This window comes from Stegostoma tigrinum, chromosome 30 (genome assembly GCF_030684315.1).
Source record: "Stegostoma tigrinum isolate sSteTig4 chromosome 30, sSteTig4.hap1, whole genome shotgun sequence".
NCBI lineage: Eukaryota > Metazoa > Chordata > Chondrichthyes > Orectolobiformes > Stegostomatidae > Stegostoma > Stegostoma tigrinum.
The window spans coordinates 28,592,341-28,736,519 of NC_081383.1; the positions used below are offsets into that span (position 1 = coordinate 28,592,341).

The following is a 144,179-nucleotide window of genomic DNA, read 5'->3' on the forward strand; positions in this document are numbered from 1 at the left end:
ATTGGGAAATTATAGGAAACATGTTACAGGAAGTACAAAGAATGTGTTATACACAAGGCTAATACCTTAATACAGATACATGGACAAGAGCAATAGATTAATTGATTCAATAGTTAGGTGCAGTGACAGGCTCATTCAAGACAGCAGATTGTATTAGCTCATGAAAGTAATAATTGGTCAGTACTGGAAGCATTTGTGCCAAGCTGCAAAACAAGAAGCCAATGTCCTTGAATGAATGTTCCAAGAGTTTGTTTCAGCAAGTAATCCTACATGTTGCAAACCAGAAGGGGCTACCTCTCATTAATGTGATCTGGGAGAAATTCAACAGACAGGGGAAACAACTTGCAAAGCTTTGCTGCTCATACTCTGATGCTATATTATGGTTTAAGTACTAAAGTAGGCATAATTTCACAACTAAGTGCAGATGGTATACATGTAATTACAAATGGCAGGGCAAGTCATGGGCTGACTGATTTTGCTACATAGTATTAAACCGTACAAGTATACACATATTAATAACACTGCAGTGTGTGTTCTCAGTTTCCATACTGGGAGAAGCAGGAGTAAGAAGGATTAAAAGAAATTGAAAACAAATGTTGCTATTTTTGGCCAAAGGTGAATCTCACGTATAAACAAAATTGGTCAGATATAAATGTACTTACTTGTGAGCAGCTGGTCAGCACCCAGTTTGTGGAAAACAATTTCAAAGGAGAGACTGTGAGCAGGTGGGATGGCTGTCTGTTGTGTTCAGTGAATTATAGGTGGTGGCATGGATGTTGTGAGAGACAGAGATCTCCTGTATAGAGTTCTTTCTGTGCTCAATAACACTGTCATATTCTGACACCACAGCTGCAAGTTCACCTCCAAGCCACTCACCATCTTATTTTGGAAATATATCATGGTTCTTTCACAGTCGTTGAGTCAAACTCCTGGAACACTCTCCCTAATGGCATTGTGGGTCAACCTATGCTAAGTGGACTGCAGGTGGTTTGGGAAACAGTTCACCATATCCTTCTCAAGGCAACTAAGGATGGACAATAAATATTGGCCCAGTCAATGAAAACCACATCCCATGAATGAATAAAAAGTAGCAGAATATCAAACAATGCCACTGGCAAAAAGGTAATTGATAATGAACTGCCCAAAGCAAGACATCCTTTGGACACCTTTCAAAGTATGTCTGCTAGAACCATCTACTATTTATCTCCAACTAAATGCAAGAATACAGAGCAGTTGTCAACCCTCGTGAATGGGTTCTGTACAGAAACCAAGGCCAGTGTTGGAATGCTTCCATTAGCACTGTCTTCGGTCCATTACGAATGTCAGATAGCAAGAGTAGAGTTAATCTCCATTAAATTCTATTTCAAAGCCAGTTGTTTGTGGCAGGATATATATTACCTCTGGAAATTTTCAGAACATCAAAAGCAGTGCTTTGTAGTGAACTATACACCTGTAAGTGAGAACTTGTAAATACTTCAATGACTGGCTGACATTGACCAGCTGGGGAGGGAGCAGAAAGCTCTGAGAGAGACAACCATCCCAGAACAACCTGAAAATCAGGTATAGGTTTAAAACCTACAAGATCCAAACAGCTAGTGGATGGAGTCAACTTGTGCCAGAATCCTTCCAAACCTGGAATTCCTGTGCCTCAACTGTTCGAGAGCTTGCAAATCAAGAATTGGTCTCCTCAGTTGTCAATAATCATGCCAAGTACCATGAAGGCTGGACTTCCCATGATCTTCACCTGCTCAATATCTGCTGTTGTGGCAACTAACTTACACAAAACAGGACCCAATAAAGAGAAATTAGTTAAGTGATTAGATAAACTGCCTTTCTTCATGACATTAGTTGAGTGGTCCAAGATATGATCCAAGAAATAGGGGTAACTGGCTTCGGGCCTCATAAAGCTTTAGAGCAAACACAGCTAAATTCTAAAGGTAAGGTAAGTGTACCCTTGGCACCAAGGGAGTATTTGACTGAACATAGCATCAAAACGCCCGAGTGAAATTGAAGTCAATGGGAATCAAAGCTAAAGCATCCAATGACTGGGGTCACACCTAGTATAAAGGAAGATTTTTGTAGTTGCTGGATGCTAATCATATCAGATACTGGACATTGCTACAAGAATTCCTTAGGGTAGCATCTGCATCCCAGCCACATTCAAATGCTTTATAAGAGGTATTCGTCCATCATTTGATTAGGAGTGAGGGTGCCTGCTGAAGATTGCACTTTAGAGCCTCAGGACTCAGCACTGAGTTCAACAAGTTCAGAGAATGAACTCTGTCCTCCATTTTAATCATAGCCTCTTCCACCTTCCCAACACCACCTCCCCCCCGTGTCTCTCCAACAGATTTGACCCATTTCCTACTATTCATACCTGTCATTACTACTTACTACTTACCTAGAGCACTCCCTGAACACCCCCTTTGTCTTGCTACAGGTACCCTTACCATCTGTCCCACTCCCTCCTTCTCCCTATCTCTCAACAGTATAAACACCATCATTTTCCAGTCATTCTCACTTCCAAAGAAGAGTTATTGAACTTGAAACATTAACTGTGTTTCTCTTTCCACAGATGCTGCCAGATCTGCTGAATTTCCCCAACTCTTTCATCTTTTATTCCTTCCAATTTCTGATTCTACTCTCAAAACAAAGAACAACAGGTGAATGGGAACATTGCCATTTGGAAGTTTCCCTCCAAATCATAAATCATTCTGACATAAAAATAGATTACAACTCCTTTGCTCTCACTGTGTCCAGATCCTGGAATTTCTTCTCTGAGAGCAATGGGCTATAGCTATGTAATGTGGGCTGTTTGCTCCAAAGAATGCTGCTCCTCATCACCTTCTTGAGGTTAATTAGGGCTAATCAATAAATTTTGGTGTTGCCTGTGATACCCACATTGCATGAACAATAAAACAAGCTTCTGATCTACTTCAGATCGTCATGACCTGCTAAGAAAGCCAACATCCTTGGTTTACCATATCACCTGAAAGACAACAACTTGAACAATGGAGCATTCCTTCAAAACTTAGATTTGTGCCGAAGATTCTCATTTGAGATTGAAGGCACATCCTTCTAATTTTGAGGCATCAATGTCACTATTCAACCAGGGATAACACTTAAATACTTACTATGAATGTTATAATATATTAATCAATTAACCTAGTTCCTATAGACTGGAGCTGCAAATATTAGTATTGACGTCTACACACACTATGGTGAAGAACACAACAGAACATAGAATGAGAAAAAAAACATTCAATTATCAGTCTAGTTTCTTCCACTGTTCATGTGCAATCTACCTGACCATGGAATCTACCCTCCCATTTCATCTCCTTCCACATCCTAGGTGTAATGTACACTTATTTGCTTTGTGTCAAAGCTATTTTTCAATGAGTCAATGTTCTGGCAACTAAGTAAATACTAAACGAGTATTCCTTACCTGTCATCCCCATGGAAACAAACTACTGCATGAAGAAAGCAACCTGAATAATCCCACTTTCCAGAATAGGTGCAGTCTCTTCCTCCAATATCTCCAATTCAGAGATGGATTCACCTCCTTACCTCTGAGTATTTTTAATGATATTTCTATTCAGTAATGTGCTTCAGTCTCAATGCTGTACTGGGCAGCACAGTGGCTCAATAGTTAGCACTGCTGCCTCGCAGTGCCAGGGAACAGGGACTGATTCCAGCCTCGGGTTACTGTCTGTGTGGAGTTTGCACATTCTCCCCATACCTGTGTGGGCTTCCTTTGGCTGCTCTGGTTTTGCTCCCAAAGTCTGAAGATGTGCAGGTTAGTTGGATTGACCATGCTAAATTGCACATAATGTCCAGTAATGTGCAGATGAGGTGGGTTAGCCATGGGAAATGCAGGGCTAGAGGGATAGGGTGAGGTGGGCCTGGGTTGGATGCTCTTCAAATGGGTTGGTGTGGACTCAATGGGCCAACCAGCCTGTTTCCAGGAATTATTCTATGATTTGGGTATTTCAAGCTGTCAAGAAACAAGCTTTCCATTTGCAGCCCTCACCATACAAGGTACTGGCCAGGAATGAAACACAAAGGTCAGGCTGCAGCCACAGCCTCCACTAGCTCTGAGAAGAACATAAACGAATGCTGACAATTTCCTGAGGAAAGTCCAGGAACGGTTACACCATGACCTGATTTGTCACACTGGGCAGATTTGCAGCATCTACAGCTGGCTAAATTCCGAACTGAAATTATATCCACCATTTTGTTCCTGGATTAGATCATAAACCTTACAACTGGTTGACTTAATCAAACAAAAATCATTTGTGCAATTTATGGCAATATCTATAAGATGTCAAATATAGAGAATTGAGGATTCTTGGTAAACAACTTTCTGGATGGTTTCAGGTACACAATAAAGCATCTGTGATCCTAATCCTGCAGGGTATGGATTCTTGAAAATTGGATCGATTCTAACTGGAATCATTGTGTTATTTGTCTTCAGTTGAACCCAGTGGGTTTCTGCTTTTGGGTGTTTGGATAAGTCTGGGGCTGGAGAGCATTGTGGCACAGTTGCAGTGTCCCTACATCTGACCAGAAGGCCCGGGTTCAAGTTCCACTTGCTCCGGAAGTGTATCCTGAAATTGCCGAACAGGTTGGTTTGAAAAAAAGCTAAGGTCCGGGGTGGCCTGCTTGATGGCTCGGTAGTACAGCTGTCAATATCTTTAGCAGAGAGACAGCGGAGCAGTTTCTCCCTCGGTGTCCCTGGTCCGACTCCTTCGCATGTTACACATCCCTCAGTGGCAGCACAACTTCAAAAAGAAAGTGAACAGGTCAATATTCCTTCTCAGCTTTTGTGCTCCTGAGATGCTGCTTGGCCTGCTGTGTTCATCCAGCTCCACACTTTGTTATCTCAAATATTCCTTCTCATCCACTTTTAAACTGGAGAGGTATTGCAGAAGCTGGAAGTGTGAAACAGCCGAACAGTCTGACAGTGTTCAGCAGGTCTGACAGCCCCGAGGGAGAGAGTAAATCTTTGCGATTGACGACCATTTCGCGAAAATTCCAGTTCAAGGTCAGCAACTTGAAGCCTCATCTCTGTTATTCTCTCCGCGGATGCTGCCTGATGTGTTCCCAGCAATAATTTTTGTTACATTTTAGACAAGGCAGTCCTATTTTCGAGAAGGATTTTTGCAATGTCGGTTTTCCCAGGTGACTGAGCACCCTGTCGTGTATTATTACTATTTTCGATTAATTTTTAATCAACACCGAGGAAGCGATTAGATTCCAGTCTATGATTTCACCCGGGGGCCCTGTGCTATCTGAGCCTGCTTGCTGCTATTTGAATTGCCAATAAATGCTTTTCAGATAGATTTATTCCCCTCGGCTATTGGGAACTAAATATTGTGCAAAACGGCTAATACAGTCTGTGTATCTGACATACATTCCAGTCCCACCTCACACAGGCTCACCATCCTCTTTGCTTGGAAATGAATAACAGGACGGTTCCTTATCATTAGGAAATGAGTTGAAGGGACAGAGCCCATACACTGCCCAGGCTGTAAGATGGAGAAGGAAGGACACTATAAGTGCGGCACAAGACAGATTTAACAAACCTTTAGAAGCACAGACCCTTCCAGAAAACAGAGGCCATTCACCTTTCTTGTCTGTTCCGACCCTGAGCTAGAGTAATCCAAATTGAGGCACACTTTCCCCATTGATCCCCTTCCGTAGGAATATTCCCAAAGGCACATGCTTCCAATGTTAATCTCTCTATATTGCCCTGTGTGTGTCTTTCCTTCCCCTGTTTAAATACCGTGCGCCCCTCTCTCCTTTGATGTTTCTGTGAGTTGCGGAGTTTTCACAGTCCGGGAGTTCTCCAATGAATGAGTTGCAGTAGGAGAGTGTCGAGTTGGAAGCGGGAGAAAGACTGGCGATGAGGGACTGGGCAGCGCTGTTGGTAGTTTGAGTGAGAGGCGTTCAGTTGCTGTTTCCTCAATACAGAGCTCAGCCTCCAGCCCGGGACGGTCCCGGTGATTTGGAGGGTGGATCAGCCGCTGGATACTTTGGGGCCTTCTGGATGTAGCAGGGGCCTCTGTGTCCGGGGTGACGGCTTCAGATTTCAGCCGCTCACAGAGTAGGTCTCGGAGCCCTGGCCGGCCCTGGCAGGGGCAGCTGGAAGCAGAACCGTCGGGGTTTTTACCGGCTACGTCCCCCCGACCCGCCAAACCCTCTCCCAACTCCCCTGTCAGGAATAGGTGAGCTGTACCGGAGCCCAGTGGATCACACCCAGCTTTGGAAATCCTGCAAGGTGCCGCTGACTCCGGAATCGGGGAACCCCTCACTGCTGAGATTAATACCGCCAACCACCCAGAGCAACCCAGCTTCCCTCGCCCCGCTGGGGAAAGGAGGCAGGAAACTTTGGAACTCAGGAATCAATGTTAAATGTCCCTTCACCTCAGTGTAACACCACAGGACATTAAATCTCTGTCTCTCTCATTTCTACATTCTGTCTCTCTGTTGCAATTTTGCATCCTCAGATCCTTGCTTCCTCCAATTGTTTGATCTATTTGGTTCCACCTTTGGATTTATAGATCTTTCCTGAATTTATTTTTCTTCATTCTCTTTTATTCTTCCCTTGCTCTTTCATACCTTCTTTCTCTCTACCTTCTTATATCTTTCTTTCTTTACCTCCTCTCTCCATTTTCTCTCTATCTACCTTTTCTCACTCGACCTTCTCTTTCTCTTAACCTTCTGTCTCTCTCTACCTTCTCTCTCGCAGCCTCTGTCTGTCTCTACCATCTCTCTCAACCTTCTCGCTCCATCTACCTTCTGTCTGCCTTTTTCTCTCTCTCTATCTCTTTCTCTCTCTTCGCCCAAATCTTCCCATATCAGCAGAGAGTTGAAAACCCGACGGGGGCTGCGGGGTTTGACCTCAGTGCCTTCTCTCGGTGCCGTTCCGTGCCCGGTGACCAGCTCCGAGCTGCCCCCAGCCAATGAGAGTGTTAAGTTGAGGCACTGAGCTGGCGCGGAGCCGGGGCTTCCCACACACCGCTGCCCCACAGCCTCAGCTCACACGCCGGCCATGGAGTGCCGGCAGCGCCTCTGGACCCTGCTCGGCTTCCTGCACGCTGTCCTCAGTCTGTGCCAGTCTCACCCACAGCCGTGCCATATCCTGAACCGGATCGGACACACCGTGAGCCTGGGCACTGTGCTACCCTCTCCCCGGAAAGCCCTCCTGCAACAAGCGCTGCTCGAAGGAGTGGAGGCGGCTTTAAGGGACAACCTCCTGCCCTACAACCTGAGCCTAGAGATGGTCAGCAGTCAGGGCTGGCGGCCCGACCCGCAGTCCCTCCTGCAATCCATCTGTCAGTCTGTCGTGGTCCGGGGAGTCGCGGCCGTTCTGGCATTCCCACAGTCTGCCGACCAACTGGTGCAGATGGATTTTTTAGCATCTTTCCTGGAGATCCCTTTCATCAGTATCATGGAGCAAGGAGAGGGGCTGGCCACTGAGGTAAGTGGCAAAGCGAGATTTCCAAATTCTGTTAGCGTTAGAATTGGAAATTCCGCTCTTCCTTTCAACTTGGCGCAGGGAGGTGTGTACGGTGGAGTGGCTTACTGTGGAGTGATGTATAGCGGAGTAGAGTGGTAGATTGTGGACTGGCATATTGAGGACTGGAGTCGAGTGGTATGTAGTGGAGTGGTGTATTTTGGAGTAGAGTGCTGTGGGAATGGAATGGTTAATTGGGGAGTGGAGTGTTTTGTAACATCATGCGGAGTGAATTTTTTTTTGCTGATGGAGTGATGCTTTGTAGAGTAGGGTGGAGGGGACTGATGTGAACTGGAATGTTGTGTCTTGTGGAGTGGTGACGTGTATCGTGGTGTATTGTGGAGCAGAATGGTGGACAAATGGTATGTTGTGGAGTGGAGTGGTGTGGTGTGGAGTGGTGTACTACAGAGATGTGGAGTGATGTACAGTGGAGGGGAGTGATGTACAGTGGTGTGGAGTGATGTACAGTGGAGGGGAGTGATGTACAATGTTGTGTTGAGGAGTGGTGTACGTTGGTGTGATGTGGAGTAGTGTACAGTGGTGTGTTGTGGAGTGGTGTACGGTGGTGTGTTGTGGAGTGGTGTGTTGTGGAGTGGTGTACGGTGGTGTGTTGTGGAGTGGTGTACAGTGTTGTGTTGAGGAGTGGTGTGCTTTGGAGTGGTGTACGGTGGTGTGTTGTGGAGTGGTGTGCTGTGGAGTGGATCCCAGTCTCAGAGCAGTTTAGAATCGAAGCAGACTCCAAAAAAGAGAGAGAGCTTCACTCGGGTTCCCCCTCTTGGACTCCCCCCGGGGTTAAATCCGGAGCTTTCTCCTGTATGTGGCAGAGCTTCAGTGAAAAACTGAATGGTTCTTAATCAATAAATCATTTCCTTGCTGGACAACCTGTCAATTTGAAAGCAGGTGATTTAAACCTGGAAGCGCTGCGCTCCGGAGGCGCGCTCACTGTGAATCATCCTGAGATCCAGATTAACCGGTCACATCGGAGATCAGTTTCGGTTCGACAGAGCGAGACCATAAGAGAGATCACTCACTTCAGTACAAGACATTCCGTTCTGTATTGGTCACAATATTGGGTACTGTACTGAACCCGATGCACAATGTCAATAAGAGATGTTTTAAACTGAATTGCGCTGTTTAAAATTATTCCTTTTTCGAACTAAAATGACCGCCAGCGAACTGATTAGCTGGTGCCAATCACCGTGAACCTGAGTAATCTGGTGAGACTTCACCCTGCAGCTGACTGAGAGAGCAGCTGAGCGACCCCTTCTCCCGGCCCTGCGATCTCTAATGATCTCGAATGGACAGGCTGGCACTCATGTCGCTGCCAAAACGTGGGTGGAGGAACGCAGTATATTCTCCAAATGCCTAACCCCGAGAGAGGCAGACAGTTGGGAGTTGGGAGGCCTTGAACATAAAGAAAATGGTTACCATTGTCACAAAAAAAATGTTCTGTTGTTATTGACCAAAACTCGAACGTGGGATGGTTTGTTTTATTTTATCACTTAAGTGTAAATTACAACGTAAAACTTGCACAGTTTAAAATGTATCAGAGATAAAAGGAACTGCGGATGCTGGAGAATCCAAAACAAAGTCATCTGATGAAGGGTCTAGGCCCGAAATGTCAGCTTTTCTGCTCCTATGATGCTGCTTGGCCTGCTGTGTTCATCCAGCTCTACACCTTGTTATCACAGTTTGAAATGTCATCTGTTCCATTAGCTCAAGGGGTAAATACACCACCCGGTGTGATACTCAGCCAAGAAGGTGTGGAATTTACATCAGAGTCAGTGCTTTGACCTCAGACCCTCCAAGGGTAATGAGATGAATGTAAGAACCAGGAGCAGGAGCAGGTCACCTGGCCCTTGGAACCTGCTCCACCATTCAATCCTTGGCTGATCTTTACGTAGCCTCAGTTTCCCTTACCCACCCTCTCACGGCAACCCTTAATTCCTTTACTATTCACAAAATTATCTCCCTTAGCTGTAAAAACATTCAATGAGGAAGACTCAACTACTTCAATGGCCAGGGACTTGCACAGATTCACAACCCTGTGGGTGAAGAAGTTCCTCCTCAATTCAGTCTAAATATGGTCCCCCTAATTTTGATGCTATGCCCTCTTGTTCTACTTTCACCCACCACTAGAAACATCTCCTAATTAAAGATTAGCTATTTGAAAAACAACTATAATAGCCAGGTCCTTTCTCCAACTAGAGAGTTCAACCACTTCTCCTGTACCTTCATTGTAATTGCCATCTCCCAGACCAGACTAGTGTCCTACCATTCCCCTATTTATCTTCATACACATTGGACACAGGGCCATTTTCATTGTTTCCCAGTATTGTGGTCAGCATGTTCAGTCCCTGCTGGATTGTGACATGGCTCTGACCATACTGCCTTACAAAGATCACTTCCATGGCCCTCACCCCTGACTCAGAAACTCAAGAATGGCCATGCAGTGGCTACAAGAAGTAGGTGAAAGACTTCTTATTCTTTGGCAAGCAATGTCCAATGTCTGTCCCTAATCTACGAAGCATAGGGGCAGGAATGAGAGTGAATATACTACCCTTGCCTGGACAATTCAGCTCCAACAGCTAAGTATTGTCCAAGACAAAGCAGCCCACTTGATTGGCATGCCATCAGCTGGCTTAAACATCCACTTCCTCCACCATCCATCTACTGTGATTACAGTGTGTACCATCTACAGCGCACATTGCAGCATAACTTTTTCAGTTAATCACTGGGCCGTGGGTAATGGGTATATAGGAATATCTGCTCCTCCAGGATCCCCTCCAAGACAGGAGCCTGGACCTCCCATCTTAATTCTGTAGGAACACTTTTACTGTCCAAACAGATAACAGCAGCCCACCACTACCTCAGGTATGCTCAGCATGGAGGAACATGCAGGGGGCGCTACTGGTGTCTCACACCCTGAAAATGTAAAAGTGGCCACACCCTCGTGAGAGTCAGCACCTTGAGTAGGTCAATGTAGAGAAGACGTGCTGTATGACTGTCACTCTGCCAGGCTGGAGACATGCCATTATTTACCTCCACCTTCCTTTGCTCCATACCTCGAGTGAGTGTTAGCTGCCGACTTGGTCTTGAGAAGATTGTAGCTGATCCTGATCTTCTATCAAGAAGTTCACAGTTTCCAGCAGAGGCTAACGTTTGCAAGCTTACGCCTAAAGTGACAACGACTGATAGCATTGAGCAGATCACCATTCTTGTTACACTGCTGTCTTAACATCAATAGGTGTCACTAGTGTGCTGTATCTAGGTTGTAATTGGTACAAAGTGGAATGCACTGCATTATTTTTGGTGATAAAATATAGCAGCAGTAATATGGCTTTGGGTGAGTGATGAATGACTGGTGCGTTTAGTTTAAATGCCATATACTTCAGCATTTCACTTACTAATTACTAAGATGCCCTTTGGCATAGTTCCTGGTGCAGTCCTGGGGCAATGCCAAATAGTGTCATCATTGCAGTTGTATGGAACGGACCAGGACTATATCAGTTAGTACTGTAATCATTCTGTGCGGCAGTCATATTTTATTTTTGACTGACTGCAGTCCACTGAGATATATTATGGCAAGAGTGGCTTATACCATCCTGTGTTCGTGGGCAATGAACACCCCAACCAGCACTTGAATATGTTGGAGTCCTCTTTCAGGATGAGCCTTAAACAAATGAAGTAGCGTACTTTTCCTTCATGCACTATAATCCCCTGACCCTCAGGCATACAGGCAGTGTACCACCCAAACAACTATCATTCTTGTGTGAAATTAAATGGTGTGTACTGCTGGGTGTTCCATTAATGGAGAGCACAACAACTGAACTCTGTTCTGCTCTTGCCCAATATGCCCTCCACCTGAAGTAACTGAATAATAATTAGCTAAAAGAATCAATAGGGTTGAGCTTAATTATAACATTGATGCTAATACTTACAGGTCATAAAAAATATGCTCAACATGGTTATGATAAATTCATTATAACTGGAATTAACTTTAGAGTTGAGCATCTGCAGTGCAAAGATTAGAATCATTATCAAAGAAAGTTCATATCTGATCAAAATCCAATTCCAGTCAATGCAACTTAAGCACAATGTTGGCAGGTTCTCAATCACTATGCTGCTGTGTGATTGTGACAAACAACATTTTGCTGCCCTTTGTTTTGTGTGAAGATTCATTGTGCCACATTATTTTACCACCTGAAACCAGCTGACGAATTGTACTATGCAAGGTGACCCCAAGTTCGACCCTCATTCAGTGGTGAGATTAGTATAGCTAAACTGATGCTAATGCACTAAAGTTGGCAGCACCTAAACTACGGACAGAAAATCAGCCAACATTTCTTCTCGTAAGTTCTCGTTGAGTGAATTGTGCTGCAGATTCATGTGTCACTGGGCATGGACGAGATTAAACTCACTAGTGATTTCCTTCATGTTCTCCAAACTCAAAGATGAAGAAGAATGGGCAAGAAACAAGCCTTAGTGGGGTGTCTTTTGAAATGTTGCCCCCACAAGGTCAGACATTCTGAATTTATGAAGAAGTGGGAAAAGGGCATTCCTAACTGGAAATTCTGGGCTTTCTCAGATAGCCTTCTGAAATTGACAATAGGATGCCTTTTAACTAAGCTTCCCTTTGGATTGATTGTTTGGCAATCTCCTCCCAGATCACATCTAAACATTTCTTACCTCAATTCAAAAATTAAATTCCCAGATTATTCCTGTTTTAATCCTTGGACTGTGGCCAGATCACAAAGACTAACAAGATTTCAGATTTTCATTGCAGAAATAAACATTAATGTAGCATTAATAAAAAAAAGCTAGTCAAACCTTAATCCTGCACATGTTTGAAACAAATAAAGATAAAACTTTAATCAATTTTTTTTCAAAACTTGAAACAGCTGCTCATTTTTTTGTTCTGATTTCCTTTCTGTTTCACCCCTCTGCTTTCTCTTTCCTCTTACATAACTGATCTATCTTTCAAAAAATATTTTTAGTGTTGTAAATGTACAATTTTGTTAATTTCTGCCTCACTGTCTAAACAAAAAAGTATCATTGTTCAGAGTATACACAGTTTTGCATCCGTCTGTTAATCTTTTATGATTGAATAGTTGATTGTTGCAGGCAGAATGGTGGTATTTCAGAGGATGTTCAATACTGTTAGAAACTGCACCTAAGCAGCAATCAGTGTCTTTAGGAAAGTGTGGGGTGGAGGAGAGGCAGTGGTGGTTGGGATAGTTAACTTCATCATTATTCTTAATTCCTCAATGGAATAATCAAGCTCCATGAGTAGAATAGCTATGGATTAGGAGAAGCTTATCTATGAAGTCTGAATTATTATCCTCATCCAGAATTATTGACATGATCACCTGCCGCCAACTTTAAAGAATAGATGCTTCATTAGAAAATTACCAGATCCAAGAATCCCTCTGTGAGTGCAGTGGCACACTTAGAACGAAAACTAACTAACATAACCTACTGCAATAGTATAGAAATTTAAGGAGTCAGGGATATAGCCTACTTTGCCTCCCCGTTTAGAATTAAGATGAGGAGAAATTTTTTCACCTAGAGAGTGGTGAGCCTGTAGAATTCTCTGCCACTGGTAGCAGTTGAGGCTATTCAGTTTTCAGGATGGAATCAGATATTGTTCTTTGGGCTAAGGGTAAGGGAATACTGAGTAGGATGATCAGCCATGATCATATTGAATGATGGCACAGGCTTGATGTGCTGAATGGCCTCCACCAGCTTCTATTTTCCATGTTTCTATGCAAACAAACACATTGATTAGGCATTCATTGCAACTGGTTAATGTTGATGCTTATGCTTCAACAAGCTTCTTCCAATCCATTTTTAACCTTGTCAGGACATTCTATTCCTTTCACCCCTTTAAATTGCCTCGTGTCCCCCTAAACACATCAATTTTATTTTAATCAGCTGATCCATGTGGTATTAACGAATCCACAGCGATAAGTGGATCTGGTCCTCAGATTGGTAGGGGTGAATTATGTGGTAATTCAAGAGTAGACAGGTAGGTTAGTTCGTAGGTAATTTCTAGTCAGTGTTGAATTAGCTTATCATAGTTACAGGAAAATCAAACTGGGCTCCCACTTCCAGACGCTATGCAGTATTTTCTGCTAGGAATGAATGTTAATTGAGGGCAAGATTGAGCTGAAGCATGATGCACTCCATCATAAAACATCTGACTACCTGTCAAAGATTTGGGCAACATTAAAAATGCTTTTCTTAGAACCAGAACCCTGCATGAATCAGCACTATGGGAGCGGGAAGGGAGGAAACTGTAATGAAAAATTACAGAATTAATGGTGTTAATCAAGTAATGATCCATTTTACACTGGAGCATTGGTTTCGCTCTCCTTGTTTCTGTTTGAATCCTGATATCTGCAAATGCAGTGTACAATGTAAGCATATAACTTCTCTTTATTCATGTTTTTAATTGATTTGCCTTTATAAAACTTGACTTGCTTTCTTTCATTTTCCTTCTGTTTGCTATATTAAGTCACTGCTTTAGAAAAGCACAGGGAGATTCTCTGGAATAGCAGTTAGTGCTCCATTGCATACCAGTTTTTTTAACAGACAAAATGAAATGATTTATATCCACTTGGGAAAGTCTGCAGTGTCAGTGCAGTGCTAAGAGAATCATACATATTCTATAAGGCCAGGTGAATGGTATGTACACATCTCAGTCTGTATCTGAGGTGAGGTTTCTTTGTTCCAAGTCAACCGTTTACAGGACTCATGTTCATTAGTCATTTCAAATTCAGTCTTATTTTGGGATTGCATTCTAAGTCTCAGTGATTTTCCAGTGATATGTATTGATTGAGTCCTATCTCATCTTATGATGATGTATCCATCAAGCTTGCCTTAGGTTTACCCATTTTTATTATTTCTATTGTTTCCTTTGTGACCTCATGTAGCATAATTGAGACTGATGTTCTCTGAGTTTAATTGTAAATACTAAATGCAGGAAAGATGTCAAGTTGAAAGCAGTGCATTGGATTTTGAAGACTCCTTCCCCTCCCGCCCTGCAGGTGTACCTGGTTTCAGAGATAGTAAGAACTGGAGATGCTGGAGAATCTGAGATAACAAGGTGTAGAGCTGAATGAACACAGCAGGCCAAGCAGCATCAGAGGAGCAGGAAAGCTGACATCTCAGGCCTAGACGAAATGTCAGCTTTCCTGCTTCTATGATGCTGCTTGGCCTGCTGTGTTCATTCAGCTCTACACCTCGTTATCTCGGTGTACCAGGTTTGTTGAGGTGGGGGGGGGAGGGGGGGGGGTGGTTAGTGAGTGGTGCTTAAATCAGATGGAAGTCATGATTTGCTGGATAGTGACTTTGCTGTGAATTACTAACATCAGTAAGGACAGGGTGAGGCTCAACAATGATGCAGTTTGTAGTTGAATAGTGTGGCGGGCTCACAAACAAAGAATGGCCATTTGTAAGAGAAATGGAGGGTGTCTGTGGAAGGTAAACCCAAACAAGATTCTTTACCTTCAGTAGAGGAGGGAACACCAAAAGAACACAAAGAAGCAATTAAGCTGTTTGAAAGAAGTCACGTTTTAAAAAAAATCCAAAAGGCATTTTCAGTGTAGTAAAAATTTGTTGTGCTTGATGGAAATCATCAATTGTATTGCATTACAGTTATTGGCAGTTTATTTAAAGGGGTAGACAATTTGGCTGACTTTGGAAAAATAATAGAAGTAACCAGCCAACCAGCCCCATTCTGTAAGGGTCTATTTTTACTTTGGCTTCTCTTTTCCGTTTTTATACAATTAATGAAGCTGTTGCTGTCCATGTTGAGATTTATAAATTTCTTCAAGATTCATAGCTGCTCCACTGCCTACATCTGTGTGACCATCATTATATTGGGAAAAACTTAGCGCACCCCACGACATTAACTCTTTTTGACACTTACACACTTGTACATCTCCCCCCAAGCATTTTCCCATTATTGATATTATACGTTAGAGTGTATAATTACATTTACCATTACTCTATCTGCCCCCCATGTCTCAGACTTCACTAATTCAGACAATCTGGAGATTTCACTGTTCAGCCATGACACATGATCTTTGAACTTGGAAGAATGGTAGGTCTCTGGGTTGAATTTTTGAGCTGTTCACTTTGACACTGCTCTGAACAGCGTGAGGTCTGTAACTTCCTTTAAAATCGAGAGCATTGTATCTCTTGGAGTTCTTTCATTGAGGACATCTGATGGAACAGGCAATTGTACTATTGTAATATCCAGAGGACTTTTAATCTCAAAGATTTTGATCATGGAGGAGGATAGCTATACTGGTGAATCTAGTGGGTTCTTTTTTTCTGTATCCTGGATCTCTTGGCCAGGCAATTTCTTCCTTTTTTGTGATATCCCAGATCTCTAAAACAGGCAGTTTGTTCCTGGGTGTAACATTAATCTGTGTACATCGATCATGCCATTTCAGTTTTGGCTTCCATGGAGTTGCATGCACTATATCATCCACAAGAACAGATCTTTATTTTCAATTTGCCAGTGAACCTGAACATAAGTGTATAGACTATTTACTTCAACTGGTTCATTAGATTAAGCACCTATTTTTTTGCCCACAGTGATTAGTGATTGCATTACTGATCAAAACAGCTCATTTTCTTTCTCAGTTGTACGGCTCGAGATTTCACCTCACCTGGCATGATCTCTGTCTTTGGTACTGATGATTTCTCCTGTCAAAATACAAGAATAAAATGCTCCCCATGAATTTATAAGCTTGAATCTGTTATTACTGTCTGTTCACCAAGCTGTAGAGTAGTCTGAATTCATCTGTTGAGGATTCATCAATGTGTTCAAATAGGGTATGCTGCTCAACTGCTGTCTTATCATTTATGTTTCCTCACAAACTTTGCCGATTGGAGTTGATAGCTGTGGATAACATTTCTGCCAACCTCGAATAGTCATGGGTTTCGGCCTTGCTGTCAGTTTGAAACAAATTCCTTTTGCTAAAATAGCTTGTCTCAGTAGATTTGGTCTTCTGTTCCACTATTAATCTAGGAAGTTCTATAAAATCTTCTACTAGTTGCATTTGACTGGCTATTCAGTAGCAAAAATTTCTTTGACCTGTTGTTCCATTGCTGGCTGATCCTTGAACAATGGTCACTTAATTTTAATTAATTTCCCATTTTTCTAAAAGTTTTAAAAAATGCATTCATGCTCAAGAGTGAGAATCCTTGTATAGCAAGCTTTACCTTTAATCTTAAATGTCACACTGCCTGGAGCATGTAATTGATTGGCAGTGAGCTGTAGTGATCCTTCAACCATGCTATGCTATTTGATAACATAGTGACACACGCCTCTGTATCAAACTTGAAACTGGTGAGAGGCCCATTGACATAAATGCCTTCTTTCCTAAATGCTAGATCAGGATCATCTATTTTCGATGGAAACACTTTAGACTTTTCTTCTATTGTAACTTAAACTTATGAACTTTGTATGAGTAGTCATTTACTTCTTATTGCCTTGAGATTATGTCTTACTTAACCATGTTTTTTTTCAAAGTGATCTATTGCCTCACATATAACTTTTTTAATAACTGGGCATTGTTTGTGTCTATATGGTCTCCTTGCTCGAGAGCACGAAAACTGACTTATTATCTGCTGTCTGTCCTACTCTGTGAACTAGCTTGAAATGTATGTGTTTAGACTGAGTGGATTCTGCTGATCTCCTGCAATGACTATGATCCTTTCCTTTAAGGTTCGGTCTACGTTACTTCTAGACTTCTGCTTCACCCATGAACAAAATGGCTTTATTTTGAGGCAAATTTTCCTTGAACTGTGATTAATCTAACAACAACTCATTAGCAATCCCAATAGCAATTGAATTTTGACGTCAAAGCTCCAAAGTCTCATTTCTCTACCGCTTGGAGATCATACATGAAATTATCAGTGAATTCCCCATTTGCTAAACTACTCTGATAAATATTTCTCTTCAAAAATTTTATTTGTTCTAAGATTAAATTAATTGTCAAAGGCTTATAGACCTTGATCATACAGTCATAGAATCATACAGCATAGAAACAGACCCTTTGATCCAGCTCACCCACGCCGACCAGATATCCCAATCTGATCTAATCCCATTTGTCAGCATTTGGCCCATATTCCTTTAAACCCTTCTATTCATATACCCATCTGGGTGCCTTTGAAATGTAATTGTACTCGTCTTCGCCATTTCCTCTGGCAGCGCATTCCAGATATGCACCACCCTCTGCATGAAAACGTGGCCCCTCAAGTTCATTTTAAATCATTCCGCTCTCACTTTAAGCCTATGTCTTCTTAATTTGCACTCCCCCACCCTAAAGAAAAGACCTTGGCTATTCACCTTATCCATCTCCCTCATGTTTTTATAAACCTCTATCAGGTCACTCCTCAGTCTCCAACACTCCAGGGGAAAAAAAAAGCCCAGCCTATTCAGCCTCTCCTAATAACTCAAACACTCCAGTCCGGACAACATCCTTGTAATTATTTTCTGCACCCTCTTAAATTTAACAACATCCCTGAAATGTCAGTTCCTTTTATTATTTTGTATGCTTTTACAACACCAGCTATAGTCCCATCAAATACAAAAGTATATTAGCTTGTTCAGCTTCTGCCTTACTATCTTTGAAGCAATTCTACACACAAGGAATTGTTTTCTTCAAGATGCCCAATTTTGTGTTATATTTAGCAATTTGAAACCTTCCTGGCAATAATATTTCTGTAGTCATGCCTTCCTAATGTGACTACTCATTTTCCTCACTTAAATGCTTTTATTTCTAAAGTATATCATGGCCGCTACCATGTATTGCTGTACTTAGCGGTTTTCCTGCACTTCTGCGTTAAATGGAGGAACACCATTTGTCGTTAGTAAAATGGATTTTCTTTTGCAGCTTCTCCAGATGAATCCCACTAATTATGACTTTAATAAATGATTCCTGATTCCTCAACGGTTTTAGATATTTGTACCTCTGTGAGGTAAATCATAAATTGTTGCTGTGGCCCTTGATTTCCCTTCCTCCTGCTTCATGATACTCGGTAACTATGGAAGTGTTGCTGAATAATATCTGTAAGTGCTTTGCCTAGTTAAAGCTTGTGCAGCATGTAAACCATGTTATTTATAAAGATTTTCCTTGTCACTAGGGATTTCAACTTTGGTCTCTGTACTCTCCTTGATTCAGGACTAACCCAACAATGTGTAACTGACTAGAACTATAAATTCAAGGGGTTTCTAACTCATGCTAACTGAAGCACAACTTTAATCAAGTCTGAAATGCTTTTTACCATCACCCGCATTGCAAACAAGTATAAAAATGAACAGGGAATAATGGACCATTCAGCCCTTTGAGCCTCTTCTGCCATTTAATAAGCTCATAGCTAACTGGAATCTCAGATCTACATTTCTGCCTACCCCTGAGAGCCTCTCACCCCCCTGCTCACCAATACCTTATCCACATTTGTCTTCGAATATTTGAAGACTTTACTCTTTAGAAACTTGCCTCAAGGTTCTCTTCTATAGGGCTATTGAATACTCAATTCTTTCAGCTGCTGATTGTTTCCTCATGTGGCTTTCTTAAAGCTCTCTCTGATGAATCTTCAGATCTCTACAGCTGCCAGAATTTCATATGTTACAGCAGAGAGGAATCTGCATCACTAGTCACCTTGTTCAGATGAATTTTCACTACAGCTCATCATAATGTAAGAGTTATTCTGATGATTTGTTATCACCATCCTAGTGGCAGCATACAATCTTGGCTTCATTTAATATGGTAGAAGAAAATCATCTATGAGCCAAAGAGTGGACGCTCTTGACTTAAATAAGATGTAGTTTATTGTATGACAACAGCTAGATATAAATTACATTGGTATGATGGATGCTGTTATTGAAAGAATTAGGGAGACCTCAATTTGAAGTTTTACTCCTGCAAGACTTATAGCTGATTACCTACCTAAGTCCATGCGATATCATCATTTTGGGTAGTGCTGACTGCACTCTTCAGCATCGGTTCTTACACCCCTATACAGCACTAGCTTTCACAATCTACCAGTAAAAACTTTCATGATTTATGTAATTGTTAGGTGCTATTTCAGAATACTCTATTTACGTTTTCTGCATTTCCCTACAGAGGACACCGAAATGTTAACTCTGAATTCTCTCCACAGATGTTGCCAGACTTGCTGAGCTTTTCCAGCAATTTCTGTTTTAGTTTACGTACTAAACACATTGGTCTGGAAGCAATGTTTGGAGCCATGGTCAGTGAAAGAGGAGTGATGGGTAATGGCAGATGTCGCAGCTCCTCTGCTTGCATGGGGAAGTGTCTTTGGAAGGGGAGGGGTAATTGGGTGTGATTGTTCAGTGTAAAATGCTACTGTATAGGAAATTATCTCTTTTGAAATGCTAGAGATCATTATACTAGAGATAGTGAAAGTGGGAAAGATGATCCACTTTGAGAGGAGGCTGGTGGATTGAAGTCAAGAAGAACCATTGTGTATCTAAAAAAAGAGGACAGGATCAGATGAGTTTGTGGAAAAATACAAGGAATATGATAGACACTATAAATCACAGCAGAAGAGTTAAAAACACAAATAAATTGTTGTGAATGAAGTGATTTAGCATACAAGGGATTGTGATTCATTAATGCAGGTTGCATACAGAGATGGTTAATATTAGGTATCACAGGTAGGTTAACTAAGGACAAATCCTGCCTTGTAGTTGTTAATGATTAGTTATCCATCTCCCACTTGTCAGTTAGTTACAGCTTTTTGTTTCAGTTTGGATCATATTCCTGTCTGATACCATGATTGCTCAGCCACTGAGGCACACATCTTGGAACTGGCTCAGCCAAGGTAGTACCTCTGACTGACAGCTGTGTCTAAGACTTTATTGAAAGGAACAGGGTTATTGATCATCTGTGCTGAATTTTGACATACTGTGGTGGCTAGGGATCTCCAATTACAGGATTAAATTGAACTTCACTGGTTTGTCAAGATATACTTCTGCAGCCTGGAAGTGAGAATTTAATATTTATGTGTCGTGTCAGCCAACAGAAGAGTTGAGTTAGATTTCAAATAGACCCTGTTCCATAGTACAGTAAGTGTTTTTTTCCTTGGTGTGCATATTGCTATGGTGTTTTTATTAATTTCCTTTTACACAGACAAGAAATTTGGTACGCGACAATAGCCCAGAACTTGCACAAAATAAAAGACACATGAATAGACACATAATATGAGGATCAGCCAGAAGGGGGTATCCTTTGAGTCGCAGAGTGCCACAAGTTTCTGGTTGATTTGACTACTTCAGCATTACCTTCACAAAAACAGCATTTCGTCCGGAAGTGTTGTGAGTTCAAACATGAAGTGCTCATTAAACTTATTGCATGAAATTAAGCCTAGCATTTAAAACCTAAGTATCATTTAAAATTATAAAAGTAAATAATGACGGCCAGTCAGCCTCACTGGTCCAGAAAATGAACAATTACATTTCTGAACAGGTTGTTTAGGGAAATATCCACATTCAACGTGTGTATAAATCTATCTTGTCTGGAGTTCATAACTTAACTCCCAGCATGATTCTGGTCAACCCAGTGTACATGTCTTCCACAGCTGGTATTTTCTCCTGAGGTGAGGCGCCTGGTATTTCAGCTGAGGATAATGTCCTTGATACAGAACTTGAAACTGGAGAGGTAAGAGTGCATATTCAGTAGAGGGGAGAAGCACAGCTAGAACCTTAAAGATTTTTTTTAAAAAGTAACTGGGATGAGAGTTTTCTGTTGAGTCTCACTTGGTTTACCTGAATGTAGGACAGAAAAATGCACATTTCAGATCATAGTGAATATGATGTCCAGATATAAAAATGGCTCACCACAAAGTACCAGAAGATCATATCCCAAAACTCTCGCTAACCGTGCATAGGACACAGATACTTTCAGACTTACTCCTTCAGAAGATTGTTTCATTTCACTCCTGCCTCACACCTCAACAGATTTTTGTGCAGGCCTGTTATATTTCTCAATTAGCTTCGAACAAGCTACCAGACATTTAATCAGCTCTGAGAGATGCCTCACTAGTATGGCTGTGCCAAGTGTCAGCCTTGAGAATGTTTACGGCCTTTGTTACTGAGCTTTGACAGAAATGCCAATCCCAGTTCTCTCTTAGATACGCTTTTTTTTCTGCTTCAGTCAAACTCAGTTTTCAGCCAAGGGCGCTGAGATTTCAGATTTTTAAAACTGATTCTTTGATGGAATGTGAGGTTTTGTGCAATGGTGGTGTTTTAGGACTGTGTTTAATTCAAAGTAAAATAGGATAATGAGGAGACTTAGGTCTTAAGTTTTAAAGTTTTTAAAATCACATTTTTACATTCTGTGACTTGATTATCATGTGGCCAGGACAGGGGTCAAGTCAATAGTACAGTGACAAAATGTTCACACCTTGCAACAAAGGCAGGAGCAGTTGGGACTGACTGTGGACAAACTTTTAGTCTCTGGAATTTCAGGTTGGAAAAAAATGCAAGCGAGGTCTGCAGAGAGACGGAGGACTGCAGTTCATGTGGCCGGCAGACGGCAAAGTACGCCCTATCTGATGATTACTAGATAAAATACAGAGGCAAGGTTGTTTTTGACTAAAAAGATTGTTTCCATGGCAATCTCAGGAATCTGGAAGATTTGTTCTGGTATGGCTAGGAAAACAAATTGACAGGCTTTAACTGCTGGCATTTTGTTCAGGCATTTTCTGGAAACTGAAATAATTATGTTTTAAGTGTTTGGTTATTTGATGTTACAAAATTATGAAAAGCAAACTCATTTGAAGCTGAGAATGGTGTTGGATTAGTCCCTGTAAAAATTGTAATTCTGCAGAGAGAGGGCAGTGAAGTGTAACTCTGTGAGGTTTTACTTTATTAAAACTTAAAGGTAATTTGGAGAACTATTTGCCATTAAGCAGTATGTAGCCGATGTTGCCTTTAGTTTTGCATGTTATAGGAAAAGTCTTGCTGTGCAATTCTCTGAAATTAGTCACTGGAAATCCTTTAAAAATCTTTTAAAGTTATTCATCTCTACAGGGAGTGCAGCAGATCTGTGGCAACGGCCCATTCCGAACTGCACTTGAAAGTGTGGTGCTGGTAAGACATTTTCTTCATTTGCTGCAGCCAATGTGGTGGAAGTGCACCCACAATGCAGCTAGTGAGGGAGTACCTGGAATCAGGGAACCTGATAGAGATTGCAGTGGAAAAGGGCTCCTAGGCTGACTGTTTTCCTTTTCTTTTTTATTCTCTTTTTGTTTTTTTTTGCCTTTTCTTTACTTACCCCTTGTCCTGAGCTCGAGCTGCATCGGCAGCGACAGCTAAGCATGAACTTCAGTGATTCCAGCATGGATTTTGTGATGGCAGATGAGCCCAGCATGGACTGGAGGGAGCCCCTCCCAGGAAAGCATGGGATCTACTTTTGGAATCAGTGGCTGCTAGGTTAGCAGAGATGACATTGGTGAGATAGGCCCAGGGGCGAAAGAGAGTCCCTGAGGATTGGTGACCTCTTGGTTGGATGGTCTGGCGCTCCAACGTAGCGAAGCGGTGGTGGAAGGACATTACATCGACTCGGTAGGCCCAGCTGCAGGAAATGTGACTAGGGTCTGGTGCGGGCAGCAGCGAGGTGTTGGTGAAGGAGCATTGGCCCAGTGGGAAAGATGGTGCCCGAAAAGTGGCAACTACAACTTTGGTTGCATCCGGTGTAGATAGCAGCATCAGGCATCATTGATGATGAACTGGTTCAAGACTGATGGATTCTCTTGAAGCTATATCTTTCTATATTTTTCTTATTCTTAAAACTATAAAAAATGGCATTGGATGGCAGTGACAGTGGGAAAGCATTTCACTGTATTTTAGAACATAGAACATTACAGCACAGTACAGGCCCTTCGGCCATCAATGTTGTGCCGACCTGTCATACCGATCTCAAGCCCATCTAACCTACGCTATTCCATGTACCTCCATATGCTTATCCAATGACGACTTAAATGTATCTAAAGTTGGCGAATCTACTACCGTTGCAGGCAAAGCGTTCCATTCCCTTACTACTCTCTGAGTAAAGAAACCACCTCTGACATCTGTCCTATATCTTTCACTCCTCAATTTAAAGCTGTGCCCCCTCGTGCTCGCCGTCACCATCCTAGGAAAAAGGCTCTCCCTATCCACCCTATCTAACCCTCTGATTATTTTATATGTTTCAATTAAGTCACCTCTCAACCTTAGTCTCTCTAATGAAAACAGCCTCAAGTCCCTCAGCCTTTCCTCGTAAGACCTTCCCTCCATACCAGGCAACATCCCAGTAAATCTCCTCTGCACCCTTTCCAAAGCTTCCACATCCTTCTTATAATGCGGCGACCAGAACTGTACACAATACTCCAAGTGCGGCCGCACCAGAGTTTTGTATAGCTTCACCATAACCTCTTGGTTCCGGAACTCGATCCCTCTATTAATAAAAGCTAAAACACTGTATGCCTTCTTAACAGCCCTGTCAACCTGGGTGGCAACTTTCAAGGATCTATGTACATGGACACCGAGATCTCTCTGCTCATCTACACTACCAAGAATCTTACCATTAGCCCAGTACTTTGCCTTCTGGTTATTCCTTTTGATGTTTTTCTCACTGTAAAATGCACACAACAATAAAAATCACTCAACAATAAAAATCATTCAATAATAAAAATCGTTCAACAATAAAAATCATTCAAACTAAAAATGATTCAATCAAAAATTCAGTTTGACAGAGATGGTGAAGGAATATTAAGATAGATGCAGTTGAGTTTTGGAAAGCACAAACCTGTGCAGAGTGAAACCCTGTCCAGGAGACTGTTGGAATAAAAACAATCAAAGCATGAAGTAAAGTTTGAGCGGGTGATATTTTCAGCTGAGGTATGGATATTGTTATGGCCATAGTGGTGGCGCAGAGATATGATCCGACTCATCTTGAAGTCAAATATAACCTAACCGCAAGGTTGTAAACCATCTGGTTCAAACCTCAGTAAGTTGCCAGGGAAAGGGATTTGGTAAAGGACACAAATACCATGACATACACAGAGAAAAAGGCAAAAGGCCAGATTTTCACAGAGTGACAAAAACCCTGTGGGCTGTAGATCTTTACAAATAATGGACAGGATCTAATGAGGAAGTCTTGCTCTATTGCAGATGTTATTGCTTTATTGATTTATTTATCCTCATATGTAGTGGTTACATATATTTCTAACAATTACGGTAGTTTCAAGGGACTTAACCTGCAGCGTGGGAGTCACGAATTAGTATACACTTAATTGTAAGATCCTGGGGAGCGTTGCTGAACAAAGAGGCTTTGGAGCGCAGGTTCGTAGTTCCTTGAAAGTGGAGTGACAGGTAGACAGGATAGTGAAGAAGGCATTTGGTATGCTTGTCTTTATTGGTCCCTGCAATGAGGATAGGAGTTGGGAGATCATAATGCGGCAGTACAGGACATTGGTTAGGTCACTTTTGGAATATTGTGTGCAATTCCAGTCCCCCTGCTATTGGAAGGATATTGTGAAATTTGAAAGGATTCAGAAAAGATGTTGCCAGGGTTGGAGCGTTTGATCTGTAGGAAGAGGCTGAATAGGCTGGGACTATTTTCCATGGAGCGTCAGAGGCTGAGCGGTGACCTGTAGATGTTTATAAAATCATGAGGAACATGGAAAAGGGTGAATAGAGAAGGTCTTTTCTCTGGGGTGGGCAAGTCCAAAACTGCAGGGCATAGGTTTAAGGTGAGAGGGTAAACATTTAAAAAAGACCTAAGGGGCGATGTTTTCATGCAGAGTATGATGCGTGTATGGAATGAGTTCCCAGAGGAAGTGGTAGAGACTGGTATGATTACAACATTAAAAAGGCATCTGGCTGGGTATAAAATAGGAAGGGTTTAGAGGGAAATGGGCCAAATACTCAGGATTTATTCAGGATATCTGGTCAGCATGGACAAGTTGAACCGAAGAGTTTGTTTCCATGTTGTATATCTCTGACTCGCTGACTCCTGTGCACTTGAAGGGTGGGTATGACCTGTCCAAGCAACATGATCTGAAGTGTTTTCAACTTCCCGTGCTCTTTAATTATGGAAGGGAACACAGTCTCAGGCAGTCACTGAGTGTAAAAAAAAGCTATGGATTGCTGTATTGACAGGCTAATCAGTGTAGTTTAGAGGAAGAATTCCCATCTGTGACTGTAATAGATTTTCAACAGAGTTCCGTGTTGATATATCCAAAATACCATTGTGGTGTCATTAGAAAGTTTGGCTGAATTTTAAAACTCAATTATATTAGTGAGAGTTATGTGTACACAATTTGATTGGCAGTTTATAGAGAACATTACAGATTATCTGCTTCTGTGGCAACTGAACAGAATTATTTTGTTGTAAGAAATTGAACATAAGATTTTAGAACTTCAAATTTGTTTCAAGTATGGGAGCTAAAACAATAATAGGACATTAAAAACTCGGAACAGATGTCTGCCATTTGCCCCATCGTGTCCACTCTATCATTCAACACTGTTGTACTCTGTTCCCTTTGAAATAAAGGCCAACATTCATTTCCTTCCCAGTTAGCTGCTGAACTGGAGTTCTGTGATTTATGTGAGAGGATCTCCACATCTCTGCGCTGCAGCTTTCTGCAGTCTTTTTTCATTAAGTAATATTTGGCTTTCTGTTTTATATTTTTTTCTTACCACAGGAAGTAGTTGATGCCAAAGCATTGAATGTATTCAAGAGTTGGCTAGTGTTGCACTTGGGATGAATGGGATCACAGGTTAAGAGGAGAAACCAGGGTGAGGCAATTGAGTTGGACAATCAGCCATGATCATAATGAATGGCGGGGCAGCCTCAAAGGATTGAATGGCCTCCTCGCACTCCTATCTTCTACGTTTCTATGGTTCTATATTCCACCTGCCATGTTTTTCCTGCAAAGTTAACCTATTTACATCTGTCTGTAGACATGTCAACTGTACCAATTTCACACCTATTTTTGAGTTCATTTTCACTGTCAAATACATATGCATGAAAGTTCTATTAGATCGTTAGAAGTTTGTTTATTTTTAATCTCCACATGGTTCCTGAGGTCTGTAAACTGTGGATACGGGGTGAGTGGATATGAAAGTGGAATTAAGGAACGAGGAGTGATGGAGGATATGCCTCTCATTACCCCCCATCATACCTCATTCCCTAATCACATGACAACCTACGATTTGCCTGATAGTGGACAGGCCCAACTTCAACCTGCCTTCACCTCCCCAGGGGAAAATTGGCTCGAAGAGGCCCTTTAGACCAAGGTGGCTCTGCACAGCCTAGAAATTTACAATTCGAGTTATCGGCCTTTGTCGCTAAAATCTGGCCATTTGTCTTTGCCGCAGCTGCTGGTACCATGGAAGGAGGATGCTAGGAAACAACTTGGAATTGAAAGCTTCTTTCCTACCTTCTAGTCTTTGTGCCATACCAAGTTAAACTGAGACTCCATGTTTCATTCTTTAGCTGAGTTATAGATCCCTTGGCAGGAGTTGAAGACGAATAGATAATGGATAACAATCCTCCAACCAACACTCCACCAAAAATGAAATGAGTGCCTATTTCTCTCATTTACTGATTTTCCTGATTTGTACCTTTCTTCTCTATTTCAACACAACCTGCCAGCTGGGCAAGCAGCAGTCAAACAACATCTCTACCTTTAATCTCTCCAGTTTCCTTCCATTCACCCAGAAGATATTTGTCTTTCTTCTCTCTCCCTTCAAGCATTTAGTATCTTCAGTAAAGGAAGGAAGAAAATTGGGCATCAGTCCACTGTCTTCATGATACTAAGCTATAACTTTTCAAATTCCAATGCAATATGACAAGATAGCAGCATACACTTCTATCAAGCTTACTGCTCTAACCTGTGTAAAATGTTTCAAATTCTGCTTTCAAACCTCAAAACAATCTATGAAACATGTCCTCAGCATGGACCACAATGAATGCTTTGATAAGATTCTTATTTAAACTGTTTCACAGCCAGCTTTATATCTGATAAAGCAATTGTACTGTACAACAAGGAAGGAATATGTTTATGTGGAGTACAAACGGCTGGACTAATATCTTTCTAATAGTGAGTCTTGTTTTCTGGAATTTTTTTGAAGTGCAGAATGAATGAATGAATGATTTTCTTGTCAAATGTATCTTAAAAGTACAATTTTGAGCTACAAAAAGAATAAAAAGAAATTACTTAAATTTCTGAGTTCTGAGGAAAGGTCACCAGACCCGAAACGTTAACACTGATTTTTCTTCACAGATGCTGCCAGACCTGCTGAGCTCTTCCCGCAACTTCTGTTTTTATTCCCGACTTACAGCACCTGCAGTTTTTTCAGTTTTAACGTAAATAAGAGTTCATCTTCTGTTCAAGTTGGGTCTCAAGCCCAGCCCCAGGGCCTCTGTAAAGTCCCCGGAAGGTGTTCCGGTTCTCAAGGAGTCCTGCTCTGAAAATAGCAATGATGACACCGATACCCCAGGAGAACCTAGCTCTGCTGTCGTCAGACATCATCAGAATCCAGGTTCCAGGCCAGAAGCCTCTGCTCTGGGCACTGCCACCACCAAGAGTGCAGGCTTGCAGGCCTACTACCCCCCCTAGGAATCCCTGCTCTGGGCACTGCCACCACCGAGAGTCCAGGTTCTGGGCACGAACACCAGGAGGCTCGACCCACACCACTGATGCTGTAGCCAGCACCACTCTGGCCTCGAAGATGAAGAAAGAGGAAGAAGAGGACAAAAAAGTACATACATCAAAGGATGCCACTAGACTGGCGTGGATAGGTTCCAATGAGCCTGAATGCTGCTTACTCTGCCAGTGCCGCCATCTTGAACAAGATAAGGAGGGGAGAATGAATTGCAATCATTAATTTCTCTCCTCCAAAATTTAAATACTTCCATATACAGACAAAATCAAGATGTCAGTTCATTGTTTGAATTCCGATGTTGATATTTTCATTCCTCCCTTTTCTGTCCCCTCCTCCCAAGGGCAACAACTCCTTTCATTTCAGGGAAGCCAACTCTGAGGCTTCCAAAAGCTCAAGTGTACTATTGATTATTGGCAGCACAGTCGTCGATGAATAGAGTTTAGGTGGAGACCGCTGACAGACTGGAAGGGAGCTAATTGGTTTAGCGAATATTTTCTTGAGCTGGGTAACTTTGTACAAAACAATAATTTAATGGCAGTTTGACTTGGGTAGTAATCCACTGGGCCCAGGTGATATCCTGGAAGTCCAAGTTTAAATCCTACCATAGCAGAAGGTAGAATGTGAAATATCAGGAATTAAAATTAATGATGAATATAGTTGATTGATGTAAAAGTCTATATGGTTTGCTAATTCCCTATAATTAGGAAATCTACCATCCTTACCTGGTCTGGCCTATACATGACTTTGGACAAAGTGGTTGAGTTTTAACTGCCCTCTAAAATGGCCCAACAAGACATTCAGTTGTACTAAACTTTTTAAAAGTCTCAAAAAAGGAATGAAATCTGATAGACCACCTTATGTTGACTAAGGCACAAGAAACAATAACAACACGTAGCTCCATCAACCCTATGAATTCCTCCTTATCTACACCTGGAGGGTAGTGCCAAACTTGGAAGAGCTAGTCAAGCAACAGCCTGATGTGGCCAGACTCACAGAATTACACCTTACAAACAAAGACCTGGACAACACCATCATTATCCATGAATATGTCCTGTCACACCAGCAGGACAGATCTGGCAGATGTAATGGCACAGTGGAATACAGTCAGGAGGGAGCTGCCCTGGTAAGGGTCATGCCTGATACATAGGAAGATAGAGTGGTTGTTGGAGGTCAGTCATCTCAGCTGCAGGTGTTCCTCAGAGTAGTGTCCTAGGCACAGTCAGCTTCAGCTGCTCCATCAATGACCTTTGCTCTATCATAAGGTCACAAGTGGGAATGTTCATTTGAGCAATCACCATGTTCTGCACCACTTGCATACCCTCAAATACTGAAGCAATCTACATCCAAATGCAGAAGACCAAGACAGTAACCAGATGTGGCAAGTAACATTTACACCACACAGTTCCAGGCAACAAGAGAGAAACTAACAGTCACACCTTGACATTCAATGACATTACCATCACTGAATTTTCCACAATCTATATCATGGGGTTACCATTGGCTAGAAACTGAGCTGAACTAACCATATGAATATTGGGGCTACAAGATCGGATCGAGATCCTTGGAATCTTGCAATGAGTAACTCACTCCCTGACTCCCCAAAGCTTGCCTACCATCTACAAGGCACAAGTCACAAGTTTGATGAAACACTCTTCGCTTGCCTAGATGGGTGCAACTCCAACAAACCTCAAGAAACTTGATACTATCTAGACTAAAGCAATCCATTTGTTTGGCACCAAACTGACAAACATTCATTTGTTCCACCACTGATACTCATGAACAGCAGTGAGTACCATTGTCAAGATGAACCATAGAAATTCACTAAGACTCATTGGGCAGCATCTTCCAAGCCCATGATCACTAACATTGAGAATAACAAGGGCAGCAGAAACTTGGGAACATCACCACTGCAAGATCCCTTTCAAGACACTCAACATCCTTACTTAGAAACATATCACCACTTCTTCAGTGTTCCTGAATTAAATCCTGTTCTCCCTCCCTAACAGCATTTTTGAGTGACCTACATCAAATGGATGGCTGCAGTTCAAGGAGGCAGCTCATCATCACCTTCACAAGGACAATTAGGGATGGATAATAAATGTTGACCCAGACAATGACATCTACATCCTATGAATTAATCAAACAAACTTCCATTCAAAACTCCAGATCCAATGCTCACAGTGTTTAAATGAGCTGAGCTCACTTCAAAATCAGTCAGAGCAGTAGAACCAGAGAAGAGTGAAAAGTAAGTTTACAATATTGCTTGGAAAATAAATTGCAGTGATTGATTTAGATAGTTGCTGAAATGTCCAATATATGTAAGTCCTAATCTAAGCACTGGTAACTTCCATCTATAAAACTGTCACAGCACACTCACTCCAAACACAGGACAGTTCTCCAGTTACCTGAGTCTGTAGAACTCAGATGCAGGATAGCAAACACCAAGATGCAGAAGGCTGAAGGTGTGGAATGGTGTAACATGGTTGAAACTGGAGCACTGGGTGGATGAAATGATAGACCGGTGAGTTTGCTGAGTGAGTTCCATACAGGTGTGGGTGTGTTTTGAGCTGGAATTAAATACCAATCTGGTATTATTTCGAGCTTTATGAGTTCAAATGTCTTATTTTATCTTGATGTTTTAGATAATCATGTCTTCAAATTTCAGTTTCTAACTCAAAAACTAATTTGTTTTCCAGAATCCTTTACATCTGCAGATGAGCATGGAAAGCTCAGTTACCTCTTTGATGGATTTGCTCATCAATGTCCTTAAAACCAACTCCTGGTATGATGTCAGTGTGATTTTGTGCCACAGCTGGGATATCTCCAGGTTCCTCAGTTACCTGAGCAACAACTCGAACTTTGAACTGCGGGCTTTGCTCAACTTAACAGACATGGATGATGCGGGCATCATTCCCTTTTTACACGAGAAATTGAATGACTTAAAGGACTCGTCCACTTCGGTTTTGATGTTCAGCAGTAATGCCAAATGTTCTGAATTCGTCTTCGAAACTGCAGCCGGCCTGGGTTTGACCTCCCCTGAGTTTCACTGGGTTATTGGTCATCCTCTGAACGTTGAGGACCTGCAAACCACAGGCCTACCTCTGGGTCTACTTGCCTACGGTGAAGTGAACAAACCAGTTCTGGGAAATTATGTGAGGGATGCAGTGGAGCTGATAGCTAGAGCTATATCTACTGCGGTGTTCATCCGGCCTGACACAACACTCATCCAAAGCATGGTGAACTGTAATGACAAAAAGAAGGAAGGTGTGCTATCTTCAGGTCAATATCTTTCAAGGTAAAACACTTAATGTAAATATTTTAATTAACTCGCTTTACTTCGTTCTACTGTTTTCCCCAGCCTTCAGCTGTGTTTTGAGTCTTGTGTTCCATAGCTACTAACCATCCTGATATAAAGCACAGTGGTGTCCATCCATGAATGAAGTAAGGCAGTTTGAGCACTGTGCCATGTGGGAACCAGGCATCAAGTAAATGACAACTACATGTTGAATTCAAGATCTCAGGGTCTGATTGCAATCAATTAACATCCTTCCCAAACTCTACAGATGTTTAAATGCCCTTGCTATTTGCAGCTTTCTGCTTTTGTTTTTTTTGTTTCACAATGTTTTCATGTTGTTCACTAGGTTAATTACGGAATTGAAAGGTTTGGCTTATGAGGAGTGGTGGAGTACACCGGGATTGTACTCATTAGAATTTTGAAGAATGAGGGGGGACTTTTACAAAAATAATTGTGAAGAGAATAGAAAAGATAGAAGCAGGGAGGTTGTTTCTATTTGCAGTTGAAACTAGGAGCAGGGAGCATAGCCTCAAAATGAGGGACAACAAATAAGGGACAGCAGATTTAGGACTGAGTTGATAAGGAACTTCTTCACCCAAAGGGTTGTGAATCTGTGGAATTCCCTGCCCTGTGAAGCACTTGAGGCTACCTCACTGAATGTTTTTAAGGCAAAGGTAGATAGATTTTTGAACAGTAAAAGAATTAAGGGCTATGGTGAATGGACGATAACTGGAGTTGAGTCCATGAAACAATCATCCATGATCTTATTGAATGGAGGAGCAGGCTCGGTGGGCCTTATGGCCTACTCCTGCTCCTATTTCTTATGCTTTAATGTATGCTCAGGCAGTGAATGCTGATAGTGAGAAACAATTGGGGAACTGTGTAGATTCTGACAACCTACCTGTAATAATTTGACACAACTCAGTTATTATTAACTGCGGTTGCAACAGCTCCAACTCTCCATGTTACCAGGTGTCCATTGACTGCTCATCTCTGTAACAGTTAGCAGCTAACTTTACCCTATCCCCCTTGAGTCTGCACAGTGAAATGCAAAGTGGCTCAGTTTGCCAAATGCACTCCATTCACCCACCCAACCCCAACCTCGCCCAACTGGAACAGGGGACAGAGCAGAATAATCCAATGCATTATTCTTCCTGACGGGTAAGTGCTGGAAGGATCCAAGACATTGGTTTTCCCACACTCCCACTGGTAGTGGGCATGGAAAATTCAGCAGCTGGGCAGGAGATGGAAGACTGCATTCCACACCTTAAAACCTTCACCTAGACGAACAAGGGCAGTTGGTGCATTGGAATAATATCATCTCCAAGATCCCCTCCTACTCATCCCAGTTTGGACATGCATTGCCTATCCTTCATTGTTGTTGTGTCTATTTCCTGCAATTCCCTAACTGCTGAATAGAAGCAGATTTGCCAAACAGATGATAATGGTTCAATATGGAGTAGGTTACTGTTACCCATTCTAGTATCTAGAGGTAATTCCGCTCTTGCCATTAATATCCATGTCACCAACCCAAAATGTTCCAACTACAGTTGTCGTTCAGTGGTGCGAGATACACTTCCCAGCAGTGAAGGGTTATTAATGGCATAGTTTGAAAAGGAGGATTTTCATTCTTTGCTGTTAATGACAAAATTGTTCTGTATATAACCATGTACAATTCACATTTTCACTAAATTTGCCATGATAAAACAGATGTTATCTCTATTGTGGAGGTTAAAATCGTCAGAAATAAGGGCAGGAGTAGGCCCACAGCTGCTTCACCATTTAATAAGATGTTTAAATAACTGTTTTATTCAGTTTTAATAATAGTAGATGCTTACTTCAACTATTTCTTATACTTGCCGAGGCAATGGCTTAGTGGTATTATTGCTGGATCATTAATCCAGAGATTCAGGTAGTGTTCTGGGGACCTGGGTTTGAATACTGTCATGGCAGCTGGTAGAGTTTGAATTCAATAAGATGTCTGCAATTAAAACTCTAATGATGCCCATGAATCCATCGCAGGTTGTTGGAAAAACCCAACTGGTTCACTAATGTCCTTTAGGGAAAGAAACTGCCACCCTTACACAGTTTGGCTTACATGTGACTCCAGACCCACAGCAATGTGACTGACTCAAAACTGCCCTCTGGGCAATTAGGGATAGGCTATAAATGCATCCTACCCAGCGACGCCGTCATCCTGAGATGAACAAAAAAAAGCTGTCCCCATATCGCTTACATTCGTTTTTTGTCCAAAATTTGTCTTGGCTGTACTTAACACCCAAATATTTCTCTGACTCAGAGATTTAAAGTTTCATTTTATTTGTTTTTTACATGTGATTATTGCTGTCACTGGCAAGGCCATCCAAAATTGTTTCTGCTGAGCAAGTTCAGAAGTCAGTTAATGGGTCATCTACATTGTTGTGGATCTGGAGTCACATGTAAACCAGATTGGATAAGGATGGCAGATTTGCCTTATGGAGGTACACTTGTGAACCACACAGGTTTGGATTGATGGATGTTTTGTGGTCACCATTACTGGGACTAGTTTTATAGCCCAGATCCATTGATTGAATTTTAATTCCGCAAATCCCTGTCATGGGACTTGAACACATGATCCCAGAGCATAATCCGGAGCCTCTGGGTTACAAGCACCATTTAATATGCTCCAAGTAGATCAACTCTCAATCTTTTAAACTGTAGAGAGTGTAAGTCTAGTCAATTCAATCATTCTTCATCGGTCATGCTGTCATTCGTTATCTCTGTGATTTGTTTTTCAACATTATATTTGAAATATAAATTGTTCTACCTGTTCCATGTATTTGTGTGTGCGGATGTGTGGGTGGGCTGGGGATGGAAGAGGTTCCAGTTCTCTGGATTATCCTGAAGACACTAATTTTCACAGGGACTTGAGAGTACACATTGCAGGCTTGCCTGCAGTATTTCACCCAAGTGACCACTCCTCTTCTGTGTATCCTCGATAGTGAATACCAGGGTGATATCTGTCATGAGAGACATCACACCTAAAATGTTGCATTTGAAAAACTTTAAATGATTGACATAACAGAACAGAATAGATTGTGAGAAGTAATTGCATGAATTAGACAGCACAGTGAGGCAGTGCAAGTGGATGGTATTGAAAAATTTTAAGGGAGCTTTTTGACGATTGAGAAACTGAATGAGTCATAAGCAAACAAAGAAATTTGTAATCTTTGGGAGTGATTAAGGCAATGGGGAGCAGTTCTTTCCACGGTTCTGCACTGTCATGTGATCCTAAGGCGATTAAGAGAAATTGCTGGGCGTTGGTTGGTTAAGTAAGTCCAATGATGTGGCATGAACTAAGAAACCAAGGAGAAATCTACCAGAATTTTCTTCGAAATTGACCACAACATTTTATGTCACTTTTCCTGGTCTTTAACCCTTGCCTCCTAATAATTAGCTTCCACTCATTATTGAGGAAAACAATTTATAAAGTCACATATGGGCCTTGGTGGTGTGATGGTTTGTGTCCCTACTTCTGACCTTGTTCCATAGGTGTCATGATACATGTGCACAGACAAGCCTATAAAGTCATATGCTGAAATGTTAGGGTTTAATGGTCTTTACTTTGTGTGTTAACATGAATTATGCTGAGATTACTTAAAACTTGTAATAATTTTTATGTAAATAGTACACTCTGGCACTAGCCCATCTGTGGCAAAACCCCTCATCCATGCTTTTGTTAACCTCCAGATTCACATACTTCAATGCTTTGACAAGGCATACACTGCTGCTCGCCATAAACATACAAAAATCTGCTGCTCGTATCCCAACTTGCAGCAATTCTAGTCACTCATCACCCCTGTTCATGTTGGTGTTGATTGATTCCTGGTCCTACAATACTTCCAATGTAAAATTGTTATCCTTGTATTCAGATCCTATGCAGTTTGGCCCTCCCTATCTCTGTAACCACTTCCAGCTCCACAACTGTTAAAACAAATCTTTACACTTCCAATGCTAGCCCTGTGTGAATCCATAATTTCCTTTGCCCTACTTTTCGATCCATTCTTTTGGTTGCCTAGAGACATAGCCTCTTTGAGTGTCGATGCAGATTTGATGGACAGGATGGCCATCTTCTGCCCCTATGTCTTATGGGCTTAGGTTCTGGAATTCCTCCTTCATTTCTCTTCTTTTCCCTCCCTTAAGATGCTCTTTAAAACCTACTACATTGATTAAAGTTTGGCACTTGTTGTAATATCTCCTTTCATGGCTTGGGATTTTGTATGATGATATAGCTTTGGAATATTGTACTATGTTAAAGGCACAATGTGAACACATGTTTATTTTCCCCTACGTGTATTTTCCTCTAGATTTTTGGCAAACACATCGTTTGATGGGGTAACAGGTTATATTCATGTACAGGAGGCATCACACATCCGCAGTGATCACCGGTACCATATCTGGAACCTGCGGCAGGATCCATTAGGAAAACCCACTTGGGTGAGAGTTGGCAAATGGAACCGCCAGAAAATTGAGATTGAACAAAGTATTTGGCCCAGTAGAATTCATAACGAAATAAATGAGGGCAGCAGCTCACCTCATTCCAAGCTGCGAGTGGTCACCTTGGTAGAGTTGCCTTTTGTTTTTACCAGGGAGGTTGATCGCGACGGTAGTTGTCCCGCAGGCCTCTTGTGTTTGGATCCTCACACCAAAGACCCCGCTGTGCTGACACAGCTGTTTGAAGAGCTGAATAATGAAAATGGATCAGTGCCGACGGACTACAAGAAATGTTGCTATGGTTACTGCATGGATCTCCTGGAGAAGCTGTCAGACGACCTTGGTTTTGACTTTGACCTGTACATTGTTGGAGATGGGAAGTATGGTGCCTGGAAAAATGGTGGATGGACAGGATTGGTGGGTGATCTCCTCAGTGGTGCCGCCCAGATGGCTGTGACATCCTTTAGCATCAATTCAGCACGCAGCAGGGTGATAGATTTCACCAGCCCCTTCTATTCCACCAGTTTAGCCATCCTCGTGAGGACTCGGGACACAGCTGCTCCCATTGGTGCTTTCATGTGGCCGTTGCACTGGTCAATGTGGGTTGGGATTTTTGTGGCTCTCCACCTCACAGCCTTGTTTCTGACACTTTACGAGTGGAAAAGCCCATTTGGAATGACACCCAATGGAAGAAATAGAATAAAAGTGTTCTCGTATTCCTCGGCTCTTAACTTATGTTACGCCATCCTCTTTGGACGAACCGTTTCTAGTAAGACACCCAAATGTTGGACTGGGCGTTTCTTAATGAACCTGTGGGCAATCTTTTGCCTCCTTGTCTTATCCAGTTATACTGCTAATCTTGCAGCTGTCATGGTCGGTGAGAAAACCTTTGAGGAACTTTCTGGGATTCATGACACTAAGGTAAGAAAATGCTTTAACAATGTTTTATTTGAAAGGAACACGGAGACACTTCGAACAATGTAATTCCAAAGATGTTTTAAAGAGAATATCAAATGTAACCCTACACCCTAAAATGATCATGACACTATCCCAGTTCTGATCTTCAGACATCAAGAGGGAGATTTAATTGTTTAAAGTTTTACTTTTAGTCAACTCTGAAAGCTGCCAAGCATCCTGCTGAATGCTGAGATTGTGTGACAGGGAGAGTGTTGACCTCAGTGTCATGGACTAGGGATGAAAAAATGTCTGAGCCCCTACTCCAGAGTCTAATGAGCAGCGATCTATTGGGATGTGTGTGAATGTTAGGTTAAATAAGACTTAGATTCGCTGCAATGACATCTGTGTCAAAAATTCTTGGTCAAACAATTAGGCTGGGTAGCCAACAAAAGTAGGAAACTTGAGATTGTTTGACCTCCCTGACTGCCAGTGAAGACACCTAAAGCACTACTCTTAGCTCAGCTCAGTGCAAAGCAGCAATGGAAAATGGGACCATCCAATGGGTTTTCTGTTCAGACAACATCCACCTGGGCCTTTATTTGTTTATCTCCAGGGCTGTGACAGGAGCTCACAATTTGCACCTTCCCTTGAACTTGTAAGTCAATCCCTACTAATTTTAAAAAGCTTGTTTACTGAAATATCCCAGTCAAAAATAACATAAGCTTTTAATATTAGCGAATGCAGAGTACGAAACTAGCCCTGATTTACAACATGGATTTGAATTTTAGAGTGAATCTCTTTATCATCCCAGATTGTTAGAGCACTGAGACAATTGATTAGGATTGTAGTTTTACAGCAATTACTTTCTTTTTCAAGGTTTGACAAAGAGATTGTCTCATGTGTTTTGTGAAACACTGTAGTCTGCAAATGCTAAACTAAATTCTAAGCCAACGGATAATGAGCTGAAAGCTGAAACTTCCAACCGGGTGTACAAGGTCCTTTATCTTGGGTAAGGTCAACACCATTTCAAACCTGATTTTCAGTGAAGCACTGTTGATTCCTCACTGAACCCTTGAGGTCCTAAACTTAGATATATAGAATCCCTACAGTGTGGAAACAGGCCCTTCATCCACACCAGACCTCAGAGCATGCCACCTAGAACCATCCTCCTATAACCCACCTAATCGACACCTCCCTGAACACTACGGGCAATTTAGCATGGCCGATCCACCTAGCCTGCACATCTTTGGACTGTGGGAGGAAACTGGAGCACCCGGAGGAAACCCACGCAGACACGGGGAGAACGTGCTAACTCCACACAGACAGTCACCCAAGGCTGGAATCGAACCCGGGTCCCTGGTGCTGTGAGACAGCAGTGCCAACCACTGTGGCACTGTACCACCATGCTGCCCATGAAAATTTTGAATTTGACATCCATTCATGCTACAGTGTTGTATTCCCCTCTCTTAGTGGTTAAAAGCACAACTACTACAAGTTATATGCAAATAAAATAAATCAACAACTAAAAGCAAGTTAGGGCAACTTCCTCCCTGCAATGGATAGTCATGTTACCAGTAAAAGGGTTAAAGGAGATTACTGCAAAATGGTTCATAAGATCATTATATATGTTATTGGAGAAAAGAGAGCCTTAAAGGCATTTACGAGAAGCAAGGGATGATTTGGATTGAGCTCAAGGAGTGGTATAGTGGCTCAATGGTTAGCACTGCTGCTTCATAGTGCTAGGAACCCAGGTTCAATCCCATCCTTGGGCCACTGTGCAAATTGCACACGGACGTTCTTTCCATGTCTGCATGGGTCTCCTCTGGTTTCCTCCCACAGTCCAAAGATGTGTAGGTTAAGTGGATTGGATGTGCTATATTGCCCTTAGTGTCCAAGGATGTGCAGAGTAGATGGGCTAGCCATGGTGAAATTACAGGGATTGGGTAGAGGGGTGTGTCTGAGTGGGATGCTCTTCGGAGGGTTGGTGTGGACTTGATGGGCTGAATAGTCTGTTTTCACATAGTGGGGATCATATGATTCAAGTGAAAAAGAGTCAATTATAGTTTCAAATTCACTTCTTCCATTCCAGCTTTCCCGCTCACCTGTTCAGCTTTGACCTTCAGGTATACCTATTCTGTGTGCTGTTCTATTGAGCATCCTAGTTGAAGAGCCAAGGTTCCAATGTAGAACATCATAGTTTACCAGCATGGGAGAGAGGACAAACTGAATCAAAGAGCACAGTGATTAAGTGACATCAAACTAAGAATGTAAAATCCTGAAGATTGTAGCTAGAGGGGAAGACAGCGGGAGCTAAGCATGTAATGAGATGGAATAAATTATAGGAGGAAATTATGCTATTTCTTTCATTTCAACATTGGGAGAGATCAAGGAGGAGGGATGCAGGATGGGATTTTGGCACGTAACATGAACAAGAAAGGTAAGTTCAGGTTAGTGTCAATGTACTAGACAGGGTAGGAAGAGTAATTAGAATTGGAGGAGAATGTAAGCATAAGCAAAGATGAGGTGAGCTGAATGGTCTGCGCTGTGGATTCTAAACATGCAAAAATGTTAGAGGGGAAGGGGGCTGGGGGATTACAGATGAGAAGAATCATTTTCAGCTTGAACTTATATCCCTTCTAGAGCATAAGAAATGGTTTAGAAGATAGTTCCCAGATGCAGATATTGTAAATAGTTTTGAGAATTGTGGAGAATTTTTTGGTGGTGGGGGTGGGGTGGAGCGAGAATTGACCTGAGAGAGGGTATGAGGTTAGCTTGGTAAATGCAAAACATAGCTAGTTCTCTTAACTAGAAATAGTCTGTGCTATACTGCTGAGCTATCCTAGACCACATAAAGCTAAGAAAGATAATGGGCAATCACTAATGGTCAATGTAGCCTGCTGTGATTAGACAACATCTCACTGTATTGAGCAGATTGTTAACTTCTATGCTCTGCATTGAGGATCAATGCTAGTTTAAGTTATCTCTATGTGTCTGTCTGTCTTTAGAGGTATATAAACTCCTGGAGCTGAAGATTTCAGTGTACCAGCACTTGATAAGATTAATGATATCTGTGCAGACTGTCAACATCGAATCACATGGCCCTAGTAGGGTTATTTGCTGAGTGCCAGCTCCCATTTCTGGCCTGCCTCCCTCTCTTGATACAAATTCATTTATCAATGACAAAATGATTTTATCTCCATTTTCTAAGGTAACCAATCTCCTCAATAAGGCATCTCTATCTTGTTCACATCAATCACTTCCTATTCTGTGGAAACCCAAAATTTGAACCCAATTATACATTTAGATGATTATTAATTGAAAACTATTAACATAAAAGTCGTGACAATTCTGTTAAAAAACAAATTAATTTCCATTGACATTGTTTAGGGATTAAACCCAGGGCAGCACGGTTGTGAATAAGTGGTATGGATTTCAAGTTAGAACAATGAGGATGAAGGTTTTAGAATAATTTAAATTATAAAATTAAATTAAATTATTACATTATAAAATTTAAAATTGTTAAAATTTTATAAAATTTTAAAAATTATTATCAAATTATAAAATTAAATAATTTGAACTATTAGGGTAGAACAGTGGCTCAGTGGTTAGCTGCAGCCTCACAGCGCCAGGGACCTGGGTTCCATTACAGCCTTGGGTAACTGTCTGTGTGGAGTTAGCACACTCTTCCCGTGTCTGTGTGGGTTTCCTCAGGTGCTCCGGTTTCCTCCCACAGTCCAAAGATGTACAGGCTTGGCAGATTGGCCATGTTAAATTGCCTGTAGTGTTCAGGGGTGTGTGGGTTATAGGGGGATGGGTCTGGGTGGGTTGCTTCAAGGGGCGGTGTGGATTTGTTGGACCGAAGGACCTGTTTCCACACTGTAGGGAATCTAATCTAATAACAGAGTGGAGGAAAGTTGGGGTCTTTCTGAATCAATGAACTTAGTAAGTAAAGAGGTGCATGGTTGAAAAATTGTTGGGCTTATTTTACACCTACGTGCACTACAGATTACCGGATAGTGGGATATTGCACTCAAACATACTTAAGGTCTACTAAGGTCTCCATATTTTACTCCATATTTATTGTCAAAATTGAACCATTTCCTAATGGATGCCCCATCTTTGCTAATATTGCTGCATATATCTTGCCTGCATGATTCATAGGTTATCTTTAATCTGGAAAAATTACAGCCAAAGGGAGGGAGTTTTAATAAGTGCACTGTTAACTGCAGTACAGGTATTTAAATTGAACTGACCTTTCTCAATAGTAGAACAAAAACAAAGTTGCTGGAAAAGCTCAGCAGGTTTGGCAGCATCTGTGAAGGTTCTCCGCCATTCCACTTTCTCAATAGTGGCAGAGTTAAGTTATATTGGGTGAACGCTTATGCAATGCTGCAGCACTCTGCTGGAGCTGTTGTTAGGTGCGTTTAGTTTTATGTTAATAAAATTAGATGATTGATTTGATTCAGTTTGTACAAGGGGGCATAACTTCAAATTGAGGGGTGATAGATTTAAGACAGATGTCAGAGGCAGGTTCTTTACTCAGAGAATGGTAAGGGCGTGGAACACCCTGCCTGCCAATGTAGTTAACTCAGCCACATTAGGGGCATTTAAACAGTCCTTGGATAAGCAAATGGATAATGATGGGATAGTGTAGGGGGAGGGGCTTAGATTAGTTCACAGGTCGGTGCAACGTCAAGGGCTGAAGGGCCTGTTCTGCGCTGTATTGTTCTACGTTCTACCTTTGCAACCTCACAGCCTACAAAGTATAATGTGTTACTCTGCAATCAGAGTTAGACATTATGCAATCTGATTTACCTCTCTTAATCTGCCACAAGAATGAATTATTCTTGTCACATCTCATTGGTTCCTTAAAGTCCAAGGATATACATTTTTGTATAGGTTTTTCCCAATTTTCCACTATAACTTTAGAGAAGATCTTTGAAAAAGATCAAGGGAACCATGTATAAGTTCCATCCTCAGTTCTTTAACTGTTGATTTTTATCAGCTGCTTTTCAAAACCAGAGAAAATACATAATATGTATTTTATATATAGAAATCACCACTTCTTCCTCTGCTTTGTATTTTAAAACTCTAAAGTGTTACCTATACCTTCTAACTGAAAACAAAAATCAAATACTGGGCTCATATTGCCTGTGTCCTACTTCATGGTCATTTATTTAATTACGTGTTTGGCCTATCCTATGAGATCTGTTCACATACAAACCGTTTCCAGGATTCTTTTGTTTAAAGGAGAGACAGAATATAAACTTGCCATTTTGAAGATATTGTGAAGACTAAGTGATGAGGGGTCAATCTTTTTAATGCCCCTTGGTCTACGAACAAATACCTTCCATTCACTTTAGCACACAGCTTTATCACATTTCAATTAATACTTTAATAAATTCAAGTCAAAGTTAAGGAGCCAATTACAAAGTTCTCATGAGTGAAAGAAAAACATGATATTTATTTGTTACTAGTCCTAAGCAAAATAAATTTTTTTAGTTACTCACCCCAAGTTTGAAAAATACCTTAAAATCCTTTTAAGAGATACAATTGTTTAATTAATGTCTTACATCCTCAGCATCCTTGAGTCCTTCATGAATAGATGTTTCTCTGACTTCCTTCATCAGTCCGTGCTGTTTGTGAGAGGCTGAAAGAAACATGATGGAGGGAAGAGCTAGAGAGAGAGAGAGAGAGCAAGAAATAGAGAGTGAGAGTGAGAGTGAGAGTGAGAGTGAGAGTGAGAGTGAGAGTGAGAGTGAGAGTGAGAACTCTGGGTCTGCTGTTACCAATTTGTTTTTCTTCTCTGACTCACTGCCCAGCCACTTGTGCCTTAAATACAGTATTCCTACATCCGGCTTAATTGTGTTTTTTAACCTGGGGATAATTTCCAAAAAAGGTGTAAATTGATTAAAAGGTACAGATCTGCTATTTGATGACGTTTTAAAAAGTGTTAATTTCAGTTCGATGAATTCTTTTTTATTAATGTTTTCATGAGCTGTCTCAACCTGGTCAGAGGTGCACAGTGCAGCCATCTTGAGTCAGTGTTTTGCCTCTTCTTAACATCAATTTATTATTAAGATAAAATGATAGAAATTGAAAATTGTTCCATTTTTACAACAGTCATAAAAATATAGAAAAATTCTCCCATTCAGAAAATACTTTATTATCACAGAAACCAAGAAGTCCCTAACTTTTAAAAAACCCTTTAAACAGATGACAAAGAAGATCAGTCAGTTTAATTTCATTTTTGGTTGACCTTATCCGTCACTATTATTGACTAGAGATTATAGCTTGCTTGACAGATAAGTGACCTAAAATTGACACGTTTCCCTGAACACTACAATAAAAGTACATAGTGCAATATATTCACCCTTATAAAATAGTTCGTCATACAAATAATTTTTAGCAGTGACATACAAATTGTACATCTAAGCCCAGTTTGGGCTCCTCAGCCTATCTGCTTCTGATCATCAGGCCTGCCTCATCCTTTTTTTTCATTCTTTTTCACTTATTTACGTTTAACATCAAAATTCATCATGCCGTCTTTTAATGGCTCCAGTGGAGGAAGGATACTTTGGGTGGCTACTGCAGCAGCACAGACAGTGTAGTCCATGCCTCGTGGTCATTGCAGCCATGTCCTGGTGGTCCTGGAGAGTGGTGAATTGCTTCGATGATGAGGTGGGTTGAGCTTTGGATTCCAATGGCCTGAGATTTGGAGGCTTCGGTGTTGGCCTTCTACAGCGGTGGAGAATGTTTCCTGTCTTTTCCTCGACCTTTGGAACCCATGAGCTGTGAATTCAACAAAGTTGGACTTGGCTTAACCTTTTTTACATATGATTTCCGTCATGAATAGAGACGGGTCAGCTATAACGTGTTCTGGCAGCACAAATTGACTATAGTGCGACTGACGAGTGGGGAACGCTATTTCTAAAATACAATCTTGTGTTAGCTGTAATACAATTCCATCAGTGCGTGGAGGAGTATGCGTTAACATCACATGATTGTTGCACAGGCTCTGTCCTGACAATATGCAACATTAGCGCCAAAAGTGTCTCTGCGCTGGCATCACGTGATCATCGCGCTTTCTGTGAGAGGTACAGTACTTAATTTATTATGCAAATTTTGCCGTGTTACCCACAAAAATACAAGGACAAAGTGACAAGAACATTAGCAGGAAGCAACCTGGTGATAAAATTGCAGGTGGTGAGCATAAAAGAAAGGCTGTAATACCGAAGAGAAGCTAGATGTTACAAAGCATTTTGAGCCGAACGAGCAAATGTGTGATATTGTTAAGGTAACGGGGATAAAGAAGTCTATCTTACGCACCATTAGAGACAATGCGGAAAAGATTAAAGCAAGCTGTATTGCTAGAACAAGTCTGAGTGCTAGCAAATCTGTGAGGGCACAGGGAGAGGAACTTGAGGTGGAGCGGCTTCTAAGTGTGTGCATAGAAGATCAAACAAAAAAGCCAACTGGGACCAGCCTTCTCACCATAACAGAGAAAGCCTTATCAATTTATGACAATCTAACAAAGAAAGCAAAAAATCCTGCAGATGTGCCTGCCTTTAGTGCTAGTAATGGCTGGTTTGCTGGTTTTAAGAACCGCTCTGCTTTCCATGTTGTAAAGTTATGTGGTGAAGCTGCCAGTGCAGATGAGGAGCATACCATGGCCTTTCCTCCCACAGTAAAACAATTAATGATGAAGAAGGCTACAACTTAGATCAAATTTTCAATTTGGATGAGGCAGGTTTATACCGGGAGCGAATGCCATCAAGAACCTGCATTTCTATGAAAGAAATACATGCTCCAGGCTTTAAGGTGGAAAAGGATCATATGACTGTGCTGCTGGGTGCCCATGCCACTGGAGACTTAAAGCTTAACCCTGCGGTGGTGTACCACTGTGCCAACATGCGAGCCTTGAAAGGTTCCCTTAAGTCTACCCTTTGTGTCTACTTTAGGTCAAGCAGTGACAAGACAATTTTTCTGACCTTATTGTTGATGTTTTGGAAAATGATTTTAGGAAGTAACTTTGGAAGAGCTTTAACGTTAAGAATGCAGTTGACATTACCACGGAGGCCTGGGGTGATGTCAGTAAAGAGTGCTTATATGCACTTTGGCAGATGCTTCTCTCAGGCTTTGTTCAATATTTTAAAACCTTTGATCTGTCGGAGGAACTCCCAAGAATCAAAGAACATAGTGTTGATCTTAGAAAACAAGATGGATTTAAAGAAGTGGAGAGTAAGGGTGTTGAAGAGCTGCTTGAGTCCAGCTGTGAAGACCTCCCTACAGTTGATCTACAACAACTAGTTGCTGAGGGGGTAGTGGAAGCTGGAGGTGTAGATGAAGCCCAGGATACAGCACGAGGAGAACTTACCACTTCTGTTTTGTCTTCTATCCTGAGGGAAACTGAGAAGCAGTTGCAGCCCTTAGAGAACGACGATTACAATGCAGAATGCACCAGGGTAGAAGTTCATGGAATAAGATCTTATTCGGCACCATATGAACTGCCTCTTCAACAAAGAAGAAAGAGGGCAAAGCAGCAAAAACTGGGTGTCTTTTTTAAGCCAACCCTCAAGAAACAGTCAGAAGATAATGAACCACGGCCATCCACTTCTGGATGAGCTATTTTCTGCCCTAACCCGGCAACCACAACTGCATCTTGAAGGTGATGATGATGATGATGATGATAATGATGATGACGCTCAGACCCCTGCATTAATAACAGAGCGACTCAAAACCTCCTCCCCCATCAAGTCATCTTGACAATTTTTCAAGATAAGGTGTTATATTTATTTTTATTTCATTACTGGATATGAATTAAACATTCATTCAGCTTGTGCTTTTGAGGGATTTTTGAGTGATTTTAAGTTTTTTTTGGTAGTCTGCACTTAGTCCCACCCTTTTCCCATAGGCCCATTATTTCTATAGTGTATTTTCTACAATGTGATGTTGTGCAGGAATGCAGCTATCACATTATAGGAGAATGCCCTCTATAGGCACTGGAATATGGCAACTTAAACACTTTTCACTGTATTTTTTGTAAAAATACAAGAAGCAATAAATTACTAATCTACTCTATTCTAAATACTCATAAGGTTGGGAAGCATCTCTCGTTTACCCAAAATGGTGCTTGGATCTTTCCAAAGGTGTACTTATCCTCTCCAAAGAAGTCCAATACTTTTAGATCTTTTTCAGAAAGGTCTAAAGCCCAAGTGTGTTAGTTTTGATCTCAGACTAGTGAAAATTGGACCTGAGTGGGTGCAGCTACACCTTAGCATGTGTCTCCATAAACCACAGATGTGCAAAGTGCAGCCTGCCCAGTCTGTCTGTCTATAAAAAGATTGCTGTTGCTGTCTTTCGGATGGTCACAGTATCAGCCCACTGGGTTTTTCCAGCCATTGAATTCCTCACTATTTTAGAGGTCTTGAACAACAGATATGGTTAGCTGTATCATTAATTCGATTCCTATAACATCCACATCTCATGCTCACTTGCCTCTGGAAAAGGATATCCAATTTCCTGCATGAAATTGTCTATCCTTTCTCAGCCTTGGTTCTGAGCATTGGGTTTTGGACTTCCATTGGATTGGACCATGTTTATGGAAAAAGTACTTTAGTGCTTTACCGTTGTTTTTGGTAGGATGGCTGAGCAGGAGACTTTCCCATTCTTACCATTAACCATCAGGTGTATTGAGTGGATTTTCAGACTGGTTACAAACCAGCTTGGCCTCTTTAAAAATGCACCTTCCATGGCCAATGGCCTGGCATGGGACTCAAACCAGGAACTTTTGGCCTAGACATGGGGTTGTTACCATTGCTTCACTAAATCTCCTTCCTCCAATTCACAATACCTTCTCCACTGGCCCTTCCTACAACACCACTGGTGGCTGTCAGCAGATGTCTGGAGTGTGCTTTTTGATAGTATCATCCCCTCATTGTCACTCAGTCTTCCAGCGTTCCCATTTCCTCAATAGGAGTCTGTGTCCAATGAAACATTCTGATGTCTATACCTGCCTCATTCTCACTTCCACTCCAGAATGTGAAAGACTTACATTAGAACTTTCGTAATGTAAGATTGAGGCTGTCTGCGCAACCTGTTTAATGACTACTTCCTCACTAGCCTCATCAGTTTCCCATTACCTTCCCTTCCTCTGCCTAACCAAGCCCAGACAATACTTTACAGTGATTTCTGCATCACAACCTTCTAGATTTCACTAATTTGAGCATTAACAAACCTGGACACCAGTGTTGAAAACCTGCTTCTCTCTATCTGTTGTACTCTTCTTCAGCTCTTACATATCAATAAACCAGTGTTTTTGCAGTCTTGGTGCACCATTTGAACCAGGGCTAAGCTTCTGTGGTTTTGAATCCCATAGTTTGTTTATTACTAAGACTTCTTACTTCCTCCTCTTCAACATTATCCATCTCCTTTGCTTCCACACCTCCAGCCCTGCTTTACCACAGCACACCTTTATCAAAAATATTCTTACTTCGAGACCTGATTTCTCAAACATGACTCCTTCTTAAGGTCTTCCCTACACAAATCACAACACGTCCAAAGCTGAGAATCCACAGTCTGCTCTTTACAAAATTCAGTGAGATACTGTTATACATTTACTAATTTTTCATAATATTTTATGTTTTATGCTCAACATGAACTTGCCTATTACAGGCACCTGGCACTGACATTAAGTGCTTCCAATCATTAGGCACATGTTACTGAAGTTCATCCTGCTCTATTCCATTAAGTATTTACAGGTCAGATATGGTGAAAGTCAGCTACAGAGCAAAGCTCCATCTTCATTCTTTAAATTCATTTAGTAAAGCTACTTACGGTTTGCTAATCTCTGTTGCATCACCCACTTCTCAGTTTTCCCCCAATCTGATTCACCCTCAGGTTTCTGATAGCAATGGTTCCTGTCCCAGCACCCTTTGTAACTTCACCCAGTGACCATTTTTCATGTATTTTCCCAAAAGGGTTATGTATGTGATCATGAGCAAGAACCCTGATTGATTTATTCCCCTACCAACTCAAAGGTGTCGAGACCAAGTGAAATGTCATGACCAGAGCAATGGAACTCAATGAAAAGGGTATAAACATCATCAACTTTAGCCTAAGACAATAGTTAGGATATAAGTTGTACTACTGTCAGATGGAAGAGAGGTGCCTGTATTGCAGAGTGAAAAAAGACACAACATTCTTCACCTCAGTTTTCAGAGGAAACTGTATATTGAAATTGTGGAATGACTGGAGATTGGTGTAAGAACTGTTCGCACCAAAGAATTTTCTTATCCTTGAAGCAAAACAAAATCCTTAACTTGAATCTGAGGATCCTGAAAAATGATGGTTAAGAAATAATTGAGATTGTAAGGAAAGGTAAATTGAGCCAGAAATTAAAATATCTTCCAAAGCAGATAATGAAAAAAGCCGAAAAATTCACTTCATTTCACTTAAGTCATTTGTAAACATCTAGGAGAAGAATGTTTATGGGATCCCGTACTAAACTTTTGGTGCGGGAAGCTGTGACTAATTTGATGAGGTTACACGTAGAGATCAAGTGAACACCGGGTAATTTCCAAGCATTAACATTTGTAATGAGGAAATCACTAACAATGTGGAGAAATGTGAAATAATTAAGATTAACCAACTGAGACTTCTAAATGGTATGTGTATCTCAACCATTTTAAGGCCATATGATAGGGAGAGATTATTGATTGACTGAAGGTTAAGGTTTTGGCAAAAAAAAGACACTTCATAGTTTGGAAAGATTTGGTGATTATGATCCACTGAAGCCTGACCTATTTTGGCTCAGAGTTGATGAACTGGAATCTGGGCTTTAAATACTGCGGCACATCCGGGAGGGGGAGAAGTACCTGGATCCTATATTTCAGGAGGCACTCACACCTGGTAGATTAGCACTTCAAATTTGGTCAGTGGCCAAGGTCAGCAGGGGGATGACCACAAGTGAGGCAGGTAGGGATCCTGCATTCAGGACAGAGGAGCCTCAGCTCTTGACCTTGTCCAACAGGTACAAGGTACTTGCTTCCTGTGTGGATGAGGAAAAGGGCTGGAGGGAGGATGAGCCCACTGACCCCTGCACTGTGACATGGGAGGCCATTCAAGAGGGGGATGCAAAAAGACAAGTGGTAGTCATAGGGGATTCTATAAACAGGGGAATAGGTAATATCCTCTGTGAGCAGATCGAGAGTCCGTATGGTGTGTTGCCTGCCTAGTGCCAGGGTAAGGGATATCTCTGATCAGCTTGAAAGGATATTGGAGAGGGAGGGGGAGGATCCATTAATTGTGGTCCATGTTGGAACAAACAGCATAGGAAAGACAAGGAAAGGGGACCCGTTCAGGGACTATCAGGAGCTAGGAACCAAATTAAAGAATAGGTCCTCAAGGGTTCTCATCTCCAGATTACTGCCCAAGTCACTTGCAACTTGGCATAGGGACATGAGAATAAGGGAAGTAGGCATGTGGCTAAAAGAGTGGTGTGGGAAAGAGGGGCTTCTTACCATGGGGCACTGACATCAATATTAGAACACGAGGGATCCATACTGCTGGGACGGTCTCCACCTGAATCGAGCTGGGACTGATGCTCCAGCAAAAAGGGTAAATAGGCTGGTCAACAAGACTTTAAATTGGAAAGTGGGGGGAAGGGAAAGATAAAACATCCCCCAGTGGGGAACAAAGCAACAGGCTAACATCTGTACGGCTAAATTCCACTGTGTGGAAAAATATGAAAAAAAAGACAGGTAATGAGAACTCAAGAGAGATTATTAAAGTCTCCAGCACAGACACAAATAGGACGGAGTGTTTGGAAAGGGCTAGAAATCAAACTTTAAACACACTGGATAACTAAGTGACAATGAGAAGAGGAATGGTTAATACAGGGCTGAAGGTGCTATATCTGAATGCGCCCATATGTGAAAGAAGGTAAATGAACTTGTGGCGCAGATCAAAATTAGTAGATATGATGTGGTTGCCATCATGGAGCCATGGTTGCAAGGGGATCAGGATTGGGAGCTAAATATGCAAGGAGATAAATCTTATTGAAAAGATAGGCAGTGGGCAGAGGAGTTGGGGTTGCATTATTAGTAAGAAATAAAATTAAATCAATAGTTAGAAATGAAGTAGGGTCAGATGGTATAGAATCTGTGTGGGAAGAGTTGAGGAACCGCAGAGTTAAAAAAACCATAGTTGGAATTATGTACAAGTCTCCAAAGAGTAGTCAGGATCTGGGGTGCAAGATATACCAGGAGATAGAAAAGGTGTGTAAGAAAGGCAAAGTTATGGTGATCACGGGGGATTTCAATGTGCAGGTGGACTGGAAAAATCAGGTTGGTAGTGGATTGCAAGAAAAGGAGTTTGTGGAATGTCTCCGAGGTAGATTTTTGGAGAAGCTTGTGGCGGAGCCGACTAGGGAATAGGCAATACTGGATTTAGTGTTGTGCAATGAGGCAGACTTGATCAGGGAGCATAAGGTGAAGGATTCCTTCGGAAGCAGTGATCACAATATGATAGAATTTACTCTGCAATTTGAGAGGGAGAAAATAGAGGTTATGGTATTTCAACTAAATAAGGCAACTACAGAGGTATGAGGGAGAAGCTGAGCAGAAGCTGAGCTGAGCCTAGCAAGAATGACAGTGGAACAGCAATGGCAGGAGTTTCTAGGAGTAATTCAGGACATGCAGAAAAAATTCATCCCTAGGAAAAAGAAGCATGGCACAGGGACAATGAGGCAACCATGGCTGACGAGGGAAGTCAGGGATAGCATGAAAGCAAAAGAGAAAGCATATAATGTGGCAAAGGACAGTGGGAAACCAAAGGACTGGGAAGCTTACAAACAGAGGGCAACCAAAAACAAAATAAGGAGGGAGAAGATTAAATATAAGGGTAAGCTAGCCAGTAATATAAAGGAGGTCTGTAAGAGTTTCTTTAGTTATATAAAGGGCAAAAGAGAGGCAAAAGTGGGCATTGGACCACTGGAAAATGATGTTGGAGATATGGTAGTGGGGAACAAGGAAATGGCTGAGGAACTGAATAACCACTTTGCATCAGTCTTCACAGTGGAAGGAATAGTAAGATTCCAAAAATTCAAGAGAATCAGGGGGCAGAGCTGAGTATGGTGGCTGTCACCAAGGAGTAAGTGCGAGAAGAACGGAATGGCCTGAAGGTAGATAAATCCCCAGGCCAGATGGACTACTCCCCAGAGTTCTTAAAGAGATAGCTGGAGGCGTTAGTGGTGATCTTTCAGGAATCATGAGAGCCAGGGAGGCTCTCAGAGGTCTGGAATAGTGCTAATGTGACACCATTGTTTAAAAAGGGAGTAAGGCAAATGACTGAAAATTACAGGCCGATTAGCCCGACCTTGGTCATGGGTAAGATTTTAATGTCTATTGTGAAGACTGAGATTTCTGAATACTTGGAAGTAAATGGTAAAATAGAGCAAAGTCAGCATGGTTTTGTCAAGGGAGGTCACTCCTGACAAATCTGTTAGAAATCTTTAAGGAAGTAGGGTAGACCAAGGATTGCCAATGGATGTTTTCTACCTGGACTTCAAGAAGGCCTTTGACAAGGTGCCACACAGAAGGCAGCTGAGTAAGATAAGGGCCCGTGGTGTTAGAGGCAAGGTACAAGCATGGATAGAAGATTGGCTCTCTGCAGAAAGCAGAGATTGGGGTTAAAAAGGTCTTTCTCAGGATGGCAGCTGGTGACTAGTGGTGTCCCACAAGGGTCTATGTTGGGACCACAACTTTTCACTTTATGCCTTAATGATCTAGATGAAGGAACTGAGTGCATTCTGGCTAAGTTTGCAGATGATACAAAGCTAGATGGAGGGACAGGTTGTATTGAGGATGTGGGGAGTTTGTAGAAGGATTTGGACAGGTTAAGAGAGTGGGCAAAAATGTGGCCAGTTGGAGTACAGCGTGGGAAAGTGTGAGGACATGCACTTTGGTAAGAAAAATAAAATCATGGATTATTTTCTAAATGGGGAGAAAATTCAGAAGTCTGATGTGCAATGAGATTTGGGAGTTCTAGTCCTGGATTCTCTCAAACTTGAAAGGGCTGAGTCAGCAGTTAGGAAGGCAAATGCAACTTTTGCATTTATTTTGAGAGGACTTGAATATGAAAGCAGGGGTGTACTTCTGAGGCTCCATAAGGCTCTGGTCAGGCTACATTTGGAGTATAATGTGCAGTTTTGAGCCCCATGTGTTCGGAAAGTTGTACTGGTCCTGGAGCGTGTTTGGAGGAGGTTCACGAGAATGGTCCCAAGAATGAAAAGCTTAACATATGAAGAACATTGAGGACTCTGGCTCTCTACTCAACTGAGTTTAGAAGGATGCGGAGGTATCTAATTGAAACTTACAGAATACTAAATGGCCTAGATAGAGTGGATGTTAGGAAGATGTTTCCATTGGTAGGAGATACTAGGACCCAACGGCACAGCCTTAGAGTAAAGGGAAGACCTTTTAGAACAGAGATAGGGAAAAACTTCTTTAGCCAGAATGTGGTGAATCTAAGGTTGTGGATGCCAGGTCATTGTGTATAGTTAAGACTGAGATAGATAGGTTCTTGATTGTCAGTGGTATCAAGGGTTACAGGGAGAAAGTAGGAGAATAGGGTTGAGAAACTTATTGGCCATGATTGAATGGTGGAGCAGACTCGATGGGCTAAATGGCCTAAATTCTTCTCCTATGTATTATGGTCTTACTTATTGTAAAGAATTGATTTATTGCACGATGTAATGAGCTAATGGTGTAAAAGGCAAGACCTTAATGTGCAGACAGATCATTACGGGTGGATTCATCAGTGGATAGTCACAAAATGGCAAATAGAATCTTTTTATTTAGATAATTAAAACAAGGCAGGAATATTGAATTTGTGCATGTCAGACAAGGACATTATTGAAGTACTGTGAACAATTAGCAGGCACCATTTAGCAGGAGGATTGAGAAGCACTGGGGAAGAAAGGGGTGTGTTGGTGTCATAGAAATAAGAGATTATAATTATGAAAGCATTGAAAAGTTGAGCATTTTGAGCTAAAGGTTAAAAAGTTACAAAATGGTCTCAGGACTATGAATATTTAGGATAAGTTGTGATTGTTTACACTGGTCAGTGATTGATCATTTATGCCAAAATATTAAAGCAAAGGTTAAAACAAATTTCTTTAGGCAGATGGTGGTAAGTATGTGCTATCTCAGCCTTAAACCATTGTTAATATTGGAATAATACAAAGGGAATTAGGTCAGTGTTTGAAAAAGAGGAATATTGAGGGTGTGAGGGTGAAAATGCCTAGGTGGGTCATGTGGTGATAAACCCCAGAGTAGTAGTCTTATTAACCCTCTGCAATCCTTTGATACAACCTGAATGTCTAGTCTTGGCTAGGTTTGAATCCTGGTCCCAGAGTTGTGCAAAACAGCACTGCGGGGACAATGAAGGATGACAGAAATATCAGTGTAATAGATTTAGGATGATAAACAGCTTTGTTATGATGCACACTAGCAGCAGATTTCATAAACTATGACAGAGGTTGACTGCTGCCTCGATACACAGCTCTTTTCTTAAATTGATTTTTAAATATTTAACAGACAGAGATTGGAAAATTGAGAGTTAGCCAGACTGCAAAGAGCTGCACAGAATGTTATCTTGCTGGCTCATCTGAGCTAATTGATTATAGCTAGGCATCAGTGCTTTGTTTCAATTGGCCTCTGTGCATTGGGCCATAAATGGAAGAGAAAGGAAAGCAGCCAGTGGCCTTATTGCTGATGGCTGGCCAATGCCCACAGATGGAAAATTCTTATATGTATTTGGAGCAGGAGCAGGCTTTTAGGCCCATTCTAACCTACTCTGTCATTTAATAAGACCATGGCTGACCTGATTATCAACTCAAATCCACACTCCCACCTATACCCAATAACGTGTGAAAAGACAGCAGCTGGGTCATATGCTGAAAAATAGGATTTGAGACCACGATCTCTGACTCAGGAGTTGAGGGTGCAGCCAACTAAGCTAAAGGCTAACACACAATAGGTATAACTATGGATGCTGGACAATGGCACAATCAGACCACGTTGTGACACCTACCAGAATCAAATAACTGTTTGATCTTGGAGCAGTAACACAGCATCCGACAAACAAATCCGGGAACCTGCAAACATGAAAATCAGAGGCAAATAACTGGAATGCAGAATTGTTTTATTCTGCCTGGCATCCTGAAGATGACCGTCATTTATCAGTCTGATTAATTTTGTATCATCTCTCCAGTTTGGTTGGAAAGAACTAAAGATTTGCCGGCGGCATTTGTTGGAAGTCTGATTTGTCTCTCTGCATTTTAGTTTATGTATTATTTATTAAACAAAATTTACTGATGCTCTTCAATGCTCAGTATCATTATAAATTGACCAATACTTTCCAAGTCAGTAACAAATTCCAATTATGATTAATGCTCCCTGGCTGACAGATTTTATTGACCTTCAGTAAGAGGCCAACTTTAATTTTAGAACAACTTAGACAGCAGACCGATTCAAAGCATGTACCTCTTTCATTCTCTGATTATTCAATGCTTGCATCAGATTGTCATTCTTCTTGTCTCTCATTGTAGGCTATCTTCCATATTTGCTCATGTGCTAATATATGACTTGATGACTAGCCATTCAATAACAACTTGATTTTATATGGCACCTTTAACCTAATGAAATATTCCCAAGTGCTTCACAAGAGTGTTATCAAGTGAACTTGGACACTGAGACATATGAGAAGATAGGGTGCCAAAAAGCTAAAACAGTATGTTTTAGCGAGCCTTTTGAAGCAGAAAAGAGAGAGGTAAATAGATGAAAAGATTTGGGATTGGAATTTGAGACTACAGGTCTACATGCACGAAGACACATTTTGCTGATGGTGGTGGAATGAAAACTCATTGTGGAAGAGGGAAGAATTGAAAGGACACCGAGATCATTGATGATTGTATGCTTGGGGAAGGAAAAGATATTGAGCAGTCGTGGGAGAGACAATGAAGTTGAAGTTACAGATTTGTGTACATTTTTAATGGAAGTGTGAGAATTAGAATTGCTCAGTGATGGACCTCTAGGAGCAGAGTGGAGGCAACTAATAGTGGACTAGAGATTGGAGGAGGATCCGGAGCTGGAGACTGATGACCATTGGATGGGATGTAGGACTGAGAAAGACTGCAGACATAACATTCAATAGACCATGGGAAAAAAATTCTCACCAACGATAAGACTTGTAAGTTCAATATGATGGGAGGCAATGAACAAAAGAGGACAGAGCTCCACTCTATGACTGGTAAATTGTTAATGTTTCAGATTGCAAGCAGGAAAGCTAATAAACTGTCTGAAGTGTCAGACTGAGTAGGTGCGTTTTAGAGGTGCCTTTGTACCAGATATGAGTTATGGCTGTACTCAGTGCGAAGCCAGAAGGGAGTAACATTATCTACAGCAAACAGCATTACCTCATATCAAACTCTGTCAGGGAGTGAATAGTTTGCTTGATGTCAACGGAATTTTCTTAGGGTTTCTGCCATTGTTAACTGGGTTTTGCTGAGGGTACGTTAGAGAAGTGGGGTAGGAGATTCCAAACATGTCCCTGGATTTACTGTCTCCCACAAGTACAAAAGTGATTGTACACTAGTCTTGACACATTGCCATAGCTTTCAGGAGTTCAACATTTTGTAAAAACCTGAAATTTAATCAATGGGAATAATACATGAAAATAAAAAAAAGGAAGTTAATTTTAAAAAGTCATGTCTTGAGCTAGTATCATTGATTTATTTAGTTTAACCTTCACGGGCGCATGGTGTGAGACCTGTCTACTTTACATGGCACTACTTTCCATCAGTGTCTGTTCACACTATGATAGTCACTCATTCAGTTTGACAAATGAACTTCCTAATAGACCTTTTCTTGGCTCGATCTCTGCTTTCCTTACTTCTATCAGTAAAGATGCTGTATAAACCCAAGTTGTTAAAAGCAGGGAAGTTCTTACTGATCTCCTGCCCAATGTTTATACCTCAGTCAACATCTCTAAATCAGATTATCTGGTCATTCTCACATTACTCCTTGTAAGAGTGAGCTATGCTCAAATTTGTTGCAGTCCTTTTGAGTTTTTTGGTTTTAGAAAGATTTTATGAAGGTAATACTTGCTGTAATGTATATGGGAGCCTCAAAGATGTTTGATAAGGTGCCAAATAAAACATGGGCTAAAAGGGGTATTGGGAACAGTTGCAGTGTAGTATTGAGCAGTTGTTTTGTTTTGGGCTGGAATAGCATGGGTTTCCCTGGTGCTAGCATTATTGCTTTCCCTGAACTATATTAATGGCCTCAAACTAGAAGTACTGGGCACAACTTCATAAAGTTGCAGAATTAGCAAAATTTGGAAGTAATGCAAATTATGAGCACGCCAACAGTGTGCATCAAGTAGGAACATAGCAAGGTTAGCGAATGGGTGGACGTGTGTGGCAGGTGAAATTTAACGCAAATAATTGTGAATTGATTTAATTTGATGACAGAACAAGGAAAGGCAATATAAATTGAAGAATACAAATCTAAATGGGTTGGAGGAGCAACATGGAAGGTTGAAAAATCTGTGAATAAAGTGTTTGGGATCTTGGGCTTTGCCAATAGTGACATAGAAGTAGTGGTGGTCCTTTAAAATCATTGGTTTGGTCTCAGATGGAGTATTGTGCACTTCTGAACATCACACTTTAGGAAGGATGCAAAGGCATTGGAGAAGGTGCAGAAAAAAATTATAAAGGTGATTCCAGGGATGAAAAGATTCAGTTATTTGAATTAATTGGTTATCTGGACCTGTTCTCTTTTAAGAAGATTAAAAGGAGATTTAATAGAAACACTCAAAACCAAGAAGATTCTGATAAGAATAGCTGGAGATAAACTTTTCCTATTTATTGAAGAACCAAGAACCATGGGCACTAACTTCAGTGATTGGCAAAAGATGTAATGATGACATGAGGAAAGTAATGTTTTACACGGTGTGTGGTTCTGGAATGCACTGTCTTAGAGTAAGGTGGAGGAAAGTTCAATTACTGCTCTTCAAAAGAAAATTTGGATAATTATCAGAGAAAAAACAGTTACAGGACTATGAAGCTAAAGGCAAAGGACTGGGGCTGGTTGAATTGTTCTGGTAAGCACCCAGCATAGACACAATGAAGTGAACAGCTTCCTATGCTTCTGAAAGATGTTTAGAATACAAAAGCAACAGCTGCAGCCAAATAGAGGTTAGAAATTTTGAGAGTTTCTCACTTAGAAATATGGATGAATAAAATTAGGAATTCAATCATTAAATCTGCCCCCAGCCCTCCCAAACTCTTTTCAATGTTACTGGGAAATCAAGATGTGGAGGAGCTGGAGTTGAACTGGCGCAACCCAACAAAGGGGCAGTGCTTCAAAAGCTTATGATTTCAAATAAATCTGTCAGACTATAACCTGGCGTCATGTGACTTCTGATTGAGAATTCAAGACAACTGAATGTTCTCCAATTAATGTGGGTCAAATCTGATAATTGTCATCAGTTTCAGAAGAAACAAATGGAGAGTATGCTCAGCTAGAAAGCATTCCTCCACCGTGCTGTTTTAACACAATATTGTTACAAATACACAGTTCTTCCTTGAGCCTTCCCTGTCTGGTTAATGCTCCATAACTTTAAAATTAAATCTCGCTGAAGAGACTTTGGGCCAATCCACATCCAACAACCTGCTCTGTCAGCTCCTGTTTTGAAAGCTGTGTCAAATCTCACCATGGTGACTGAGATCAGCACACTCTAAAATATCAATTTGCTTATCTTTCAATGTCAACATGACCTTTAAAACTTCAAGGATTCAATGCTTAAAAAAGAACTTTTCCTTGGGCCAAACAATAACTGTGTATCAATTTTTTTTGAAATCCATTTTACTTTTTGAGATACAAAGACAAGAAGGCAGATTACTACCTGGATGGCTGTAAATTGGAATATGAGAGTGTGCAATGGGACCTTGGTGTCCTTGTGCACCAGTTACAGAAGGTAAGCATGCTGGTGCAGCAGGCGGTGAGAAGGCAAATGGTATGTTGGCCTTCATTGTGAGAGGTTTCGAGTACAGGAGCAGGGATATGTTGTTGCACTTATACAGGACCTGGAAAAGTGTATGCAATTCTTGATCTCCAGTTCTGAGGAAGGATGCTCTTGCTCTCGAGGGAGTGCAGCGAAGGTTTACCAGGCTGACTTCGGGGATGGTGGGTCTACTATATGAGGAGAGATTGACTAGGTTGGGATTGTTTTCGCTGGAGTTCAGACAAATGAAGGGGGATCTCATAGACACTTATATAATTCTAACAAGACTAGGCAGGGTAGATGCAGGGATGATTTTCCCAATGGTGCATGTGTCCAGAACTGGGGGTCACAGTATGAGGATCGGGGTAGGCAATTTAGGACGGAGACGAGGAGACATTTTTTCACCCAAAGAGTGGTGAGCCTGTGGAATTCATTACCACAGGAAGTAGTTGATACCAGAGCATTGAACGTATTCAAGAGGCAACTAGATATGGCACTTGGGGTGAATGGGCTCAAAGATTATGGGGAGAAAGCAGGATTAGGCTATTGAGCTTGATGATCAGCCATGACCGTGAAGAATGGTGGAGCATGCTCGAAGGGCTGAATGGCGTCCTCCTGCTCCAATCTTCTATGTTTCTATGTTTATGGACAAAGAAATGGAACATAAACATTAACCGCAGAGGTTGCAGAGATATATGAAGAAAATATAAGAAGGGAATTGAAAGTAATACATGAAAGTATTTGATGAGCAGAAAATCACTCAAAATAAATTTTTGAGATGACTTGAAGCCATTGTTTCAGTTTTGCTTCAAACGCTCTTCCTGAGCTACCAACTTCTCTCTCCCTCTCCTCACAACAGTCTGTGATTAATCAAGTCTGTTTCCAGACTTGGTGTCATGTCAATTGCAAGATGAAGTTCCAATTCTAAATTCAAAGCATCATTAGGGCTGTCTATTTTCATCTTTGTAACATTGTCCAATTTCACTCCTGTCTCAGTTTATCTGCTGCTGTAACCTTAATGAATTCTTGTTTTTACCTCTAGATTTAACTATTCCAAAACCCTTTTGTCTGATTCCCCATATTCTACCCTCCATAAACTTGAGGTCATCTAAAATTCTGCTGTCTTTGTCACAGAAAGCCCCATCCCTCTATGTACTTGCATTGACTTTCAGGTGAGTAACATCTTGATTTTGAAATTCTCAAGTCTATTTTCGAATCCCTCCTTGTCCTCATCCTCCCTAGTGCTGCGATCTTCTGGAGCACAATAACACCCTGAGAAATTTGAGCTCTGGTCTTTGGAGCACCCACTATTGTAAATGCTTCACCACTGATGGCCATGTCTTCAGAAAGCTCCAGGCGCTGAAATTTCCTCCTTACAACCCTCCACCTCTACCTCTCTACATTGTAATCTTCCTTTCAAGCACTGTTTCAATCCTCCCTCTTTTACCAAGCATTTGATCATTTGACCTAATATTCCCTTATGCAGTTTGTGTCTCACAGTTTGTTTTACAATACCTGAGAAAATTGGACATAGTGGATTAGCCCGGGTAAATGCAGGGGTTATGGGGATAGGGTGGGTGGCTGGGTCTGAGTGGGATGCTCTTCAGGGCCTCAGTGGACACTCAATGGGTTGAATGGCTTCTTTCTGCACTATAGGAATCCAACCATTCTATGATCCTTTCTTAAAATAAGATGTGTCCACTTGGGATGTTTTGTCACATTAAAGACAAGATAATTATAAATTGTTATGCATTACTTTTCCAAATTTAATTTAGTTTCGTTATACACGTTGTTTAGCTTCATCATCCATCTCAGGGTTTCCGCTTCGGAACAGTGCGAGAGAGCAGTGCTGAGGACTACATGAAGATGAGTTTTCCTGAGATGCATGAATACACAAGACGGTTCAATGTTCCGACTACATTGGATGGAGTAGCACATCTGAAGTAAGCAAAATGACAAAGCAATTACAACATAATGTGTCAATAATGGTGCGGCATTTGTATGCACAGGCATGTAAAGCAATCCTTTGACTGAACTCAAAAATAAATGTACATTGCAGATTTACAGTGCTCTGATAAGAGGTTCCGATTATTTTTTTCAGATGATGTTAGTACAGGACAAGTCAGATCCCAGACTGAAATCTGGCTTGATAGATTATATTTTGTTTTCTTGGTTTAATGAGGTGTTTGAAGATGGTGAAAATCAAACTGCAATGTTACAGATTCAGATTTATTATAAAACTGAACTATGTGAACAAAATAAAGATAAGATAGAATAAACCAAACTATTTACATATAACACATTGAAAGGTTTTGAAGCACATGGTAAAAAGATCCCATTAATCCCAAAATACTTACTTACTGTACTCACACCAGAAAGTAGTGCCTTCTCCATTTCATGTACGATTCAACTTAGTTAAGGCTTCAATTGGTGATCACAAGAATCTGATAGCCTCTAGTTTGATTCATCACATATCTGAGTATAGATCTTCCTAGTTTCACATAACCCCTTCAGGGTTCTGACCAAACTCTTCTGGTCTGGAGCTTTTAAACTAACCTCTTTACACACTTCCTTCACAGTCATAAACTACCTCCCTTTTGTGGGAGCAACTGTTTTACACATTTAGCTTTAGCCAATTCTTCTGCAGAATGACCAAACTAAATCTCAAAAACTTTTTTTATCCAGCTATGTGTGATTTTCTCTAAACCCAAAACAACAATTACAGAATCTTGTATCTGAAAGCTTAAAATGCTACAATGTTTACCTTGTTCACTCGTTAACTTTCTCATCATAAATAAATCCTCATTACTCTCAAAAAGGTTCCCCTCTCACACTGTATTTTAAAAGAAATTACCATGACTACAGGAACACTGACAAGCTAATCATTGGATCCTTTCAGACACAGAGAGAATCAATATACCACTAGTTCAAAATTCAAAAATCCCCAAAAAATTATATTTAAATATCCATAAACACACCTCACACCATGTACCCTCCTTCACCACACCCCCAAGGAAGAATGTAAATGTAATTTTAGAAACATTTCTATTGTTTATAGAACAACTTAACGGTACTTTTATGCTACATTAACAATAATAATATGTTGACATTAAACGTACAGTGAGTTATACAGCAACCTTATTTTATATTGGTTCAGCTGCACCACATCACTTAGTGTCTTTCACACGTGCTCGCAATAAGGAGTCCACGTTTTCTTTCACCAACGTGTGAGTAAGTTTCAAATTACATGGTTAGAGAATTAAGCTTTGTTGAAACAGTCATAAGTTCTAGTGCCAAAAGTTTCTGAAAGAAAAACCAAAGGATTGTGATCACATTGACTTTATCCTGGAGGACCAACAGAGGAGGACATGCCACCAGACCCTGCCAGCCAGATCTGAGGTTGCCACTCAAGGTCAGTGCCATCTCCACAGTGCAGAGCATGTTCAGCAGCGCCAGAAAAATGTCAATGACCTGTTGTACTCTACTAGGGTAAGTACCAATCTTCTTTCTGCAACATCACACTCACTCTATACATGCTCCCACACCAATCTCTTAACAAGGTTCATGCTCAACCAATCTCTCATTATTGCATGAAACATTTTCTCTCATGCACTCTTGTTTACTCCACTCAACCTCCAATGCTACTAACCTTGCATGCTCTTTGTGCAGTCTACTAACTCCCTCTGAACACCTCGCCAGGAGGGCCTCACTTGCACCAACAGTAACAACAATGCCACCTATTTTGTCTTCACCCAATCCCTCTCACAGTCCCCTGCAGAACAGAAGAGGCACTTCAATCCACCAAGTCTCCACTGACCTATTGACACTCATCCCACTTTCCAGCACTTGACCTATTGCCTCAATATTCCAAATGTTCATTCACATACTTTTTAAAGGCTGTGAGGTTTTCCCCTTCTAGTGTCCTCCCAGACAGTGCATTCCAGATCCCACCACCCTCTGTGTGAAAAGGTTTTCCTCCAAACCCCTTTAAAGCCTCCTGTTTTTCATCCAGAAGTTGTGCTCCCTTATTATTAACCTTTAAACTAAGCTGTTTTCCATCCACTCTGCCTGTGCTTATAAACTTATATCCTCAATCAGATCCCCTCTTAGCATTCTTTGCTCTAAAGAAAACAACCCAAGCTTGCCCAGCCTCTCTTCATTGCTGAAATGCTCCATCCCAGGCAACATCCTGGTGAATCTCCTCTGCACTTCCTCGGGTGCAGCCATATCATTCTTATACTGTGGCTTAACCAAAGTCCTGTACAGCTCCAACATTACCTCCCTGCTCTTATAATCTATGTCATGACTGACAAAGACTAGTGTTCCATATGCCTTCCTAACTACCCTATTAACCTGTCCTGCCATCTTCAGGGATCTGCAGGCAAGCACTCCAGGATCCCTCTGTTCCTCTGAGTTTCCTAGTGTCTTGCCATTCATTGATAGTCCCTTGCCCTTTACTGCTTCCAAAGTGCTTCAGCTCATACTTATCCATTTTAAATTCCATCTGCCACTGTTCTGTTCTTCTGACCAATCCATCCATATTCTCCTGTAGCCCAAGACCCTCATCCACACTATTAGCTACTTGGCTAATTTTTGTGTCATCCACATATATATTTACCATCCCCTATATGGTCAGCCACATTGTTTATTTATATTATGTAAAATAAGAAATCCAGAAACCCTGTGGTATGCCACTAGACATCAGCCTCTAGTCACATAAACAGCTTTCAACTACCACACCCTGTCTCCTACCAGTCAGTCAATTTTAGATTGAACTTCTCAAGTTACCCAGTATCCCATGTACTTTTACCTTCTTTATCAATCTCTCAAGTGGGACCTTGTTGAAGACTTTGCTGAAATCCATACAAATTACATCAACTGCATTAGCCTCAACTGTACACCTGATTACCTCCTTGAAAAATTCAATCAAATTTGTTGGACATGACCTCCCTCTGACAAAGCCATGCCGACAATCCCTGATCAAACCTTGCCTCTCCAGATGGCAGTTAATGCTCTCCTTCAGAATTTTCTCTGATAGTTTCCCTCCCACTGATGTGAGACTCACTGGTCTTTCTCTCATTGCAGGAGGATGAATGGAGCATTACCTAACATAGAACTCCTCATTTCCTATGAGGAGAAAATCCTGACCCTTGCAGGAGAAGACCGTGGGATGCTGAGGCATCCATGTCCCACCAACCAAGTGAGTGTCCTTCTTAATTTCACTGCAATGCTTGCAGTAACCCCGCAGTCAGTGACAATCATTGTACACCACTTCACACAAGTGACTGTGTCACCTTCTCTCTCTTTTGTCTCACAGGTACCAGCAGGATGTCCACCATTTCTGTAGAGAAATGGACAGTTCTTCCAGCAGTAACCCTCTTGACCTCTGAGCATGAGGATGAGGAGGCCCCAGAGTGAGCATCTGCAAAGCTGCCTCCTGCACTCCCGACCTCCCCAAGGATCTCAGATACTGAGCCCTCAGAGGGAAGGTCAGGCTTAGAAAGCTGGGAAGCACAATCTGGTGAACACCTTCATTGTGACAGTTCAGGAGCTGGATAAGGAAGAAATACCCATGCTCCTGGCACTCAGAGAATACAGACACCAGCCTGAGAGTGGAGAGAGTCCAGCAGTGTCAGCAATCAGGGACTTTGTCCAAATGCACTGTGAGGGACAGAGCAGCAGCAGCAGTGCATGCATTGGTCCACATTGTCCAGAGGCTGCGGGAATGCAGCTATGCATGTAGCTGTCCATCTGCCTCTATGGACAGGTTGGTGACTGCCATGGAGAGGTAAGTGCTGCAACCTCAGGATCTGCTGGCGAGGTGTACACACTTGTACTCCATGACCTCAGCCACTGGTCCTCAGGCATCATGACTGGGCTCGAGAATCTGGCCTGCACTCCAGGTGCTCGTTCCACACAAGGAAACAGGGATGTCCCAGGAGGCACCCAACCAGCAAAGCACAAGCCCCTGAGAAGGCATGGTAGGAACTGCAGATGCTGGAGAATCTGAGATAACAAGGAGTAGAGCTGGATGAAGAAGGTTCTAGGCCCGAAACATCAGCCTTCCTGCTCCTCTGATGCTGCTTGATCTGCCATGTTCATCCAGCTCTACACCTTGTTATCTCAGCCCCTGAGAACTCTCTTCTCAGGAAACTCTTGAGGTGACTGGGCCCTCACCTTCACCCTATCTGTCCCACACTGATTATTCAGAGTTGAAGCTGAAGAAGGTTAACTTGCTCTAAAAGAAGACTCTCTGCATGCCCGGCCTGTCCAGACACAAACATGTCAGGGTCACCTGACCAGAACTCCAGGGCTAGTGAGCTGTGCTGCTGAGCAGGCTCTCTCCTCCCCAGCAACAAAACCAGAGTGTCCACCAAAAGGAAGAGATAGTGAGAGGAAGAAGATGAAGAAAACCTATTGAGGACACTATGTGGCATATGTGACAATGCACAACACAGGATGTCTCATTTTTTTTAATAAATTTGAACGCTGTTACTCTACATCTGTTAGTTCAAATCTCTGTGTAGCCCTGAATGTAACTGTGCCAGCATGATGGCTAACTTCATGTCCCACGTGTACGATGTCTGTATTCAGAACTGCTGCAGCATGTGGAAGCAAGAAGAACAAGAAGTATATACAGGGCAATGGGTCCTGCTGACACCGTTGACCCCTGTCCGAAAACATCTCTATTGTTTCCCTCCCTCTGTGTTAGAAATGCTGGTGTGAATGATGTCATCAGTAATGTTTGGGGCACGGAGCAAATGCATTAAGATGGCTGGTGGCTCACGACCCCACAGGGGTCTGTATGTAATGTTATTTCCCTCTAAAGGGCTTCACATCAGTGGGCCCTGCAGCTGCTTCCCTCTCAGGACAGGATAGGATTTACTCGCATTTGGAAAAATATGGAGCTATTAGCAATAGGCAGCATGACTTTGTGTGGAGAAGGTCATGTCCCAGAAACTTGATTGAGCTTTTTGAGAAAGTGACAACGATGATTGATGAGGGCAGGGTGATAGATGTTGGTAGCAAGGCCTTTGACAAGGTCCTTCATGGCAGGCTGATACAGACAGTGAGGACACATGGGATCTGTGGTGAACTGATAAGATGAATACAGAACTGCGCTTAATGATAGAAGGCAGAGAGTCGCAGTGGAAGTGTATTTTTACTGACTGGAGATCTGTGACAAGTGGTAAAAAACAAAAGAACTGTGGATACTGTGAATCTTGGAACAAAAGCAAAGTTTCTGGAAAAGCTCAGCAGGCCTGGCAGCGTCTGTGAAGGACATTTCGGGTCCGGTGACCCTTCCTCAGAAACCAGTGGTGTTCCGCAGGGATCAGTGCTGGGGCCCCCTTTTTTGTGACGTATATAAATCATTTGGAGGACAATGTAGGCAGTCTGATTAGTAAGTTTGTGAATGACATAAGGATTTGAGGAGCTGTGGTCAGTGAGAAGGATCTCCAGGAGAGACAGCAAAATATAGATAGGCTGGAAACTTGGGTGGAGGAATGACAGATGGAATTCAATCTGGACAAATGAGAGATGATGCATTTTGGGAGGTCTTATACAGGAGTGAAGTATACAGGAAATCTCAGAATCCTTAGTAGCATTGACGTGCAATGAAGTAGGGTCAGATGATGTCGAATCTGTGTGGGTAGAGTTAAGGAACCGTAAAAGTGAATGAACCATATAATGGGAGATATGTATAAGCCTCCAAACAGTCATCAGGATATGGGGCACAGGATACACAAGGAGATAGAAAAGGCTTGTAAGAAAGGCAAGGTTATAGTGCTCATGGACGACGTCAATATGCAGGCAGACTGGGAAAATCAGGTCAGTAGTAGATCACAAGAAAAGGAATTTGTGGAATCTTTACGAGATTGCTTTTTGAGCAGCTTGTGGTGGAGCCCACTAGGGAAGAGGCAATTCTGGATTTAGTGATGTATAATGAGGCAGGCTTGATTGGGGAGCTTATGGTGCAGGAGCCCTTAGGAGGCAGGGACCATAATATAATATAATTTACTCTGCAATTTGTGAGGGAGAAGCTGGAATCAGATATAATGGTATTATAGTTCAATTAAGGCAACTGCAGAGGTGCGAATAAGGAACTGGCCAGAATTGACTGAGAGAGGAGCCTAGCAGGAAAGACAGTTGAACAGCAATGGCAGGCGTCTCGGGGAGTAATTCGGGAGACGCAGCAAAAATTCATCCCGAGGGAAAAGAAGCATACAAAAGGGAGGACAAGGCAACCATAGCTGATAAGGGAAGCCTGAGACAGCATAAAGAGGACAACTAAAAAGGAAATAAGGAGGGAGAAGATTAAATATAAGGGTAAGCTAGCCAATGAGTAAAAAAAATTGCAAGAATTTCTTTAGATATATAAAAGGGAAAAGAGAGGCAAGAATGGACATTGGGCCATTGGAAAATGATGCTGGAGAAGTATTGTTGGGGAACAAAGAAATGGCTGAGGAACTGAAGGTCTGCAGGTGGATAAATAACCTGGACCAGATGAACTACACCCCAGAATTCTGAAGGAGATATCTGAATGGATAGTGGGAGAATTAGTGATGATCTTTCGGAAATCACTGGAGTCAGGGAGGGTCACAGAGGACTGGAAAATGGCAAATGTAACCCCCTTGTTTAAGAAGGGAGTAAGGCAAAAGATAAGAAATTACAGGCCAATTAGCCTGACCTGCGTCATTGGTAATATTTTAGAGTCCATTGTGAAGAGCGAGAATTCAGAATACTTGGAAGTGCACGGCAGAATAGGGAAAAGTCAGCAGGGCTTCATCGAGGAGGGGTAACAAGCAGGTTAGACAAAGGTGAGCCAATGGATGTTATCTACCTGGACTTCCAGAAACCTTTTACAAGGTGCCACACAGGAGCTTCTGAGGAAGATAAGGGTCCATGGTATTAGAGGCAAGGTGCTAGCATGGAATGAAGATTAGCTGTCTAGCAGAAAGCCGTCAGTAAGGATAAAAGGGTCTTTCTCAGGATGGCAGCTGGTGACTAGTGGTGTTCTACAAGGGTCAGTGTTAGGACCACAACTTTTCACTTTATACATTAATGATCTAAATGAAGGAACTGAGGGCATTCTGGCTAAGTTTGCTGATGATATAAAGATAGGTGGAGGGACAGGTAGCATTGAGGAGGCAGGGAGGCTGTAGAAGGATTTAGACAGGTTAGGGCAGTGAGCAAAGAAGTGGCAGATGGAATACAACATAGGAAAGTGAGAGGTCATGGACTTTGGTAGGAAAAATAGAGGCATAGACTATTTGTTAAATGGGGAGAAAATTCAGAAATCAGAAGTGCAAAGAAACTTGGGAATCCTAGTCCAGGATGAAGGTTAACTTTCCTGTAGTTAGGAAGGCAAATACAATATCCGCATTTATTTTGAGAGGACTAGAATATATAAGAAGCGATGTACTTCCAAGACTCCATAAGGCTCTGGTCAGACCACATTTAGAATATCGTGACCAATTTGCACCTCATATCTCAGGAAGGATGTAATGGCCCTGGAGCAGGTCCAGAGGAGGTTCACAGGAATGATTCTAGGAATAAAAGTTTTAACATATAAGGACTCTGTGTCTCAACTCAATTGAGTTTAGAAGGATGAAGGGGGTCCTAATTGAAACCTACAGAATACTGAAAGGCCTGTATAGAGTGGACGTTGGAAAGATGCTTCCATTAGCAGGAGAGATGACCCAAGGGCACAGCCTTAGAGTAAAGGCAAGACCCTCTAGAACGGAGATTTGGAGAAACCTCTCCAGCCAGAAAGTGGTGAATCTTTAGAATTCTTTGTCACAAAAAAACTGTGAAGCCAGGTCTTCGAGTAAATTTAAGACAGAGATAGATAGGTTCTTGATTGTTAAGGGGATCAATGATTATGGGAAGAAAGTGGAGAAATGGGGTTGAGAAGCTTATCAGCCACGAGCAGACTCGATGGACCAAATGGTCTAATTTCTGCTTCTCTGTCTTATGTTCTTATGGTCTAATGCAGAGGGAACATAAGTGGATAAGGTGATCAAGAAGGCAAATGGCATGCTTGCCTTCATCAATCAGACATAGAGTATAAAAATTGGCAAATCATGTTGCAGTTGTATAGAACTTTTGATCGGCCACATTTGGAATATTGTGTTGTCTTCTGGCTACTGCACTGCAAGAAGGATGTGGAGGCTATGGAGAGAGTACAGAAACAGTTTACCAGGATGTTGCCTGGTTTGGACAGTATTAGATATGAGAAGAGACTAGACAAACTTGGGTAGTTTTTACTCGAACGTAAAGGATGAGAGGAAATCTGATAGAAGTTTCCAGAATTGCAGAGAGGCATGGATAAAATGGATAGCGGGAGACTTTTTTCCGGGGTAGAAATGACAATGAACATATGACATAGGTTTAAGGTAAAAGGATTTAAAGAAAATGTGAGAGGCACTTTCATTTTATACAGAGGATGGTAGGTGTCTGGAATGCACTGCCAGATGATATGTGGAGGTGGATACAATAGCAATGTTTAAGAGGCATCATGAAGGCTACACAATTAGACAGAAAATAGAAGGACAGGTTTGTGTAGATGCAAAAGGACTTTAGAAAGACATCATGTTTTGGCGCAGGCTTGGCGGGCCGAAGGGTCTGCTCCTGTGCTGTACTGTTCTTTACTCTCTCTTTGCTCTCTCTCTCTCACAGACAAGTCCAGATACTTATCCTGCTCATGATAACAAAGTGTGAAGCCGGATGAACACAGCAGGCCAAGCAGCATCTCAGAAGCACAAAAGCTGATATTTCGGGCCTGGACCCTTTGTCCGGATCTAGGCCTGAAACGTCAGCTTTTGTGCTCCTGTGATGCTGCTTGGCCTGCTGTGTTCATCCAGCTCCACACTTTGTTATCTCGGATTCTCCAGCATCTGCAGTTCCCATTATCACTAATCACTCATCCTGCTCACTCTGGGTTTCTTAGCAGCCTTTACACTTGATGCTTCAGAGCAGTGTGTGTACCCCTTTGACTGAGGACTGCTGACCAGAAAGGCAAGCTGCCTGGATATGTGACTGCCTTAATTGGCACAGCAAAGCAAGGCAGGGATGCTGTGAGCAAGCAGGCGAATGAGCACTAAGAGAACGACAGATTAACCCTGAGGTGAAATTGGTCCACTGCATGAGGTGGCTGCCTACACATGTGCACAAAATGCCCATGAAGCAGCATTCAACACTACTTGCTGTCCACCTTATAAAGCAGGTTTATACTTCCTGAGTGTCCTGTAAGTAGATTGGAGAGCTGCCATGATGATCGTGAGGCAGATGGCAATGTCTGTGGATGAGTGGTCTGGTGCCCATTGATCATGCCATGAATGCTGTTTGGTACTGAGCAACATGGAGGCTGCCCACAGTCAGTGAGTAGCTCAAGTTGCCAGGTATCTGCTGTATTTCAGAATCAAGAGGTCTCAATAGCTAGCTTGCTCAACATGTACGATAGGAAGCTGAAGATTACTGAGGGAGTTATGGTGTTAACAAGGTATTTGGCAAACAATAATTGTCCTTCATTGATTGCCTGCTGCTTGTCAGCAAGAAACTCACTTCACCATTCGACAAATATACAAAAGATGCAGCAAGTTGCTCCCAACATCAAGATGGACTTTATTGGCTATCTCGCTGAATTCTAACACAGATTCTGTGATTGCTACATTGTTCAGCCCCCATCAGATTCCTCCCATTGTCTCTTCAATTGTTGAATACTTCTGCTAGTGTGCAGCCAGTTTCTTTGAAAAATTACTGATAGGTCATTCAATCCCCATCTCATCATCTTATAGTAAAACAATCCCCACACTTATGTTGTTGGCATCAACAGTCAGCTTTAAAGGTTTTACATAATTCAGAATGTCTAAAACCAGGGCTGCTGTCAGGATAGCTTTCAAGTTTTCAGACATGCTTTGGCGCTGTGGGATCCAGTCAAATTTTCTGCCCTTCTTCAGCAGTCATAATAGCATTGAAGCTCGAAATAAAACTTGCACTAGCATCTACTCGAGACAACACAGACAAAATTTCACATTTTGCTTTTGGCAAGGGAAAATCCAAAACAGCCTGTATTTTCATCTCTCTGGCTGCTACTTGGCTTTGTCCCACAATGCAGCCAAAAAAAAATACTTTTGCCTTGGCAAAGTTATTCTTAGCCAGATTTATCACCAAACTGGCTTTTGTAGCTGATCAATTAGTTCAGCTGAGTGGCGTAAATGCTCTTCCCAAGTTGGACTAAAAAGCAACCAACCAATCTAAGTAAACCGCAAAATTACAGATTCCTTCAATAACTTTATTGGTTAATAATTGGTGCATTATTGATTCCAAACAGCAATCATTTGCATTGATAAAATCTGTGATGTGTTACAAAGGCTAATAGTTATTTGGTATTGTCAATTAAAGAAACTTGTCAATATCCCTTTAGCAAGTTTATCTTTGTGACAAATCATGTGTATCAAATTGATTCAAGGCAGCCCTCCAGTCTTGGAATATGAATTTTGTTACCACTGGCTTAGCGATAATCAATACAGACTCTTTGTGACCTGTCTGGTTTTGGGACCATCACAAGAAGTGAATTCCAGCTAATATGACTTGGTTCAGTGACGTCATTGTCCATTATGAACTTAAACTCTTCCTTTGCTTGCAATAATCTCTCCGGATTGGTTCTGTAAGGGAGTTGTTTTATAGGTAGCACATCCCCTACATTAACATCATGAGTAACAAACCAGTTTACTCTTCCCTATTTCTACAAGTTAATACCATTCTTTAATAGCCTTTGTAAGTCATTTCACTTGTCACCTGGAAGATGAGACATGATTCTACCTTAACCTATTAAGCATCTCCTTGTTTTCCAATCTGTTTGTGGGAGTATCAGCATTTGAATTTTAAATTTCTGGCCAATTCTCCAACTATTCTAATGTTTCTACTTCACTTGCTACTTCTTTCACAACCACAAATATGCTTACTTCCTGACTGTCGTCCCTGTCATAACATGACATACTGACATTTTTCTTCTGTCTGGACTAATCACTACACAATTCATCTCCCTGAGTTTCTTTTTGATGTGATAAAGTCCAGTGAATCTTTCTTTTAAAGGTTCCACAGGGACTGATAGTAACAATAACACAGTCTCCAGAGGGAGAAAAAAAGAAGTTGGTCTTTTTAATGATCTCTAGTTTTCATTGCTCATTGAACATCCTTCAACTTTTTTTTAGCCACTTCACATATTTTGGTCAGTTTTTGTCTAACTTCAAAACATGGGCAGAAGCATAAGTTTTGAGCCTTGATTTATCCAGTTCTTTTTAATTAGTTTAAATGGTGCTCTCACCTTATGCCCATATTTCAGTTCATAAGCACTAAATTGAACTCAGAAGCAATCCTAATAGCAAATAGTAACAAAGGAATTCCTTTATTCCAATCATTAAGACATTCTTGACAATAAGCTGTGATCATAATTTCCATATTTGATGCCATTTTTCCAACGGCCCTTGAAATCGTGAGTTTTTGTTTTATTCATGGGATGAGGCTGTTGCTGGCCAGGCAACATTTATTGCCCATCTCTAATAACCCAAAGGGCATTTAAGGGTCAACCACATTGCTGTGGGTGTGGAGTCACATGTAGGCCAGACCTATTCGTAATTCCAGATACTTGTTGAATTCAAATTCCACCATCTGCCCTGGCAGGATTTGATGCCAGGTTACTGGAACATTATTTAGGTCTCTGGATTAACAGTCCAGCGATAATACCAGTAGGCCAACGCCTCCCCCCGTGTGATAAGCAAAAGATGTAAATTGTTTCATTCCCAAACTACTCATAATTTATTTGAATATTTGTGACTTAAAAATGTAGCCTTGATCTGATTGTATTTCTTTGGATAATCCATATCTTTGAAATTATTGAACTAACTTTTCCACTGCCATATTTGTAGTACTTTCCCCTAAAGGCACTACTTCAGGAAATCTTGTTGAAACATCCATAATGAAGAAAAGATACTGATTCACATTCCTGATTTTAGGTAGGTATCCTAGACAATCAATTAAGGCCCTGCTGAATGATTCTTCAAAGGCTGGTTTCATTATTAAAGGTACAGTTTCCATCAAGGATTGGGGTTTCTCCACTATCTGCCATGTATGGAATGTCTGACAAAATGTGACTGCATTTTAATGTAATGCAAATATTAAAAATATCGTAATATTTTTGATTTGTTCCCAGCATCTATGTGACCTGCCATTGGAATTCCATAAGCCACTTGTAAAGTTTCATCATGATACTCATTTGGAACTATGACCTAATTGACCACAGCCCATTCCTCATCAGATGGTACTTTAGGTGGTGTCCTTTCATCATTAATGCTTTGCCTTTCCAGTAATAACACTATAGTATTGTTTCTGTTTCAATTTCTGAGTAGGCTGTTTGGTGTAACTTTTCCAATTCGGAATCCATCTGTCTCCCTTTGTTTATTTTCTCTTCACTTTCCTTTTTTTTCTTTCCTCAATTCCTATTATCTTCTGTTTATCTTCTAATTCAATTCTTTCAATTTCTTTCCCTCTCAGTCTAGTTTTATTTTTTTCATTCCTAACTGTATTTTAGCTAATTCCAGCTACAACGCTCTAGATTCACATTTCCTTCTTTCAGTTCTAAATGCTGGATAATCACTTGAAGCATCTCATCTTTGCAAAATCCTGATTGGCCTTCTACCTTGAATTTGTTTGATAACTGTCTCAGTTTAGCCATCATCAAAGATTTCAAATAATTCACCATGATACCTTTCACTTTATTCAAAATTCAAAGCCATCTACAGATTTTGGACAGTAAACTTTACCAAAATGCTGCTGCTTAATGTCCTGGACCACCACATACTCAGTATCATTTTTAAAAAGAAAACAGATTTCTTTTAAACATCATGAGTAACAAACCAGTTTACTCCTCCCTATTTCTAAAAATTAATACCATTCTTTAATAGCCTTTGTAAGTCATTTCAATTGTCAGCTGGAAGATAAAACATGATTCTACCTTAACCTTTTAAGCACCTCCTTGTTTTCCTTGTTTGTTGGAGTATCAGCATTTGAATTTTAAATTTAACATTGAATTAAAAAATCCCGCTAAGTGCCCTCAGTTGTTATGATCTCAGTTAATTGTTGCTACTGGATAAATTTCTAACATGGGTTAATTTTTGCATTCTAATGAAATCTTCTGTAAACATTCCCTAAGGATGGTCCAATTTCTGCAGACAGGGAAGAGATGATGGGAGGTTCCCCTTTTATTCAGCTTTCAACTGATCAAAGACATGTCTTTTCAAAGATTTTCTGAAGAAGGGTCTCAACCCGAAATATCAGCTTTCCTGCTCCTATGATACTGCATGGCCTGCTGTGTTCACGCAGCTCTACGCTGTGTTATCTCAGATTCTGCACTGGCAGTTACAACTATCTCTTTTAAAAGAAAATTATTTTAATCTCTTTGAGTGCTATAACTCTCAAAAACAGGTAAATGTTAGGTTTTCTCGTACGTTTCAAAGATCGTTATTTAATAGCCAAAATCTATTTCAACTGCATCTAGTTACATACTCAAGCAGACAGTGAATGGAAAAGAAGTTGCATCAACTCACATCTCAAAAAAAAATCAGGAGAATCACTGTGAAACTGCTTCTCCTGAGATGGAGTCTTGAAACATTGCAGACCTGTGGTTTGCTGAAGAAATAGGGCCTGAAGAGTGCAGATTTACAATAGTTTAATGTTTGACACGAACAAAGTTCCCTGTTTCACTTCAGTCGAGATCCATTTGAAGCCTTCTATTATAAACATTATTTGCTTTTTCAAATAGGTAAGTAAAAGCTAGTCTGAATTCTTTGCCTGCTGTTAGATCTTAGTCAGTGCCTGTTTCTTGCCTTGTCTGGAATTTTTTCTCATTTTTTGCAGTTTCAAAAATGTGCCTTATTAAACATCTTAGCAGGAGCTTTATTTCTGTCATTTGACCATAGTATCTGTCTTTTATTGTCCTCTCAAATGGTGTGTGATGACTCAGCCATTGTCAATCAACAGGGTCCATTTTTAACGTCATAACAGAAAACATTTTGTGCCAAATCTATTCTTTGAAATTCCATTCTGAAGCTAAAAGAAATTAGTAAGTCTATTGTGAGCCACTTCTTCAATTATTGGGTAATGACAACCACTAACACACACAAAAGATCTGTTGTATTTATATTTCTGTCTCAAAAGCCTGTTTGCATTTTATTGTCCTGCCCTGACATGAAGGCTGGTTCGAATGCTTTGTGTCGTTCCATTTTTATTGACAGGAAAGAAAGCGTCACCTGACTTCACAGCTCAAGCTTGTTTTTAAAATAACATCTTTTCTCTATAAATGCATTAGCCCATTTAATGAATGTGTGTGCAAGTCTGCAGGACACTTACCAACAACATAGCACCTTAAGATTCCATAGTTTTGTACAGTGATAAACTTTACTGTAAAATTTGGAACAGTAGTATAATTTACAGTACATGTACATCTTATTTCTAACACTGCGAATAAACATATGGTAAACATTGGTGCTGTATGAAACTTTCCTTAGAGCACATCACATAGCAAATATGATCAAGAAAAATCCCACAGATATCTCAGGAATTCCCTAGCCATTAATGACACAGTGAGTCATCAATTCTAATTAAACTTCACTTTTGCTAATCTGACCTCGAAACCCCCTCTCAAGAGCTACTCCCATATGGACTGCGTCAATGACTGCGACTGTTCTGGTTGATCATAATGCTTTTCTGGGTCCATGATCCCCTTTAGTGGTTGTAATCAGGTTAGCCAGCTGGACCCCATAGAATATGAGTTCCCTGATTGGGGCTGTTAATCTGGTCCAATCAGGGAGCCCTGGCATGACATAAAAGGGTGAGATATACTGTGTTATCTGACTCTGAATGATGCAGCACTAAAGTCAAGGACTGCTCATGTGTAAATAAAAGGTGACTTGCTGATGGGATACTGTCTTCTGTGGAGTTATTTCACCCCTCAACTCTGAAAACTGCATTCCAGCATGTATTCACTGGCACAACTCCAGCTTTTCACAGACAGTTGATAAAGGTAGGGGTTTTTGCACAAACAATGCTTAGGGAAAGAAGGATTCACCACACTGTCATTACTGAGTCAATGATACAGGAGCTTGCAGAGTATGAACTGGTGGTTACTCTTTTAGAGATCCTTCTGAGCCCCTGTATATAGATCCTTGACGGATGAAGCACCTGATGACAATAAATCTCCAAAACCCTTGGTCAGCTATTATTGAAATGAACCATGAGTGTTGTTCCTTGATCATTAACCATAAAATATGGGGTACCATTTCCACTCCAGTATCGCACACAATTCTTTCTGGAAAAATGTGCTTAGGGTAATTCCCTTTCATCACAATAACTGATATTTCTCTATTCCAAAATGAAGTCGTAAGCAAAATTTTAAAATTACAATGAAAGGTATTTTATGTAGCAATCCAGTTTGTCCACTGATCTAAACTTTACAATTGAAGGCCTCAGTTTTCCACCAATGTTAGTCTCGGGTTTGTTTCTTTATGACACTGATCACCGAATACAGGTTGTGGACTTTGAACATATGCACTGTATCCAATTTCCTGGGATGTGTCAGTAGCAGTGAGTAAACTGATCTGCTGTAGACTTCACTGTAGCTTCTATATATTTCTGTTTGATTATTTTTCAAAATTCTTTGTAGAAACACAGTTTTATTGCAGTTGGTATCAAGCATTGCTCTGAAGTAGAGAGATATGTGTAAGGAGAACCTTGGTTTAATGACTTTTCCAAAGGAATGCACTTGTAACAATGCAGTACTGCCCTGAAATCCAAATCTAGATTCTGTTCAAATCTATATTAAATTTGAATATAGTGGTGAGAGAGCTACAAACTATACCATGCTGAGAATTTTAAACCGTTGCAACAGCTGAGATGAAGTAACCTGGTAGAGATAAAACTTGCTGTTCTGTATAAGTCATGATTGTCAAAGGCAGAGATCTCACTTTTAATTACAATTAATTTGAATTTCAGGAGTGATCCATCAAAACTGGATGCATTTATCATGGACAAGGCTCTGTTGGATTATGAAGTATCAATTGATGCTGAGTGCAAGCTGATAACAGTAGGGAAGCCATTTGCCATTGAAGGTAAGAACTGAGTTGCGTACAAGCCAGACAAAAACTCAGAAACATTGAAAGCAGCATTTTGTCACATTCTGAATTCTTATAGAATTAAAGTCTGGTGTTCGGATCTTCCCAAACGGTCCTTTATTCACATCCTTTTTCCAAGCTGGTGCTCCGGTTTCCTCTCACAGTCCAAAGATGTGCGTGTTACGTGGATGGGCCATGCTAAATTGCCCATAATGCCCAGGGATGTGCAGACTAGGTGGATTAACCAATGGAAATGCATGGATACAGGGATAGAGTAGGAGGATTAGGCCTGTGGACTGCTCTTTTGAGGGTCAGTGTGGACTTGATAGGCTGAAAGGCCTGATTCCAAATTGTAGGGATTCTATGATTCCAAAAGCTATAGCTTTCAGTTAGGTCCTGAAATGTACATTTAACTTTGCACCTGATTAAGCATTCTGTCTCTGACTTTACAGCAATTCAGTAATTCCTCTTCTTTATTTATATTACCAATGCACAATGTGATACCTAATCTTAAATATCAATCAACTATCAAATTAATCACAAACCAATAAATAACTTAATTTTTCTGATGTTAGTTGGACTTGATTGCTAACATGTGCTCTTCCACATCAAATGCTTGTGTGTTCAATCCACTTTCCAGAATTTCAGCACATAACCTATATAGGCACTTCTATGTAGTACCGAAGGAGAGCAGCATGAGACTCATACGAAAGGCACATTTTTCTCTTCAGGTGGATGCTAGAAATCCCATGAGCTACTTGAGAAAGCACAGTGAATGATACCAGTGTTCTGGTCTCATCAACTATCTTTATTTGAACAATTAGCCAGAATCAGGATTCTTTGCACTGCAGTCTACATGTCTGGGATTACCAGCTTGTGCCAAGATGACTGTCACTCTGCTGGAAACTGATTTCATAAATTGGTGGTTTGAAATTTGGAACAGGGTTCAGATTCCTGAGAAACTTCTGCTTGTTTTATTAACTTCTTGTGGATTCACTGCTGTTGGTGAAGATCTAGACTAAAACGATTTCTTTTCATCTTCCTAGGATATGGAATAGGCTTGCCCCAGAACATAGGGTTAAACTCCAACATTTCTGAATTGATCAGTCGCTACAAATCTGATGGATTCATGGATATGCTGCATGACAAGTGGTACAAGATGGTCCCATGTGGAAAACGAACGTTTGAGGTGACAGAGGTGAGAAACTTGAAGTTTATTTATTCCCAGCCTTATCTAATAACGTTTGGCTCAAAAGTATTCACATTCTGACTTTATTGTCAATGCATTTGGATAGGACTTGGCATCTGTAAGTGCCATCAGAGCCATTATTGCTCCATTACAACATCCAACTAGTTTCACAGGTGATTCCATTGTCTCCACCTGACCTGAAGTTCATTCCATGTTTCATTCATTCCAGCAAGGAACAGCTTCTTGACATCAATCCTACATTTTGACTGTCAACAGTGTGACTTTGTGTTGTTCTGTTCTATCAAGCCCATTTACTTCAAAGTAATGTTCATGAACTACATTTTTCATTACTTTTTGTGTCTCATATGCCTCATTAAGATAACCTCTTAGTCACCTCTGCGGTGGATATGTAGATAAAATGAGTCAGCTACTGATTTGCAATCTAATCAGGAGACTTGCATTCCCTGTGAGCTGACAGCAGCTAATATGTCTCATGGAACATAGAATTGTGAATGTGCCGATGACCGTCCTCTTGTTGCTCTGGTGCAATGCACCTCAGACCACAAGAAGCTGGTGTCTGCTCCTACACACAGTCTGATGCTGAGTTCTCCCTAGCTCTCTTCTGAGACTAAAATTTGAAATATGCTTTTTGCAGACATTACAAATGGGCATCAAACATTTCTCAGGGCTGTTTGTTTTACTGTGCCTGGGCTTTGCTGGATCTTTACTGACGACTGTTGGGGAACAGGTTGTCTATAGGCTGGTCCTCCCAAGGATTAGGAAACGGAAAAGATTTAAGTATTGGCTCCACACAAGCCAGGTGAGACGTTTCATACAAGCACTTTGCTCATTACAACTTAGAAAATCAAATAGTAAATGGTTGAACTTTGAACTTTATTCACTCTCAGCCTTTTAATACAAAGAAACATATCATGCACATCCAAAACTAAACCTTTCAGATTCTCATATGTATATGAAGGTAGGTGAATTCCCCAATAATAATCATCACCTGAACACAGTTAAATAACCCAAATGAAATGAATTTATTCAGTCCAAAATGAGGAAAGAAGTGAACAATTTAGAGTCAATGCAGGGGCAGACGTTATGTGAATTCTTGTGTCATTGAATTGTGATTATAACCTGAAGGCTCTGAGCAATGATTACATTATGTTGTCCTATGTATGCTGAAATGAGGCCACATAAAAAGAATCTTGGGAGCAGTTTGCTCACTTACCCATGCCTCATTGTATAACTGAGTCTCCAGACCATGAATATTCCGGGTGCTGGAGAATTTGCGACCTATGCTGCTATACCTGATCCCAGTTAGAGTTACAGTGTTACTCTCGGTATCCCAATATCACTGTTTACCAGGAAATGCATACATGAGGTCACTGACTGGAGTCACCATCAGGCTTTGCTGTCCTGACTGCACTGTCCCTCACCCGCTTCCCAGCACATTCAGAAAGGACATGGAGGAGGACACAATGTTTTTCAGGTTGTTTTCTGACTGTGTAACCTGAGTGTTGGGCTTTTGTCTATGACCAAGTGCAGTAAATTCTGTTGAGTCAAATGATAACCAGATCACCATTCCTTTTTGCAGAAAATCCATCGCGTTTTAAATATGAACTTTGAAGAGCAGAAAATTCAGAAAGTGAAGACAGATAAAAGGTGAGATTTTTATACAAATACACAAATAGTTAGAAGTAACTGCTCTAAAGGCAGCATTGGTCAAAGAATAATATAAAATTGATAATAAATTGAAATCAAGCCCCACCTCCTTAGTCGACAAATTATTTGATGTTTCTCACACATAGGGTTCAGAATCAAGATTCTGTAAATGCAGGGATCCTCAGAAGATTGGAATTAATTTTTAAATGAAATGGCTAAGAGGAAATATGATGCTGAGCTTACAGAGGTGAAGATGATTTCCAAGTCAGCAGCAGTTTGATTTGCCCACAAGCACAGAACTAGGACTAACGGAACAAGAGTTGGGCATTCAGCCCCTCAACTCTGTTCTACTCTTCTATGATGATTCATATTATACCTCCAATACTCTGCTTTGGCTCTATATTGTTTAATAATCTTGGTTATTGAAAATCTGCTGGCCTTAGGTTTCAAATTATTAATTGAATTGGTATCTGCTGCTATTTTTTGGGGGAGTGGGGCTATTTCCTAACCTCTCTCCTAAATAATCCAACTCTGACTTTAAAGATTATATATCCTTGTTCTTAATTACCTGCCTATGGAAAATATTTTCCACTATTGACCCTGTGAATTCCTTTCAAAATCCGAAAACTTCAATCAAATTATCCTTCAGCCTTCTATATTCCATGAAATGCAAATTTAGTTTATGTAATCTCCCCTCATAACTTATCACTCGGGAATCCTGTTCACGTTTTGCTAAATCTATTCTGCACTCCTTTCAAGATCATCATTTCCTTTCTGAGCTGTGGTTCACACCCATGCAAAAGAATTTGGATTAGCACCTGATTACCAAGAAGAACGGGTGGGTATTGGGATAGATTAAACATTCCTTGGGATCCCATTGGAGATGGGACCGAATGCAATGTTGTTGCTAGAGAGCAGATTCCAGGTGATATATCATAGCGTTTTTCTTGATAACTTTAGAATATTGGGCAGTGTGTCTGATTTAACAAGTAATGCTCACAGTACTGACACCTGAAAAAAGAAATGTACAGTTATCTTAGATGTTCTGCATAATTAATTAAACGGCTTAGCAATGAGTTACCTTTTAGCAAAGCTAGATAGATGTATGGGGAAGGCATGGTAATAGCTTTGTATTTCACAGATGCACCTTGAAGAAGATCCAGAAGGTGCCACCTACCACAGTACGAGTGACTTCCCAAGCGAGGTGGAACAATGTGAGGAGGGCAGTGGTCAAGGGTAACAGGAGGGCCCCAGCTGAGTTTCAGGCTTGTCCACGGGATCGTTACATGATCAAATCAGAAATGGAATCGCCTGGTGTGATCTGCGAGAACGGAGGGATCGAGCATTGTCAGCAGGGTGAGAGGAACACACACGACAATGAAATAAAAGAACTGGAGCAAAGGATACAGGTGATCAAAGAGCAGCTGCGAATTGCCATGAACAAGAGAGATGAATTAGCTGCTTGTATTGAGCTGCCTACAGACGGTCTCCAAACTCCTACGTACACTGGCAGTAAAGAAAATCATGACAAGAGGTGATGGTGGCCATGAGTTTACACATAAATGGACCTTTTGATTGAAAAAAAAGACACATTGGCTGCAACCTTTCAGAGATCTTCACCTGACCATTTGGAATTCCATGAAAGCACATTTCAGAGCACTTCTGCTGCATGAGCATCACTTGCAAGCTGATTTAAATAGAAGTTGACATTAACTGAAGCAATTATTTTTTAACTATTACAGAAAATTCAGGTGCTTTTACTGAACCTGAAACAGAGCAACTTCCAGGATGTTTAATAATAAAGATCTTAAGTCTATGTATTTAAAATCTGAATAATATTGGAGCAGAATCTGAGGAAATCTACTTCACCAGCATCAGAACAGAAAGGGTGGGGGGTGGTGGGCAGGGATAGAAAGATGATTTTGAAACTGCAATATATAAAACGCATTGGTTTGCTGCTAGTCTCAGACAACCGTTGTTGCTACCTACAACATTTCAGGTAATTGATATGTTTTTCTTTGCTGTTAAAAGTTGATATGCTTGGTTGCAATAGACATTAAAAACAAATCACTTTGGACTTGAAGTGCTGCAACATTAGCAGGACTATTGTTTAAAAATCAAGACACCGTGAGTGCTCGCATTTTCTCATCACAGGCTTTTCAAGCTAATTCTTTTTTTGGTATTGCCTTCCACACACATATACTGCACTCACAAACTTAATATGAGCAATAATTAATTGCTGATATCCTTTATTTTCTCCCATTTCCCTAAACAGACTGTCTCCTAGCTGTCGCAGTCTAAAACAGAAGGTAGCTCTGTTAATAAGGGATGACGTGAGTACAATGAAGAGACATGATCAGAGAACCAAATATAGAGTCAGTTTGGGTGGTGATATGAAATAAGAAAGGATTATTATGCAATGGAATTTCACATCCAGATTGAGGCGGGAAATTTGGGTCTGAAATTAGTGTCTTAAACATAGATAAAGGTAATCACAAGTATGCAAAGTATAAAGACATGCCTAAAGTGGAACGGAAAATATATTAAAAGGCAGTAGGAAACAATGACTGATAGTTAGGAAAAGATTTCTTAACTGTCAACCTAATATATTACAGGGAGAAAGAAAAATGCTATGAGAAGGGTGTGCTATCCATGCTAACTAGAGGAAGTCAAGCATACTATCAAAATTTGAAGAAAATAAGTTCAACATTGTGAAACGTAGCTTTGTAGAAAATTTTAGAAACAAACTGAAAATGGCTTTGAAAAGATCCAGATTGGAACAAGGTGGGAAGCTAACAAAAATAATGTATAAGTGAGTATATAAAAAATGAAGTAACATTTATTCCCTCCCCTCCTTTGTTAGCATTCTGCAGAGACCATTCCCTCCAGGACATCTCAGTTCATTGAATCAGGGAATAGAGTCATAGAATCCCCACAGTGTGAAAGAGGCCACTTGGAGGCCATTTGGCCTCCAAAGAGCATCCCACCCAGACCCAACCCTCAAAACTATGCCTGTAACCCTGATGTCCCATGGTTAATCCAGCTGTCCAGCACATATTTGAACTGTGGGGCATGGTTGGGAACACAGGACTGGGATATCATTGTTATTACAGAAACATGGCTCAGGGTTCGAATGGACCAGCAGTTTTATTTCCAGGGTATAGATGCTATAGGAAGAATAGAAAAGAGGGCAAGTGAGGAGGGGTAAGTGGCGTTTTTGGTTAGGGGGAACATTACAGCTGTACTTACAGAGGATATTCTTGGGAGATTGTCTAGTGAGATTATATGGGTGGAACTTAAAATTAAGAAAGGGACGATCATTTTGCTGGGATTGCATAATAGGCCCCCAATAGTCAGCAGGAAATTTAGAAGCAAATATATAGGGAGATCTCAGATATTTGTAGGACAAGAGGGTTATAATAGTAAGGGATCTTAACTTTCCAAACATAGACCTGGACTGTCATAGTTTTAAGGGCTTGGATGGGGAGGAATTTGTTAAGTGCGTACAACAACACTTTAATATTCAATATGTGGATGTACCTACTAGAGAAGGAGCAATACCTGACCTGTTAGGAAAAAAGGCAGGGCATGTGACTGAAGTGTCATTGGGGAAGCACTTTGGGGCAAGTGATCATAATTCTATTAGTTCTAAAATAGTTATGGAAAAGGATAGAACTGATGAAAAAGTTAAAAGTTCTAAATAGGAGTAAGGCCATTTTTGACACTTTTAGACTGGAAATTTCAAAACTTGACTTGGGGAGGTATTCACAAGTTAAGAGACAGTTGGAAAGTGGGAGACCATGAAGAATGAGATGAAGTGAGTTCAGAGGCAGTATGTTCCTGTTAGTGTGAATGGCAAGGCTGGTAGGTGTAGGGAATGCTGGATGACTAGAGAAATGGAGGTCCTAGTCAAGAAAAAGAAGTAGTCATTTGGCAGGTATAGATAGCGGGGATCAAGTTAATCCCTAGAAGAGTATAAGGGCAGTAGGAGCTTACTTAAGATGGAAACCAGAAGAGCAAAAAAGGGACATACAGTAGCTTTGGCAGATATAATTAAGGAGGATCCAGAGAGATTCTATAAATACATTAAGAGCAAAAGAGTGACTAGGGAGAGAATAGAGCCCCTTAAAGACCAACATGGCCATCTACATGTGGAGATGGGTGAGATACTAAACGAATATTTTATGTCAGTATTTACTGTGGAGAAGGACATGGAAGTTGGGGAAATAAGTAGTGACGGTTTCAAAAGAGTTCATATTACAGAAGAGGATGTGCTGGAGGTCTTAAGATGCATAAAGGTAGATAAATCCCTGGGATCTGATCAGGTGTTTCCCATTACTCTGTGGGAAGCTAGGGAAGAGATTGCTGGGCCCCTTGCTGAGATATTTGTATCATTGACAGCCATAGATAAGATGCCATACGACTGGAGGTTGGCTAATGTGACATAATTATTTAAGAAAGGCTGTAGGAAAAGCCAGGGAACTATAGACTGGTGAGTCTTACATCAGTAGGGGGTAAGTTTTGGAGAGGATTTGGCAAGGTTCTGCATGGTAGACAGATCTTGGGCAGTCAACCAATTGGATACAAAATTGGCTTGAAGGTAGGAGACAGAGGGTGGTAGTGGAGGGATTTTTTTGGACTGGAGTCCTTTTACCAGTGGTACCACTATGATCAGTGCTGGGTCAGCTGCTTTCTTTCATATATATAAACAGTTTGGATGTGAATATAGGAGGAATGATTTGTAAGTTTGCAGGTGACACCAAAATAATTGGTAAAGTAGACAGTAAAAATGATTATCTCAGAGTACAATGGGACATTGACCAGATGGGCCAATGGGCCGAGGAGTGGCAGATGGAGTTAAATTTAAATAAATGTGAGGTACTACATTGCACAGGGGAGTGTTGCTGAACAAGGCAGAGTTGCAAGTAGACAGGGTGGTGAAGAAAGTGTTTAGCACGCTTGCCTTCATTGGTCAGAACATTGAGTATAGGAGTTGGGATGCCATGTTACCACTGTACAGGACATCATTGAGGCCACTTTTGGAATACTATGTACAATTCTGGTTGCCCTTCTATAGGAAGGATGTTGCTAACTCAAGAGGGTGCAGACAAGACTTACAAAGATGTTGCAGGGATTGGAGGGTTTGAGTTAAAGGAAGAGGCAGAAAATGCTGGGGCTTCTTTCCCTGGAGCATCAAACACTGGGGCTGATCTTGTAGAGATTTATAAAATCATGAGGGATAAGGATAGGGTGAAAAGCCAAGGTCATTTTCTTAGGGTGGGTGAGTCCAAAACTAAGGGACGTAGGTTTAAGGTGACAAGGGGAAAGACTTAAACAGGACCTGAGGGGTAAGCTTTTCACACAGAGCGTAATGCATGTATGGAATGAGCTGCCTGAGGAAGTGTGGAGGTGGTACAATTACAACATTTAAATGGAATCTGGATGCATATGTAAATAGGAAGGGTCAAGAGGGATATGGGCCAAATGCAGGCAATTGGGACCAGTCAGATTGGGATGTGCAGATGAGTCGGATCAAAAGGTTTGTTTCCATGCCATATGATTCTATAACTCTAAGACTGTGCAGCCTCTCGGATTCAATTTTAGAGTCTGACCCCATCTTTCCATTTCTTTAACCACTCCCACCCCTGGCCCAGTCATGGCATGGGCTACTTTTAGTATGGCCAACCCCCATTTTGACCCACTCTCAGGTCTATTATCACATTATACATGTTGCTTCAAGGGCAGCCTACCCCATTCTCTCCAGCTCTCAGCTCTCATTATCACTTATTCAACTTCTCTTCTGTCGTGAGAGGTAGTAAGAATTGCCGATGTTAGAGTCAGAGATAACACAGTGTGGACCTGAAGGAACACAGCAGGCCAGGCAGCATCAGAGGCGCAGGCAAGCTGATATTTTGGGTCAGGACACTTTTTCATTTTTTTTGAAGAAGGATCCCGATCTGAAACATCAGTTTTCCTGCTCCTCTGATGCTGCCTGGCCTGCTGTGTTCCTCCAGCTCCACACGGTGTTATCTCTTCAGTCATGGCCTATTATTGGTGATCCCCTTGTTTGCCTACCCACTTCTTATCTCTCTCTCACTAGGCTCCATCTTCATCTAACACTTACCTCTTCCCTCTCCAACCTAACCTTATTTTCAGCATAAATACCATTTTTTCCCTAGCTATTAACTGCCCTGATGAGCAGTAATCAGACCAGTAAAAAGTTAATTCTGCTTTCTTCCCACTGATGCTGTCAGACCTAGAGTCATTGAATCATAGATTCACACAGCACAGAAGCAGATCGTTCAGTCCAACTTGTCTGCGCCAACCAAACATCTCAATCTGACCTAGTCCCATTTGCCAGCATTTGGCCCATATCCCTCTAAACCTTTCCTATTTACATACCTATCCAAATAACTTTTAACTATTGTAAATGTACTTCATCTGACAGCTTGTTCTAGACTCACCCTCTGTATGAAAATATTACCCTTCTGGTCCTTTTTAATTTCTTTTCCTCACACCTTAAACCTGTCCCATCTGGTTTTGGATTCCCCTAACCTGGGAAAAAGACTTTGGCAATTCAGCTGTCATGATTTTATAAACATCTATGAGGTCAGTCTTCAAAGCTCCAGGGGGAAAAGCCTTGGTGTATTTAGCCTCTCCCAATAACTCAAACCCTCCAGTCTCAGCAAGATCCTTATAAACATTTCTGGACCAGTTCAAATTTAACAACATCCTTTCTACAGAAGAGAAAGCAGAACTGAACACTGTATTCCAAAATTAGCATCACCAGTGCCCTGTATAGCTGAAATATGGTATCCCCACTCCTATACTCAATGTTGTGACCAATGAAGGCAAGCGTGTCAAACACCTTCTTCACCACCCTGTTTACCTGCCACTCCACTTTCAAGGAATGATGCTCCTGCGCCGCTAGGTCTCCTTATTTAGCCACACTCCTCAGGGCCCTACCATTTATTGCATAACTCCTGCCCTGGTTTGCCATCCCAAAATGCAACATGTCACATTTATCTAAGTTAAACTCCATCTGCCACTCCTCAGCCCATTGGCCTGCCCAATCAAGGTCCTGTTGTACTCTGGCATAATCCTTTTCACTGTCCACTTTACCACCTCTTTTGGTGTCATCTGCAAATTTATTAACCACACCTCCTACATTCCCATCCAAATCGTTTACATATATAACGAAAAGCAGTGGACCCAGCGCTGATCCTTATGGCACTCCATTGGTCATGGGCCTCCAGTCTGAAAAACATCTATCCACCACTACCCTCTGTCTACATAGCTATGGAGAAGGAGAGGATTAGGCAAAATGGGAGGATATTTAATTGGGGAAGAGGAAACTATGATGCGATTAGACATGAGTTAGGAAGCATGGACTGGGAGCAGTTGTTCCATGGTAAGGGAACTATAGACATGTGGAGACGGTTTAAGGAACAGTTGTTGGGAGTGATGAGTAAATATGTCCCTCTGAGACAGGCAAGAAGGGGTATGATTAAGGAACCTTGGATGACGAGAGCGGTGGAGCTTCTAGTGAAAAGGAAGAAGGTAGCTTACATAAGGTGGAGGAAGCTAGGGTCAAGTTCAGCTAGAGAGGATTACATGCAGGCAAGGAAGGAGCTCAAAAATGGTCTGAGGAGAGCCAGGAGGGGGCACGAGAAAGGCTTGGCAGAAGGAATCCGGGAAAACACAAAGGCATTTTACACTTACGTGAGGAATAAGAGAATGATCAAAGAAAGAGTAGGGCCGATCAGGGATAGCATAGGGAACTTGTGTGTGGAGCCTGAGGAGGTAGGGGAAGCCCTAAATGAGTTTTTTGCTTCTGTCTTTACGAAAGAAACGAACTTTGTAGTGAATGAAACCTTTGAAGAGCAGGTGTGCATGCTGGAATGGATAGAGATAGACGAAGCTGATGTGCTGAAAATTTTGTCAAACATTAAGATTGACAAGTCGCCAGGCCCGGATCAGATTTGTCCTCGGCTGCTTTGGGAAGCGAGAAATGCAATTGCTTCGCCACTTGCGAAGATCTTTGCATCCTCGCTCTCCACTGGAGTCGTACCTGAGGACTGGAGAGAGGCAAATGTAATTCCTCTCTTCAAGAAAGGAAATAGGGAAATCCCCGGCAATTATAGACCGGTAAGTCTCACGTCTGTCGTCTGCAAGGTGTTAGAAAGGATTCTGAGGGATAAGATTTATGACCATCTGGAAGAGCATGGCTTGATCAAATACAGTCAACACGGCTTTGTGAGGGGTAGGTCATGCCTTACAAACCTTATCGAGTTTTTTGAGGATGTGACTAGAAAAGTTGATGAGGGTCGAGCTGTGGATGTGGTGTATATGGACTTCAGTAAGGCATTTGATAAGGTTCCCCATGGTAGGCTCATTCAGAAGGTCAGGAGGAATGGGATACAGGGGAACTTAGCTGCCTGGATACAGAATTGGCTGGCCAACAGAAGACAGCGAGTGGTAGTAGAAGGAAAATATTCTGCCTGGAAGTCAGTGGTGAGTGGAGTTCCACAGGGCTCTGTCCTTGGGCCTCTACTGTTTGTAATTTTTATTAATGACTTGGACGAGGGAATTGAAGGATGGGTCAGCAAGTTTGCAGACGACACAAAGGTCGGAGGTGTCGTTGACAGTGTAGAGGGCTGTTGTAGGCTGCAGCGGGACATTGACAGGATGCAGAGATGGGCTGAGAGGTGGCAGATGGAGTTCAACCTGGATAAATGCGGGGTGATGCATTTTGGAAGGTCGAATTTGAAAGCTGAGTACAGGATTAAGGATAGGATTCTTGGCAGTGTGGAGGAACAGAGGGATCTTGGTGTGCAAATACATAGATCCCTTAAAATGGCCACCCAAGTGGACAGGGTTGTTAAGAAAGCATATGGTGTGTTGGCTTTCATTAACAGGGGGATTGAGTTTAAGAGTCGTGAGATCTTGTTGCAGCTCTATAAAACTTTGGTTAGACCGCACTTGGAATACTGCGTCCAGTTCTGGGCGCCCTATTATAGGAAAGATGTGGATGCTTTGGAGAGGGTTCAGAGGAGGTTTACCAGGATGCTGCCTGGACTGGAGGGCTTATCTTATGAAGAGAGGTTGACTGAGCTCGGTCTCTTTTCATTGGAGAAAAGGAGGAGGAGAGGGGACCTAATTGAGGTATACAAGATAATGAGAGGCATAGATAGAGTTGATAGCCAGAGACTATTTCCCAGGGCAGAAATGGCTAGCACGAGGGGTCATAGTTTTAAGCTGGTTGGTGGAAAGTATAGAGGGGATGTCAGAGGCAGGTTCTTTATGCAGAGAGTTGTGAGAGCATGGAATGCGTTGCCAGCAGCAGTTGTGGAAGCAAGGTCATTGGGGTCATTTAAGAGACTGCTGGACATGTATATGGTCACAGAAATTTGAGGGTGCATACATGAGGATCAATGGTCGGCACAACATTGTGGGCTGAAGGGCCTGTTCTGTGCTGTACTGTTCTATGTTCTGTGTTCTATGTTCTATGTCTCCTACCATCAAGCCAATTTTGTATCCAATTGGCTAGCTCCCCATGGATCCCATGCGATCTAACCTTGCTAACCTGCTGAGTTTCATCAGGAATTTCTATTTTTGTGTCAGATCTACAGCATCTGTTGTTCATTGTTTTATTTAAGTGTAAGCATTGGTCCCTTTGAGGGTGAGACAAGGCAACTAATATTGCAAAGCAAGGATATGGCAGAGGCTTGAAACAGATATCTTGTGTCTGTTTTCACAGTATGAGATACAAAATTGCTTCAAGAACAAGAGGCAAAAGGGAGGGATGAACAATCAGAAGTACTGGAAAAACTAAACTCATGGGCCTGACGGCAACAGGTGCCCTGGACCTGATTTCCAGCACGCTGGAGTCCTAAAGAAAGTGACTTCAGAGGTAGTGAACGTATTGATGGTAATCTTCCAAAGTATCCTAAATTCTAGAAAATCCCAAAGGTTTGAAAATCTCAAAAGTTATCACTATTCAATAAAGGAGGGAGACAGAAGGCAGGGAGCTATAGACTAGTTAGGCTAACTTCTTTCATTGGGAAAACAAGAGAATCCATTATTAAGGAGGTAATAACAAGTTGTTTAGAAAGTCAAAAATACAATCAGACAGAGTTAACATGGATGGATTTTTGAAAGGGATATTGTGTTTGACATATTTATGAGAGTTCTTTGAAGATGTCGTGGGGAGAGTGGGAATAAAAGGGGAAACCAGCAATCACTTTAAAGGTCTCCAAATTTCTCAAGCCTCTATTTGGGTTCATGATAAGGCCAAAATTGATAGACAACAGTTTCAATGTAATGAGTTAACAGAATTTGGTAAGTAATGAAGGAATACTAAACAATGAACAAAAACAAAGTTGCTGGAAAAGCTCAGCAGGCCTGGCAGCATCTGTGAAGGAAAATAACAGAGTTAAATTTTCGGGTCCGGTGACCCTTCCTCAGACAATGCTGGTAATATTTTAGAAGTTGCACCTGATCTTTAATCGCTGGGACTACGCAGATGTGGTCTGGTCTGATTTCTTTATTCTGTTGATGCCATTAACTCTTCCAAATTTATCTTTATTTGTGAACCTGTACGTCTATAAACTGGACCTTTTTGAGTGCCTTTTTAATCCTTTCCTACCTCTGGTATCCATGATTTTCTGACCACATTTGGCAGAAGCAATTGACTCATATCTTTCATAATAAAACCAAGATAGTGGGAGAAATCATTGTTCTTGGGAAAAAATGCCTTAGGATCCTTCAGGTCCTTTGAAAAATAGCATTGCTATTAATGCAGGAAATTAGTGTCAACCCAGATTAGGGATTCTGGCTCTATATTGAAACTTGGAATCTCTGGCCTATTGACTCAATGACCAGAATACTGTCAACTGAGACAAGGTGGCATTTATGGATATATTTATAGTGTCCAATGCTCCCTGGAGATGAGCTGTGAACGAGGGCGACACAAGTCATAGAATTAGTTACCCCCAACTCATTGTGAAGGCACTATTACATGTGAATATTTCTGAATTCTCATGAGAAACAGTTCTAATGAGTTTGTGGCAATGCAGCACTGTGCTTCACATGTGTAGTACAATGAACAGATGCCATATGGATTTTGTTTGCACACCAGGGATTTTTTTTGCCTTCACCGAGGTCAGTGGGTTGACCACCTTCATCTGTGGTAAATCCTACACATTGTTCACTTTGAAAACATCCAATTATTTTACTTCTGTTTGAGACTCCTATCCATCAGAAATAATCATTTGTTGCTGATAAATTGCTTTTATACACAAAAAGTGCCACTTTTTCATCCCAGTTTTTGTTTAATTATAGTCAGAAACCAACAACAATTTAGATTGGGAATTTGCTAAACAACTTCATCAATACATAACAGCTATATCATTTATATCCTTTAGACACTTTATTAATATTGCATGGCAATTTAATCTTAAAAGTGCATCATTTTGCATTACATGTCAAACTTAAAGCTGCCATTATGGACTCAGTGTGATCTGAATTGCTTTTGAATAATGTAGTTCAGTCTTACTGAGAGAAGGCATGCCATCAGCGAAGTAAATAAGCCGTGTTATTTTATCAGCTAGTTTTGATTAAGTAGCACTGTAACAAAGCATATTTTTACTAATCGTATTTAGGTACATAGGAACAGGAGTGGGCCATTCAGCCCATTAGGTTTCCTCAGCCAATCAATTAGATCTTGTCTGATCACCTACTTCAATGGCACTTCCTTGCAACATTTCCATATTCCTTGATGTCGTCAGTCTTCAGAAACCCATCAATATTGTCTCAAACGTAATGATTGAACTTTCATAGGCCCCAGAGTAGATAATTCCAAAAATTCACCACTCTCTTGAGTGAAGAAATTTTTCCCCACCTCAGTCTTAAATGGACGACTCCTTATCCTGAGATTATGTCGTCTGGTTTTAGACTCACTAGCCGGGTAAAATATCCTAACTACATCCACACTGTGAGATCTTTGTGAATTTCAGTAAGATCACCCCTTGTTTTTCAGTCTAGGGAATACAAACACTGTTACCTCAGTCTCCACTCATAATACAAATCCCACCATCTCGGACATTAAACTGGTGAACTTCTGGTGCACTCCCTCTGTTGAAAGTACGTCCTTCCTTAGATGAGGGACCAAAGCCATACACAATAGATGTACAAGTGAGATCACACCAGGCTGTTTAGAACTGCAGCAAGATAACCACACTAACTACCCTCTTGATGAAGGCCAACATTAAAATTTATCGCCTCATAGCTTGCTGTATTTGCATGCTCGCTTTTAACAAATGACTCGCAAACAGATATGTCTCTTTGAACATCAGCACTTCCCAATTGCTCACCATTTAAGAAATAATCTTTCTGTTTCTTCTTCCAAAGAGAATCACTTCACATTATTCACATTATATTCTGTCATGTTACTTCTACTTCATTCATTCAGCCTGTGCAAGTCCTGTTCAAGCCTCCTTACATCCGCCTCACAACTATGTTTGTGCCCCATTTAGTATCAGCCACAAATTTGGAATTATTACAATTGATGCCCACATCCTAATTATTTTACATAGGGTGCGAATAGCTGTAGACCTAGCACTGACCCTTGCAAGTACCGCTCTGGTAACAATCTACCATCCTGAGACTTCCGCCATCTACAATCCGACCCCACCACCCAAGACATTTTTCCATCCCCACCCTTGTCTGCTTTCCGGAGAGACCACTCTCTCCGTGACTCCCTTGTTCGCTCTTCACTGCCCTCCAACCCCACCACACCCGGTACCTTCCCCTGCAACCGCAGGAAGTCTACACTTGCCCCCTACACCTCCTCCCTCACCCCCATCCCAGGCCCCAAGATGACTTCCCATATTAAGCAGAGGTTCACCTGCACATCTGCCAATGTGGTATACTGTATCCACTGTACCCGGTGTGGCTTCCTCTACATTGGGGAAACCAAGCGGAGGCTTGGGGACCGCTTTGCAGAACACCTCCGCTCGGTTCGCAATAAACAACTGCACCTCCCAGTCGCAAACCATTTCAACTCCCCCTCCCATTCTTTAGATGACATATCCATCATGGGCCTCCTGCAGTGCCACAATGATGCCACCAGAAGGTTTCAGGAACAGCAACTCATATTCCGCTTGGGAACCCTGCAGCCCAATGGTATCAATGTGGATTTCACCAGCTTCAAAATCTCCCCTTCCCCCACCGCATCCGAAAACCAGCCCAGTTCGTCCCCTCCCCCCACTGCATCACACAACCAGCCCAGCTCATCCCCTCCCCCCACTGTATCCCAAAACCAGCCCAGCCTGTCTCTGCCTGCCTAACCCGTTCTTCCTCTCACCCATCCCTTCCTCCCACCCCAAGCCGCACCTCCATTTCCTACCTACTAACCTCATCCCACCTCCTTGACACGTCCGTCTTCCCTGGACTGACCTGTCCCTCCCTACCTCCCCACCTATACTCTCCTCTCCACCTATCTTCTTTTCTCTCCATCTTTGGTCCGCTTTCCCCTCTCTCCCTATTTATTCCAGAACCCTCACCCCATCCCCCTCTCTGATGAAGGGTCTAGGCCCGAAACGTCAGCTTTTGTGCTCCTGAGATGCTGCTGGGCCTGCTGTGTTCATCCAGCTTCACACTTTATTATCTTGGATTCTCCAGCATCTGCAGTTCTCATTATCCTAAGAACAATCTGTTTCTACTCTCTGATTACATCCTGGTAATCAGCTCTCAGTCTATCCCAGTGTATTTCCCCCAATCTCAAGTGCTCTTCTTTTATTTGCTAATCTCCTGCATGGGACCTTATCAAAAACCCTCTGAAAATTCAAATAAACCACATCCATTGGATATCCTTGATCAAAGCTGCAAGTATATTCTCAAAAAGATCTAATGTATTTGACAAGCGTGACCTCTCTTTCAAAACTCCATGTTGACTCTCCCTGGTTTTAACATTATTTTCCAAAAGTCCAGTTATGACATCCTTTTTTTTATCAATTCTAACATTTTACATCCGACTGGCATCAAACTAACAGATCTGTTATTCTCTATTCTCCTTCTTCTTAAATAGTAGGGTCACATTAGTAGCTTTTCAGCCTTCAGGAACCTTTTCAGAATCCACAGATATTGGAAAGATAACCACCAATCCATTCACTATCTCTCTAGTCACCTCTTTTAATGCTCTGAGATGAAGGTCATTTGGTTGAGTGAAATTGTCAATGTTCAATTCAGTTATCTTTCCAAGTAATGCACTTACAGGAATATGAATTTCCTTTGTCCCTCAGTTTCATAAGTCCCTCAGTCATGTAGTATTTCTGGGAGATGTGAAACAAAGAAATAAACTGTTCAGCTCAGCTGATGTATGCAGATGTTTAGACAGCACACGAACCTCTTCCAATCAAAGACCTCTTCCCACCCTGTTTCTATTTCCCTCTATTCTCTTCTGTCTCAGGAATCAAGCCTCCACTTAAAGGTATCAAAACTAAAGCATGGTTTGGATGACTTTGCACCAAGACAGAACTGTCAGTCATACATCTGGTTGATTCTTTTTTGGAATAAACAGTGGATATAGTGGACAAGCCATGCCTTCACAGATTGGGATGCCTTAATCAGCTTTCACCTATCCCTGAGATGACAACTCAGTTGTGTTGCAATATCTGATGGCTGACATCCCAGCATTTATTGCAGTGCAAAGTCAAGGAAAGTCTGAACGTTATAGCGGAAGTTCAGACTGAGACTGTGAAATGCAACCTGTTGCTGCACAAGCCCAGCGTGCACCACACAGGCTTAGACCTTTGGTTAAAGTGACTTTCACTGTGATTGAGCTGTGCTGCAACAAAAATCACAGCAATTACTGATGCACTTCCCTGGGAGAATGACAGTGACTATGCAGAACATGAAGCTGCTCTTCTCTTTCAAGGTGAATGCCAGCAATCATGCTCCCACCTTTGCTGTTGAATGACAGCTGGTCAGCCCAGACTGCTGTAGCTCAGCCAAGCTGGTGTAGTTTGAAGCCAGGACTTGAAGAACTGCTCCTGCATGTCCTTCAGTTGCCCTACAGCAGCCTTCCACCTCTATCTTCTGTCTTCATGTTTCAGTTACTTGGGTAGATCTGTGTAGGCGCATTGGGATAAAGAAAGACCCTCCTAAAGTCAGTAAATAAAGGAGCATGAGAGATTGATGAATTGAATATTTCATAGAGCATTGGATGTGCAGTTGGATAAAGCTGGAATGGAATGGCTGTTTTGTTGAAGATTTTATTTCAGGATTGTTCCCAAGAGGATGCAGCTATTGGTAAGATGGGGTTAAGTGTTGAAGAATCCAGACCTTTGTTTTTATTAAGGGTAACTGGAATCTGATGAACTACTCATAGACAATCCATCTGGGGGCATGGACCAGACAACTGCCTTCACATCCATTTCATTCTTCGCTTCCTTTTTCTCCTGCTAATGTGGTCACTAAAACCATGGTGTCAAGGAAGACTGTGCACTCATGCTGCAGGTTGTTGCGGGTACAACAGACCCAGCATCAATTATGATGTCATTGCAGGCCAGTATGGGAGGATTTCTCCCAAATGGTCACGGCAGCCAAATCAATGCTTCAGCACATTAATTCCCGCTCCATTGTGTGATTTTTGTAAAAATAATTCGCGTGTAGGCACTGACTACAAGTGGTGGGATTATGGAGGGAATTCCTCAGCTATGTTTGGAACAGAAAGCCCTTGTTGCTGAGCAGCCAACTTTGGGCTAAACTGAAAGCAAGGTCAGTAGACATGTAGCAACACCACAATTTCTTTGTACCCTTCCAACTCACACAGCAGTGTAACTTGGGCATATATCACTGTCCCTTGAACTGGCTGAGAGGTTGCTGGTACAGTGGATGGATGGCGCAATGAGTACATCATGATTTCAGCCAGGGTAGCAAATATAGATCAGCTTAATTTCTAGGTGTGCTTAAACAGAACTGCACATTGATTGAGTGCCCTTCACAGTAATGGCACATCTCAATACAACCACAAGCCACTTCTACACAATTGATAGCACTAATGATGGAAAAATCTCCTGGCAAACCCATATGTGAACAAAGAGTGAAATTGAATAAACACAGCCAGCCAAGCAGCATCAGAGGAGCAGGAGAGTTTGACGTTTTGGGTCTCGACCTGAAACGTCAAACTTTCCTGCTTCTCTGATGCTGCTAGACCTGCTGTGCTCATCCAGCTTCATACCATGTTATCTCAGATTCTCCAACATCAGCAGTTCCTACTATCTCCATATGTGAACAACTCCTGCCTCTCTCCATTTAAAAAAGGGTCAGAGTCTCAATAGCCTTTGGCATGCAATGGATGATGAACAACGGCATGTTGCTGTGTTGTCTAATTCAGCCTCGAGGGTCTGCTGGTTTAAAAAAACAACTTTGGGATTAGGTGACCTTGATTGCTTCTGACAGTAATGTCAATAATCTGCTTTAAGGCTTGAAGTCTGGTTCCAAAGAGGAGTGCAGTAGGGTTAACCTGGTAACCATCTTGGTGAAAGTGCAACTGAAAAACACACCACTCCTTCCTTCAGTACCACTTGGAGAAACAAAGTGGGTAGACAATCTGGTGAGAGCTCTTTTCCTTTTCCCATAATGAGCAACTAATCTTCTTTTCTCCCTTTGCTTCTCCTCCCTCTACGGCTAGTCAAATGATGACTGGGCTCTAATCCCCATAACAAGGAGCAACGGGTGGACTCAGAAGTTTTGTAACAGCAACTAAAACCTACTCAACACTCTCTAGAGGCTTTACCAACTTCTTAGAACTCCACCACTTAGATGTTGTACAAACACAGCAAGACCCATGTAATATGCAACTATACAGTAAGCTGGATAGTGATGTCTTTAAATCATACTGGGGGGGTCTGGGGTGATCTGTCCTGTTGCTGTGTTTAAGACATTGTCTTAACTAGAGCAGCCAGGTTGCAAGTATTCAGTCAGACATCAAGTCATTTGTTAAAAAGATGTGGAGCTGTAGGAACACAGCAGGCCAGGGAGCCTTAGAGGAGCAGGAAAGCTGACATTTCTGGTCTGGACTCTTCTACAGAAGACCAGCCTTCCCCTTTCACCCTGGAACACACAATATCCTCACTTAATGCTTTCACCAACATGGTATTTGGAATGACTTAAACAAGCCATGAATGGGAGAATACCAATGCCAATTTTCCCCTATGGCCATAGAAGCAGATTACCAATGATCAGAATTCAGATGGTCAGCCCACTTGATTCTATATCCAAGAGTTCTCCTGGCTGTCACTGCAACATTTTAACCTGTAAAAAAAAAATCACCCTCTGGTGCGGTTTCTTCAGACACGGTGCAACTTGTCTAAACATAAACCTTACTGTGGAGTCTCCTTGATAATCTGTTCCTTTTGAGGATTTCAGCTTTCTCATTTTGCAGTTACTCACATCAAGGCTTATTTCAAACCTCTATGCAGCTAACTTAATTTAGCTGGAATCAGGAATCTCTTTCTATTCTGAAACATTTTGGACAACGATGGCTTGAGTGTATTTTTTTTTCTTTTATATTAAAGTATGCTAAATCTTGTACAACCTCTAGCCCCTCCTCATTATAGTTATTTGACATTAATTTTTTGGTCCTCTGAAAGCTCCTCTAATACCAAAAGACACAGGTAATACTGACAATGCAGCATTGACTGCCCTGGTTAATGTGCTGTGCTGGTGAGCTGTTACAGTCCAGGTGATGAAGGTACTCCAACACTGCTTTAGAGAGTACCATATTTTCAGCCAATGGCAACGAAGGAACAGTGATATATTCCCAAGTTACATTGTTGTGAGAGTTGGAAGGGTATAAAGAAATTATGGTAATGCTACACGTCTACTGTCCTTGCTCTTCAAGTGGGTTGAGGTTGCAATTTTGGGAAGCGTTTGTGAACAGAACATGATTAACTATTCTGAAGAAGAGTCATACTGGATTCAAATGTTAACTCTGTTTCTCTCTCCACAGATGTTGCCAGATCAGCACTTTTGGTTTTTGTTTCAGATTTCCAGCATCCACAGGACATTTATCTATCTGGTTGACCTTGTTCAGTTTCTGGTCAATAGTATCAATACACACAACACCCACCCCCATCCAAAATATATGTTGTTAGTGAGGAAATTTAGCAATGGTAATGCCATTGAATGTCAAGGGGGGGCTGGTTAGATTTTCTCCTGCTGAAAATAATCATTATTTATAACGTATGTGATGTGGTGCAATTGTTAGTTACTATTTACAATCTCATGCCTGAATCTTGTCTACCTCTTGTTCCACATGGGCGTGGACTCCGTCACGATCTGAGGAGCTGCAAGTGGAGATGAGTATTTTGCTTTCATCAGTGAACACTCTCACTTCTCACCTTAAGACGTAGGGAAGGACATTGGTGAAAGCAGCTTGAAGTGAGTTGGCCTGGGTGACAGTCGTATGATGTTGTTTGATTGTGACCAAGAATCCAGGATTGAAACTCTCAAGAGCTGCATAAAGGACCAAGATTAAGTAAGGGGGAAAAGAAAACGATTTCACTCAGGAAGGCCATGTGGAGGCAATCCTGGAGCAAAGACTACATTAAAGAACTAAATAAATCAATCATTTCACAAGATATCTCCAGACTATTAGAATTGAGAGCCTGGAAATGAGCAGAGTAGTTATGAGTTTTTGGCTCAGAGACAATGAATTTCACTAATGTCAGTAGAAGCCTTCAGCCATCCCACAATTGTTTTCTGTGGATGAGGACACTTTCCTAAAGCAGAGAACAAACTACATTCAGAGAATCTGAATGATTGCACATAACCATAAAATTCTCTGGTCTCTCAAAGACAACCACTGTGGCCTCCAGATGATTCCAGAGCGTTGTCCCACCTTGAGAGCCTCAAGGTGAAACCCAGTGTGGTCTGGAGTCAAGGCCTGGTGTTGAGTAGAGGCTAGTTGTCTGTGTGGACTGGGTTTGAAGGACTGTTATTCTGAACTTCTAACTTATTTATTTTTCTAATTGGTTTTGCCGAAGAATTTGCACTAAGAATCGGTATCTGGGTACCTTTGTAGTTAAGATTGCGTAGTAAGTGGCAACTTGTAAAATTTTCACTCTACTCATTTGAGTACGTTACAATAAAGCCAATTCTGATTCTAATTCTATTCCAGTGTCTATACTGACAATTTGCTAGAGAAATCTGAGAATAAGCCCAATGCCCTACTCTCCCCTTAGCTCCATATCTTTTAAAATGTATTTCTAGTTTTCATTTTTAATCAGGCCCTTTGCCTCATCTGACAGTAATATTCCAGACTCCAATAATGCTCTTGGCAAATGAATTTCTAACTGTTCTCCCTATCCTTCTACAGCTTTGAACTGTTGACACCTTTATCACGGACTCCCCGACTACGGGAAATAATCTTCCACTAATTCCTCTGTCAAAAATTTTACAAATTAAAAATGTTCTAATACATTTTCTTTTATATGCTGTTCCAACGCAAATAGTCCCAGGGTTTCAAGCCCCTCATAACTAGTTTCCCATCTTGAGCATCATGCTGGCTTGCTGACATAGTTTTAATTAGAATAGCTCCTCTTAAACAAATTTTGGGCAGTTACAAACAAATTTTTGCTACACTTGGGCCTAGATCAACAAACTTTCAAAAATGCAAAACTGCAATAAGATGTTTGAGATTGGGACAAGATATCTGCTAGGGTGATGCAAAGGAAACTTTGGCCTGTACTGAACCTGAGCTGTACACAACCAAGGAACCTTACTTTGCAACTATAAATATTTTTTAAGAGTGCTCTATGCTCTCATCAATGCCATATATGGGAATGTTTTATTCCTGAATGTTAACATCTTATTATTGGGAGGAGGAAGAAATAACAAATTTGTGCTTGGCATAGAAAACTATATAAATATTTCTGACTGCTCTTACTATTGTAACAGCTTGGTTTGGTTAGTAATATGGTTTCAACAAGTCAGAAGATTGCATAGTAAAACACTTTTCTTGAGCATTTGAGCACTGTCAATACTCTCTCAGAACTGCACTATCAGCAGCACCATCCCATCCTTTGGGAAGCTATGGTTTAGTATCTCATTCAAAGTGAGAGTCGGGGCCAAGTGAAGTTGAAAGCTGAAATTTTGTGGTCACAAGCTCAGAGGCAGCAATGGCTGCTGTCATTATTAAACACTGCCCATCTAGATACACTTGTTAACAGGGGTTATTAAATAGCAATTAAGAATGGGACCTATGAATAATCTTTACCTTCCTTACTTACAGGAGCTGAGGCCAACTGCAGCTTCCTATTGCTGATCTGATCTAATCTAAATCAAAAGGCAACAACTCATCTTCTGCAAAGATTGGAAATGGTTTTAGTGACCAGCAACAATTACATTGTTTCTTATCTTTCACAGCTATACTCACACAGAATTAACCTTGCTGCTGTTCAAGCCCTTTCCATCATTTAGTACGATCATGACTGGTTTTCACCTGAACTCCGCTTATCTGCTGAATCCCATCATCATTTGATGTCTTTAGTCCAGAAAGTTTTGAATATCAGCCTCAAATCCTCAACAATTGAGTATTGACAGCATCCAGATTTCAAAGACTCACAATGCACACTTGCAGGCATTTCTCATCTGAAGAATGGCCTGGCAGGCTTTGTTTGTCAAGCAGCCAGGATCAAAGGAGTTCAGAACACTGCTTATGAAGCATTATTGATTAGAGACCAGTTAACAAATTGCTTGTTTACATTGCTTGGGCAACAATTTTCAATTGCTTGATAATTATTTCCTGTCTAGGTTCCTTCGTCTACTTTCAAAATTAAAGTGAATAAATACATATTGTTACAAAATCTAAATTTAAAAGAACTTGTTTCCAACTCCATTTTGTGCAAATTGAGTATGAAGTCCCAAAACACAGCGCACCTTACAATACAAATTACAATAGCACTCTCATCACCCCTCTCAACTCCTTAGCTCTTGATTAACAATCAAGCTGCTTATCTAACATGGTTCTGGATGAGCAAAAATAATTTAATATTGGGACTACTGAAGTCATTGTCTCTGGACCCTGATCCTTAGTTACGAATACTCCATGCCTCTTCCTGGCAACAACCTTTAGTTTGAACCAATGAAGCCCACATCCCATTGAAGAATGAAGGGAAAACACCTCTACATTCTACCCTATGTAAATATGAGTACATCCAGACTTCGGCTGTCAGTGTCTTAACTCACATCATAGACCTTACCTCTAACACCTGTGTTTGTTGATTTACTTTGGTTCCTAGCCAAATATTATCTTGACTTCAATATTCTCATTCTTGTTTCCAAATTCTTCCATGGCCTTGAGCCTCACTATCTCTGCAATCCCCCCAGTCCACAATCCTTTGAAATATTTGCACTCTTATTCTGGCACACAGTGCTTTCCCAATCAAATTTTCCTCAGTCTCATATTTTATCACATAATGCTCCAATGATGCACTTTGGGCCACGTTGTCATGTTTATAGTGTGTCACAAGTTGCTGTAAATACTGGGACATAAAATCAAAAACGGCACCATTTAGGCCCTCATAAAAGGTACACAAAAGTAAGAGTGCAAAATAATGACTTCTCAAAGCCAAAGAATCTTTCGTCCTCCAGTCAGACACTTTTATATTGAAACCTACCAATAGTTGCTTTGAGTATTAGTATTGGAAAAATACACTTTGTTGAAGCTTTTTATCCCAACTTCATCTGGACATTCTTAATATCAATGTAAAAAGGGGGATATTTCATAATGTATAAGGAGAGTGGTCATTAATTGACAATGGCTATCTAGCTTAACATCAATCATTGGGAAAATGAGTCTATTGTAAAAGATTTACCAGGATGCCACCAGGAATGGAGGATTCAAGAAATAAAATTAGACCAGAAAGACTAGGACATTTTTTTCAAACTGGCGTGTAGGATGTTGGGAAGTGACCTTAAGGTTTATAAAATCATGAGGGGCATAGAAAATGTGAATAACAAGTGTCGTTTCCTTAGGGTCGGGGATTCAAAACTATGGGGCAAATATTTAAGGTGAGAGGAGAAAGATTTGAGGAGGATATGAGGGACAACTTTTTATTTTTACACAGTGGTTTTTATGTAGAATGAACTGCCAGAGAAAGTGGAGGATGTAGGTACAGTTACAACATTTAAAAACATTTGCATAAATCCACGTATAGGAAAGATTTAGAGGGATATGGGCCAAGATCAGGCAGGTAGGACTATGTCAGCATGAACTTGTTGGACTGAAGGGTCTATTTCCATTTTGTATGACTATGATGGTCTAGTAAACAGCATCAAGAAATATAGAGAATAACATTTAAGACTGACTTGGAAGAACAGACTCTATAGGCTGAATGGCCTACTCCTGCTCCAAAAAACTTGCCATTAGTGGTAGAGGATTTCCCATGGAAACTACACCAAAAGACGTCTGACAGTTAACTGCTGAGATGTGTTTAAATTTATACTATGCAAGTTGACTGATTGTTTATACTTAAACCAGGTAGCCAACCATCAGCCATCATCTAAACTTTCTATGACCAAACTTCTAACACAGTCCATCTGCTAACCAATAACCACTCTCTTCTCATGCAATATAAAATATTGCTCTACTTTTATTCTCATGAGTACCATACCCTGATGAAAGCTGTGTCAAAATGTGTCTCTTCAGCAATATTCATACTATCTGATTTCTATTAATGTAGAGGCTTATACAACCTTCCAGTATTGACCTAGCAGCATTAGCCTATCAAAAGTAGACAGGTAACTTCTATTTTTAATATATGAGGCAGAAAATTGTCACATGTATGAATTAAGCTTTGCAGAAGTCGGTGTTGCAAACCTTAACTTTCAAGTTTAAATTATGGTAAATAAACTGTTTGCTGTATGCAACAGCAATCAAATATAGTTATGCTGCTCTTGAGAGTGCAGTATGCGCCAATTAACTAAAAAGATGACCAATTCAACGTTTGTTACAAGGCAGTGAGGCCAGCCGAACTTCCGAAAGTGGCTTTTATTTTACAACATTTAATTGTATCCTTGTGCATAGTATTCAATTTCATAGCAAATGATTGAAGAGCAATCTAATCAGATTTACATTAAATTTAATAAAGCAAGCATGGAAATGTAAACAGTGCACAGAATACAAAAAATCTTCAATTGTTCATGTAATTTATCGGGTCTGGGAGGTTTTATTAACAAAAGTTAAAAAGATGGAAAAGTTAGTTTAATTATGAAAATATTTTAAAAATAACATGGGATAGGAGAAAGACAAAGGATAGAATACATTGCACCTTGCACAAGTATCATGGAATAAATTGCTTCTTTTGGTACTGTAATTTGTTTGACATTTTCAGAAACTGAGATTTGAATGTATCTCGATCAATGATCTGGACTTATGAAGACTTGAGGAAAGCATCTATCATTTGACTTTGGAATCTATGAGAAATAGGTTGTAGCAGTATCAACAGAAATCCAAACAACTTGACAGCTCAGAGATGGCACATGTTAGCAAGAAAAAAAAAGTTTTACTTCAGTGGTCTGCTGTTCTTTGAGAGCCACCTGCTAGACTACAACACTGGAAGAGCTCCAGTTCCTCAACAATAGTCTCATTCTTTAGAGCGTCATCCAGGTGAGGGATCTTCTTTTTATGCTAATCTGGGAGTGTGCCCTCTTTATCCAATTGTTCAAGGCCAAATGCAGCACTACTATTTTTACTCCCAGTTCAGATCAGCTGACTCAGTGTAGACTGAAGACAACATTTTCTGATTTGCACAGCTAAGCAACTCAAATGTTTCAAAGTTTAAATGTGTTGAGTTGGCTGGGGTGCTGCAGAATGACATTTCACACTAGTGCCATCGGGCTACTCAAATTTAGGGCAGATTTGAAATACACACTGACCCTAAGCAGACAGTGTCCTTTATCCTGTGAATCCAAAAGTCCAGTTCCAGTATTTGGGAAAAAATTTACAGTTTTTGGCCAAAGCCACAGAACATTTTTCTTTTAGGGATGTTATCACTACATGTGGCTCATACATTTTAAAGTAATTCATAGGCATATTTAGATCTCATTTATTTTAATATATACAAAGACAGAAGCTCTCACATTACATTTAAATACAATATCGTCAACAGAAAAGTCAATCAGAATCAGATCCAAATTAGTTAGATCCAAAGTTTATTAGAAGTTACAGGGAATTTCTGACACTACCTTTCAATTCTCTCCTATACTTAGGCACCAGTTCAAGAAACAAGACTTCTAAGAGTCTTTCGGGTATCGAGACCTTGCAGAATAGAATCAATACACATCAACTTATTGCACTGTGGAATCAACTTACATGTATACTGTGAGTTCAAAGAACCAAGCCATCTTCTACCGCCATTCAGACATTTACCTTTCTTGAAACCAGCTGTGGAATCAGCTGCTCTCCTTTTTTTGAAGGGCAGTCTTCCTCATTTTATAGACTGTTAGTGTTCCTCAGTACTTTAGCTCAAATATCAGTAACACAGCTGTGCTAAAGAACATGGATTCAGTGACTGAATGCAGGAGTTAATTGTTCTAATTGAGCTCTTACTATTAATGCTCACTGAACAGCATGCTGCTTCTGCCCCCATTCTCCATTTCATGGACCCAACCTGAAAGCACTGGGATATTTTGGTTTTACAGATGAAAACACGATGTAATAGTAATTTCCCCCCCACACACTCTACCATACACTTGCTGTGAACTTTGCAAAAAGATCTTCCAATAACAAATTTCCATATAGAACAGAAAATAAGAGTCACGAGGTTCTTGAAATGCTGTGACCGCTTGTCTCTGTTAGAGAACTATTTGAAACACTAGATTGGCTTCCATGGTCCATCTGTGATTGCTCAATGCTAGTGTCACTACCATGCAGAGGTAGAAGCCCATAGGTCTCAATATCTTGTGTGGCAGACATGTCCTCATGGTCAGTTTTAGTGAGAACAACCTCTTCATTCTCAGCTGCACAATAATTTAATGTGTTATGGTCCATTTCTTTTTGAAGGCCACCACTATGTGAAGACACTGCTATTTTGTTTTCTACAGAACTTGCACCAGGTTGTTTATGATCAATGGCATTAGAATCATTTAATAGATCCTCGGTATTTGAGTTGTCATTGCTTAATGGCTCAGTCATGTTGCTGGAGCTCTGTGTGGGTGTATTCTGTTCGGGAGCCGCAATACCTTCTGATATGATAGCAGCAGTTTCTGCCACCCAGTTTAGATCACCACTTAATGGTGTGACCTCAGAGCTTGGATTCTGCATGCGATTTGGCTGAATGCTATCAGCCAAGCTGGGAGTACCACTAAGTTGGGCTGCATCAGAACCAGCTGTAAGGTGGTTGCCTGTGTCAGCTGGACTTGGCTGTGCACTATCTATTGCAGTGTTGTTGTTGAGGTTGTCCTGAAGTGTTGTCTGGTTGGCCTGGCCAGCCTGTTGATTCTGCAGTAACATTTCCTGAATGCGAATTTGCTGAAGGATGGCAGGTAGCTCATAGTGATGGAAGAAGTAGATCATTGAATGCTGGATGGAGGAAAAAAATCCAATTAATGAGTAATGCTGATGTTGTAATCAATTCAAATTTTATACCAGGCCTCTCGACACACACAGACACGGGAACAAACACAATATAATGCAAGTCAACTCCAGGGTCAACAATTAATATCCTGCCCTTAACTAGTGAATGTCCCTTTCTTAACATAAAATTGTAACTTATCAGCTGTTCAGGCTCCTGCAATGTAACTGTGCGTGATGTTTGGACATTCTTTTCAAAGGCCAATAGCTACCTACTTGTTATAGGACTCTGCAAAGTTGACTCTTGACTTCTCCCTGTTGGTCTCCCTTGTCATATGGCACGAGTAAGAGAGCTCACTTATCCAGTTCTGATACAGTTCACATTCAGAGACAGTTTCTTAGAGCAGCAGATTCTGGAACCGACCGGAGACTAGGCGATATTAGACTTGGTATTGTGAAATGTGACAGGATTAATGAATGTACTTGGAGTAAAAATAACTCTAGGCAGCAGTGATTATAATATGATTGAATTTTACATTGGTTTTGAAAGGGAGAAGAATGAATTTAAGGCTTGCGTTTAAAAAGGGCAATTATGTGGACATGGAAACTGATTTAGGTGAAGTAAACTAAAATATTAGGATAGGAGACAGATTAGAAAAAAAGCAGCAGCAAGGAAAATTTCAGAATGTTCAGAGTAATTACATACCTACAGTAATAAAAAAATTCAAGGAGACCCACTATCCATGGTTAACTAAAGAAGTTAAGGAGACCATCAAACAAGAGGAGAAAGCATTATTACACAAAGGTGAGGTGTGAGGCCAAACGACTAGTCAGAATACAAAGAGTGGCAGATAATGGTTAAAAGGTTAATCAGGACAAGTAAATTAGAGCATGATAGAAAGTTAGCTGGAACTGAAAAAGCAAACAGTAAGAGTTCGTACAGATATCTAAAAAACAAAAAACCAAAATGAGAATAGAGAGTTGACAATAGATAATAAAGAAACTGTGGATGTAAAGAATACGTGTTTTGCTTCGGTCTTCACTCAAGATAGAAAAATATCCCGGTAGTACTCATAAATCATGACGTTGAAGGAAGATAGGAACTTGGTGAAATTATAACCACTAGGGAAGTGATACTGAGCAAAATGATGGACTTGTAGGTCCTGACGGACTTTGACCTAGGAACTTAAAAGGTAGCTAATTGAATAGGTGGCGTGTTGGCGTTAATTTTCCAAAATGCATAAAATTTTAGAGTAGTAGCATTAGTTTGGAAAACAGCATTATACAATTCCTTTATTCAAAGGAGAAAGGAGACAGAAAACAGGAAACTGATGTTTATAACATGATGTCTGTCACAGAGAAAGTGCCAGAATTGATCAGCAAGGAGGTTACAACTGGGCACTCTGAAAATTTCAAGGTAATCAGGAGGAATCAGAATAGTTTCATGAAAAAGAAATTCTGTTCAATCTATTTGTTGGAATTCTTTGATGGAGTAATGTGTGTGAACAAACAGGAGCTAATTAATGTACTTGAATTTCAAGAAGTCTTTGGACAAGGTTCCACACAAAAGTTATTATGTGCAGTATATACTCAAGGTACAAGGCATAAAATACTAGCATGGATAAGACATTGGCTGGTTTGCAGAAAACAATGTATGCGTTAATGGGTTGCTTAAAGATTGGAAGGATGCAACAAGTGGGGTCCAGTAGAAGTAATTTGTACAAATTACATAGATGAAGGGATTGAAGGCGCAGTGGTTAAATTTGAAGTTAACATAAAGACAGGCAGGAAACTAAACTGTGAAGATGATGAACAAGGATGCAGGCTGGTATAGATAGGTTAAGTAGGTGACCAAAACTCTGGCAAATGGAATATGTGGTAAAATGTGAAGTTGTTCATTTTGGTAAGAAGAATAAACTGCAGTGGATCACTTAAATGGACAGTGACTGTGGAATTCTAAAATGTACCGGATCCAGATGTACTAGTGTTCAAATCACAAAAGGTTAGCAATCAGCTATTAGGATGATAGTTTTCATATAATTTGCATATAGGTTGGGTAAATCAAAATCACTAGCAACACCAGGGAGGAGGAATTCCTGGTGTGTGTATGGGATGATTATCTTGATCAATACTTTAAAGAAGCAGCTAAGAGGCCAGGCCAATCTAGACTGGGTATTGGGTATAAATAGTAATTGGCAAGAGTGACCACAATATCACAAGATGGAGAGTAATATAGTTGATTCCGAGACTTCAGTCCTGAATCCAAATACAGGAAACTACAATGGTGAGGGACAAGCTAGCTATGATAAATTGGGGAGGGTTGCTTAAAAGGGATGACAGAGGATAGACAATGCCAAACTTTTAAAGAATGCATGGAACAACTGTTCATTCCTATGTGGCAGAAAAGCAAAATGAAAAAGATAGCCCAGCTACAGATAATAAGGGAAATTAGGAACAGTATTAAATCGGAAAAAAGGGGCAAACAAATTGGCCAAAGATAGCAGCAAACCTGACGATGATTGGCAGCAGTTTGGATTTCAGCAAAGGACGACAAAGGGATTGAGTAAGACGGGAAAAACAATGTGTGAGAGCATGTTTGCGGGGCAACATGCAAACTGACAGTAGAACCTTCTATCAGTATGTGAACAGAAAAAGAGATGTGAAGACAATAGTAGGTCAGTTAAAATCAGAAACAGCAAAGTTTAATGGGAAACAGATAGCGTATCAAATAAATTCATATTTTAATTCTGTCTTCACAAAGGACACAAATAATATCCCAAAAATGTTGAGGAACACCCGGTTTAGACAGATAGAGGATAAAGGAAATTAATGTTAGTAGGGAAATGGCACTGGGGAAATTGTTGGGGCTTAAAGGTTGATATTTCCAGGATCTGATCATCTAAATCTGAGCGCTCTTAAGGAGTAGCCCTGGATATAATGGATGGATTGGTGGCCACCTTTCAAACTCTAGAACAAGTTCCATGGATTGGAGGGTGACTAAAGTGACTCCACTATTTAAACAAGAAGGTAGAGAGAAAACAGGAAATTACAGATCAGTTAGACTGACGTCAGTAGTAGGGAAAATGCTACAGTCCATGAGGACAGATTTAATAGTAGGGCACTCCGAAAACAGTGACAGGGTTCGACAGCGTCAGCATGGATTTATGAAAGGGATAAACTGATTGGAATTTTGCAAAGATGTTAACTAAGAGTTGATGAAAGGGCACCATTGGATGTGATTTACTTCGGCTTTCAGTAGGCTTTTGATATGGTTCTATACACAACATTGACGTGTAAAATTAAAGCATGTGGGATTAGGGATAGTGAACTGACATGGACAAATAAACGGCAGGCAGACCGGAAACAAAAAAGTAGGAACAAATGGGTCACTTTCTGAGTGGCAGCCAGTGACTAGTGAGGTACTGCAGAGCTAAGTGCTTGGGCCCCAGCAATGCACAACATTAATAACTTAAATGAAGGAACAAAATGTAATATCTCCAGATTCGCATATGACAAACACGGTCGGATGGTGACCTGGGAGGAGGATGCAGAGACGTTTCAGTGTGATTTGGACAAGTGGGCAAAAGCACAGCTGATGGAGTGTAAATGTGAAGTCCTTCACTTTGATAGGAAAAACAGAAAGGTGGATTATTAGCTGAATGGCAATGGATTGAGCAAGGTGGGAGTGGAGTGGGGGGTGCATATCAACACCTGGGTGTCCTTGTACATCAGTTTCTGATGCAGATACAGCAGGCAGTAAAATAGGAAACATATGCTGGTTTCATAGTGAGAAGATAGCAGTCCAAGAGCAGGAATGTTTTGTTGCACTTGTACACGCCTTGATGAGGCCACACCTGGGAGTAGTGTGCGCAGTTTTGGTCTTCTTATCCAAGAATGGATGTTCTGGCTTTGGAGGGAGTGCAACAACGTTTTACAAGACTGATTCTGGGATGGCAGGTCAGATGTTATGGATCAGTTAGGACTACTGTCACTGGAGTTCAGAAGAATGAGGGGAGACCTCATTGAAACCTGTACTATTCTAACAGGATCAGACTAGGTAAATACAGAGAGGGTGTTCCCAATCATTGGAGAGTCCAGAACCAGGGGTCACAGTCTAGTCTAAATATAGGGAGTAGGCTGCTTAGGACTGAGATTGGTGAAATTTCTTCATCCAGAGGGTAGAATCTTTTGCCAAAAAAAGCATTTGAGCCAAAATATTAATATTTTCGAGCAACGGACAGATAGGGCTACAGGACTCAAAAGGGTAGGGTGGAGAAAGTGGGAACAGGGTACTGAGTTGAATGATCAACAATGAAAAAAGTGACACAAACTCTAGCCAGGAGAAAACTGACAGCCATTCAAATCTTCCATCTATTCCAGCTAATCTCTAAAGTCTTGCCACAAAAGAATCTCCTGAACTACTCACTACAAGACAAAAATGCTCTCATCTGCTGGAATTGCTCATTAATGGATAATCTTCGAATACAAAGCTAACCTCACCGAAATATGTTCCTAAAAAAAACTTTCTCTACCTGCACTTCTAATAATAAATGCAAGAAAATTATGGATTGAGATCAAGACCATCTGATCAACTGTGTTCCTGTTTTCAACTAGCCCACCAGGCAAAACATCCTCTAAAAGATATCTGCTAACATAGCCACAAATCTACATCTTTTGCTAGTCCCATTGCTATGTCTCCTTATGCACTTTGAGCTCATGTTGCACATAAGATATGTTTCCTGCCCTCTTTATTTTGTTCCAACAAAGCTGCTACCCAACTACTCCCAGTCCCATCTTGCTATTTTTAAATAGTTCTCCCATTTTCCTTTAACTCTGCTGTTAGAAGCCTCTCCTAACAAATACAACTCCTGATGTGAATACACTTGCAAAATCTCAGCCAATTTCCAAATAACCCAAAAACACTCTCCTTGGAAGTCCTCAAACATGTTGTCAGTGCCCAAAGTCACAGGTGGCATCCTAAGCGCCCATGGCAAAAGGTAAATTATTCCTCCTCATTCATCTCCAACTTCTGCAACTTTTGACACAACTGACCTTCACAATCCTCTTCAATGCACTGGCACCATTGTACAGTTGAGTGAAACAGCTCTATCAATTGGTCCAGATTGTACCTAAAGACTCAAAATTCCTACAGCAAAGACATGTTTTGTCTGTTTTCTATTTTTTAACCATTTTGTATCCCTGGTAATGCAGTATCTCAACTCCATGAGCTCTTGTGCATCAACTTTTCCTGGAACACCTTAAGAAATGCTTTTCAAAAATCCGAACAAAACTATATCCATTGCTTGCTCTACTGAAAACTCTACTAGTTACATGTTAAAACACACAATTTGCTAAATAGGATTTCTTTCATTTAAAAAAAAAGATCATGTTAACACTGCCTACTCCGACAACTTTTTAGGTGATCAATTATTTGTAACCTGATGATTGGTGTCAGTTTAACTGGGTTACAGTTCCGGTCTTCTCTTAGCAAATATAAGAATGCTACCTTTCAAGACACAAGGTTGAGCCAGATCTAGGGAACTTGAGTGCCAAAAGAACCCTGGATGTAGGCCATCAAGTCCAAGGATTTGCTCGATTTTAGTCCCATTAAATTCAACCGTCCTGTTCAACGTATGAATGTTAAGTTCCTCACACATTAGATCATTGTTCCCCAATTTTCCAGGAAGATTTATGTGCCTACTACTGTAGAAACAAACTTCAAAACATTTGTTTAGTAGTTTTCAATGCCTTACTCCCCATTATAATTCCTCTTGTATCAGATTTTAAACGATCAATATTTACTTTGCTACTGTCTTTTTACATGGTTTATAGAAGATCTTTCTCCCTCTTATTTTTACATTTCTTGCTAGTCTACTATAATTTTTATTTTCTCTCACCAATTTTTCATCCTTCGCTGCTTTCTAAAATTCTCCTAACCATCAAGTTTATTACCCTACTGGCAACATTTTAATCTTATTCTATCCTCAACTTTTTTAGTTAGCCACGGAGAAATCACTTTTTCTTTGGAGATTTTACTTCTCAGTACAATGCGAGTATCAATACTTTCATGAGGGATGGGAAGAAATTTAGAATAAAAATGAAGAACTCCAAGAATATACCTGAATAAACAGCCATGATGTCACCAAAGCCAAGCTGCTGTATTGCCCATTGAAGCGATAATGGTAGGCGTAAAAGGCAAAGTGATACAAGTAAAAGAATCTGTAAAAAAAAAAGTTTATTCGTAAAATTTTGGTTCGAGGACATACATTAGCCCATCAAAATAAGTTTGTTGAGACATGTACTTCAACTGTACACACAAAAAGCTGGAGATTGTAGATTAAAAAAAACCTCACGTAACTTAAATCAGGATGGCATAAACGGTATTAGAGGCTACAAACCGCTTGTCAAGATGATTAGAACGACCGAAGTGTACAATACGTAGTCAACTGATAACACTGAGTTCTTTTGAGAACAATTCATAATGGACATCACTGCACATTTTTCTTCACATCATCAATGGTCTTCTCTGTTTCAGTACAATTTATTTAGGAATGCTGAAACCCATGGCATTCCAATGTTTTGATGCATTGATTTTCTTGCTAAAGTTCTGGGTTTGAAAAGCCTGCCAGGTTATCCATCAGATTTTGCATTTTTTTAAAAAAGTAGTTAACAACGTTTATGTATAAATTATAACAAATTAGTGGAAGATCCAAACACAAGTTCAAAAACTACCCAGTAAATGTGCTAAACTGTTGCTATCCTAGTCTGGTCGTAAAAACAAGCAAACTTAAACTGAAAACCATGACATCAATTATGCTATCATTGATAGAAAACTTCGCAGTAAATTCCCATCAAACCTTTTCCACCCTTTCTTTCTACCCTTCTTCAATGCAGAGTCCGTCTAACCAAGCAAAATACAACGGGTAAAAAACATATTAAAAAAATTGAAGTCACAAGAAGTTCAGACATTAGCTAAATTGGATATTGGTTAAATACCCACCTAAGCCAGTGCCGTTTGCTGGTGTTAGTATGACAACAAATTGCATCGTACTGGTCTGCAAGCCAAACTATTAGAATAATATAAAATGCTGTTGTTGTGTCATTGAAGAATTCAGACATTATGGCTTCCATCCCTAGAGGACGAAATTTTTAAAAATATCAGACAAGCCTGTTCATTTAAAGTGACTTACATTGAATATTAAAAAGTAAAAAAAAATCAATCTTTTGAAAAATATCAGTTTCAAAACAAATTGTTGCAAACATTGCAATCAAGATGTAACAGCAAACAAAGTCAGCAAGATTACAGTCACCAGTGCATTGTTTGAAATTGAAATTGAAATCTCTCTCACATAATCCCACCTGTAATCCAAAAGAAATCTCGGGGTCCATACTGTTATTATTGTATTATGTGTCATGTTCCCCTTGGCCTACAGAACTGTATCTGGCTGCGATGTGACATGCACAGAAAAACTCACCTGCGCTGTGTATCCATTTCCAAAACACAATTTGAATTTAAACTGGTTTGCTTTTCACAAGTTATCTATTTTGTCAAATACAAACACTTCCACAAATGACACTGTGTTGTCAAACCTCTCATTTTACAACATTTCAGATAAGTAACTGTAAAATTTTCTTAGCATAAAAGCCTTCAAGAGAAGCGGAAACACTAGACTAACATAACAACAGGGTCAGTAAACAAAAACAGGAAAGAACAAGGATGGAGACAATGAGTGACCAAAACAAACAAAATAAATTGAGGAAGAATGGAAAAGGAGTAGTAATCTCAAATTCCATTATCAATGATGAATTGTAAAAAAATTGAAAAAGCAAATCTAGTTGTTCTGAATAACAAAAGCAGCATATTCTTTTATAGTTGAGTTCTTTCTGAAATTATTTAGACATATTTCGCATTGAGTATCTGGAAATTTGGGAAGGATTAAACTAGTAAATCTAAAATGAATAATTCAGGGTAAAGCCACACAATGGCCTTATATTAAAAAAATTGTCTTTTAAACATATGCTTAATGGAATGAAACCGTATAAGCTTACATAATGACTACATTCAAATTTATTCATTAGATGTCAAATGTGTTGAATCATTCCAAGAATACAATACAATTTTTGCTGGATGCAATTATTCTCTCTTTTCTAATTATTGTGAACACTGCAAAACATTTCCTTGCTCCTACCAAACGCAACATGATTGAAAAAAAATGCTAATCTTTGCAAGTACTAAGTGTGCTCTGTCACCAGGGGAAAATCCCTCTTACTTAAATTACTCCTCAGCCAAACTGTCTCCTATAAATCCATTTTAAGGCAGGCTAAGAAGTGCTACCTAAACTTGATGGGAAGTAATTTTGCACCGAAATCAGCATTGATAGGATAATAATATTAGAATCTCAAGGTGAAGCTCCTACAAGAGCCTCACTTTTTTGAACTCCAAACTTTCCATCTGCATGAAGTTGGCCAGATGAAAGATAAAAACACATGTAGATGCAGAAATAAATGTAATCTTCAATCTGCAGTAGGGCCAAACTTTTAGTTGATACTTTGTGACCAGTTAAGGCTAACAAGTCATTCACCCTCTGAGAATCAAATACCAATCACTGTGTAATCTTTCTTTGGAGGATTGACCATGTAAGCAAAGTCCAGATCCATGCAGGAAGATCTTTACTCCGATGCCAACTGATTACTTTGATACATGCACCACAATGCAATAGTTGCTACAAGAAGGCAGAAAATTGACAGGGAGACAGTGTACGCTCACAATAATTTCAATTAGTTCGGAGATAACTCCTGAACATGAGCTTTGTGTCAGACTGGGCTGACTGCAAACAATTCCTGGCAGATTTGCTTTTTGATTTATTGTACACATGTATGATTACTACTTTCTAAAAGCTCTCCAAAAGTTGATTTGATACTTTCTTGAATAATATTGAGCCAAATGTGAATGTGGTGCATGACTAATGGAATAACTAGTTTTTCTTTTTAATTGAATAGACACTGGCATAAGATGATGACAGTTGTTGTGTAAGGCAGTCTTAAATTGCTTTGTAAGAAGCCAACATTCTTATATTGTAACCACTGATCAGACTCCCTGGTCATCAGAAACCTGTTTCCTGCACCTAGCCTCTCTAGTCCTCTTAGAATTTTATAGATTTCTATGACACTCCCTTTACTCTTCTAAACTTCAGCAAATATAGTCCTAAACAATTAAGTGTCTCTTCACACATCAGTTTAGCCAGCCCAGGAATCAGTATGGCAAACCATTTTGCACTGCCTCCCCGCGACCAGAATACTCTTCCTCCGATAAGGAGACCTAAACTACAAACTATACTCCAGCTGTGGTCTCAACTAAAGCCCTTCACACTTGCAGCACAGCATCCAAACTCCTATGCTCAAATCCTCTCATTATAAAAGCCACCATACTACTTGTCTTCTTCACTATCTGCTGCATCTTACTTTCTACGACTAGAATCGTTATATCATCGAGTATGCAAAAGTTAGACAGATTAGCTTGTAAACGAATTTTAGAGGAGCAGGTGGTGACTTGATTGAAACATGCAAGATCCTAGGGATGATTTTCAGGATGGCTATAGACAGGATGTTTCCTTTCGAGGGAAAATTTAGAACTAGTAGTTACGGTTTAAAAATAAGTGGTCACCCTTTAAGGACAGATGAGGAGAATTTTTTTTTGAGGGTCACAAGTTGTTACACCTTTCTTCCTCAAACGGCAGTGGAAGCAGAATATTTTAGCTTTTTATGGGTGAGGTAGAAAGATTCTGGATTGAAAAAAGGGGCTGACATGTTATTGGGATAGACTTGAGGAGTCAAGTTTCTACTCCTGCTCCTAATTTACTGTTTGTATACCATACAATTTGCAATAAAATTAATTATCCAATTCAATAATTAATTATATCTTCAGTTCCATTTGTATAGGGTATCTCAGTTTATCATGACTACTAGTAGCCTGATACCGAAATTCAAGTTATGCTAATCACTGGGACTTTTATCCTCGAAGTAACACTCCCATCATGACTTGAGTCTTAAACAAAATGTTAACCTGTCTTTCTCTTTTAGGTAACTATTGTGTATTACCATCAATCTTTGCTTTTATTTCAGACTTCTTGGATTTTCCATTTTTTTTTAATTTGTGGCTATTAAGGCATATACCAGTTTCAGAAAATTGCAGATGTACAATTATTCTGTATTGGCCACAATGCAATGTACAGCACTAGTCAGTTTCTGAAATTATCACAGCATATTATTTTACTCAAGTATGGCAGTAATTTTAAATTAAAAAGCAGATAATATTTCACATGCATAGGAGGGTTAGCTAACATCTGAAACTAAGATGTTAAGTATTTGTGGGATTCATCATAAGAGTTCACATTAGGTGGCCTTTCTTTCGGGGATGACGAATAAACTGTCAGCAATGGAAATTTATTCTGATTGCTCAAGTATTTCCTCCTATTAAAGGTTCAGTTTTCCATAATAGTTTCAGATTCATGAAAAAGACAGGAAGATAAAAAAATGCTACTCATTACAAAACATTCTTACCAACAAGTGCTAGTATCACAGTAAGTAAAGGAGCTGCAGGAAATGCAATTGTCATGTTCATCTCCAACATCTGCAACAAATCAACTGAAAGAAAAATAAAAGTACATTAATTTACAATATATCACGCTCATATTTCAGGTCATATATTAGACTATGCAGCTCCTTTTCAAATGCACAAGCCTTTTTATTTCTAATTAAGATATACAACCTTACACGTATAATTTTTGGAATTATTGTAATAATATAAAGAAGTGGGCAAGAACATTTTGCATTAATTATTTTACCTATTCTTACTGTATTAGAACTATTGTACCCTCAAGGTAAGTAAAGCATGCAGTGTGTTGGAACATGTGGTATTGCCAGAATAACCTTTAGTAATAAGGATGGGTTAGTGAATATTGTACAGATTTACATAAAACAGCACAGGCAAGGCCATTTAGCACAAACAGTTCGCGCCGTGCAGCTCCAACACCGCCACTCCTATCAAATCGCATCAGTATAATCCTCTACTCTCTTCACCTTAGTGTGCTTATTTAGAAGCAGTGGGCTGGCTCCTAAGTGATTACTCCATTACTTAAGAGAAAACAAAGTAGTGATGCAGGTTAACAAAGCCAATCAGTTCAACGTTGTATTTCTAGAAAAACAGAAGAGTAGAAAGCTTGAGCTAAATTCATATTTAACTTTGATTGAACCCCAGTTAGAAGACTATGTACAATTGTGGTCACCATACAATAGAAGGGTAGTAAAAGGGGTTCTTGATGGTGCAAAATACTCCAATGAGTATGCTAGAAATGCAAGATAATACCGATTAAAACAGGCTGAACAGGCTTTTAATAAAGGATGACCTAATAGAGGGCTTTAGAATATGAAAAGTTTTGCCACAGTGGCCATAAAGAGAATGTTTCCACTTGCAGAGAAGGCCAAAACTTAAGGGCACCAATATAAAATAGTCACCAAGAAATTAAATGGGCCTTTCAGAAGCAACACTTTTACCGAAAAAAAGTGATAATTTATATAGTTTGAATAGACGCTAAACCCATAGCCACTACCATCTAGTAGGACAAGGGTGACAGATACATGGGAACACCACCCTCCAAGCCATTCATCCTGACTTTTAAATACTTCACTGGTTCATCCTAGAACTCCCTCCTCAATAATTTTGTGGGTCTACCCACACCAAATAGACTGCAGAAGTTCAAGAAGGCAGTTCACCACAACTGAGTCAAGAACAATTAGGAATGGGCAATAAATGTTATCCCAGCCAGTTATGCTCACATACCATGAAAGAAAAAGAACTCTAGGTTACAAGGCCCTACCTTGAACATCTTCCTATTTCTAGGATTTGCTCTGGGTTTACCACATTAAAAGAACAATGGTAATGATTCAAGTCAAGACCTGTTGTGGCCTATTTTTCCCCAAAGTTGCCAGTTGCTGTTAGAAGCAAGTAGCAACAGGTCGATTGTATAACAATTTAATAGGTTGCAGAAAATTGGGACAAGACCAAAAAGAACTTCCCATACTAAAAGTGTTCCTCCCAACCTTTGGGGGCTCACAATGGACATTAAGTGCACGTGCATTAAGTGCACGTGCACTTCAGACTAGCAATGGACTTCAACAAGAGGAGCAAATGTACAGTGCATTAAAGACTAGTGTAGAATTTCCTTTTCCATCTCTCATCTTCCTTCCACACACACTAGGAATTTTTCGAAAAGAACAAAAGCTGAAATGGAAAGACATAAATCAAAGGAACATACTTTGAAACATTATGGGATGCTAGAGGTGAAAGGAAATGGCTTATGCAGCTATTTCCCTGAATATGGAAGGTAACATATAAACTTACTACGGTTCAGACAGCAGAAAGTTACACTGAGACAGAAACAGATGAAACATTAAACAGTATTACAGACATTTCTTCAATTAATGTCCTTGAGGTTCCACAAGCTAGAAAGTGAACTGGGCCAGCACTCAATTATCCCGTTTTTCATCTACAAGGTACAAGTTAGGATGTCACAGAATACTCTCTACTTCTCTAGATGACCGCAGTTCCAATAACATTCGAGAAGTTCAACACCATTCAAGCCAAGACAATCTGTTTGACTGACATACCATCTATCACCTTTAACAATATCTCCCCTCACCACTGACACACAGTCAGAGTGTACCATCTGTTAGCAGCACTGCAACATTTCACCAAGACTCTTTCAACAACATCTTCCATATCAGCAGCAGCCTCCACCGTCTAAACTAACAGGGCAACAATATGCACGAGCACAACACCACCTGGAAGTTCTTGTCCAAGTTACATAATAGCCTGACTTGGAGGTACATGACTATTCCTGGCCACTAACTGGATCAACTTCCTAGAAGCCCCTTCCTAACAGCACTGTGGATGCACGTAGTCTGAACTATAATGGTTCAAGAAGACAGCTCATCATCATCATCTTAAGTGCATTGAGGGATGGACAATAATTACAGGCTTATCTTGCCCACATCCTATGAATAAAATATGTAAAATGTTCCAGCCTTGGCTCAGCAAAACTAAAAAGGGTGACGCTCAAGTGCAGTTCTCAGGGAATGCTGTATTTTTTCGACATGTCACATTTCAGAATGAGACATTAAACCGAGACCCCATTTACTGCTGGGACGGTTGTTAAAAAAAATCAAATGGAGATAATTTTAATGAAAGGAGAGTTATCCATCATACTACCAGATGTGAGAACAGAAGTCAGATATTCAGCCAATCAAGTCTACGCTACCATTTGTTGACATCATGGGCTGAGCTGACAATCCTTAACTCAATTTTCCTGCCTTTTCCCCATAATCCTCGATTTCTTTATTGAATAAAAATCTCTCTCTCAACCTTGAATATACATATCTCCAATATCTTGGCCAATATTTAGTCTTCAATCGATGTCACAAAATAATTCTGATCATTATCACACTGTGGTTTGAGAGTTTGCTGTTTGGAAAGAGCTGCATGTTTCAAACATTATACAAGAAGTATTTTCGTGGCTGTAAAGCCCTTTAATGTATCTCATGACTGTAGATAGCCTTATGCAAGGATAACTCTCACCTCTGCTTTGTTTTAATGGCAACTTTACAACTTCATCATAGAATGGTCACCCATGTGAACTGGAGTGGAACATTTCACAAGGCATTAAACAGTCATGCATTAACATTTCATAGCATAACATGAAGTTGATGCACATAAACAAGGAAAGAAAACCAGGGTTTGTTTTGTGAATTAACAAAGTGTGAAGCTGGATGAACACAGCAGGCCAAGCAGCATCTTAGGAGCACAAAAGCTGACGTTTCGGGCTTAGACCCTTCAACATAGAGCCTAAGATGCTGCTTGGCCTGCTGTGATCATGCAGCTTCACACTTTGTTATCTTGGATTCTCCAGCATCTGCAGTTCCCATCATCTTTGTTTTGTGAATATATGTCTGTTCTTTGTAAGCACTTGGACAAGAATTTAGCAAACTAACATTATTTAAATAAAATGGCTACCATTCCTGCTCACTTTACGTGAAATTCTCAATAGTGACGAAATCTTATGGCACAAGCTTACCAATAAAGACAAAAATTTGATGATGAGAGTAACGTAACAGCATTGAAACCGACAGCGTCTGCGGAAGAGAAAGTAAACACAGTCAAAGCTTCTCCTAAAACCGAGAATTCGTTGCAGCTTGCAATGTATGAATTATTTCTAAACTTCAATTTAAAATAAAAAATTGCAAGAAACTAGTAAGTATATACCTACAACACGAATGTTAAAAAAAATCCAATATTCTGCATCTTTTACACAGGATAGATGCCAGGGATGCAATTTAAATCACAGTAATTCAGATCTGCTCTCAATTCAGGAAGTCAGGCAGTTTAAAATAGCAAGAGAAGAAATCACAAAATAGGTCTGACACCAGGATATATTAAGAATCAATGTCTTACTTCATTATGCTGTAATTCTCGCTGGAACAACTCCTCCAAATGGAAAGACTGTTATGCAAAGAGAACTCTCACACAACTAGTGGACTGAACAAACTTCAGGATCTGAGGTTCCAAAACGAGAAGTGGCTATGTGGCTCTTTCAGCAGCCCACAAAGGCTTAGTGTGAGTTCTTCCCTACAATTCAACTTCATTCCATAACCCTGATACAAAATACCCATTCCCAGCCCACACAATCATTTAAATTCTTGATAGAATGTTTTGCATGAATATCTCCTGATCACCAATGGTCAAACAGAATCCAAAACATTCATCTATCCTAATTACATCACTGCACAATTTTGGTTTGTCACCTTGTGTAGTGAGGAACTCCAGAATCATATGAATCATTTAATAATAATTGATTATATTCAATCCTATAAACATCAATTCAATTTCTAGTTACAGGTTTACATAATCAGAATCTAACAGGGCAATAAGCCACTATTTTCTATAGTTTGATCCCATAATAACATTTTTTCCCCTTTTTTAGAGAAGCATCTAATTGCTTTAACAGTAACTCGGTACTTTGCTTAAATTACCTTCCCATCTATTTTAGTCTCTGTCTACCGAGATGTGGGTATTAAAAAGAAAAGATATTCCTTTTGTCCTAACGTATCAACTTCATATCCCCTGTCATTTGAATTCTACACCATAATGATAAAATCTTGTAAATTCTTTTGAAGACTACAATTTGATCACTTGAAAGCATCTTACTGAACCATCCACAATATTTAAAGGTGTCTGGATTATTTTTGAAGAAATTACCTAACTCAGTAGCTCCATCAGGAACAAAATTATCTCAACGGTTAAGCAAGAATAAAACTAAGGTGCTATTTAGAATTTAATAAGTACAATCTTCAAACTAAGCTAAGTGTGGGGCTGTTTTTCAAACTGACCTTCTTGGCCACATAGTTCTAATGTGTTGAGCCCTCAATTCTGAACTCAATATGTAAACCAGAGTTGACAACACACATTACATAACTTCAGATGAACTAAACGGCTTCAAATACACACAGTCACTTGACGATGATTTCTGACAATCACCAAATCTTCAGCAAGCTTATCAAGACAACTGAACTAATAATTCCCATATATCAGATAAGAGTTACTGCAAAACTGCAATGAAGTAATTTAGAGTGAATTGCAATCTACTTCAGAACAAATATCTCTCCCATTTCCTATTTATATAGGATGAACACTTTTTGCAACATTACAACTCACGTTTGTGTGTTCACTCAGAGGTGCTTGCAGAACACTTTAAAACATTAAACAGAAGCAAAGAGTGGATTACAAGTATTAAAAGGCAATTTATAAAAGCAAGGAGAAAGATGACGAGACGAGGGTGTGCATAGTATTCCAAAATCTGGGACATACAAGCTACTTCTAGCTGTTAAAACACTCATCCATGCATTATCACTTCTAGACTCGAATACTCCAACATATTTTGGTCAGCCTCCCGGTGTCTATCCTTCATAAACTTAAATTCATTCAAAACTCTGCAACCATTTCATTCAAAATCCTTGAGTTAATTGACCTGCACTGGCTCCAGTTGAGAACTGCCACAATATTTAAATTTTTCATTCTGGTTTTCAAATCTCTCTATAGTCTTGCTCCTGTGCCTGTACCACCTCCAGTTTGAACCCTGCAAAAATCAAGGCACCTCCAATTCTAGTTTCCTGTCCCGTTTCTCAATTTTAAATGGTCAACAATTGTGAGCTGTGAGCTACCAAGCCACAAGTTTTCAAAATATCCTGCTTAGAACTTTCTAACTAGATGCTTTTTAAAACTTATCTGTTAAATGATCATTGGCCTCAATTATCACTTTTATGTGACTTGACATCAAATTGTAATTGATAATGGTGCTGTGAGGTGCCTTGAGATGTCTGACCATTATATCGGAACTACTTGAATGCAAATTGGTCCTGTTGAAGAGTTTTCTTTAGTGGGGGCAGAGGAGAAAGAAGAAGGGAAGTCTCCTGATGCCATGTTCAGAGCATAGGCGTACAATGGGGAGCGAAAAGAAGTCAAGACTTTTCACTCATACTTCTGGAAGTTGATTGTAGGAATGACAGACATTAATATGGTGCACTAACATACTTACAAATATAACCATGATGACGAAGGCTGCCAGATAGGAGGTTCTCGCCATCCACATGCTAACAAAACGATAGTGCTCCCCAGACACTACATTGCGTAAAAATCCTGGTTGAAAAATAAAACATTGATGGGAGATAACCAATTTATTGAGCGTTTTTATAAGCCATTTGAATTAAAATGCTATCATTTTGCTTCAAGTGGCAATTACATTTTAAATGTCAATGACAATTAATTCATTTGGAATGGAGCTCACAAACAGCTCTAGCTGTGGACTTGAACTTACTGTTGCTTAAGTGGTTCTGGCAACATCAGGTTAAATTTGTTTCCTGGTTAATTTCTATTAACACACATATATAAGCCCATCAATTATTAATTATACCAATGGTTATTGAAGTTATATAAAATACATTAAGACCAAGAACTGAATAAATTCTGATATATTTTGAATTTAGAAATACCTGTTCAGGAAGAGAAAGTTATGCTCTGAAGACATGACAGACTAGGTTTGTGTTCTCCGAAGCATAAGAAATTAAGGAGTGATCTTATCAAGGTATTTATGACTAGCAATTAGATCAGTTAAAAACTTAACGGGATGTAGACAGCAAAGAAAGAATTGGAAAACAAGTTTCAGTAATGTGAAGAGTCAAAACTGTCAAAACTACGTTGGCCTCCAGAGAAGGTTCAGGGATAGGCTATGAAAGGAATCAGTATAAAGAGAAATGTTCAATACTTTGCATCAGTCCTCACTTGAAGACCATGTTCACTAAAAAAAAATTGTATTATCAGGCTAACATCACATTTTAAGACAGAATTAAGAATCTGGAAAAAGAGCAACTAGATCAGATTATATTTGCCCTAGTTGCCTCAGAGATTGGACAGATGCTACATCAACCACAGTCAAATTTCAATACCTACTGCACTCTGGGTTGTAGGCTAGAAGGTTGCTCATTTTTGTCCCTATCTTTTAAAAAGCTGATAAACCAGACATCAGTCAGGTTAGGCCCACTAATTGGATATCAGTAATAGGAAACATATTTCAGGGAATAATTAGGGATGCATGATAAAAGTGCTTGTATATGGTGGGACATACTGCAGACACCCAGCAAGATTTCATTGAAAAGGTCATGCTTTTAACATAACTGTACAGTTGCAGCTGTCATTAAGATTATGAATGAGGGAAGCCAAATAGACAGACAATCTGACTTCAAAAGCTTTTGTTAAGGTAATGTAGACAAAGCTTGACTACAGGATTATAACTTCAGGAACCCATAGTAACATTTCTGAAGAAGGGTCCTGACTGGAAATGTCAACTTTCCTGCTCCTCTGATGCTGCCTGGCCTGCTGTGCTCCTCCAGCTCCAACTGTGTTATTATAGTCACATATTGTGTTGGGGAACTCAGAGGCAGGATGCAAGAAAACAGTTGTTATATATGGATTTGGATCTGTTTGGAGCCAATCACGCTACAAGGAACAGTACTGGGACCACCGTTTATCATAATTTTTCTTGATGATCTGGATTTAGCCTGCAATGCACAGACTGCAAATTTGTGCATACTACTATTAAAATACCAATAGCCTAACCTCCAAGAATATCTATATACGTATTGAGGTTCATCTTTGTACTTACTAAAGAAACTATTATGCCTAATCGGTGTAAGTATTGTCAAAAAAATGACAGTAGTAGCAGAAAGACAATAGGAGCAGAGACAAAGGATAACATGGCTAAAAGTAAATTAAAAGAAAAGGCAAATAGGAACAGAATAGCAAGTAAAGGCAACTATGTTCCCATGCAAACACACATAAGGCAACACAAGTGAAATGATAAGCTATAAAAGAATGGAACCTCATTGAAATCGTGGACACTATATCTCTATTATGATATACATCAGCATTGGCACAATAGCACTGACAATAGTCCATAATTGTTGAAAATAACCAAAGGATCAAATGAGACTCATCTGGTCAAGGTAGAAAACAAGGGGGTACAAGCCAACTTTGTATTGGACACATTTAGATATAAAAGTTTGCAATTGGGTTAAATTGGACTCCTGGGCTTTACTGTCTAAAGGAAGTATAAGCAGGGATTCCCTAAGGCTGCAGAAGAATTTGGCCAAGCCTGTGTGATTATCTAACGGTCACAACAAGGAAAGAACCAGCTATGACCATTTCTCATACTGTATGGATGAAGATATGGAGGCATAGGCTGGCATGGTTACACTTGTGCAGGTTGCAACTTCTGTTATTCCAGGAAATAACAGGCAATAAAACACATCAATGCACTTTGTGAATTACTATTCAGACACTATAATGTAATAAGCCTTGACTCTACTGAGTAAAATAATTGATCACCATCACTAATAACAGTCAAATTAAATTACTTGGAACTTAGAAGTGAAAAGGATAAATCATCCAGAAAACTAAACTATGAAGTTATGAAGATAATAAAATGTGAGGCTGGATGAACACAGCAGGCCAAGCAGCATCTCAGGAGCACAAAAGCTGACGTTTCGGGCCTAGACCCTTCATCAGAGAGGGGGATGGGGGGAGGGAACTGGAATAAATAGGGAGAGAGGGGGAGGTGGACCGAAGATGGAGAGTAAAGAAGATAGGTGGAGAGGGTGTAGGTGGGGAGGTAGGGAGGGGATAGGTCAGTCCAGGGAAGACGGACAGGTCAAGGAGGTGGGATGAGGTTAGTAGGTAGCTGGGGGTGCGGCTTGGGGTGGGAGGAAGGGATGGGTGAGAGGAAGAACCGGTTAGGGAGGCAGAGACAGGTTGGACTGGTTTTGGGATGCAGTGGGTGGGGGGGAAGAGCTGGGCTGGTTGTGTGGTGCAGTGGGGGGAGGGGATGCACTGGGCTGGTTTAGGGATGCAGTAGGGGAAGGGGAGATTTTGAAACTGGTGAAGTCCACATTGATACCATATGGCTGCAGGGTTCCCAGGCGGAATATGAGTTGCTGTTCCTGCAACCTTCGGGTGGCATCATTGTGGCAGTGCAGGAGGTCCATGATGGACATGTCATCAAGAGAATGGGAGGGGGAGTGGAAATGGTTTGCGACTGGGAGGTGCAGTTGTTTGTTGCGAACTGAGCGGAGGTGTTCTGCAAAGCGGTCCCCAAGCCTCCGCTTGGTTTCCCCAATGTAGAGGAAGCCGCACCGGGTACAGTGGATGCAGTATACCACATTGGCAGATGTGCAGGTGAACCTCTGCTTAATTAAGCATTAAGCAGAGGTTCACCTGCACATCTGCCAATGTGGTATACTGCATCCACTGTACCCGGTGCGGCTTCCTCTACATTGGGGAAACCAAGCGGAGGCTTGGGGACCGCTTTGCAGAACACCTCCGCTCAGTTCGCAACAAACAACTGCACCTCCCAGTCGCAAACCATTTCCACTCCCCCTCCCATTCTCTTGATGACATGTCCATCATGGGCCTCCTGCACTGCCACAATGATGCCACCCGAAGGTTGCAGGAACAGCAACTCATATTCCGCCTGGGAACCCTGCAGCCATATGGTATCAATGTGGACTTCACCAGTTTCAAAATCTCCCCTTCCCCTACTGCATCCCTAAACCAGCCCAGTGCATCCCCTCCCCCCACTGCACCACACAACCAGCCCAGCTCTTCCCCCCCACCCACTGCATCCCAAAACCAGTCCAACCTGTCTCTGCCTCCCTAACCGGTTCTTCCTCTCACCCATCCCTTCCTCCCACCCCAAGCCGCACCCCCAGCTACCTACTAACCTCATCCCACCTCCTTGACCTGTCCGTCTTCCCTGGACTGACCTATCCCCTCCCTACCTCCCCACCTACACCCTCTCCACCTATCTTCTTTACTCTCCATCTTCGGTCCGCCTCCCCCTCTCTCCCTATTTATTCCAGTTCCCTCCCCCCATCCCCCTCTCTGATGAAGGGTCTAGGCCCGAAACGTCAGCTTTTGTGCTCCTGAGATGCTGCTTGGCCTGCTGTGTTCATCCAGCCTCACATTTTATTATCTTGGAATCTCCAGCATCTGCAGTTCCCATTATCTATGAAGTTATGAAGATCCTTTTGAGTGTTAGGACTGTAAACGATGCTTATCTCCAAGTGGATCTTAATTTATTGGGAGATTGTGCTCATATCAGGTACGCTGTTTAAATTTGAAAGTGCACTATTATGTGGACAGGTTAAATTTCCAACAGCGATATACCCATCAAGCAAACTATTAAAGGCACAGAAACGAAGGAGATAACAAGGTGTAGAGCTGGATGAACACAGCAGGCCAAGCAGCATCATAGGAGCAGGAAGGGTCTGGGCTCGAAACATCAGCCTTCCTGCTCCTATGATGCTGCTTGGCCTGCTGTGTTCATCCAGCCCTATACCTTGTCATCTCGGATTCTCCAGGATTTGCAGTTCCTATTATCTCTCATAGAAACAAAGGAATCTAGATGCTCTACTTAGATTTCTAAAGCAATGCAGTGAAGTGAAAGCTACAAAAGAAAGTTCTGGCTGCATTTGTAGGATAATTGATAAGAGGAGACATACTAATTTGACACTTACAAGACCTTGGTGAAGCCTCACTTTAAATACTGTCTGGATTTGATGCCTAAACATTGCAGCTTTTGAAAGAATGCAAAGAAGATTCAAGAGGCTATTTTTCAGTGTAAAGCATGTTGGTTATCAAGATATGCTGACTGTTGCAACTATAGAAAAAAATCGACCTATTAATGATCAGACTATACTTTATCAAGGGCTAAGCCTTATAATGGCATCCTCATTTCTGAATCTCTACTTTCAACATGCTGCGAGTTACACTGACCAAAAATTGAACCAACTTGCTACCATCATTGGTCCCTCACCAACTCTCTTCCACTCTCAGGGTCAGTTCATAGGTGGCTATACAGACTGATATAGCTACTGTAAGCTCCGTTACACCCGGGACAGGTGGTGGTCAGGAGAAGGGGTGGCTGGGGCACTGGTGAGGCAGTGCATTCCTTTCGCTGCGTGCACCTGGCTTTGATTTCTTCCCCGGTGGCAAGTCTCGAAGTGCTCGATATCTTCCCAGATGGTCCTCAACTTTGGACAGTCTTGGGCCAGTGATTCCTAGGTGTCTGTGGGAATGTTCTACTTGGCAGTGAGGTCATGAAGGTATCAGTGAAGTGCTTCCTCTGTCCACCTGAAGCACGCCTGAGGCTTCAAAGTACCGCACCTGCTTGGCAAATCTCGTGTTGGTCATGCAGAAGACATGCCCAGCCCATCATAGCCAATCAAGGGCTGTCACTGCCTTGATGCTGGCGATGTTGACCTGGTCAAGGGTGCTGATGTTAGTGTCTTTCTTCCCTCCTGATTTACAGGATCTTGCACAGGCAACATTAGTGGTATTGGTCCAGTGTCTTGAGGTGTTGGCTGTAAACTGTGCACATCTCAGAGCGATATAGGGGGTGGGAACCACCACACTCTGTAAATCATGATCTTCGTGTCGATTCTGATATTGATGCTCTCAGATGGCCACACGCTGCACCAGCACACTGGAGACGATGCTGGATCTGTTCAACAATAGCTGCTTTGGCCAACAGGTCAATTCCAAGGTACTGAAAGTGGTCAACATTCTCTCAGGCTGAACTGCTATAACAGCAAGCCAGAAGTTAGGAATTCTGCAATTAATTCACCTCCATGCCCCCTTACTGTCCATCCACCATCTACAAGGTGCATTTCAAGACAGTGACGGAAGACATCCTAATTGCCTGGATGTGTTCATCAACACTTTAGAAGCTTGACACAATCCAAGACAAAAAGTGTTCCGCTTGATTGGCACCCCATCCACTACATCAACCTTCACCCAGTTCATCACCAAATGCACAGTAACAGCAGTGTGGACCATCTACGGAGGTACACTGCAGTAACTCAAACATTCCTCCAAAAGCACCTTCCAAGCCTCTACTGCCTAGGAAGTCAGGGGCAGCAAATGCATGGTAACAACAATAGCTGCAAATTCCCCTCCAAACCAGGCACTATCTTGACTCAGCTATATTTCTATTCCTCCACTATCAATGGGACAGAATTCTGGAACTCCTTTCCTAATAGTGGATATCCGTATGCCCCAAGAACGGCAGTAGTTCAAGGTGGCAGCTCACCATCACTTTCTCCAGTGGCAAATCAGGGATCTAAAACAAAAGTTAGCCAAACCAGTGATGCCCACTGTACAAGAAGTTCTTTTTAAAAAAATGAATGGAACGAGTTGTGTTCCAGTTGACAGTTTGGCAACAATAAGATTGGAGGATGACCCGGGTTCAGAATTTTAAGCTGCAAAAAGGCGTGATCCAGATTTAATGTCAATTGGTGTTTCTTGTTCCAGGGAATAGTGGACCTTAAACAAGGTTGTTGTTTTGCAAGGCTCACATTGATTTGCTGAATTCCTTCAAATGAGAGATGTGCCTGAATCTAGTTGGGGCAGACACCACTTCTTGAAATAGGTGTATGTCCTAAAAGGAATTCAGGGCCAGTTATCATCTTCTGGATGGACTAGAGAGGAACTTCCAATATTTCACCCCCTCCCCATTTTGGCCTGTTCCTTGACTTTCTCAGGATATCAAATAGTTTTGGATAAAGTCGACAGTATCCAACTGTGTGAAACAGCCATATTGATCAAGTGTCTTCAACATTCCATTGTTGTCCATATGTTTGTGAAGGATTTGATAGTTATTCCTTATCTTCGCTAATGGGAGCTGAGATTAAGGGAGGATAATCTTAAGAGTTGAGCCACTCAGAAGGGATGTCAGAAACAGTTCTTCACAAATTGTAATGGAAATTTGAATTGGGTCCCTAAAATACTTCGAAACTGAAGTCAAATGAATTTTTTTTGGTGAGGACTGGTTTACAACTTTGAACCAGAAGTGGGTGGATAGAGTTAAAATATACATCAGCTGTGATCTGACACAATTGTGGAATTCCCTGCGGAGCTGAATGGCATGCTTCTCTTCCTATTAATTGTTTATTCACCATCTGCTCTTAAACATCACCATCGCAAAGTGTTTTCGTAAAATACTAATTAGTATTAGTGTACTACAGTATACTAAAATACTAATTAGTAAAATAAGTACATTTACATATAATTGAAAGGAATGACTTTGAAAAGGATGCATCAATTTTACAAAGAACAAAGAAAATTACAGCACAGGAACAGGCCCTTCAGCCCTCCAAGCCTGCGCCGATCGAGATCCTCTGTCTAAGCCTATCTATTTTGTAAGGGTCTGTATAAAGAACAAAGATGGATAATGCATGCTAACAAATGGCACTTTGAAGAACAGAAGATTAAATCCAATGTATAAAAGGTACAAGTTGATTGATTTAAATGCTAGTAGAGACTAGGTCAGCCACTGTTGTGATGTTAATTGAACTCACCTTTGTTTTCTTCATTTTCAGCCAATGCTTTCACACTGGACATCAATATATCATCATAGCCTAAAAACTCATCCAGAAGAAATCGGCTAAATCCATCCCCAAAGCAAAGATCTTTGGTTGGATCTGTGAACAAAATTGCATAAAGTAACTTTTATTAGCCATTTGTAAATTCTGGTCACAATTCAATTCTTGTGTCAATGGCAAGAACACCACGGAAGTCCTGTTTCCTCACTATCACGATATACTTTTTTGGCAATTAATTTTAATAATTTTAGGTCACCCCCACCAGCCTGTTCAACATGAAAGACACCAAACATGTTGGGGATAACTGAGTGGTCATAACTAGAATGTGGTTATTTTGTTAACTTGTGTTCATTTAATTGTCTTCATTGCAATATCAGTTGGTCTTTCATAGAAGTAGCAACTTTGCTATAAAAGTAATCTTTACATTTTCTGGCTGCTTGTGGGAGCATTATACACTTCTGAGAGTTGTTCATGATTGTACAAGAGTTATGGCAGTCTTTTACAAATTCATTTGAAGTCCATTCAGAACATGACATTTTGCATTAAAACACTTTAATGATGTCATGTTGCTGTTAACCTGTGTCTTGAAGAGAATATTGAAACCTGATTGCAAATGTGTAAGACAGCTTTTCACTTTAAGTGCAAATCTTGTATTATTACCCAAGTATTCTCATGGAACAATGATCTGCATGAATGGATCAAAACAAGCGAATGCCCTTTGAAGTGCAAAAACACTCAAATCATAATATATATTTGTTTTTCAGGTATAGAACATTCTTGCAGGCGGGCTTCAATATTCTCTTCAAGATACAGGTTAACAGCAACACTATATCATCAAAATGTCCGACTGAAAACTGTCATATTGTGAATGGACTTCAAATGAATTTGTAAAAGACTGACATAACTCTGTACAATAGTGAGCAAATCTGAGAAGTGTATAATGCTCCCACAAGCAGCCAGAAAAGGCAGAGATTACTTTTACAGCAAAGTTGTTACTTCTATAAAAGACCAACTGATCATGCAATGAAGACCTTTAAATGAACACAGGTTAATAAAATAACAACATTTTAATTATGACCACTTAGTTATCCCCAACAGGCTGGGCCTCTTATGTAGAAGAGGCTAAGTGTGGGAGGGGGAGGGATGACAAAATTAAAATGTCTTTGAAATTATGGAGGGATTTCGTCAGGCAGAACAGCGAGAATAACAGAAGTTGTTCCCATTTGTTGAGGTACACATTCATAAATATAAAGACATCAATAAATCTAATGAGGAAATCAAGAGAAACTTTGCAATCCAGGAGAATAATTGGAATGAAGCCTGCAACACATGTAATTGTTGAAACGAATAGCACTGATGCTTTTTGGTGGGGAAGCTAAATAACTACATGAGAGACAAAGAAATTGATATAGATACTTATAGGGTTAAATGCAGTATTGTGACAGGAGACTTACACAGTATAAGTGTATAGAGACTAGTTGGGCAAAAAGGCCTATTTTGTTACATAAATTATACATAATTATAATATAACACTTGCCAAAATTCTTTAGTTAAGGCTTCAAATAGGATCAAATAATTGGCCAGCTATTCAAAGTACAGGCAACAATGGGAAGAATTCAATCTTCATATCGCTAACTGACAAGCTTTAGTAGAAAGTTTACGCTAAAATTTCAAATGTAAAGAAGCATGTTAATTTATTTTAAAGTAGACATGGGCAGATTCAGGTCATAATAAAAACATTAAGTAAGTTACCTGACAATTAACTTATGAAATTTTTTGGCTCAGTTTCAGCAAGTTCAGGCTTAAGATGAGATCTTGTAGGAATCGTCCGTGCACCTTCCAAACTTGTGATCTCTACCACCTAAAAGGGCAATGGCCGCAGAAGTATTGCAACACCCTCACCTGTATACTCCCTTTCATGCCACACACCAACCTGTCTTGGAAGTACATCATTTCACCATGCCTTTGCTGTCACTGGTTCAAAATCATGTAGCTCCCACCCTAAGTATTCTGGGTTGGATCCCCTACCCCGACAAAAAAAAACTGCAGTTCAAAGAGAGTGCTCATCACAACATTCAGGACAACAAATTCTGGACCAGCCAGCAACATCCATAATCCATGAATGAACAAAAAGACGAAAGAAAAGTTTGGATGAGGATTAAGGAAGAGACAGGTCTCAGACAGTGCAACAAAGATCATGTCCAGGATGTTTTGATTCTCTGAGAAATGGTGACTTGGGGTAATGTTACTTGCCCATCATTCTAGCATCTCAGGCCAATGAGCTGGGAACAGGCATTCAAACCACACCACAGCCATTGGCTAAAGCCAAATTCAAATAATACAACTGGTTTAAAAACATGCTTCATGAAATGAATCAAAATAAACATGGAGGCCTACTGCACTCAAGAGTGGCTGGCAAGAGATTAAAGCTGGCAAACCCAACAGAGAACAGGACAGCTTTCAGCAAATCATGTCGGTATCTAAACAGTGTTCTAAAATTCCTGAAGAGAGACATGTGGAATCAGGTGACAGTAGGGCCAAGCCAAAAAAAGACAGTTCATACTGAATGAAAATAAATCTGGTCAGTTTCTGATTACAAATGAGATCACAAGATATAGAGGAGGGCATAAGTCCTCCAATTTCCAAGACCAAAAGTGGTGCCAGAGAACAACACATTCCTAATATGCCAAATATCATGAAAAGGATTAAAAAAGCCAGAACATTTATCAAGTTTAATTCTTAAAGATGCATGGGACTTAACTTTTGGTTAGATAATCAGAAGAACAGCAAACCTAAACTGCAGTCAGTGAAATATGAAATGTCTGGAGGAAGCAGGTATTTCATTGTGATTTTGAACCAGACACTTCAAAAATTCAAAAGCTGTAGTATTATTTAAATTTGAACATTCTTATGTAACAAGTTTTTGTTTAGGAAGTACAGAAACTAATAACCTATGATCACCGAAAAATATGGGGGACTGGAGGAAAGAGAAATATGTTCCCTGTGGTTTCTACCCAGGTTTCATTGTTACTAATGTTTTAATTACAGGCATTCCCTTCACTCTAATTTTGGTCTTCAGAATAAGCTGTGTGCAATGACATGTGTCTGTGTTGGAAGTCTAAATGTAAGCAGTTACTGCAATCATCACATGCTGCCACAATGGGAGTAGAATTGACAACTCAGACACCTACCACTTATGAGCAAGGCAAGTGCCTTCCCACAGTTCCAAACACTGTGTATATACACATTCTAACTCTTACCTAGTGTTACTACCATGACTGGGATGTTTAGACGTTGCCTGGTACTCTGAGAGAGACGGAGAAAGCCATACTCCAGTGAGTATTCAACAATATACTCCTCCTGTGGCCAAACTATAAAAAAAGAAAAACTAAGCATTAGATATCAGTAAAGTCACTGGTCATACTATTTCCAAATGGATAAGATACAATACAGAATAATATGTGGCAACAAGCAAAGTTACAATGGAAGTGTGCACTGTTGGTATTTCAAAATGTAAAAGCACAATCAGAAAGCAAGTTTTACGGTAATTGCCACTTTCCAACAGTAAATAGTTAATCATAGATGTCATTAGCACAAAACTAGAGTTGCTTTTAAAATAATTTCGTGTCGACTTATGCCCATTTTTCCTTTCCTCATCTACCAAATTCACTTATCATTTAATATCTATGTTAGGAGACAGCTCCCAGTGGTGATGTTGCTAATTCTGGTTCCAATATTCCAACAAGCTCATGGATTCTGCCATGTAGATTGAACCCTTCTGCCAAGTGAGCCTGAAGAACACAGATTAGGCATGCACAAATTATTACAAACCTTAAAACAAATTCAGCAGTACTCGACAGCACCAGAGGACTACTGAAGCATCACTATTCAGGATATATCAAATTAACTATAATGAGCTAGTTCCATTATATTAATGAGTCCTGTGATAACTATGAGCAACTCTGAAAACAATGGGGTTCTGATAAACTACCCAGTTCAAGTTTTTCAACAGACAAAATCACAGACAATTCAGAGTAAATTTCATCATATCTCATTTACAGCAAAAAGCAGGAGTATAAAAACTAGTAAAATGATTCTCTCCCATCTGGCTCATTAACAAATGTTAAGACTGTCAAGTAGCCATCATTTATCTTTCAGTGGGAATTTTGAATGCTTAATAGTCTAAAATGGTAGTTCCTGACACTGAAAGCTCTGCCGTGTTATGATCCTTGCTGATGTTACTATTGAGCAATTGATTCTACTATAGACTCCCCAGTCAACTGGAAATTGAGAAACAAGAATTGTAAGGAGATCTCAGTTATCCGTAAGAATAATAAGGTACTTATGGCAGGAGGTTTTAACTTTCCAAACAGATTATGGCTGCCATTGCGTTAAGGGCTTGGATGGAGATGAATTTGCTAAGTATGTATGAAAGTTTTTTGATTCAGTACATGGACGTATCTGCTACAGAAGGTACAAGACCTGGCCTACTCTTGAGAACTAAAGCAGGACAGGTGAATGGAGTCAGAGATAATGGGAACTGCAGATGCTGGAGAATCCAAGATAACAAAACGTGGAACTGGATGAACACAGCAGGCCAAGCAGCATCTTAGGAGCACAAAAGCTGATGTTTTGGGCCTAGACCCTTGGGTCTAGGCCCAAAACATCAGCTTTTGTGCTCCTAAGATGCTGCTTGGCCTGCTGTGTTCATCCAGCTCCACACTTTATCTCAGGTGAACGAAATGTCAGTGGGAGAGCATGTTGGGACCAGTGACAATAATTCTATTAGTTTTAAAATAGTGATGGAAAAGGATAAACCAGATGTAAAAGTTGCAAGTTCTAAATTGGAGGAAGGCCAATTTTGACAATATTAGGCAAGAATTTTCAAAAGTTGACTGGGGGCAAATGTTAGCAAGCTGGAAAATGGGAAGTCTTCAAAAATAAGATAACAAGAGTCCGGAGACAGTCTGTTCCCGTTAGGGCGAAGGGCAAGGCTAGTAGGTGTAGGGAATGCTGGGTGCCTAGAGAAATTGAGGTTTTGAACAAGAATAAGGAGGGAGCATACGTCAGTAACAGAGAGCAGAAATCAAGTGATTCCCTAGAAGAGAATGTAAAGGCAGTAGGAGTATACTTAAGAGGGAAATCAGGGGGGCAAAAAGGGGCATGGGATAGCTTTGGCAAAAAGAGTTAAAGAGAATTCAAAGATATTTTACAAATACATTAAGGACAAAAGGGTAACTGGGGAAAGAATCGGGCCCCTTAAAAGATCAGCAAGGCCACCTTTGTATGGAACCGTAGGAGATGGGGGAGACACCGAACAAGTATTTTGTATCAGTACTTACTATAGAGAAGGATATGGAATATAGAGAAAGTGGGGAAAATAAACTGACATCTTGAAAAATGTCCATATTACAGAGGTGGGGATGCTGGATGTCTTAAAACGCATAAAAAGGTGGATAAATCCCTGTGACCTGATCAGGCCTGTTAAAAATGCAGGCTGGTTCAGGCTCTGAGCCCACACCTGGCATTACTGAGCTGGCTAGTTGTGTTACAAAGACTGGCATGACAAACTCCTGTGCCAACTTTAGGGAGTCAGACCATGCTTTAAAAAGGGCTTTGAACAATGGGTTGCATGAAGTAATGTTCCAAACATAGTGGAGAAGTAGTCCACATATCCTCCATCTCAAACTATGTCTCCCAAACAACATTATGGATACCATGACCCACGGCAAGTTATGCTTCTCCACCTCTTAACCACTAGGGCCCATCAACGCCCACCCAATGATCTTTACAAGCCCCTAAGCCATCTACATGCCAGGTAAAAGCAATGAACCCTATTGTGACAGTTGGATATTTAGTAAAAACTTTAAAAGGAAGACACCAATATCTAAAAGCCATCCATTTGGTGTAGCCCAAAAAGAAGTTTCAATCACCCAGACCCTTCAAAGTTTCAAAAGCTGAAAACTAAAAAAGTACTTGAAACAATTTTAAGCATGAGTAAACAAACACTGTGCAACTGATCGCATTCGTCAGAATGCCGGAGCATTCAATCAAGCTGGAGTCCTGGTGTTTCAAGAGATTAATGGTGGTCAGGGCTTGTAGCCAAGCCAGAGGACCATTACTTGCCAGGTGTTTAAAATAGCACCTTTTTAAAACACAAAAGTTAGAGATCTAACAAATTACAGAAATTTGTCATCTCCCCCTTTTAGCCACCCAAATTCGTACGATTGCACAGATTTCACAGTATTGTAAATATATGTTTTCTTTGTCTGTTCAAAAGGTTAACCCAAACTCTACTTAAACTCTGAGGCAATTGGATATAAATGTGGACGAACGGAAGTTAACCGTGAAACCTTTCAGGCTCAAATCAATCAGCTATAGTATCACAAATTAGTGATTTATAAAGTTCTACTGCAGTCATTGGAGACAGATGACTCGATTAGGGGCCAGTCACCTTTTATCTAAAGTAAACAAAATTTAAAATCTTGGGTATTAACCAAGAGAATAAAGCCACAGGAGTGCACGGCTTTTAAGCATACAAAATAAACTTTGCACCACAGTCAAAAAAGGCAAATCAATCCACAATATCCATCTGATATTGAAACAATCAGATAAGGGTAAATATGAATTAACAAGCAAACTGTGGTCAAACGCACCACTTAAAATGGCATATGCAACCAACATACAGATCTCAAATTTGTCAGCAATCCATTCAGGTGTCAGTAATTAGTCACAAAAATCTAATTAACACTGTTTTCCTCCTTTGGGATTTCAACTATTTCCAATGATAAGCTCCAAATTTCCATCTAAAGCTATTCTGGCTTGGAACAGCCTCAATGTAGTTCAGCTCCCTGTGGTTCAACTGTTTTTCCCTCAACTGCATTCCCCTTGGTTCCCAAGGCTGCACTCTAGCACTGACTCAAAAGGTACACTTTTAACTTATTAGTTACCATGCACGGAGCATCACTACTCAAGAGTTTCTTGGCCCCAGTGCTCCACCCCTTCATAGCTCTTTACAGCTTCGTCTAATTCTCAGCTGTACCAAACAGCTCTCTGCGTTTCTCAAGTTCTACACAAAACTTTCAGCGGTATCCAAAAGCGCTCCTGGCTTCATTGAGCCCAAATGGCTCAGAGCCTACTAATAACTGCACCTTTATGGTATGTGGCCTCTACCTTTCCTCTTCTTTCAGTGGTTCCCTCCACCAGGGGTCTGTCAGTCAGTGGGGTCCCATTTTTATGGCATCAGATGGGGTCATGTGATTGGCATTTTCAAAACACACTACCTTAAGGTGAGCTAAAATAGTATCAGAGATAATGGGAACTGCAGATGCTGGAGAATCCAAGACAACAAAATGTGAGGCTGGATGAACACAGCAGGCCAAGCAGCTGCTTGGCCTGCTGTGTTCATCCAGCCTCACATTTTGTTGTCTTAAGGTGAGCTACTTGTTATCTTTAAATGGTTGAATCATTCAGTTGAAAAAAAGAAACCTAAATGGAGCATACACATTCTGTAACACTACTGTTAGTGCATGCAGCAGAAACCTCAGGCATGCCAGGAAACAGAAGCCTCAAACTCCTCTTGCAACCAGGCAAGTTACTTCTGTCCCAAACCATGTGTAACAATCTCACCACCGTAGGGGGCAGAAAAAGCTCCAACATAGTGAAGGTTTCTGATTATAAACTTCTGACAATAGCTTATATACCATAAAAGCAAACTTTCCACTTTTTCTCAAATTCAAAAAGCAGGTTTAATCAAAACAAAAATCAAATATATGTGGAAAGTAGTATTACCCTCTGGCTGGAACTAAGGTATGTTTGTTTTGTAAGAATACCAATTCTTTGCATAAGACTAATAACAACAAAATACAAGTTTAAAAAAAGGCTGTGTTTTAACAGATTAATCAACAATGTTAGTTTTAAAATTTGAAAGGGAGACGTTTAGATACTAGCTTGTGTTCAAAAGCAAATGCAGTAAAACTATCAGAGCTTGAGAACAGCTGTCCAACTGTGGCAAGCAATTAATGAGTTTTGCATTAGCTATTTTTGAAGCTAAAGAAATTTTTCTTTTTCAAAACAAGAAGTTATTTCACACTTCTAAATTAAGGCAATTTTTCTCTCAACTCAAATAACGATCAACATTCAGGCAGTATTTCATGAAAATTTAGGAGTGCAGTTAGCAATTATACATCTCCAAAATGAACAAATAAGGATCCTACCCAAGTGTAGAGTTTGAGAGATGTTGGAAGCAGGTTGACAAGAAGGGGAAAAGAAGAGCTTTTATATCACTAAAATTTTACCTGCTCTTGTTAGCATCTCAAACTCGGAGACTGTTTCCTGCAGAGGCTGCATACCTTTACTAGGTGCCTCAGTGAACGAGAGCCCCTGGCTATCATTGTGTACCACCTGCGTTACAACTTCTGCTTTGTTTCCAAGTGAGGGCTTTAAAAACACTTTGGGTTCAATGTCGAGTTCAAACTGTGAAAGGAGCAGAAAAGCAAAAAAAAAGGTTAGGCACGAATTCTCCCCCCCCCCCCCCAAGGAAGAAAATGCATAGCAGATTAGCCAGTATTGAACATGGAAACAAATTAACATTGCTGGGTGAACCTTCCATAATTTCTGAATTAAATATAATCTTTGTAGAAACTAGGAAGGCTCCAGTATTTACAATTAACACTAACACAGGTATACGCACATTTCTGCACACTCAAAACCTGAATACAAATTGCTATCATATTTATTAAACTAGCTTGCAAGTTATTATAACCCATGGATCATTTGCAGAAGATTCTCTCGTACCTTTTTGTTTGTTGGCCCAAGCCTTACTTCATCTGGACTGCCAGTCAAGACTTGCCCAGCTGTTGAAATAATTCATAACTGCTGCCTGTGTGTTTTTCAGAACATGAAAAACAGGTAGGAAAGCCTACTGTGAAGTTTAAGCTTGTTCTAAGCTTTTCTCTGTAAAAGCACAAATAGCATCTTTAAAGAGATGGTCCTACAACTGGCTGACATTCCAGCAACTGACTTACAGTACCCCTGACTGTAGACATCAATTTCCATTTTCAGTGCTCCTCAAATGCTGGAATGATGGTTCGAAGAAAAAGACAGCAAAGATGAAACAGTGAACAAAACTGGATGATGAATGGTTTTATCCTGGTACCAACTCCACTTTCCTGCCGGCTTCCCATTGCACTTTATCCCACTTTCATCAGAAACGTATCTATTTCTTTGTTGATTGATTCTGCTTCTACTGTACCCTGAGGCAGTGAGCTCCACAGATTCACAGTAGTTTCTCATCTCAGTCTTTGAGCCTCCTCTCACTCTATATCTATGACCTCTTGTTCAAAACTGTCCCACAAAAAGAGTCTGTTCAACATCCACCTTATCAATAGCATTTAACATATATCTCAATCTGATCTCCTTTCATTCTTCTGAACTCCAACAAATACAAGCCCAAGCTATTCAACTATTTCTTGTACAACAACCCTTTCATTTCTGAAATTAATCTGATGCTCCTCCTCTAAACTGCCTCCAGCGCTATCAAATCCTTCAAGTACGAGGACCAAAACTGGACACAACACTATGTGTGGTCTCACCAACACCTTATATAATTGTAACCACACTTCTTTACTTTTATAATCCAGTCGTTTTGCAATAAATACCAGGATTCCACTTGCTTCTTTTATTATATGCTATACCTGTAAACCTACTTTCTGGATTCATGCACAAATATGCCCAGATCCCTCTGCACTGACACACTTAGAATTTAAATAATAAGCTGTCCTTTTACCTTTCCAGCCAAAAATGGGCAACCTTGCACTCATCCGCATTAAACTCCCTCTGCCAGATTCTGGCCCATTCTCATAGCCTATGAATATCCATTGGTAAATTCTCTCTTCATCACAGCCAGTTTTTCCACTTAAATTAATATCATTCATGAATTTTGCTACATTATGCTCTGTCTCTGCTCACAGCTCATTTATACAGATTGCAAATAGTTGAGGTCTGAGAACTGAACCCTGTGACACCTCACCAGTTGCATATCACCATGCAGAGAATGATCCATTTACCCGAACCCTCTACTTTCTGCCAGACAGCTGTTCCTCTATCCAAGCCAATACTCTATGCTTAGCCCCCTGAGATCTAACCTTCTGCATCAGACTTTTATGCAGCACCTTGTCAAATGTCTTCTGGAAGTCTAGATTTATCACATCCAACTGATCCCCATTACCTATCTTGCAACAGCAAGGTCCTCTCAAAACCTTCCTATAGCAAAGCTTTCACATTTCAACAACTGCCCGTGAAAAGAAAATTTTCCAATTTTTCCCTTTTAACTTACAGCAACAATTTTGAATTGCCTCATGGTCATCGAATCCCAATGCTTCTGTAGTATGAGCAAACCTCATTAATGTAAAAAAGTTGTTTCTTGCCATCAAATAAATTTCTATCCATGCTGCTGTCAATTGACTGATATTATGTGTTTGATTTTGCATTCAAAAGAATCTTTGGAATGTCATCCAAAACACTACATATGCAACATTTCCTATATCCAAATGGTAATTTCTTCAAAAATGTTCAAGTTTGCTAAATGTTACATTTATAAACAAATACATGCTGACTAGGCTTAATTATCCCATTCCTTTCAAAATGCTCACTAATTTGATTATTATAGATTCTAAAGGTTACGCACAACTAACATTCGACTGAGCTACAGAAAAGGGGGAAACCAAGACTGTCAAAATGTGGCAATCAATGACTTCAAGTTTAAAAAAATAGGGAGGCAAAGGGCTCCAAAAAAGAGCTGCAGAGTGGACAAACAAATCATTAAAAAGTGGACTGAGGTAAAAGGCAGAATTTGAAAATATATGAGATGATGCAAGATTGGGAAGGCTATTATACACAAACTTCTTTTGTACTTAACCTGGAAATTATAACAAACTATTTTTCACATTCATTTTAATCCAGAAATTTATACATACACACACTGATGGACACGTACACAGATACACAAGTATATTTACATGTATACAGGTACAGCAACTACTAAATTAATATTCAGAACTATGCAGTTTGGTTCTGGTTCTGAGAATAAACTGAAGATTTGATTACTGAACTAGTAGGTGACTGAAACACATTCAGATCCAGCTTGTAAGCCAAACTACTGAGCTGCCCTCAAGATAAAGCAGTGACCTACAAAATTCAGATAGCTTCTGCTTCAAATAGTCTCAGATTACATGTGACATTTACCCTGTAAATTAATCTTACAACTTGGACTTGTTACAAATATGGATACATAAACTAAAATATTATGGCCCTTAGAATTGAAAAATAATTATGTTCAATAAAATCAAGCAAATACATATCTTTTCTGCTTTCCATTTAAAGTACTTTTCCAAACATGTGCTGATTGATGCAGATGATCAGCAATAACCTAAATACCAAATCAAGCCAAACAAATTTACTTCACCTCTTAATACAGGGCGTAATACAATAATAAGATACAATAATATAACACAATAGCACCTAGAAGTAGTTTTATTAGTAATGCCTCAGTAAATATAATAGTGCATGTATGAAACTTTCCTAATTGGGGCAGTTCATAGTATTAACATCAGGATGAAATACTGGCGATGGTGACTACACAACAATGGCAGAAAATGGAGGATGAACGTAGCAAGTCACACAAGTGGATTTTGAGAGTGATCTTTTCCCTAGTTTTTATTGGCACAATTACTTTGAACTGCCTGTACAATTATATCACATCTGAAAATAAATTCATCTTCCTGAATTAGAACATGTATCAAATTTTATCAACCCTGAAGATTGTAAATTTTGTAAAGTGAAACATTTATCCAAAACTGATACTACAAATTAGAAATCAAACAGATGCAATGGTTAAAATCTAGATTTATCCTGACAACAGCCTGAGAGAAGACTTACTTTCTACGCATGCATCCCACAGGCAAGCACTGGCTCACTTCCTTTCATCTGTACATTTCACTAGATGTACCGCTTCACATTTCAGAATCTCCATCAGTGGAACATTCACACTTCTGGGATATATTATTTGCTCCTTTTCCTTATTTAACATCAAATGAATGAAGGTGCAAGGACTCTACTATGAGCTGGGATATTTGAGAATCAGCAAACCAAAATGAAAAAAGGTGTATTTTTAAAATAGCCTTGGTTTTTACTTTTTTTTCCACTTTGTGGAAACTGCATCACCTCACCAACTATCTATAAACAGAATTCAAGTAATGGGGCTCAACACACACTTGACAGCTTCTGGGGTTTCCTAGCCTTTGTACCAAGATGCAATATGGAACCTCAAGAAAAGCATTTATGTACTCTCAAAATGTGTTGTAATTTCTATATATCTATGACTGCTGATACTACTGTGTTACTACATCCCCACCTTCCTCTAAATATGAATATGAAAAATCTGTCTTTTCACCTCTGGATTCAGTTCCTGAGTCACTGCAAAGCTGCAGCACAAAAACATAAATTGACATTTTTAAAATAATGAGAACTTCAAACAGATGTTTTCAACCAAGCTGAATCTAAAACAATTCTGTTTTTATTATGCCTGCTTGGCATTGCAATCTTACCTGTATAGAGCTGTTATCAAACATTTCTACTGACAGCTCTTCTTCATCTTCTGTTGGCTCCTTTACCATACCAGCAAAATTTTCTGATTCGTAGAACTGAAGGAAAATGGGGGCACGACTAGAATTGCGTTGGATTTCTACACGGAGGATCCCATCTCTAGGCCATTTTTCGCGGACGTGCTCCAAGCAATTGATTGGAGAGCGAGAAAAGGCAATGTGAATATAGGCTAAAATAAAAAGGACAAAGAGAGCCTGGAAAAGAAAAATATATAATTAATATTCTTCTGAATAGCAAGCACGCAATTTTTTTGGGGAATAGGGTAAGTTTAGAAAACATACATAGCTAAGTCTATGCACTACAATAAAACCACACAACCGAGGCATTATGTTTCTCTGTCAGGGGTGCCATCTATTTCCCATTACATTTCAGAACAAGAATTCCTACAGATTAAATAATATTGATCATCTCAATTAAGACAAAAATCTAAATTATCACGGCAAAGTACCCCCTATTGATACCCTGGACCTTACTAAAGGAAAGGTAAAGTTGTCACTATCGCAGAGCTCTATGTCTTTAGACTCAGATAACTCATGGTGAGTTTAACCTGAGGGTCACCAAGGCAAGATTGAGAAAATGGGACTTTCATGGGGAGCTCTGTCAGTGTGAGAAATGAACTTGAGCTGGTGTGATCTGGCATTGCAAAACCAGCCAACTGACCTCTTTCTGGAAGTTATTATTAACTAGAGGATTCACTGGTCACATCACATTACAAAGCAAGGTAGAAGGCCAGGTAATTTGCAATGAACACTGCACCTGCTGACCACAAAAAGGTCACTGCATAATCTACCAATTGAGAGCATGTGAAGAAATATTTAGTACTCGCCTTTTATGGCCACAGCTGCAACCCTCAACACCATCCAGAATAAACAGATCATACATTTCATCGTTGCTGTGGTATTTGGACTACATCTAGCCCCTTCAATACCAGCAGTGACTCCAGTATGTGACAGACATTGGCAAAACACCATGAAATTAGGTAGAACCACCTTTCTTCTCAGTTTTATAAAGAAATTAGCCAAGATCAGCAAGTCTATAGAAAGATAACTCCCTAGAAACACACTACCATGAACAAGACATATCTGGTCTTCTGTTTCTGCTGGAACAGAATCCTAAGATTTCTTAACCATGCCCTTGTGGGTGTGTCAAACAAGTGCAGTTCCTCAAGGAAATTGCCAGTCTCTCAGGTTAATTAAGTATAGGCAGCAAATACAGTCTTGTCAGGCTCTCGCAAAGTTTAAGTGGAATTTTCTCTTAATTTGTACTTGGAGAAATAAAATCCTTACAAATATCTTCATTAAACCAAAGTGTTCTCAAATGGAATCTATTGCCAATACATCAAGTCTCAACTAAGAGGGATCAATGAACACTTGACGATGATGGACACCACATTCTCAGAGATACATCTGCAACCTTCTAATGGAAGGAATGTAGACAGACAACAAGTCTTTCACCTTAAAGGCATAGGTTCAATTCTAGACCACCCTCGAGCTGGGAGGTTCCTATACAAAACTAATGTATGCAGCCTCAAGTTTTCAGAGCAGCTCCAGTACTACAGCTATCGATAATGGAATAATGCATTTGGAACTCTCTTCAGGTAGGACTGAGTAAGATTGATGCAGAAGAGTAGACAGATTCTTACAAATGCTTCTGAATTTAAGACTTGCCCCCCCCTCCCCCAGTAGGACTGAGATAGCTCTATCAAGAGAGACAGTTTGAGAAGGAATTTTATTAAAGATGCACAGAAAGGTACAATTGCAGACATTTTGGTATGTTTAATGCTGAAACTGGTGGACTCAATCCGTGACCTGCAAAGGAAATTGCCTATCAATTTATGAATTGGCATCTATTTGAAAACCCAAGAAAAATCAACTACAAGTGCCAGATCTTGCAACCACCCGTTTTGTTGTGGAAATGAACCCAATTGCAATCTTCACATTAACTAGATGAAAGATTCTAAGTTTTGATAGTTGAAACCTTACAGGATATTAGGAAACTTTCCATCACTGGTGAAGAGCCCACTTGCTAATTTGAATGTCGTCCAAGATGTGAAATATTCAGTTTTAGACATGTTGCCATTTCATATAAATTTGCATCGTCAGATGGATGACAACCTGTTACAGCAACTCCAAAATGGATTTGACTGGGTACACTAATAAAATCAAATTTTAACGGTCTGCTTTAAGGAGAAAACAGAATCAGAAACAGATTTCTACAACATGAAGAAATTGCAAACTTATTGCAAAATCTAGGCCCCATCTTGAAAAATAATCAAAACAAAAGTACAGTCATCACTAACTGGAACAACTGCAAACAAGGAGACTTAAGAAATATACCCAAAGGAATTTATCCTGATAAACAGAGTCCACAAATCTGCAGCTGGATAGATTCCATAAAAATAAATTGTGTCATCTTAACACTAACAACCTGTAACAGACATCAGAGCCTGGTACTCAACAGAAATTTAAAAGGAACATAAATAGAGACAGAGGCAATTTTCAGGCAAGTTTTAAGAGCATCAGAAAATGCAAATATAGTTTTCAAAAAGACACTTCCACCAAAACTGTGTATTTCCCAAAGCACAGTTTAAGGTAAACCAATGGGAGAGCTATTTGCCCTATAGACAATATTTCAGTAGTTAACACTCACTCCTGACATCATTCCAGCAACGGGACACTCAAAGGATCAAGCTAAGTTAGATCACAATGTGCACATTTGAACTTTGCACAATTACAATAGAACACAGTGCTCAATCTTCAAAAAAATGCATTGATTTTTGGCAAGGCTACAGAAACAGGAAAGAGATCTATTTTGGTATCCAGAAAAAAAATTCAGTAAAGTTCATAGACATGTTTCTGATCAAACATCCACTTGCCAAGAGGGTCAGCAAAATGTCAGTGTATACTTAACCTGA

General features: G+C 40.5%; 2 protein-coding genes across 3 annotated transcripts in view; one reads left to right on the forward strand and one right to left on the reverse strand.

Moving 5' to 3' along the window:
* The first annotated feature begins 7,054 nt into the window (after positions 1-7,054).
* On the forward strand, positions 7,055-80,844 carry grin3bb (glutamate receptor, ionotropic, N-methyl-D-aspartate 3Bb). Its single transcript, XM_048559387.2, has 9 exons — positions 7,055-7,483; positions 30,914-31,512; positions 35,859-36,906; positions 59,749-59,894; positions 76,003-76,118; positions 77,168-77,319; positions 77,966-78,130; positions 78,911-78,978; positions 80,120-80,844. Exons 1-9 carry the CDS (start codon positions 7,055-7,057, stop codon positions 80,514-80,516), a joined length of 3,120 nt encoding a protein of 1,039 aa, XP_048415344.1. The 3' UTR covers positions 80,517-80,844.
* A 22,234-nt stretch (positions 80,845-103,078) lies between these two features.
* tmem259 (transmembrane protein 259) overlaps positions 103,079-144,179 on the reverse strand; it is a 57,440-nt gene continuing 16,339 nt past the window's right edge. Inside the window, exons 2-11 of one of the 2 annotated variants that reach the window (XM_048559846.1) lie at positions 141,208-141,459; positions 136,954-137,077; positions 131,863-131,973; positions 128,579-128,701; positions 121,207-121,307; positions 118,690-118,747; positions 115,121-115,204; positions 111,561-111,693; positions 110,680-110,779; positions 103,079-104,569 (exon numbers count right to left, since the gene is read on the reverse strand). In XM_048559846.1, coding sequence (XP_048415803.1) covers positions 103,805-104,569; positions 110,680-110,779; positions 111,561-111,693; positions 115,121-115,204; positions 118,690-118,747; positions 121,207-121,307; positions 128,579-128,701; positions 131,863-131,973; positions 136,954-137,077; positions 141,208-141,459 — 1,851 coding nt within the window. In that variant the 3' untranslated portion in view covers positions 103,079-103,804. Of the gene's footprint in view, positions 104,570-110,679; positions 110,780-111,560; positions 111,694-115,120; positions 115,205-118,689; positions 118,748-121,206; positions 121,308-128,578; positions 128,702-131,862; positions 131,974-136,899; positions 137,078-141,207; positions 141,460-144,179 lie in introns of both variants that reach the window. The other variant, XM_048559845.2, reaches the window with a different exon arrangement.

Bases quoted from the DNA above. Each gene is read 5' to 3' on its own strand.
- grin3bb (XM_048559387.2), top strand. From the start codon at position 7,055: ATGGAGTGCCGGCAGCGCCTCTGGACCCTGCTCGGCTTCCTGCACGCT. The intron at 7,484-30,913 runs GTAAGTGGCAAA...TTTGTTTTCCAG, and splicing joins GAGAGGGGCTGGCCACTGAG to AATCCTTTACATCTGCAGAT. The intron at 76,119-77,167 runs GTAAGAACTGAG...TCATCTTCCTAG, and splicing joins GAAGCCATTTGCCATTGAAG to GATATGGAATAGGCTTGCCC.